Source organism: Buteo buteo, chromosome 9, assembly GCF_964188355.1.
Source record: "Buteo buteo chromosome 9, bButBut1.hap1.1, whole genome shotgun sequence".
NCBI lineage: Eukaryota > Metazoa > Chordata > Aves > Accipitriformes > Accipitridae > Buteo > Buteo buteo.
Window position 1 is genome coordinate 36,218,972 of NC_134179.1, and position 102,405 is coordinate 36,321,376.

The following is a 102,405-nucleotide window of genomic DNA, read 5'->3' on the forward strand; positions in this document are numbered from 1 at the left end:
TAAAGCTGACCTTACCTGGGGCCTCCTCCTTTCACAGCACCAGCTATGCCTTCCTTTCCCCCTTCTTGAGCTGGTGTTGGTGTTTGTGCAGACGTGCAGTGAGCCAAGTAAGTCAGGCAACTGATACCACTAAAAACTTACCTAGAACAATCAAAATAGTATGTTAGTTGTCAGACAGATCAGCATCTATAACCAGCTGACTGCCCTGTTGCAGAAGAACTAACACTACTTAAAAGGAGGGAAGTAGAATATATAACTGAAAGGAAGAGGAAAGGAGTAGATCACAGCAGCCTGGAGTCAGGTTAAACTGCCATAGAGGCACATCTTCAGTGCTGTCTTATTCCTTTGGATGTCACGGAATGGGGCAAGAGAAACAGAGACTACTTCAGTTGTAGGCCTTTTGCACTTCTTTGTGCAAATGACTTTTGGAAAGCATTCATAATTAGTGAACAGAACTTCTTCACACAAGTAAGAAAGCTGTCTGTTTAATGAGTGTAATTTTTATTTTTCTTTCACTCTCGCCACCTTTATGCCTCTTCCCACTCTCAAAGGTGCTTTGCTTCTTAGCTGCAGTTTCATAAAAATTAAATGCCAAGTCCCTCTTTTGAATCTTAAGCACTCGACTTAAACTTTGCAAAATCCTGGAAGTCATCTGTTGTACAAGCTCTGGGGCGGCTGGCTCTTCTCAGTAGTCTAGGAGGCTGAGGTGGTAAGACAGTATCTCTTCCACTTCCCCCTGATGAGGCTGCTGCCTTGGGCAAGCCTCCCCTCCTGCTCACCGTTTGGAACGGGATAATTTCCACAGCTTCCCTGCTGTAGTAGTAATACTTGTGATACAACCAACCACGCTGCTGCCATCGCCTCCTCAGCCTCCATCCCTAACGGGTTTAGTTTTCTGGTCTCTCCCAAGACTTCACAGCACCCTTTTCAGGGACTTATTTAAAACGCCCTTTAACTTTTCCCAAGCAGCGTCTCTCTGACTTCAGCCGCCGTGCCACTCACAGCGCATTTCACGGGCCGAGCCCCCGCACACCCAAACGCCAGCCGGCAGAGCGCAAGGCCCGGCGGCAGCGCCCAGCGGGGCGGGCAGTCCGCCCCTCCCGAGGCCGGCGCTCCCCAAGCGGGACGACCCGTCCCCAGCGCTGCCCCTGCGGCAGCCGAAGCGGGCAGCCGCTCTGCCCCGCGCACCCGCACACCACGCCGGGGGATGCGGAGCGCTGCGGTCCCGGGCCGCCCGCTTCCCCGTGCGCGGGCAGCAGGTCCGCCGCACGGCCTGGCGGCGGCGGGGCCCGCGGTGGGCGCTGGCGCCCGTCACGCACCCGCCCCGGCCCTGACGGACGGACGGACGGACTGACAGACTGACAGACTGACTGACTGGCCCCGCCGCCCAACCGCCACCCTCCCGCGCGCGCGCGAGGACGGGCGCCCTCGCGGGGCGGCGTCACGCGGTCAGTGGGCGCGCCCCGCACGTGCACGGCCGTGAGGTGGGGGGGGAGAGGGGGGAGGGGCGGCAGAGGGAGGCTCCACCCACTGCGCGGCAGGGGAAGGGGCGCATCACGTGAGCGCCGCGCCCGCACATGACGGCGGTCACATGACCGGGGAAAGGGCGGGCGGGGGTCACATGACGTGCCGCTGGTCGCCGGTGCCGCCTGACGTCCCGGGGCAGCCGCGTCCGTCCGCCCGGCCCGGCCCGGCCCGCGCCCATGGCACCCACGGCACCCGCCGCCCCCCGCGTGGCGCCGTCCCGGCCCCGCGCCGCCATGCTCGCCCCGCTCCTCCTCGTCCTCCTGTGGCTGCCCCTGCGGCCGGGGGGCGGCGGCGGCGGCGGGGCCGCCGCGGCCCTGAACGACTTTTACCGGGACCTGTGCAGGTGGGCAGCGGCGGGCGGCCGGTGGGACGGGACGGGAGTAGGCGGCGGCTGGAGAGGGCCTTCCCGCGGGGAAGGGCTGTAACCGGCGGAGTGCGGGGCGAGAGGGGTCTGCCGGTGCCCCTTCTCGCTCCTGCCCTCCGCCGGGCCGCGTGTGAACGAGCGGGAAGTGGGGGAGCTCAGCCCGGGGGCTCTCCGGGGCGGGCCTCGTCCCCGCGGCGGCCCGAGCAGGCAGGGCTTGTGGTCGCCCGTCCCGGTGAGGGTCAGGCCGGGAGGCGTTGGGGGAAGCGGGTGTTCCGGGGCTTAAGACCGAGCTCGGTCTGGGTCCGCTGGAGGCGAGTGAAGCTGCGTGAGTCTCTTCAGAGGGTGGACCGAGGGGTGTCAGCGGGCAGGTGGTATGGAGCTATCCCCCGTGGGACCCCGCTGTGTGACTCTGTGGCTGTAGGAAGTTTGCAGGTGGGAAGATGAGGAGACTAGGCTCTGTTCAGGTTGCCTCAGAATGGCTGGTTTCTAGAGCGAAAAAAGCCAAAGTGGTTAGTGGATAGTCTTCTTTGTACTAAGGGTATCACCAAATGCCATTAAGTAAGTTGCAGGTGAGTTAAGAAAGCTTTGAGAAGTGAGAACTGCTATGTGGAAATGGCACTGTTCTTCATGTTTTGGCATGTTCCTGCTCTGAATTCAGTCATGGATTTAGTCTGGCAACAATATCTTGCTAGTCTTGTTTTTTGTATCATTTAGCCATAATATACAGCGGGACTTACAGGAATACGTTGTGTCAGTCAACAGCACTGGGCAGACACCAATGTAACACAGTGAAAGTAGCACTGAGGGAAGAGGATGGCTCACTGGAGGGAATGGCCTCTCCTCCTGGTGGGATCTGGGGAATAATACTGTTAAATGATGAAAAAGGGAAAAAGTAGGTTTGCTTGCAAGATTAACCCATGACGGTGGCAAAAAATGGTTTTGTCAGATGACCAGCCTAATTGTAGAATTGAGACAGAAATGAGAAACTATTGTGTGGCTTCTGGAGGGAACATCTGACTAACAATTTTTTACAAAAAAAATCTACCCTAAATGACTTGATTCCCAAGCAGTTCCTGTTTTGAGACTAGCATTAAGTCTTATGAATGTCTCTTGGTTTTGTTGTATGTCTGACGAGAGGAATATTTGGGACTGCCATTGAGAGACATGCAGTCCCTTTTTGGATGCAAATTACTTAAGCTAGTTTCCTTTTGTTACTGGTAAGTGAAAAATAAATTGTGAATAGATAGCATAATTGGCAGTTTTCCTTCTGAGATGGCCTGCTTCAAAAATGTGTGCTTACTGTTCTGCCATGGTGGGAAAAACTGCTTTGAAGGACCTATGCCTGGTGATCTAGAATGGCTAAAGGAAAAAACAATGAATTTGCAGTCTGACAGGTGGGAAGACCCCATGGAAATCGGTGCTGAAGAGTCATCTCAAGCACAGTTGCAGAAAAGCTACCAAGTGAGGGATGATGCAGTTAGCTAACACAAACACTTACGCTACTGGCTGATGTCTCAGCCAAAAGATACAATATGGGTGTGCAGGACAAGTCCCTGACCAACCTGTTTTTGCACTGCCTTGAGACAAGGTTTTGATTTGTTTTACAACTGTTAAGAAAACAGTGTTCTGACTTTTGTGTGGCCTAATGGAGCTGGTGAAGCTGCAGTAGCCTCTGTGGCTGGTATGTGAATGTCAAAAGGAGGCAAGGAAGGAAAATTTTGGGGATTAGAAGAGGTACTGACTGCCCTTTAAATAAAGGTAGAGTGATACCCAGGTTAGGACAGCTGTCTTGCAGGGAGGAGGAAAGGTGTCAGAACTGTTTGTGCAAGAACTGTGGCATGAGGCTACTTAAACTTGAGTTAGTGGTTTTCACTGCTTGTTTCACGTAGCCTTACTGCTATTATGCTTGGGCAGTCTGGGGAAAGAAGAAAAGCTTTCCTTCTCTGAAACTTTGTCAAATGTGATGGCTTGTAGTGACTGGTTTTGTCATGCTTTCTCCTTTGTTCTTGTGCGCTCTGACAGCTGACTGTGCTGTCGAGTGACTTGCAGTTGGAATTCTCTTTTTATCTTCTGTGTTGAGGTGTCTCCAGGATTGCCGCAGTATGAGCACCTGGCAAAAAATATAGGGAACTGGTTGCATATAGAAAGTTACTAGCCATTGCGATCTCTTTCCCCTCACATCTTTCATGTGACAACACAGGAGAAAGAAATTCTGGAGTTAGAGTTAATTTTGTGAACTGTTCTTTAAATCCATCTACTATAAAAACAAAAGAAAGCTTGACAGTTTGGGTTCACCTTCCATGTAACATCAGGGAAGTTACTGTAAAACTTCCCTTCCCCTCTAAAAATATTGCAGAAAATGTTTCAAGTGTGATGGCAGAGCAGCAAATACAAACTGCCTCCTCTGCCTCCTGTTTTGCCTGATAATCAGCCCTGGATGAGAGATGATTTGATGACAGGTAATGTTTTTGTCTGCTGTGCAAAGATAGGAGTTGGTGCATAACTGCTGTAACTTTTGGACTCCTGAGTGGAAGGAAAACTGTTTAAACTGCTGTACATCATAGGATTGCTATTATGCAGAATTTCCAATTTGGGGGTTGTAAGTCAAATCTCCTTTACATTTACTGTTGCAGTTTTTAACAACACAACTCCTACAGTTGACTGTGCGAGCGGTTTTGTTCATTCAAACACTGTCTTTTCAGCCTTTGTTGTGAAACCACAACTGTGCTCTTGTGTGCTGCTGGAAACCCTCGGTTTAGCGTTCAGCTGAGCCTTGGTGAAGAAGCAAGTGCTGAGTACAGAGAGGTGACCCTTTGGTGAACTTGCTCAGCTCTATTAAGTGCTTTGACATGTTTAAGTGGGACATGTCATAAATAAGTCATTACTGGACTTATTTGCATATGCACATGGTTGCTTCACATGCCTGGGAAGCTGCCATTATAATGGCTTAAACGTGATTTCTCAGCCCATAAGCTTCCTACAGCTTTTGCGTACTTGAACTTCAAATTGCTATCCCTTTTCTTACACATTCTGTAAGATGATGCAGTAGATGTCTTTCATGCTACGCTGTAAACCACCAAATGTCTTTCGGATGGAGAAAGCTGAACAGCTTGTGGTGTAACCGTAAGGCTATTACGGATGATGCATATGCAAGAAAACTTGCCTGAAGACATGCACTGTGCATGATGGTTGGAAAAAATGACGGGTAAGCTGGAGCAGAGCTAAGCATGAGTAGGGCATTAAAAAACTCTTGAAGCGTAGCATTGGCTTTGTACCTTCTGCCATTCAAGCTCTCATTGTCTGTAAGGAGAACTTGCTTTGACATAGAAGTTTCTTTACCATACATATTTGTGCTAAAATATTAGCCACATCTAATAGTGATTTTTGTGGCGACTAGTGGATCTGAGCTGCCAGCTTCAAATTTGAAGTGGTCATCCTGGAAATTGTTCCTGATCTTGTCCATCTGTGATCATGCTGGTTGAACCTACTCATAAAGACCTTCAGGTGTTAGTTTCATCTCTGCAGTGTTCCGATAGCTGAGGAGCTGCTGGGCACAAAATTATGTGGATGCACATATGGATCCACTTTCCAACTCTGTGGTTGTAGGTTGCCTTGTCTCTGTGCCGAGTTGTCTGTGTATCACCCCTTCAGCAAAACGAGCCACTTCAGTGCATTCCCCAGAGAGTAAACACATGTTTCTTTGCAACTATGCTTTGCAGCTGTTTGGAGTAGGGTGTACTCTTCTTCGTAGCAGTCATCCCTTGGGTAAGAGTTTGAGAATCAAAAACTTCAGCATGGTGATGAGAATGGTAGCAATAGTGTTTCAGGTGCTCTGTTGCATTTGAAGTGGTTCACTAGTGCTCAAACCTCAAAGTGGCTCTGGCGCGGGGACGCACGTGCTGTGACGGCCGTTAGCCATCTGCACCTTGTCTGACTTCAGTGCCTGAGCTACTGATTTGCAAGGTAAACTAGACTCACTAATGCTCATGTTCCTTTTCCCTTTCTCATGTTCTTTTTTCCATGAGTTCCTTCTTTGCTTTGTCAAAAAAATGCAGAGCGCTCTTTTGATCTTACGACTTGCTGAAAAGTAGTTTAATTTTCTTTTTCATGCTGTTGCTTCAGCGTCTCAAAACCAAAGGTAGGTAGCCGGAAAGGCTGACCTGCAGGCAAGGTTATTCCCAGTAACTCATTTGGACCTTGCTTGCACAACTGCTTTCGACAGTGGCCTCCCTCCTTCTCTCCCTCCCTCCCTGCTGCCACTGGTCGGTGGCCAGAAACCACTGTGAGCCAGACTGGGAGCTGGCCGGGCTCAATCCCCTCTCCACACACATGCGCAGGCACCTGCTGTTTTTGCTGAGTTAATTTTGAGAGAGGGCAGTCCCTGGGTCTGGCTTCTGTCAGGTGCTGAGGCCAGCAACACACAGGGGAGGGGAGAGGAGGAGAGCTGCCCTGGGGGGATTGATGTGGGTGTATGTTTCAGGCCTCTTAACTGTGGGATAGTCCACGTTTGGGTTTATCTGGAAACGGGCTGTGATTTCAGCAAAAATAACTGTTTGACAGTTTGAATCAAGGCGTCGCCCCCCACCCCATTACCAAGGCTGTCGCTTTTTAAAGCTGTTGGTATAACAGCTCCCTAAACTAGCTCAGTTGCATTGAATCTGGGATAGCTTAAGCCCTTCAAACAAGATAATGTTGGCTGGCCCTGCCGAGGGGGTGGTTACGTGAGGCATCGGCGCTGGTGGAGGTGAGAGCCGAGCAGCTGGAGGAAGCTGGTCCGTGTGCCTCAACCATGGTCAGGGTGGGTGATGTGATTGCCAACAGATTGTTTCCATTACGGGACGCAGCAGAGACATCAGCTTGTATCTTATTGGAAAGTAGAGCACATGCAACTTGAAACTATTCCCAGGCACTGACTTAATGCCAGGAGTCTTACTTGTGAGAGAAATAATTCTTTTACTGTGAAAGTGTATTTTGCATCTCTCTGATGAGAACAGCTGCTTAGGCTACATCCAGCCTGCTGTTAGTCCCAGTCGATAAATCCTGCCCTGCTCCTCCCACCTATTAAAAAAAAAAAAGTCCCTTGAACTTCCTTGAAAGTAATACTACTCTGAAACTGCATTAGATTTTCATTTTTGTGTGCCACTGCAGTTGTGGTTTGGACCATGATTAAATGTGGGATTTCATATTTCCTTTCTGTGGACTGTTTTGAAGGATTCCTCAGCCTTCCCTGTCCAGGGGCCTGTGAAAGGGTGGAGGGAAGGGCTAGCTTCAGTGACTGCTTTGCTTCTGTTCTGTAAGCTGTTCATCTTGTTTCTCTCTCGCTTCTGGCTTGTGGGTGAACTGACTTAAAGATGTTGGTTTCCTCTGTTTCATAACATGGGACTGGGAAAGAAAAACCCTTAATCTCTCACAGAATGATAATTCTGTTGGGTGAAGGACTTAGATACTCGTTTAGTTCACAAACCAATTTTAATTTGCAAGTTCTCTTAAAAAAAAGAACATACTGAAGAACACTCTAGCTTGATCAAAAACTTCGTGTCATAGTATTATATGTTAACTTTTTGTTGTCTTACAAAACCAGTCAAAAAAGGGTACTGGAACACTTGAGGAATTTTTCAGTGAAATGCTAATAACTTTCTGGGGCTTCATTGTGAAGAAATTGTATTTTGATTGAAATGTGTTTTCTCTTGGAGGTAAAAATGTCTTTAGTCTTAATCTCTTGCTGTTTTCAGAGCCCTTGAAGGTAGAGTCAGGTTCTTCTAAATTTGTGTGTGTGTGTGTGTGTGTCGTGGTTTAACCCCAGCCAGCAAATAAGCACCACGCAGCCGCTCACTCACTCCCCCCCCATCCAGTGGGATGGGGGAGAAAATCGGGAAAAGAAGTAAAACTCGTGGGTTGAGATAAGAACGGTTTAATAGAACAGAAAAGAAGAAACTAATAATGATAATGATAACACTAATAAAATGACAGCAGTAGTAATAAAAGGATTGAAATGTACAAATGATGCGCAGGGCAATTGCTCACCACCCGCCGACCGACACCCAGCCAGTCCCCGAGCGGCGAATCCCTGCCCCCCCCTTCCCAGTTCCTAAACTAGATGGGACGTCCCATGGTATGGAATACACCGTTGGCCAGTTTGGGTCAGGTGCCCTGGCTGGGCATGAGAAGCTGAAAAATCCTTGACTATAGTCTAAACACTACTGAGCAACAACTGCAAACATCAGTGTTATCAACATTCTTCACATACTGAACACAAAACATAGCACTGTACCAGCTACTAGGAAGACAGTTAACTCTATCCCAGCTGAAACCAGGACAGTGTGATTGTGTGTTGTCAAGCTGTCTTGCATTCCTGAACTTTGGTTATTCCATACTGTAGCTTAATTCTCATCATCATCGTGCATTGTGATTGTCTTTATCCACTTCAGAAATGCAAGAAACTGGCTCAGTGCACTAATCAGTATGATTGTAAAATGTCAGCTCTGTCTGCTTATGAGCAAAGAGTAATGGCAAGTATTTGTCTAGGATTGAGACACAATCCTTGAATCTGATTAAAAAGTAATTTTGTTGGTGTTTTAGGTATGACTCACTACTTGGTAAGTTTTTTTTTTGAGCCTTCTATTATTATAGTTGAGCCTTTATATCCCAATATAATTAGGATATAACTTTTTTTTTCAGTTTGCAGGGAGAACTCTTGTAGTTGTCCCTAACTTGTTCCAGCCATTAGTAGACTGAAATTAAGGCTGCTGTAGTACAGGGAAGCCAAGAACCCTGTAGTCAGTAATTAAATGGAAAAGTATGTGGTATCTTACTGCTGGCTCTTTGATTAGAGATCAGCTGCACTGGATTTGAGAGAAGTTCTCGGAGGACTCAAAATCTGGAGTAAAATAGCTAAACTGCTGTTGTCTCTTCCTCTCTGAAGGATTGGGCTTCAGAAGTGGAAAAAGAATGGGTTCTCCTCCTGGGGGGGATCTGGGGTATGATAGTGTCAAGTGGTGCAACACCTATGAGCTAGAGATTAAGGCAAACAAACCTTATGGGCGAAGCTTCTGGTCAACTTTTCATTTCTTGATAGCTGAGAGAGCAGAGTTGAACTCCCTCGCTGGATTTGGTACTAATCTGTAGACTAAGACAAATGCTTCTATGGGTCAGATGCATTAAACTCTCTGTGAGTTGTACATAACTGGAATACCTAATAAAGGCACTGCGCTGTCCTCAGTTTTCTGATGTGATGACTCTGTATTAAATCGTACTGAAGCTTCCACTTGGGATAGAAGGGAATCTCTTATGTTGCAAAAATCAGTACCGTCCAGAGGATGCAGGCTGCCAGCACCAGGAGAGGTGTGGCTGAGCTGAGCTGACGGCAAATGTTTACTGAGCTGTGCCTTTTTAACAGAGCTTGGCCAGAGCACCGTGCTTAGTAAGCCAGGCTGTCTAAAGAGCTCCTGACTCCAAAGTAGCTGACCTGGGCCTGCCTCGGGACTGCGTGGCGCTGTGTCATGCGGCTGACCACAGCTCGCTGCACGAATCCTTGCTCTACCTCAGAACTACACTGCATTTGATTTTTTTCTTCTGTTATTCTGATTTATTCCCCATTGTATTTAACCGGAGCTTCATGTTCCATTATCAGTGTTTAGACAGCTGACTTTCTGATAAGGCTGTGGCAAGCTGGTGTCACTGAGTTTCTTGTGGATAGCTCTGCTTGCTTTCCAGCTTCTGACATCACCCTTCAGAAACTGTCCTTTCAATACTGAAATATATAAAAAATGCATAAAGGTGCAGCTAGGCCCTGGTAAGCGTTATTAGCATCTTTCTGTCTGAATGCTGCAAGAATCTCAACCCCAATTTTGACCCTGAAGCTGGGTGGCTCTGCTGCTGGCAGGCAGGATGAGACTGGCTGCTCTCTTCCACTTAGACTTAGCACTTCTGCCACTGTTACTGCTGGGTATTCCTGAAGTGCAGTAGTGTGCAGCCTGCCAAGGATGTTTGAGAAGTTTATCAGGCTCTCAAGGGAAAAGGTTCACCACCTGTGATATACCTAGAGTGGCCTTCACAGAGATCTGACAGGGAAGAACGGGTGGTTGGGTGTTCAAGAAAGGTGAAAATGGACCCGATATATATGCTTCTGAAGTGGTTAAATCTGTTTTGTTCTTGGGCCTGACACAATAACAATTATCTGTGGTATTTACAGCTGTAGAACACAAATACGAAACTCGAGTTAGTGGTGCTCTTAGCTTTATAACTTTGTTATTTCAGGGACTGGTGTCTAGAAGATGGCAGCACAGACAATACGAATACCAACTGACAAGCTTTTTTTTTCTTTTCAGTTACACGTGGGAAGCAATTGATGTGGACAGACATGTGCTTTATAAAATAAACTTGTGTTTTGGCGTTGAAGAGTGTGGAAGATCAAGTGCAGTCTGTGCATACGACATCAATAAGAAGGTGTATCTGTCTGTAGGTAGGTAAACAAGTGTCTTTCCTCATAAGTAGTTCAGAGACATGTTAATGGAAGGTCTTATAACTATTGCAAACTTTGACATGTTAGCAAAGTTTTTGTTTTTGTTTTTTTTTTTTTTTCTTCTCAGAACAGTGTAAAACTTTTTCCTGTTGTGGATTTACTGGGGAGACTTAGGAAAACATGATCTGATTGCAGCTAATCACTTCACAGGACAGTGAAACTTATCTTATGGTTTAGTTAACTGTAATCTAGTGTGAAACTTTGCAAGGCTATCTCAAGTAGAAATAAGTGCATCTACCTGTGTGGCAGGATATGCACTGTGCACAGCCTTGTTTGGAGCTTGGTACTATACACAGGATAAAGCTCAAGTTACAGCTCTAAATGATACCACAACCTAGCCTGATGTAATATCAGCTCTTTGTTCAGAGTCAGGTTACTCTCTGTAATGCAATCTTGGAGTATTGCTAAGCTTCTAGGATGTTGTCTTTAAGTTGTTGCACACAGCAAGGAAGTCAATTACATGCAGTCCTCTGTTTTCAGTTACACTTGTCAAATCTGGTGGCTGCTTCAGTAGTTCACAGATGTCCTTGGCATTCTGAGGAGTGGTGGACTTGTGCATGCTGTTCTAAATACGAAACTGGCATATTCCTATACACATGCTTGCACATGATTTCATCGGTCAGAAGCACCTTGTGCTCTGAACAGTATTTATTTGTGTGCTTATTTTCATGGATGCTTGTTACTTTCAAGGTTGCTTCTGTGCTTCAGCTAATGAAACAATAATGTAGGAATACTGATTAAGAGGTTTTCTGATAGCTGACTGTTACTTCTAATAGAATAAAGGAATAGCCTTCTGAAAGGTAGTATCTCTTCAGACTGACTCTTAGTACCCGCAGATCTGAAGTTTGAATTTTACATGCTTGCCAATCTTTCCTTCCATTGGCAGACAGCTCTTATCAGAAGCTATGAGTCTTCAGTAAAAGTGTTTGAGCTCGAACTGCTGGAAAATGGTGAGGAGGAAGGTGATTCTCGCCTGTATGCAGATGCTAGTCAGACTCTGTTCTCTCCAACCCTCTCCATTAACTGTAGATTCAGACTGTGGTCAATCAGTGCTTTTCAAACAAACCGCTAGCGTTGTGACCCAGGCTTATAAAATCGCTGTGTACATGAATAAAAGTGTATCTCTGTTCATGGCTGCATGTGTCTTTTTTATGTAGTGCAGTATATCCAAGCTCCAGAGTTTGCTAGGATGACTGGTTACGTTGCATTTGAGTTCAGACTGCAATTGCATGTAGTAGTGTCCTCTACTCTGAGGAGCGTGACATCGCAGACCACTTGATGCTGTTAATGTGTTTTATTCCTAAAATGTACAGCAAAAATTTTGTTTCCTGCAGCTGTGCATCTCAACTCATATGCATTTGAGGCTTCAGTTGCCCATGGATTAGAAAAGGAAGTAGTGTCTGGGCATCTGTTTTAACATGCTTTTTTGAGTGAGGCTGGAATGTGGCAGGTTGAGTGAGCTTGAGGAAGCCTGTTCTCTTAAGGGAAGTGTGAGACCTAGAGGCGTGTGTAGGTTTTGTTCCATGCTTCTTGTGGAAAGAGGAAGGGAGAACAGAGCTGGGTGATGACCATGAGCAGTATCAAATATTCTGGTGTATGCAAACCTTGAGTGTTTTGTTGCCTGACTGCTACTGGGTGGAAAGAGGATTTAGCAACAGTCATAACTTGGTCTTGCAGAGGCTGTTTGAACTGACTCTCAAGGGTTAAGCCACGAATCCTGTTCAAGAAAGATATGTTTTTAACCACCCTGCAATAAATTAAGAAATCAAGGCAGTGCAGTTAACATCAACATTGAATTTTGCGTTGTTTTATTGGTCAAATTTTCTAAGTTTTGTACTTGTTCATGGTTAATCTGAGACTTATGAGTGATGCCTGCTGTGCTTCATTGTACTGCCTCTAGTTTCATGGGAGCTTCAGTACCATCACACTGAGTTGAGATAATGCTAATGGGTTATCAAGCTTCTTGCTTGTCAAAAAAAAAAAAAAAAAATCACTCTTAATGAGAAAAGGAAGAATCTCTTTGATCCAGGTCTAGGCAGCTGTAGACTCCCAGTGTAGATTCCAGTTACCTAAAACAGCTAAGCCACATACTTGTCTTCAAGCAATCCAGCTGATATGAGATTACCTGTATGCCAAAGCTGAGTGCAGCTGAAGGGCTTTGATTTGCATGGAAGAAGGGCAACTTGCCAGCTGATAAAATTTGCTAAGTTGTAAGCTTTCTTCAAATATGGGCTTAATCAGATCTCCTCTTTCATTATTTCAGAAAAAAAAATCATTGCAAACAATAGTTTTATTTTTAAATATCAGCTATGCAAGGGGTGACAGCTGTAGGATTGGTTCTGCTTGTTGCTCCCAGCTTTGATAGCTGGTAAGGCTGTATGCTCTGTGGCAGTAATCAGTCTGTATCCAAGGGAAGCCTTGTGGCTAATGTTGACTGTGTGTCAGTGTGATGTACCAGGTTGACGTTGGGACCCCAAAGGCCTCTCCTAGAAAAAGCTCTTCAGCTTTATTGATTGACCTTAGAAGTTTTCAGGGTGGAGGCAAATGCTTATTCTTGAACATCAGCGAAGATGGAAATGACGTGGTACTTAGTTAACTTAGTGTGACACCTAGTGACTTGCGTGCCATTTAGCTGAACTACTACTAAAATTAAAAGCAGAAATATTACTCTGTTTGTTAACCTGAGTGGTGAAATGTACACTTTGTCCAGCTGCAGTAGAAGGACTGGACATGAAATGATAGCTGCCACCTAAATGCCCCCTTCTTCTGGACAACTGATCAAATGTCTTCCATAATTGCCTTTCTCCTTCCAAACAGCTGAACAGATGGAGTCAATGAGCAAAAGGTGTTGTGGACAGTGCCTTTTGATACAGATTTAGTACAGCTGTGTAATATGAACTATCTGATGCTAATTTTTGTGAGCTGTACTAGCTGATTTGTAGTGTGTTAGTTTGTGGAAGGAACACATCTCTAAAGTCATGAAGAAATGTGAGTGATCATTGAAGAGGGAGCTTGATGTTACGGTAAAGGTGGTTGCAGAACTGGTGCTCTGGAAGGAGGCTCATGGGAAACTGATGGCTCATGAGACTACTTGCTCTGAGAGCAGGGATGGGACAAGTCATGTGCCACTGAAGAGGTTCTTGCTAAAACTTCTAGCAAGTTCCCTAACTAGTTCTAAGCATGCAAGGGGGAAGAGAGCATGCATATTGGCCTGTAGTAAACAAGATGTACTGTCTTCACTTGATTTTTCTTGAGTATCACTTTAACTGAGGAAATTGGAGTCACCTCACAAGTGCCTTTAGTGCAATGTAGTGTGTTCTTAGAGTTGAGAGAAAACTACTGCTTACGGAGCATTGAGGTGAGTCCTCAGATGGTGCTGCCATAAGTTCTCTGCTAAGTTGGGGCTTGTAACTGTATACATTTATAACTGGAGAGTTTTTAATCATGTGTGCATATTGTTACTATACACAGCTCTTGCCTAGAAAGTTGTGTTGGCTTCCTTCTCCTAAGCTAGGGAAGAAAAGAGGACACTTTGCCAGCATCTTCTAAGCAATGATGTGATAAGCAGCACTCTTGCTCTCAGAGTAGTATGTAGCTCTTGGGTTTAAGAGACCTGCATGGCACCTTTCCCAGCATCAGTGCTGGAAGTCTTAAAGCCTGAAGATAGCCTTTAGATAAGACTGTCAGGAAATATAAAAGCCAGAAACCACTGACAGCCTCCAGGTGCCTGGAAGGTGGCACTGAACCACAGCGGTGGTAATGTGCTTCACTGTTGCAGGTTCTCAGCCTGGCACATACCCTGCGCATATGCATGCTGACGTGTCTCCAGCCTTACCTTCCCTTGAGAAGGCAGAGGGTTATTGAATGATCTGTAATATTTGTTGCCCTGGTTACACAGGGGATGCTGTGAATGGCTGCTTAGGTATGAGCATCTTAACGTACCTTCCTGTAACACGGTTAGCGTGAGCATATGCAGGATGAATAGAAGAGCCCTGAGCTACTGAGGGGATGCTGTGTGCATTAGCATTGAGTTTCCATTCTGATTGCCACCATTTCAGCTTTACCTCCAAGTTTGGTGGCTATAGTTGCTTTCTCTCTGCCACATTTCAACAGTATATTTTTGAGGTTCTTGTACCTTCTTCATGCCCAGTTTGCTTACTTCTGCTCCTTTTGCTCCGAAGACTGAATTACTTGGGTGTAGTGTAGTTTTGCTTGACTTGAGTGAGGAGATAACAGGCAGGGCAAAGTTCCAGCAAGTGTGTTTTTAAGATGAAACAACATTTGGCCTAGGTGCAAGGTTGCTATCTGCAGGGATTACAAATTTGACTTGCTTTCTCCCTTGTGTAGACATCAACAAAAGTGGAAGGGGGGAAGCTGATCAATACTCGCATTTTATAGCTTTCTCTGTAGTTCAACCCCAACTCTTTGCAGAAAGAAAACCTACCTATCAAAAATGGACAGGCTGGATTTAGCGTGCTGGATCTAAAAGGGCTTGGTGTTTAATGCTAACCAAAATAGGTTTGAGCAGGAACATTTCAGTGGCTTGAGCTGGTGCTCATCATGACTTGAAATGTGCTCCCCCTTCCCCATTCGTCTCAGGTGCTGGGGAGGAGAGGGATACGCAGTGACGCAGCGCTGACCCCAGCTTTCATGCAGCACGTGAGCTGTGCTGCAGGGGATGGGAGATGCAGGGGGACGTGCGCTGAGGCAGTGGATCTGTGCTGGGTTTGTCTGCAGGCAGCACCAGTGGAGCGGCTGTGCCCAGGCACCAGTGAGTTCTTCATTGAGTAGACCTAAGATTAAGTAGAGCTGGCAATGTGCGTGCTCGCAGCCCAGAAGGCCAACCAGATCTGGGCTGCATCAAAGGAAGCGTGACCAGCAGGTCGAGGGAGGTGACTCTCCCCCTCTACTCTGCTCTCGTGAGACCTCACCTGCAGTACTGCGTCCAGCTCTAGGGCCCCCAACGTAAGACGGACATGGACCTGTTGGAGCGGGTCCAGAGGAGGGCCACAAAGATGATCGGAGGGATGGAACACTTCTCCTATGAGGACAGGCTGAGAGAGTTGGGGTTTTTCAGCCCAGAGAAGAGAAGGCTCCAGGGATACCTTATCGCAGCCTTCCAGTACTTAAAGGGGGCTTATAAGAAAGATGGGGACAAACTTTCTAGCAGGGCCTGTTGCGATAGGACAAGAGGTAATGGTTTTAAACTAAATGAGGGTAGATTTAGACTAGATGTAAGGAAGAAATTTATGATGAGGGTGGTGAGGCACTGGCAAGGTTGCCTAGAGAGGCTGTGAATGCCCCATCCCTGGAAACATTCAGGGCCAGGCTGGACGGGGCTCTGAGCAACCTGATCTAGTGGAAGGTGTCCCTGCTCATTGTAGGGGGGTTGGACTAGATGAGCTTTGAAGGTCCCTTCCAACCCAAACTATTCTATGATTCTATGATAGAGACTCTCGTATTGTGCTGATGCTATTTGTAGAATGGCATAATGGCTGAGAAGCTGATAAATAGAAGCTGGTGGGAGGAAGGAATGAATTGTGGTACTTGAAACTGGTTGGTAACAGTTTTCTGATGGAGTCCTTTAGCCCTTGTTCCTAAGGCAGTGACTAGTTTGTAGTGGCACCTGCTGTTGGCCTTCCTAAGATTCAGTGTTTGCTAAAAGCCTTTGAGAAAGTGGAAGTGTGATTAGAGATGTCGAACACTATCTTAACTTGGATCTATTCTTCCAAATCGCAAGAATCACGAGGAAGGTCTTCAGTGGTACTCTGTTCAAAGACTGTCTTCAAGTGGACTGATGTGTCTTGTGCCACTCAGTGTTTGAAATTAGAGCCTGTTTGTTGAGCTTCTGTGAAGGTGCTGTGTTATGATAACCCCCCTCCTCTTTTTTTATTTTATTTTTTTTTTAAAAACCTAGGTGACTTAGGCTTGCAAAAAGTTTCTAAAACTCTTCTGGAACTCAACACTACACATAACTGCTTGCAGCAAGGCAGTCAGCACCAAATTCAAAGCAACATTAACTTCCTGTGTGGGAAAACACTGGTAAGTCTAAATCGCGTGTTCTTATCTTCAGTGGAAATGGCATATATTTCTAACTTGCTTTTTAAGGAGACTTGCTGTACTCATGTACTAATTACCAAACTTCACAGCTTAAGGAAGAGCCAGTTATGTTTTAGTAGGGTCATGATCTACTGTGGCTTTCAAAATTCAGTTCCCAGTAGAAAATAATTGCAGATCTGCAGCTTAGCTCTGATTGTGGGCTCTTCTGGGTCTTTAATGTTTTTACAGGGATTGCACTGTAGTATTTTAATAGCGTAATAAAGAGGAATGAGTCAACAGTGTACAGGGTGCTGTAATAATGAGAGCTGTTGTTTAAATGTTGGCTGTGCCCAAGCTGTGGACCTAGGATGGCTGTTTAATAGAACAGCATTGAAGCAGAATGACTGACCTCTGTTATGGGTCAGCATAGCTGACAACAGTAAGCATTGGGTTTTGTCTGCACATCACTGAACTAACAGTGCTTACACATCCAGCTGGGTTTCCGGAGGAGTAGTTGTTCATGAGAATCTGCTCAAAGTGTGACTGGAGATCCCCCAAAAGTTCCTATGGGCGTGTGTGTCTGCAGTTCACTTCCAGGTGCTTTTGGAGTTACACCTTCCACATGCTTGACTGATGCCACAGCTTGCTCTTTTGTACAGACTGTGATCAGTTTCTCTGATACACAAATATATAAGTACTTATCAGTGCCACTGTTGGCACTGATGATGCTGTTGCACACTCCCTCTTGGAAATCTAGCCTATTCAAACAAAGTGCCAGTGCAGCAGAGATTTAAATGCTTCCTGTTCTGTTTCAGCAGATGACTCTAAATTTAAAATTGTTGCTCAACTCCAGCTGTAACACTAGATCATAATGATCTTCAAACTTCTTCTAGTTAGTGTAGTTCTACCACCTATTCTTCATGTGACCTAGTAAAAGGATTTTGTAATAGCGTCTGGAACAACTTGTTCCCAGCACTTTTTTTTATGGCAGGGTTAAATGGGGGAGGGGAATCAGTTTAAATACACTAAAGTGCTTCTAGCTGAGGTAGTGGAGGGAGAATGGAAAAATCTGTTTGTTGTCTTTCTCTAGGTAGAGACATTCAGTTGAACATCCAGCCCTGAACTGTAGTAGAACCCCCATCTTGAAATAGATACAAATGTGTATAACGTGAGCCTATAAAAATAAGTAGCTGAGATCAGACATGTTCTTTCTGTGTAGCAGAAGAGATTGCTAATCAGTCGTGTTGTAGGATGAAAGACAGGGAACTGGTAAACCATGCTTTGCCTTGCTGTTCACCTATTTATATACATTTGTATTGGTGTTTTCCTTTCTGGTAACTAGATGTGACTGGTGATTGTGCCGATATCAATTGGCATAGTGAGTGCTTCTAAAAGTTACAGTATGATTACTGCATATTAGGTCTGGCACACGTTAATTTGAGAATTGGTGCATATGCAGACTGGGAAGGATTTGGCACCCTGTATCTTCCTGAGTTTACCAACAAAGCTGTTAAATAACAAACTTGCTGTTAACGTGTGCTATATTAAGAAATTGTGTGCCCTTGTTCTGTGACATGCTGTATTCTGTTTTTCTTAATCTCTTGAATGAACTTCTTGCTCTCTGCAGATGTAAAATAAAACTGAAGTCTGTTTTTCAAAGAATTATTTTTTCTCCTTTAAATAGGGTACCCCTGAGTTTGTAACAGCAACAGAGTGTGTGCACTATTTTGAATGGAGGACCTTTGTGGCTTGCAAGAAAGACTTGTTTAAACCTGTGAAAGAGGTAATCTATGTACTCTCCCTGCAGAAGCTACTCTTCACACATCTGGCAGTTTTACTCTAACCACTTGCCCCCACCCCAAAATGAATCTTAGCAACCTCTATAAACCTAATTTTTTCAGAGGCATATAAAGTATCTGTTGGAAGTTGGTGGAGCTGAGAATTTTAAATAACTCTTCAACTTTTTTGTGATCTGAATGGCTGTTTATAGTAAAACTCTTCTAAAAGCTAGAGCAGAACAGTAACTTTGGATGCCTCATTTTAGTCAGCATATCTAGCTTTAAGTATTTGAGCTTCAAGAAGTAAAAACCTTTTCCACATGTTAACTTGGCTTTATATATGCCTGTTCATAACTTCTCCCTACTTATGTAGCATGGATTGTGTGTAATTTTTTGTTGTTGTTCTAGGTCCCTTGCTACGTGTTTGATGAAGATTTGAAGAAACATGACTTGAATCCTCTCATCCAAGTTTCAGGACACTACTTGGTGGATGATTCTGATGATGATTCCTTGTTCATAAACATCTGCAGGGACTTAGGTGTGAACGCTTGCTTGTATCACCTGTCAGTGTATAAATTTCTAGTAGTGTGGTTCTTTTCCAGTGCCTCAGCTGAGGTTGTCCTATGATCAAAGATCAGTATTTTAGGACTTGCGCTATTGTTTTAAGGTACTTTTGATTATCTGAAGGCTGCTTTCTGTGAAGCCAAGTCTTACTCTCCAACTATTGAGCTGTTCAGAGATATGCCTCTTCTGGATGGGCACGTACTGTTAGAAAAGTTGACTTAAACTGGACTGAATAGAAAAGCTCAGCTTGTCTTGTAGCTGCTTCTGTTTGCTGCCAAATAGGACCAAGATGGTTCATAGCACTTCATGTGCTCTAAATTTATTACTTTGGGCTCCAGTTCAGGCTGTTGCTTAGTTCCAAGTGAATGTCCTGAAATGCATCTAAAATAGTGCTTAGGTGCTTGGGTAAGTAGTGGCGCATCGCTAGCACTTTCATGTCAGTTGGGAGCTATATATGTAAGGAATTAAACCAGCAAAATCACTCATTTGAAACTTGCTGAAAGGCTGGTTTAGCTGTATACTCCCACTGTAGTTTTTTACTCTGCAGGTACTGTGTGCCCCTGTTAAGGGTTTAATGCTTCTAGTTTTAGTGGGAGGTCTATTCTTTTAAAAATCCCACTAGTCTGAAACTTTTTGTTGACAGCTTTGAATAAGATGGTTTATAAGAAACAATGGAGGGGAAAAAAACCTTCCCTGTGAGGAGGGGTTACCCACTACTTGGTATCATTTTAGTGTTGTGGAAAAAAAAAAAAAAAAAAAAAAAAAACAACAACTTGGCACAGTTCTAGAAGGTCTCAAAGCCCTACACATCCAGCAGCTGTACTAGCAACTGGTAACTAGCTGCAGTTACTTTGGCAGAAAGGATGAATTTGCTGTTCAAAACCAGGGCAGCATGAACTATCACAAGTACTTCGGGTTTTGTCTTGTCAGATCCACACTTTACCTTTAAAACAGGTTATATTATTTTTAGAAAAGGTGAAAGCAATCAATAGTAAGTGAGCCCACAGATAAAATCGCAAGATACTTCAGGTAGAGCAGGGCTTAGAAACTGAGTCCTATATTCTGTTTTCTGTATTCTATAACAGGAAGTTCAAGTGGAGAGACCAGAAGCTGCCCTGCTGGCAGTGCTGCTTGCTTGTTACACGAAGGTCAGGCGTATGATGTCGGCCATCCACAGGAACAGCTGAAACTTCATGATAAAGACAGGTATGTGATTTTTGTGGTGATACCTCTGTGAACACTTCTCAGTCATCTGGGCTGGAAAAAGCAGTCTTGATAATGGATGAGCCTTCCAGAACTTAACATCAATAACACTTCAATTTTGAAGCATTGGCAGAAAAAAATTCTTCAAATACTGGCAGGGCAGAGTTTTTTTTCAGGCATCCTGCCATAGCAGATCAAATTTTCTTCATTGTGAGACACTCCTTTTTACAGAATTGCAGAACTCTCAGAAACGAGGGATGATTGGTGCTCTCTGCCCACAAGCAGAAGAGTGAGATTTGACCCCATCTGCCCACTGCCTGAGGGCCCACAGGGTAAATGCACTTGGCTCTCTGTGGGTTTACGCACTGTATTGGCTCACTGCTGCCCAGGAGTATAAGTTGAGAATAGGGCCAGATGTTGCCCTTCTGTATTTTTTGTGTTAATGAGTTATTAATAGAAGAAATAGCTAAGCTATGCAAGGCTTCTTGTTCCTGGTGGTGGCAGAACTGGGACTAGGAGAAACTGTTTCCTTGGTGCTGCCTCTGTTTTGTTTGCTGCCTTTTGTGCTGGAAGTATAGCTTGAAAGAAAAAAAAAACACAAACCAACCAAAAAACCAAACCAAACAAATGAGCTAACCCACCAAAAAAACACCCAAACAACCCAATGTGGCTTAGGGGACTTGCTGATCTTTCTGAGCTTCAGGTCATCTGAGCCTGCTTACCTTGTCTGTAGGGTCAATAGTACCCTGTTGACTTCTGCAGTGCTCTTTTTATCTCAGATGCAAGCTGAAGAAAACGAGCAGAATAAACCAGGTTAATAACAGAGAGGCCAAAGGTTCTGGCCTATCAGTGATAAGGTTGAGGGTTTTCTTTTAGTTTACAAATGAAGTTGTTAGTCCTTTGTTGCAGGGCTTTTCCCCCAGGATGAAGCAAGTGTCTGAGGTGTTCTGTACCAAGGCAGAAGCTTACGTCTGAGGAAGCACAAGCTTGTTCTCATATTGAAGTGCAACTAGTAGTCTACAGAAGTGCTCGGCGAGAAAGCTTTATCTGATCCCTGCTAGGACTGAAGAGCTTCTCATTGCTTGAGGAAAATTCATTGTATGTGCTCAGTCAGACTTGGATGGCCTGAGCAGGGAGTAAGATGCTTGAATACCTGTGCCCTAAGATGTAGGGAGGGCAGTTCGAGGGGTGGCTAACCTGGAGCCAGGCTGTCACCCCTCTGCGAGCTGCTGTCTTCTGCCTCTTAGACTGCATAGAACAGTAATGCTTAGTTGGGAAGTTGTGTTGATTTCCTTCTTCTCTCATCCAAGTCATCTTGCCATTTGTCTCTTCCTGTCAGAGAGTTACCATGTTTCATTCTCCTACTCCTGCCTCATCTGATCTGTCCCAGTTGTCTTGCTCCTGTCAATTTGCTAATGAGTTCATCTTGTACTTAATTCTGCAGGCAGAATGGAAGGAGATTATACATACAGAGGTGGTAAAATACAGGAATGTGGTAAAACATGAGTCCTTATTACTTCCAAAAGTTGTGAGAGTGTTTATCATGTCTTCTCTCCAGTAGTTTGAGAACAAAGCTGAGAGTGTTCTTGTGACTATTGGCCAAGTTCTTGCTACAATATGGGTTACAAGGCATTCAGCATAGTCTTAACTGGGGTGCAAGAGGATGCTGTATTAAGTAATTTTGCTGGGACTGTTTTAATCTTTATTTTGGTTAACTGTAAGATTAAAGGAATAAGGACCTCCATAAAAGTCACTTTTGGGAGCAGGGCTACTTTGGTATATTCTGCCTGGGTATCCAGCAAAAAGTGGATGTTCTTTCAAGAATATCCTTCCTCTTTACAGTGCACAGTGTCTTAATTATATTTTTGGTTTGCCATTTTCTGTTTCTAGGCTGGTATTGAGTTATGAGAGAATATATAGTGATGAAGAAAAGCCAGACTTCTGCCTAGGCCATAACCCAGCAGTGACCATCACTTTTGTTTGCCCATCAAAGAGGGGAGAAGAGGTAACTTTGCTGTTTTAGTTTGTGTTAAATGGTTTGTCTTAACTTTTGTGTGCGTTATCTTTCATTTTTACTCAGGGCTGAAAAGAACAGAAATTTTCCTGGTTTGCAGCTTGTGAAGAGTGTGAGATCCTAAATATACTCTTCAAAAAGTCTTCTAGAACTTAGGAAACAAAGAAGAACTTGAATAAAATTTCCCCAGGGGTTTGTTCTTTCTTGTCTTGGTGAATTTGGTCATCCTTTTCTGGGTTCAAAACTTTCCTCTGAAAATAGGATGCTGTTAGTATAGTGTTAATCCTTGGCAGAGAGCTTTACTTGCTAATGAGCACTCTTCCGCCATCAGTTGGTCTGGGCATGTTTATATCTGTTGTCTGTAACTTGTTTCTTTATTAATCTGGCCTCCCTCAGAGGGAAAAAAAAAAAGCTAGCAAGCATCATTGCATGGCAAACGTCTGTCACTTACTAAGCAGACTCCTGAACTCCTTTTAACTTAAAGTAAAATCTTTAGTGTTAAGCAGCAGCTCGGTTTTTGCAGGACACTGTTTTAGCCTCGCTTCAATCCAATATGATGATCATTTTGATGTGATGCTGGCTAATGTCAGCGACCCATGTTCCTTGAATTGGGCCAGACTGGCTATTGCTAATGCTCTGCCGTTTCATATTGTGGTGCTTTTGGTTGCAGGTTAGCGAAGGAGAAACTCTTGTCTGGCTAATTTTTGGTTTAAAGTTTTGTCCTTCATCTGACCTAGATAGGTACCATACTTCACCCTCATTGCTGCAGAAACAAACCATAGGCTTTTGTCTGCTGTCACTTTGTAGTACCTCACTGCAGCTATGCACACTTGTGGTATTACTAGTGTTACTTGTGCCTGTAACGTATCTAATACTTACCTGGGTGTCTGCCTGTTGTTTTAGTGGATGGCAGAAATACAGATTTATGAAACAAAGTGAATTTCTAAATGTTTCACTTTAAAGTGAGGAAAACCAGGACTACACCTTCTCCCAGAGGTGCCAAAATATTTCACTACAGAAAACACATCTGACGGAAGTGTTGCCTAAAGAATTTTCAAACATCTTTCAGTCTTGATTTGGACTGAGGGAATCAAAGTTGCTAAAACACCTGTGTCTAAGAGGCTGCTTTGCCTTCAGAGAACACTTGATCTCTGCTCCCCTCTTTGAGGACTCCTCTGAGGCAAACACAGTCCAAGCTGTGCTTAGCAACTTGGGCTCGCCTATCTCTGCTTTTGCCAACATCCTTCTGTAGTCCTTCTGCTAATGCAGATAGGCTTCTAATAGTTTGCCACTCAATAAGAGCTGTTTTATTTCTTCTCAACACCTGTTTCTGAGAGGCCAGAGACAATGTTTGCACCTCTTAAGCAATTTACAGGTGAAGTTAGTCATTACTGACCCTAAAGGAATGTGATACTGTTGCTTTAAAGATTGCATTTCAAGTAAGTATCTACTTGTAATTTAAATTCTTTTTACTTATGGATCAGAGTGCAGGTCCCAAACTCACAGCAAAGACAAATTGCCGGTATGAAATTGAGTGGGTTACTGAGTATGCCTGTCACAGGGATTACCTGGAAAGCAAGACCTGTCTTCTGACTAATGAGCAACATGATATCTCCATTGATTTAAGACCACTTACTCAACTTCCAGGTAAGCTCACTATTTTTCTTTTGTGTTTGTGTTGTTACTAGCCAGTTTTACAGTTCTGTGTTTGGAGACAGGAAAAATATTCTCTGTAGATATTTGGGTTTTTACGTCTGTTCTGCTGTATGTTAAAACACTTCTTTTGTTATTCATTCAGATTATGTCACGCCATATTTAGCCAAAGATGACAAAGAGGAGTATTACTATTACTTGAATGTATGTGGGAAAACCACTGCAGGTAACTGCAAGGACAGCACGGTATACACTTCATCTTGCCAAGTAAAATCTTCAAATAACCAGCAAAAAGTGGCAGGAAGATTTGAGAATCAAACCCTGAGGTGTGTAAAAGGCTGTTTAGCCCTGCTAACTGGTCTGATTGATTCTTGTTTCTTTCTTTGCCCTTATTTGTCATGTAAGCAATATTTCATACAAAATCCGAGTATTTTTGCTCAGTTTTTTATAGAAAAACTTTAACAGTATACCAGGATAATGTTAGCAAACAAAGGAGCAGATGAGGTTGGTAGAGGCCATTGCCTAGACAGGGAAGAAACTTTCACTGGCTTTGGTGTCAGAATTGCAAATTGTGCCGTGCTGCCTCTTGCCCTCCTTGAGTTTTGCATGTAAAGTGGCATCAGGATCAGATGCTTTAGAAGCTGTCCTCAACCAGAGGACCTCTGCTTCCTTTGCAAGAACATGCATTAATCATATCCAAGACTACTGACGTCCAGGATTTTGTGATTTTTTTTTTTTTAATTTTTTTTAAGAACTTCAGGATTCCCAAGTGGCATAAGATAGTTTGCATGAGACTGCAAAACAGAGATTATTCACCTATATATGATCTTCTATTCTGTCTGTAAGCATGTGACAGACTTGTCAGAGTGATCTTCCAGGAAGTATGACTTCTTCCACCTGCAAAAATAGCCATGCAATAACCTAATGGGAACAGATATTCCACCACAGCTGGAATAGCTTTAGAGCATTCTCTAAACTCTGTACAAATTCATGAAAAGTAACCAGAAAAATCAGTGAATGCAAGCCTTTGTTGCAGTAGAAATGTCGGTATTAATGTTGAACAAGCATTTGTTTTCCCTTTGAGTGAGACAATTAATAAAGAAACAAGAGTGTGGCTTCTGTTATGTGAGGAACACTGTGTGATTGTGTCTGATCCCATGTTTCTGTCTAAAACTGACTTTTTACTCAGATACTCTGATGGGGATCTCACTTTAATTTATCCAAATGGGGATGCATGTAGTTCCGGCTTTCAGAGAATGACTGTCATAAACTTTGAGTGCAATGAAACAGCAGGTGAGTTTAACAAGCTGTGATGACTCTGCTCAGGATTTGACTTCTGTGCTTGCTAGTAGACCTTATGTTCAAAGGAATGCATGCTTTGAGCCACAGCTAACACAAGGAATAAATATTGTTAAAGTAAGCACTAATTTCTATGGCTGGCAGGATTGTTTTGTGCTGTGTAGTAGCGCTGCTATTCTGAATTTATACTGATGATCAAGAATATTGAGGTATAAAAGAGCCTCATTTCTTAGCCAACAGTAAAAAAAAAAAACCAAAACAACAAACCAAACCCCCGAAAACCCCATCAAACCACAAATGCAAGTCCTGTGCAGCAAAAGGATTTTTATCTCCCTTGCTCATTGCTAGTCCTCAAGTCTCCTTGCTTTTCTTCCCTTCCCCTAATGGAAACCTAATGTCTGTTTATCCATCTTCAATGTTAAGGTAACGATGGTAGAGGAACTCCAGTATTTACTGGTGAAGTGGACTGCACTTATTTTTTTACTTGGGATACAAAATATGCATGTGTTAAAGAGAAAGAAGATCTCCTTTGCAGAGTTGCTGATAAGAGAAAACACTATGACTTGTCACCTCTGATCCGCAGTTCAGGTATGGCAATGAAAACTAGCTTTCAGTTACTTTTTTCCCCAAGTTTACCTGCCATCTCTAGTGCAGTTCTTTAGCTGAATATCAACCAGCTTTTGCTTTTTTTAGTGTTTTTCTGGGGTACTGGCATTCACTTCCCTTGTCCCAAAAGGAGCGAGTGCCTTATGAAAGTGGCTGTATCTGTGACTGCCATGGTTGCTGTCATCTTAAGTGGTTTTAAACATGGATCCTTTTTTGTGATAAAAGGCATTTTGGCATGGACGGGCTAGAACAATTAAGCCAGATGACTTGTTCTTAACAATCCCTTGTATTTCAGAGTTAGCCCAGAACTGGGAAGCTGTGGACAGTAGCTTTTCGGAGGTAGGGAGGAAGCATTATTATATCAACGTCTGCCATAAAGTGTGGAAGAGAGGAGGAGCTTCCAGCTGCCCAGATGGTGCTGCTGTTTGCTCTGTAGGTGAGTGTTTGGGGTTTTTTTGATGGTTGGTTTTTTGTGTGTGTGTTTTTGTTTGTTTGGGTTTTTTTAAGGCTCTGAAGGCTTGGCACTTCCTCTGCAAATGGAGTTGGCTGCCCTGAGTGCCTTCAGTTACTTGAAGTTAGGAGCACGTTTCTCTTGTGCTCCCAAAGACCCTAGGAGAAATGATGCAAGTAGCCTTTTCTAACTAAAGAACTTCAGGCTTTGTAGCATGGTTTTGGTGAGGTAAAAACAAAGTCCTAATGATCTGCTTTCTTAAGACTTTCCATTTGGCTAGTTAATATTATCTTAATAGTGTAAAATTCATTTGTTTCCGGAGAAACAAAAGTGATGTGTTTACTGTCTTTACAGATAAACAAAACAACAGTAAGAATCTTGGAACATTTGTATCTTCTCCTAAAAAGGTTGGAGAAAATATTCAACTTACTTATTCAAATGGAGACAGCTGTGGTGTTAACAAAAAAATCAAAACTGTCATCACTCTAGTGTGCAGACCAGGTGAGAATATCCACACCCTGTTCTCTGATCCAGTTAAAAACTGGAGGTCATTTAATGTGCCCAGGCATGAGTGCTAAATATTGGCATGTGCCTTTGTCTTTTATTTCCTTCTATGCACAAGCTGAAGCATTGCTGTTTGTTTACTAGGATGATAACAATGTAACTGCAGGTATTTAGCTGTCTTCACCTTTCATACAAGTACTCTTTAAAGACCCTTGAGTAAGTCTCTGGAACTAAGCCTCTCTTAAACATGATGAAAGTATGTTTAAGTGTTTAAAGCTCCACAAATACCTGGAAGCTATACAAAGTACTTTATTTCCCTAGATTGTCTTGATGGGAAAGACTGGTTCTGAACTGAGATCAGATACTTTAACCTTCTCTTCCAATAAGTATGTTTTGTCAAAACTGCTTGCAATTTACAAAAAGCAGAAGCATTTGCAGAAGTTGTTAATGTTGTTTATCTCCGTATAATAGCCCACTAATTTAACCATCTCCCAGGGTAATAGAAAACCTGTATTCCTCTACCTCAGCCTGAGGAAGCTGAATCCTCCAAGTGTGCTGGCTGTTAGGATCAGGTTATGCACTCCTTCCTAATAAAGCTGTTGTAGCAAAACACCAGGTTTTTGTATCAAAACAAAAATTTTTTTTTTCCCCCCAAAGAGTGCGGTAATACTGAGGAACAGACTGAGCAGTGTATCTTTACTTCTGGGCTAAACTTTAATTCTGGGGAAGAAGATGCAAAGAATTTGTGCAAGGAATTTTTGGTTCTACTTAGTCCTCACTTTCAGAGGAGAGATACTTCAACAGTTAATCTTGGTCTGCTGTTGGAGAGGAGTTAGTGTTCCTAGGCTTAAATTCCTATTTCTTTTGGCAGCCTGACTGTCTGTATGTGTAACACATTGCTCTTGTGATACCAGGTGATCTAGAAAGTGCTCCAATCTTGATGTCTGAGGGTGTATGTTCATATGCATTTGATTGGTATACTGCTGCTGCGTGTGTCCTGTCTAAAACTGAAGGAGATAACTGTCAAGTCTCTGATCCTCAGGCAGGTATGTATTTATGCTCAGCAAATTGAAAGGTTGCGAGGGGTAGAACTTGTGTCGCAACACTGAGTCCTTTTGATGCGCAAGAACAAAGTGAGTTTAGCCTAAGTCTAAGCACGCGCAACATTAGAGCACAGTAGTTTTAAGCACGTGCGTATGGAAGATCAGAACAGCACAAGCTTATTACTCCCCTAGTGTGTGTGGAGGAAAATAGATGTAATGTGTATTTTACTGTAGTAAAGATCTCTGTATAAGAAAACATGCTTTTAGTATGTCCATATTGCTTCTGAACAATAATTATGTGGAAGGAGACTTATTTGGGGGGAAGTGAACTAGCTGTGTGACTGGTAGAATCAAAACCTGTGAGAGGTGACAGGAAAAAATTAAACTGATCAAGCTTATTATTTCCCAATTAGGCTTCTCTTTTGATTTATCACCTCTGGCCAAGAAAAATGGGCACTATATAGTTAATACTACTGAATACTTGTTTTACATAAACATCTGTGGCAGTGTGCCGGATGAGTTGTGTCACACAAAATCAGCAGCATGCCAAGTAACACAAAGGTGAGTAACTCTAGTTCTGTTGTCTGTAATAAAAGATCTCTTGTTGCATGGTGTGTTGTCTGCGTGTAACAGCAAACAATTCTCATTAAAATAATTGCTGTGCTGCCTGTAATAGATTGGTGATGTGCATTTAAAATATTGTTTGGTAGTGCAGTAATTATGCTGCCAGCTCTTTCAAGCAAAGTGCACACACCTGTAATCTTGTTTACAGCTAGCTTTTGAGATTGAATGAGTGTGTCCATTGCTCCCCCTTATGTTTCCCATAGGGACTGTAACATAGGGACAGATTAACTGCTGCAGCTGTATTAAGCCAACCCACATTTTGGATTCAGGGTCAGCTGGATTCCAAGAGCTGGCTTAAGGAAGAACTGCTGTGCTCAGGATGAGTAGCGGCTGCCTTATGCAGAGGTGGAGCCTAGAGCTTGAGTGTTGCACTGTATTTCCATCACTAAAAGTGCTGTGCAGGCACAGTCCCAGTGTGTACTGCTGCTCTGACAGCATCATTGCTGTTAGCTTCTGCAAGCTATGTCTGAGATTAGTATCTGTATGCTTCAGGTTCCAGGCTGGCCTGTTGCCAGAGATGTGGTACACTGCAAAGACATGCGGCTGTACTTGAGTTGGCTTTATCTGAGTTAGTCTCCAGCCAAGGAGACTTCACTGCAGACACTAAAAACATTCTTTAAGGGAAGATGGTCAGGCTAGATCTGGTAGAGCCAGTGTTAAGTCAGAGTAAAGAATCCTTCCTAAACCAAAGCTAGGAGCATGTGAAGGCAGTTTTCTTCCCTGAGTGAGAAGACTTGCTGTTGTGCAGTGCTAGGTCTTCACTGTCCGTGTGTATTTGCATGGAACCAGTTTGAGCCCAGCATTAGGGTGTCTGCAGTTCGACTTCTAGTCTGGAGTAAAGGAACTGGATATTTCTGTCACACTTCTAGAGAAGGTAGTGTTAAAGTTTTCTAGCTATCTAAGCAAGGTACAACTTCTGTTCTTTTTCAAAGGAGGACACCTGCTCATGTTTTAAGTCTCCTTTTGCAGAATTCTATTCATCTAGCTCACTTATGTCTAGTCAACCTTATTTAGTTCTTTTGTCTTATTATGGTGTCTTCTATAAACTTACCTGTGTGCTTACTACTTGTAAGACTTCTCTTAAAGAGAGAATTAATTTTGCATTCTTTTCAGTCTCAAAGCCCACTTTTTCTTTTCTAGTAAGGATCAGTTTTGGAGTCTTGGACTGCCTAGTTCCAAACTTTCCTATTATGATGGTCTGATTCAGTTGACCTACAAAAATGGTACAGCATACAATGATGAGAAGAAAACACAGAGATCTACCCTTATAACTTTTCTGTGTGATCGGCAGGCTGGAATAGGTCAGCCTGAATATCAGGTAAGAAGTTCTATATGAAGAAGGGAAGGGCCTCCATCCCAAAATCCTGACAATAATTGCTGATAGGCCAGTGCAAGCAGAGATTGACAGATGGAAATATCCAGTATCTATAAAGCAGACTAAGAGAAATAGTTATTTCTCTTGGTATATCTGCCTCTTGCTGCAGCCATAAAGTTTGTCTTGACCACTGAACAGTAAGCTGTTCACCTGGATCCAGGTTCTTACTTCGTTCTTCTCTAGTCTCAGGGCCATGTAATTACTAGTGCTTTTGATCATCTTGTATTTCTATCTGATAAAGCCAAAACTGGCTGAGAAGTAAGAAGTGGCAGGACTGTGTGTCCTGTAACACAGCAGACAGCAGTTATATTGCTCTGGTTGCTCTGGTTGTGTTATTTTTGAAAAGAGTATTTTTGGTGACACAGTAAATGACAAGATCTACAACAAAACAGACCTACACAAATCAACCTGAGAAGGTATATCCCAAAACCAAGGGAAAATAACAAGCTTAACAAAAAAAGGAGTAGCTGTGAGTCATGAAGTATTCTGTGTGGAAAGCCTCACTGACTTATTTTGCTGTTTTTTAGATAGAAGATAACTATACCTACAACTTCAGGTGGTACACTGAACACGCTTGTCCTGAAATGCCACTGGAATGTGTTGTGACTGATCCCAACACCATGGACCAATACGACTTATCAAGGTGGGAAAGTAACATATACAACATGACTTGGCTATTCTGGTTTAGTATTCTGGCTGATAGCTTAGTACTGGATGAAGCTGGTTTCCTGTGTAGACAGCACTAGAAACTTCATCTATTGTGACAATCTTAACTGCAAGTACCTTGAAATGAAGACAGCATTTAGCATTTCCCTCTAGTATGTTGACTTGTCTCCTAAGAAGTAAGTTGACTTTTGGGGATGGTTTCACTTAATAAAAACTTATTACTGTCAACTGTGCTTTACTTCTTGGGAGTACTCTTTTTAACTCTAACACTTAAAAATGAGGGGAAGAAGTTATTCTGGAATGCCTTACAGTTGCTCTGTTTCTTGAGACTGACAGAGAAAGCTAGAGAGAATCTATGAAGAATGTGTATTCTTAGTATAGAACTTTCTCTTCCTGCTCAGCTTAGCAAAATCTGAGAAGAGAGGTGAAAACTGGTATGCCATGGATAACTCAAGACCAAGTGAGCGGAAGAAGTACTACATAAACGTCTGTCGACCACTGATTGCTGTCCCAGGATGTGACCGGCGAGCATCTGTCTGTCAGATGGAATATCGGCATGATCATGTGAGTGGGCTTTCCTTCCCAGCTCAGAGCTGGTTTGCCAAGTGAGTGAGATTAAGGGGTATGCAAGATAAGTACATGACTTCTGGCTTCTTTGTGCAAAATACAGTTGTATTCTGTGTATCCGTAATGTTGGCATAATCACTGCAGAATCGTAGACCTCCTGTCCACCTCTTCAAAGACCAAAGCTTTAATTTTTACAAATGTATCAATGTCACGTTTGACATGCATGATTCTTTTGTCCTGTGTTGCAGAGGCGGACAAACTGCATCCTTCTGTGTAAACTGCCGTGGTCTCCGAGACTGCTAGCATTGCTTTAGGAACAGGTTGCTGTCCTGGATATTCTGTCTTGCTTCTGACTTGTTTTAGATTGAACTGTGGGAGAAAGGCATTTAAAGATTCTTTGTCACCCCTCTCTGAGCTCTCTTTGACTTTGAGGAGTAGATTAGGCAGGAGTTGCCAAGCCAGGAAAAAAAAAAAAAAGGCAGTGGTGGTTATGGGCTTCTACTTCTGTACTTCCCTGAAGTGTAGCAATTTATCATGGGACTGTTTGTGCTGACAGGCTGGATGGACGCTTTGCCCCAGGCCTGGCTTCAGTGCTACTCAAAGCTGTAGGGAATGTTGAACTAGAGGCTCACCAATCTGTCCCAATTCCTTCTGTAAAATGGAGAGAACACCTTCTCTCCATACTGGTGAAGAGGTTGCCTGAATGACTGAATCTGTACGTCACCATCATGGCACTTGAGCTCAATATTATTAGTTCCCTGTGCTTGCGTTAGTCCTTGTTGTGTAAGACTATTTTACATGTGGAGACATATTAGGGCTTCATTACTTCTTGCTGAAGACACTGGAGTAAAAAGTGAGCACACTGTATCAACCTAAATGCAGAGTTGTTTAAAAAAAAAAGCGGGGGGGGGGGGGCGGGCAAAAAACCCCCAGAAGTCCTGTGGACAGAGCTGCTTTGGAGGTGTATTCTTCTGTTTTGTTGTTGTTGTTGCTAACTTAAAATAGTTTCTTAAAAATAGGAAACACCAGTTATGTTGCAGAAGTGAAGACTAATTTGGACCTTGGTAGTAGCAGTACCTACTGTTGTTCTAATGCTCAGTTTCTGCTAGTGCTTTTTAGGCTTTGCTAAGTATGGCAGATCCCTGACGTCAATTCTAAGAATGCCTGGAGGCTTCCACACACTGTCTTTTAAAGAGCTGTACAAATTAAATCCTACTTACTGCATGTGAGGCATAGGCCTCCCTAAATTCCTAAGATGAGTAGCTGGTGAGATAAGGATGGCTGTTGTCAGGCACTACAGGCACCTTATTGTACTAAAAATAAAAACAACAAAAAAACCAAACCATGCCTGCTTGTGGAGCTTGTGTGTTAAATATGTGAAACTTAAGCGCATAATGGGGAAGATATGTAAGGGGATCTCTACACCTTTGTTATCTTCAAAACTCTCAAGATAACCTTCTGTACACAAGATTATTGTGGTAGGTATTTTCTTCTTTTTGACTGTATCTGTAACTGCTCACTTGAGTTTAGAAATGCTGACATGCTTTTCTTTATTTCTAGGTTTCTTACTCTGAAGTCACCTCTATTAGTAATCTTGGTGTTGCCAGCAAAGAACTAGTAGTTGAAAGACCTGGACGCATTATTCTAACCTATGCAAATGGCTCTGTGTGCATTGATGCTGATGGAAAGAAAACTACTTATACCACCACCATCCACTTCATCTGTTCCAGGGGCACTCTTGTAAGGACAAATGATCTTTCAGTTGTTGCTTTGTCATAGTAGGTTTTCCATCATATAACTTGAAGCTACATGAAGATGTGTAGTGTATAGGAGATTCATGACAAGGGAGACTTCTTGAGGACTTACAAAGCTGACTTAGATGCTAAAGAAGCGTGTGTCTTAGACTGGGTATTTTATCATAAGCAAGAAATAGTTAAAAACCAACAGCCTCAGTGGACAGTGATATTTCAGACTAGTCTAATCAGCATGAAAAATACATGGGGACTTAAGACTGAGGAGTTGTATATGCAAACATTGCAGACCCCCTTAAGAAGAAGAATATTGTAAAGTGCATCTTCAAGCTTAGGTTCTGCATCCTCTGTTGCTTGTTGATTCTAGATGAGTTCTTAAATCTATAAAGCTTTTGCTGATACAACTCCACATACTGAAGTTTAGACAGAGGGGATTGTTAGACTGAAGCTTGCCAAGACTTGTTCTTGCTGGTTTGTGAATCTGCAGGTCTTACTCCACTCACTCATTTGATCTTCAACCCAAGAGGTATGGTGAAAATCTGTGACTTGGAGCAGTTATGAACTGCTTTGCTTTTGCCTGAAAACACTGAAATTAAGTGTGTATAATTAATACTCCTGTTACCTTGTTACCTCAGCTAACAGAGTTCCGTGTTCTTTGATTTTTTCACTTTTTTGTTATAGTGGACTGTGCATTATACCCCAAAACTCCTCAAAGCTTAGACTGAGGCAAGGTCTGATTATGCATGTCTAGATTCATTATTGAATTTAATCTGAATTTTTGGATGTCTGATTCAGTTCTTTGCTAAAGCTTAATGACATGCTAAGTGTTTAGCTAGACAAAGTTTTCAGTGGTGACCTTCAAAATAAATAGGGGAGAGGGAAGCGGGTGGGAATTGTGTGCATTTGTAGTGAAGTCTCTTAGAAGAACGTGACAGTTTCTCATAAAGTGGAGTCTCAAGTGTGAGAAAGTGTTGGCTATTACACTTACTCTGGTCTTCTCTCTGCAATCTGTTTCCAGAGTAGCAGCCCACGGTTTATAGCTATTCAGGAATGTGTGGCCACGTTCTTATGGGAAACTGAGGCTGCTTGTCCAATCAAGGAGACAAAAGATGATTCTCAGGTGAGAAGGGGGGGTGATAATTGTATTCATACTCTCAACATACTATTTTTTTTTCCTAGCACTCCTTGTTGCTGTGTTTAAATGACTCTTGAAGAAAACTAACTACAGTGAAGTCTGAAGTTGATCATAATGGAGTCTTGTGATATCTTATTGCTTTCTTGAAGTGTTCCTGAAATGCGTAACTTCTGACCAAAGTATTCAAGTGCTCTCTCTTGAGAACAACATACTTGCTGTGACACTGAATGTTTCATTCCCTTACAAGGTTGCTAGTAAAACTGAGTTTATATGTAAGGATATATATTGTCCCTGTTTGTGTACAGATCATCAAATGAGGGTGGATTTTTTTTTTTTACACTGAGCTACTCAGTTGCTTCTACTTTACAGGTCTCAACATAAACACATTAGTGTGAAAACAACCCTCACTTAAAATTTCCTTGCTCTTAGCTGACCTGATAAATGTCATCTGTTAAACTGCACTTTGATATGTTGGTATGTGGCTGACGTCAATGGACAACTGTGCAAAAGAATTGAATGAAGTGTTGCTACTGCCAGAGCTGTATTCTGGTTGTCCAAACTAAGTTGCAGGCTAGGAATACGTGTAAATCATTCCTTTACCTCTAACTTGTTTAGGGAGCCAAAACTTAAACAGAAGAAACGCAGAAGGAGAAAATAATGCTGTCGTAATTTTTTTTTTTCAGTCCTGCTCTGTGCGAGATCCAAACACTGGCTTTCTGTTTAATCTGCAGCCATTAGCTTCTGGAAAAGGCTATATGACTACTGGCATTGGGAGGAAGTTCTTGGTAAGGATTCTGACTGTACTATCTGTTGCTTATGGTTGCTGCTGTTGCATTTTTCCAGTCTTAGTAAGCAAGTGGAATTTTAACTCAGTCCTCTTAGGAAATTTGAGTTGGCGGGAAAGTACTGTGCTTGAGGGGAGAAATGAAAGATAACTTGATTCATCTCAGATGGTCTTAAAAGCATCAAACTTTCTGGTTCTTAGCAAACATAAGGTAGCCACACTTTCGAGGCTATGCAGGGTTTCCAGTTATGGACGTAATACCAGTTTATCTGCTGGTGCAGAAGAAATGGACAGTGGAAGCCTAGAAGGGGATTAATCTGTCGCTGTCAGTGTTCTTAATGTGATCTGCATGTATCAGTAGTCCTAGGCTGTCCACAGATACTACCATAGTGTTTTTTAGTCTACGAATAAACTTGCTAAACCACATCCTGTACTGCTAGTGGGGAGAACTTGTGGACCTTGAAGCTGAAGATTGAAGATATTGTTCCAGTATTAGTATAGTTGGTTGTCTTGCAGTCTAGAAATGACAGACATTTCATGCTGTTTGAAGTACATGACAAGTGAGTTCTACTGATGTAGAAATGGCTATATGGACATAATTTTTCTGATGCAGTTAATACTGTGTATACCCACATGTTTTTCAAAACTTCTAGCTAAACATTTGTGGACCCATGCCAGATTGTGGTAAAATCAATGGCAAAATAGCTGCTGGATGTGAAGCAGAAAATCTGACATCGGTGAGGCTGGTGGAATTAGACAAAACCCTGTATCTGTCTGGTGAAGGGTTTCTGACTCTTACCTACAGAGGTCCTCTTCATGTGCAGTCAGGTGAGTTCAGGAAATACACAGTGGAGATGGATGCTGGTATTCTACAAACTTTCTGTGAATGGTCTCCATTCCTCCCTTTGTTCATGTACTAAAACCTACTGGGCTTGGTGTTAGTCACTTAAACAAGCTAGTTCATATGAAAATTTTAGGAAGAAATCAAATCGTGCAGAATGGTAATGGCTCAGTTTTCAGTAATACATGTGCATTTCAAAACTCCTGGAAGCAGAACAAATACAGTACAGGATTTTTTTTTCTTACTGAGTAGCTAAAAAATACTGCTCCTCGCATGGAGAAATTGATAGTCAAATTGGGAAAACAAGCCAAATGAATTTCTAAGTTAAGTCCTTGATTTAAGCTTCAGTTTCATGAATAATGCTCTCTAAAGTTGTTTCATATCTGAAAGGTCATTTTTCAGTAAGCTTATACTCTCTTAAATTGAATTTCTTGAATAAATGTGCTCTAGTACCTCATGTACACCTACTTCATTAATTTAAGTCTGTTTCACAGATAAGACTGATGAAAAATGTGTATCTAACTTGGATTTTACATATACTCCAACTGTACTGAAACTGAGTTTTTGTAGAAAGGCATATGACACCTTAACAACAAAAGGTTTTTAGGAAAACAGGATTTTTGATTCGGGAGCCTCAGATGCTTCTGAATCTTAGTCCTCTGTACAAATTGCTATGGTGATATGTCTTATTTTCCCAGTTGTGATGTTTTCGTACCTAATACACAATGGGAAACAAGTCATTGAGCTCTCATATATTTTGCTTTGAGAACTTCTACCATTTTGATAACACTAGGATACATTGATGGCGAATACTATAATTCTACCATTTCCTGTGGGCTGTGGAAGGGAGGACTAAACAGAACTGAACATATGCTGCATAAATAGTATCAGTATTATGTGTTCTGCAGTCATTACACTGAACTTCCTACAAACAAACAAAACACCTGACCCTAAAACTTTGTGTGATGTAATTAGAGGTTGCTGGTACAGCAGACTTCATGTTTTATAAGTCTTCTGTTTCTTCAGATGTATCGTGTCAAAAGACCTAGGAAGCACAGTTCAGTGAAGGTAATTCTGCTCTTGAGAAGTGTCAAGGCATTCTGGTCTCCCATTTGGAGAGACAGTTGCAGCTGTTAGGCAATTTAGCACAGGTCTCTAAAGAAGGCTTGTGTATTTACAGTTAAAAAAACCATGAAGTTAGTGTTTTCCTTGAAGCAGTTAGCAATAAGAAACTGTTAGAAAATTTTAAAGTCAAGTATTAGCTTGAACTTAAATTCAAATATTCCTGAGTGAACCAGCAGCAGATAAGTGTTTGTTTTACAGGAACATCAGACACATTCACGGTGACTTTCGTTTGTAATGATTCATATCCTGGAGAGCTTAAGTTTGTGCGTGAAGAGATAAACAGTGTGCTGAACATCCATGACACTTTCTTTGAGTTTCACACAGCTCTGGCCTGTGCTCCTGCTCCTGTAGACTGCCAGGTTACAGGTAAGTACCTGGAATTTGGGTGGGCTCTGTCCAACAAATGTTGGAAGGATTAACTGAACAGCAAAATTCTGTGGAGAAGGGCCTTAAGAATACCTGTTGTGAAGACATTTGTAAGACTTGAAGTCTTCACAGAAGTTGTGGAGAGGGAGAGGAGGTAAGTTGTTTGAAGCAGGCTTAATTTAGGAAGACAGGCAAGAAGCTAATGGGGAACATAGTGGTATACACAAGAGAGCTGATAATTACTTTGAATCTTTAATCCTTATCATGACTGGGTGCTGCTTCATCCCAACTCTGAAGAAAATGGGCTAATTTAGTGTTGGCCTCTGGAAAAATGCACCTGTGAATTGTGGAGTAGTTACGTGTGAGAAGTAACTGTCGAGGGAACTCTTGTACCTTTGGTGTAGTGACATTTTTTTGTGGAAACAGTCCCTTCTCTCAGTGGATATCTAATGTGATTCTGAAAATTACTTTGAATTATGTGTATTCATCAGTGAAACTTGTATCATTTCAAACCCAATACTGCTGCAAGTATCTAATAGGTCATCTTTCAGCTTACTGTATGTACTGCATATCTTTCAGATGCTGCTGGTAATGAGTATGACTTAAGTGACTTGAGCAAAGAGGGTGAACCATGGGTTGCTATAGACACTTCAAAAGAAGCAAAGAAGCGCACATTTTTCTTGAATGTCTGCAAGCCTTTGCCCTATGTGCCTGGATGCCCTGGTAAGCCAAGTGACAAGCATTTCTTAATTTGTGACTTCTGATGCGAGATCATGTACGCAGAATGACATCCCTGGTTATTTTAGTAGGATTTCATGAATCCTGCCCATTCAGTCGCTGAACTTGCATAGACCTGGGTGAGGTATGTCAAGGGTATAATAAACAGACTTTCTCAAGCTGAGAGCAGTCTCAATGCTCATCAGGACTCTTGCATTGAGATGTGTGGGAATGCATTTGGGAAAAACACACTGAAGGCAGTATTTGCCAGTATCCTTGATATTTTTTTTTAATTTTTTTTTTAAAGAAGCAGCGAAAGTTAAATGTTGTTGAAGCCTCTTAACTGAATGAGGCTAAAATGAGAAACTTATGCCATGTCTTATTGCACCTTTAGCCAGTTTGATTTATTTAACCTGTTGCTGTAGTCTTCTGTCAGTCTGTGGGAGCAGATAAACTAGTGAAGTTTTAAAGATGTTGGTGAATGCAGGACAGTAACTTATTCTATTCCTCAAAGGCTTTAGGCACACAATGTCTCTAACTGTATTTATGAAAACACTTCTGTTGCGTTCTGCTTTGGGAGTTTGAGACAGTCTGCTTTAATGCTTAAAACTCTTTTAAAGCCACTCCATTATGTTATTTTACAATAAAGTTAACTCTAGTTGTTAAAGCTTTGATCTAAAATACAGGCTTTTTCTTTTCCCTGTAGGTGGTGCCATAGGATCTTGTGTGAAATACACTGATACAAGCAAGAACCTTGGAGTCATTCAGATAAACCCACAGGCTGCTACTGATGGGTCATTAAGCATTATTTACTTGAATGGTGACACATGCAAAGATAAGCAACGTTATTCTACACGTATAATCTTCCAGTGCGATCAAACAATGGTAATTTTCTGTGCCAGTTGCTATTAATGAGGATTTTGGAGCTTGGACTTACTATAACAAATTAGACAACGTTAATTCCTATTGGAACGGAGAGGCTGGTTCTAAAAAGTAATGTCTTGTATACAGGTTTTTCCCTTTTCTCTCCTTATAACTGCTCTCCTGAGCCCATAGAACACAACAGTGAACTCTATCGTGGAATCCTGTGAGCCACCAAAAGCAGCTCTTTGCTGAAAATGAGTACTGAAATTTGATAATAGAGATCATAGACTGTGCAACTGCAATACAAAAGGATTCTGCATGTACATTTTGAGACTTGCAGTGTAATCATTAGTAAGGCTCTTTCATATGGCTCTTTTCTGTAGGGATCGCCGGTGTTTGAGCAAGAGGGTGACTGTGAGTTTATATTTGTTTGGAGAACGTTGGCAGCGTGTCCTATTCACAAAGCAGAAGGTAAGTGTAGTTATTTGAACTTTAAAATATCAAAACATATCTGTACAAGAAGTAAATACTTAGTGAAGCTGTGTTTGTTTCATGCCCTGTGAATCTTTCTGGCTTGTGGAGGGTTGACTTTTCTGAGCTTTAAGCCAATTAAGAGTCATATCTAACATTAAAAGTACAATTTAGGATGACAGGTGGTACTTCCCTATCTAGGGAAAGAAAATAAAGTAATAATGCTGTCTCGGACAAATAATAGTACTACCTTGTTAAATCACTGGCAGACTTGCTAGTGTCTTGTAAATCTTAAAGCATCAGTTTTCATGAGAATGTGGTTGATCCTATGCCTGGCAAGTCATTCCCTGTCCCCCATTAAAGACTGGAAACTGTACTGTAAACTTGACCCTTGACAATGGGGGAGAGTCCAGCTGGCGAGTATCAGAATTTACAGTTGACTCCAGGACATGCAAGAAGGAGCCACACGTTCTAGTTCTGACACTCGGTTGTCTCTTAGATGGGAAGTTGAATGTGCAGGTCTCTTCTCCGCCCTTGCAGGCTTTGTTTTGTAACTTGTAGATAATGCCTTATAAAACATCCAGACTTCCCGTAAAGGATTGTATTGCAACAGTCCTAGACATTATTCAAACTGCCAGTGTTCTCATGCGGCACAAGAGGAATGCTTACAAGCTACTGCTCTGTAGCCCGCAATTACTTTGCAGGATGCTGGTGACAAGAGTTGTGGTTTTGAAGGGAGGGAAACTGATGTCTTGTCTTGAACTTGGTACCAACTTGTTGGATGATTGAGGTGAGTGTAATAATCATATGATGCAATCTGATTTTTTTTTTAAAAGTTTCAAAATATTGAGCAAAGGGTCACTTTGCTGCTGATCAAGTCCTCAGTTTTAAAGTTACTGATGTATATCAGCTGATTAGACTCATGAAAGTAGAATTTTCCCAAACCTTTTTTGTATACATCTTGGTAGATGCGTAAGCTGTAGCTAATATTTCCTGTGGTCAATTATTTCCTAAGTTGGCAAATTTTATAGCTGTTAAAAGAAGATGCAAGACTGACATCTAGGACAACTTTTGCTTCGGCCTTGTAACCTCACTGTTCTTTCCAGATAATTAAGCAAGTGCTGGACTTGGTGTCTCTGGTTCTGTACTTAACCTTCAGCGTGGCTGAAGGAAGAACCTGTGAGGCCACTTTGAGGTAGTCTTTCAACCACGGTGTGACTTTGCATCTTGCTTTAGTGGCAGTTATAAAAGAAATGTTCCATTTGTAGCTTAGTCTCATAGTTCTAGATATTGGTGACTTCCTGAAATGACCTGCTTAGCTGGACTAAAATGGTCCTTCCGTGTCACTACACTAAAGTGCCAGGTACTCATTTTTGTGGCCTTACTTGTGCCAGTAAGCCTTAATTGTCCTAAGTGTATTTGGCATGGGTCATAGATATTAAATTGTATTTTAAATTCTGAACTTTTCTTTGAAGGAGAGGATTGCCAGGTGAAAGATCCGAGGTATGGTCATGTTTATAACCTGAAGCCACTTTCCAATAAAGACATAAAAGTGAGTACAGATGAATATGACTACTACTTCAGAGTTTGTGGAGAAATAACAGAACCTTGCAAACCAGAGGCTCACACTGTGTCATCATGCCAAGTAAAGAAGACGGACAATACTTTCAGAAAAGTAGCAGGTATAGCACTTGATTGGAAGGAACTTAGAGAATGGGAAGATTAACCAGGGTGTAATTGAAGCTACTGTGTGATTGTCGTGGTTTAACCCCAGCCAGCAACTTAGCACCATGCAGCCGCTCACTCACTTCCCCCCCTCCCCCAGTGGGATGGGAGAGAAAATTGGGAAAAGAAGTAAAACTTGTGGGCTGAGATAAGAACAATTTAATGGAACAGAAAAGAAGAAACTAATAATGATAATAGTAACACTAATAAAATGACAATAGTAATAATAATAGGATTGGAATATGCAAGTGATGCACAATGTAATTGCTCACCACCCACCGACTGACACCCAGTTAGTCCCCTAGAGTCGATCCCCCCACCCCCACTCCCCCAGTTCCTATACTAGATGGGACGTCCCATGGTCTGGAATACCCCGTTCGCCAGTTTGGGTCAGCTGCCCTGGCTGTGTCCTGTGCCAACTTTTTGTGCCCCTCCAGCTTTCTTGCTGGCTGGGCATCAGAAACTGAAAAATCCCTGACTTTAGACTAAAGACTACTTAGCAACAACTGAAAACATCAGTGTTATCAACGTTCTTCTCATACTGAACTCAAAACATAGCACTGTACCAGCTACTAGGAAGACAGTTAACTCTATCCCAGCTGAAACCAGGACAGTGATACAAGAGGGGTTCTTGCTAATCTTGTACATCTTATGAGATAAAGCACCCTACCTCTTTTGTTTGATGTGCAAATAAAATGTCATGTATTTAGTTATCTTGACACACAATTAGGAATGAGCTCAACCTTACTGTACTGGAGTAGTACTCATTCAATAACTAGGTCACAAGTTTTAGAGGAAGGTTGAGGTCTTTCTATCAGTACTTTATTGTGCATGTTATTGCTGTCTATGTAACCCAGTTGCCAGAGGCATTACTGCAGTCGTGTATTCACTGGACTAGGTGCTTACTTTTCTCAACTCTTTGCTTCTAGGCTTGCTTACAGAAAAACTGACTTTCAAAAATGGTTTAATAATGATTAATTACACCAATGGAGAAAAATGTCATAAAATATACGAAAGATCAACTGCTATATTGTTCTATTGTGACAAGACTACATCTGAGGTTAGTTTCAAAACATATGCTTCCTGACGTACTGTCTCCCAGAATTGCCCACTTAATGTGTGGGACAGTAAGGTGAAGAACATGAACTAGCTTCCTTCAAGGACTGCCTAATCATTTATAGATTAGGCAGGAGATTGAAAGGTCCTGTGAGGTAATAAAAAAATGAGGAATGTTTTGGGTTTCCTATTTAAGGAAGGTACCTTTGTCATGCCCAGGAAAGTCAGGGCATGTTGTTCCTTTTAAGGGATGCCTGCCATGAGCAAAGCTTTTGGAGATGTTGGGAAGGGATGTTCTCCCAGAAATAATGGCAGTTTCTTTGTAAGAAATAAAAGGTAGGAGAATGAATCTGCAGGAAAGCAGGTATTACATGGTCACACCAAAACAAGCTGGTTACTTGCTTTTAGTATCTCTCTCTGCACTTGTGCTTTCCTTCCTGTTTTTAAACAATGGTGCCTAGAGTTAATTTTGCTCTTCCCTTTATTTCATGGAAGAGGCAGAAGCGCCTAATGGCTGCCATTTTATCAGAAGTGTGCAAGTGGATAAACTCAGGTTTGGGAGAAGCCATGCTTTTCAGAGGCATAGTGTGGTTCTGAGATAATATGTAAATAACAGGTTCCTGGATCTTCTTGAAGCAAGACTGAGATGTTTTGGTAGCTTTGGTGTGTCTAGATGAGAAAATAAGTTCCCTTTTGTATTTTGTTCTTTCAGCCTGTATTTTTGAAGGAGACTCCAGATTGCACCTACATGTTTGAATGGCATACTCAGTATGCTTGCCCACCCGTTAAATCTACTGAGTGCTCCTACAAGTAAGTGTTTCCTCAAACTTGAAATGGAGCTGTATGATGACAGAAACAAATACAGCCTTACTGCAACTCAGTGCAATACTGCCACTTTAGCTATTGTGTTTTGACTTAATCAGTTACTAGCCAATGTGGCATTCAATGCTGCAGTGTATTTTAAGTAACTTTTGCAATTTGTACTTCCTAAAACTAATTTCACTAATTTCACCAAAGAAAAATACTTCCTTTGAGCCTCTTCTGGGGAATAAGCTTAGTATCAAAGTGAACCATTGGGTACGCAGTTATTGATGATTGAACTCTGAGTATGTTAGATTGTTACAAGTGTCTAGTTATTATTTAACTACAGCTAATTTAAGCAAAAATACAACTGCTGTCTGTTTGGAACTTCCACCAAACAATGTTCCAGGAAAAATGTAATCTATTTCTGTCACAACTGAGTATTAGCTGATTAAAATTTGATAAGTGGGGTCAGATGTGGCTAGTAATTGGCCCAGAGTTTTAACATCTGGCATCATGATAAGTTTCTACCCTAAGGTAAAAACGATCCACTGTAAGTAACTGTGCATTTGTGCTTGCCATGCACTGAAAGCCTGCATTCTTCAATGAAAAGTTAGAATTAGTCTTGCATTGGCTGAGGGCAGTGTGCATGTGGACAGTTACTGCGGGGATGGCTGGTGCAGGGATATATCTCTGTACTGAATTTGAGGTTTGTAGGGAGTGATGAGTCTGGTGCAGATTTCTTTTCCAGCATGATACTCTGCTTATAGAGTTATTAGGTTAAAAGTTATTGTAGTAACTTAAGAATTGTAACTTAGAATAACTTGATTTTTATTTTTTTTTAAATGCCTCTTAACTTGAATCCTTTGTCTTTCTTACAGGGATGATGAAGGAAACTTCTATGACTTTTCATCTCTGACCCGGCATAGAGAGAATTGGGAGGCAATTGCTCTGTCTGCTTCTGCACAGAAATACTATATTAATGTCTGCAAGCCGTTGGTACCATATGGTGCTGCACGTAAGAGCAAAATAAAAACATATTCTCACTGTAGCTAGGGGAGGCGAGTGGTAGGCCAGTAATGCTGGCTGTTGTTCAGAGTGAAAAAAGTCACAAAGCAAAGTATGTGGAGACAGTGGTGTAATTTCAGCACCAGAGGGAAAGGTAGATTGTGGGCCTTATTGTCATTTCCTTGGCAGATGAGATTCACTAGAAGCTCTTATCTTCTCTTAGTAACTTCAGCACTCTAGCTCTTCCATCGTTATCCAAAGTCTCCTATAGCTCTTAAAGATTAAAGTAATCTTTTGGTGCAAGATGTTAACTTCAGAATTTTCTCTATGGCATCTTCTGACTGACTCCATGTTTTGTGGAAGACGAGGTCACAGACTCTAGCCTTTCACTCTGTGTAGTAAGTAGTCTGCTTCCCCAGTAGTAGCTGGCACTTACTCTGCATGACCTTGAGTGAAGTGAGGTGATTGCTGCTACCTGTGATTTTTGGGGGAAAAACCACCCCAATGAGTATAGTTTGGACAGTGGCTTCGAGAGAGATCAGCCATGACATACCTGAAAGTAGAGTAGTGGAGTTTTGTTCTAGGCAAGTAAGCCGTAATAACACTTGGAGTAATAACGCAGTTTTTGTTCACCTGTGTAGGTGCCTGTCCTTCTGATGCTGCTGCCTCCCTCATGGAGGGTGCAAAATGTACAAGTCTTGGGGAAGTGGCTGATGGTCCCCGGTGGGAAAACGGTATTTCTATTCTGAAATATATTAATGGGGAGCAGTGTCCAGATAAAATTCGCAAGAAAACAACAATATTGCGCCTCAAGTGTGATGAGAGCAAAATTGTAAGTGAGCCCCTTCTGGTGGGGTTTTATGTTTTCATGAGTTGTTCATACCACTGTAGGTGAAGGGAGTATGGTGGGCAGTTCTTATCTGTTCCCTAATCGTCTGTAGTTGGATGGAAGCCAGTCTTGTAAGCAGACTGGCTTATAAGTACTTGAACTTTAGATGCTGAGCAGTTTTTAAGTGATCTTTTTGTACACTCTGCTAGCACAGATTTTGTCATCTGTAATAGCTTCAAATTGTCTGTTTGTGTCTTGAAGGTGAATGTATTGCAGGTTGGGAAGTCTCTCAAGTAGGAAATAATGCTATTGGCTGTGTAGTTCTTAACTCTTGCACATCTGTATGCCTTGCCACAAGTACTCTTCTATTGGTGAGATGTCTTACCCTCACCTTCTGGATTTTCTGTTGCCCAGCTAGGCTGCCTTTAGCTCTCATCAGTTTTACTGCTCCCGATAATGATTCTGTACTGTTGTGTATTCAAAATAGTCACAATTAAATACTCTGTCCTTGGGTTTATTCATTGGGCCATGATGGTCTGTTAAGTCCTAGAACTGGCACTCAAATTGAGCTAAACTACAGGCTTCAGAGATAACCCTGTGGCATGAAACCTTACAGTATCACTCTGTAGAGATGTCGCTCTCTCCACTGTTTCATGTTCAGGAATCAAAGCCAGAACTTATAACGGCCATTGAAGATTGTGAATATACCTTCTTATGGTTCACTGCTGCTGCGTGTCCTCTTAAAAGCAATGTGCAAAATGACTGCCGGGTAACCAATCCTGCAACAGGTAAGGATGAGGCCTCAGGATTTTGTATGTGGAAGAGGCTGCTGGAAGTGGCACTACTGTCTTTGTGTTCTTGAGGGACTTCATTAGTAAAGGGCAGTCTGACGCATCCTCTGGATAGTGACTAACAAGCTTATTGGTGGGTAGAAATATCTTGTAAGCTACTGCAATGTCCCTTGGAACATAAACAGTGTATAGTTCTGCAACTAGTTTTACCTCTAATTATTAATATGAATTAGTAACTGTTTGCCTTTCTAAGCTAGCAGGCAAGTAGAGGCTGGTTGACCTTCCTACTACATTAAGTTACTGAAAGCTTTTAGTAGAAAGAAATGTCTTGATTTTGAATCTGAAAAAAAATTAAATTATTCCCTGATCTGCCTACAGGCCACCTCTTTGATTTGACGTCGCTAAAGCGAGAGTCTGGCTATACCATTAGTGATTCACACAACAGAAAAATTGAGTTGAATGTTTGCGCTGAAGCTAAAAGTTCATGTGCTAATGGAGCTGGTAAGCATTTTATCCCCTCTGATACTGTAATTGTGGACTACAGAATACCCAAAGGAAATAACTTATGCTCAAGTTTACAATAAAACGCGAGGGGCAGGTTTTACTGCAAATGTGGAAAGAGTGAAGAGCACAGCTGTGTGACTGAATTGGCTGGGAAAAGATCCTAAAACTGTTCTAGGAAATGAAGTGACGTATTCCTATCAAACTCCATTCCTAAACTTACATGGGCTCACTTGCAGTCCAATCCCTCTGGGTCCGAATGGGTGGGTATTCTTTTGGACATGAGGGCAGGAGTGTAGATACTTCTACTTCACCTCTTGACTGTTGTGAAAAGGAAGAAGTTGCAAGCTTCCAGCAAGAGTGAGCTGAGCACAAAAATTGGTCTGTGGTGAGGTATTGCTGTAATGCATCTGCACTGAGCCTTTGGTCTGCACTTCAAACCCTTGCCAATCCTCTTTCTAGCTTTCTGTTCTGTTTTGGATGCTTCTGAAACATCAGTAGAAGTTACCTTGTATTTTAAGCTGCTTACCATCAGGCTGAATTGCTAGCTCTTCTGTCAAACTGAATATGAGATGATACTTAAGCATCTTAAATACTAAAATAGGAGTGTTGCTTGTGAATTAAAAATTATTTTTGTGTAGTTAGAAGAAAATACTGGATTGATTTGGTACTTAAGAGGCATCTTAATGAAATTATATATAATCTGGCTGACATTTTGTGTTAATCTCTTGGTTTTCAGAGAAGTGGTAACCAAACACTGTGCTTTGTGATTGTTTAAATGTGTATAGATGCAGTACATTCTGCTGGTTAATGAAGTGTTAAAGACAATATTTGGTCTTTGTTTCACTGCAGTTCAGCTCAGTTTAATGGCAACTCTGGATGGTGTGAAAAAGCCTATCTTTCATAGGAAAATTAAAGTGAGACTAAAATCTTAAGTTTCCTGCTGTTCATGTTGTAAAGCACAATTCTGAAGGGCAATTACATCAGACTTGATCTGGTTTGTTAATTTTTCTTTTTTACTTTAGCTGTCTGCATCACTGGTGGTCCAAAACCAATTAATGCTGGAAAACTGAGTAAAACTTTAACTTATGAAGATCAAGTATTAAAGCTTGTCTATGAAGATGGAGATCCTTGCCCTGCAGACCCTGAACTGAAACATAAAAGTTATTTTAGCTTTGTATGCAAGTCTGATGCTGGAGATGACAGCTGGCCTGTTTTTCTGTCTTTTGACGAGCAGACATGCACTAGTTACTTCTCTTGGCATACTTCCTTGGCTTGTGAGGAAGAGGTAAGAATTACTTCTACAGAAAACACTTGTGGGACTAAATTTCAGGGGGGATGTTGTGGTTTAACCCCAGCTGGCAGCTCAGCCCCACTGAGCTGCTTGCTCACTCCCCTTGCAGTGGGATGGGGGAGAGAATCAGAAAAGTGAGAAAACTCGTGGGCTGAGATAAAGACAATTTAATAGGTAAAGCAAATGTCGCACACAAGCAAAGCAGAACAAGGAATTACTTCACCACTTCCCATGGGCAGGCAGGTGTTCAGACATCTCCAGGAGAGCAGGGCTCCATCATGCATAATGATGACTTGGGAAGACAAACGCTGTCACTCTGAATGTCCCCCCTTCCTTCTTCTTCCCCCAGCTTTATACACTCAGCATGATGCCATATGGTCTGGACTATCCCTTGGGTCAGTTGGGGTCAGCTGTCCTGTCTGTGTCCCCTCCCAACTCCTTGTGCCCTCCCAGCCTCCTCGCTGGTGGGGTGGGGTGAGAAGCAGAAAAGCCCTTGGCTCTGTGTGAGCACTGCTCAGCAGGAATGAAAACATCTCTGTGTTACCAACACTGATTTCAGCACAAATCCAAAACATAGCCCAATACTAGCCACTATGAAGAAAATTAACTCTAGCCCAGCCAAAACCAGCACAGGGTGTTAGGCATAGTAGTAGTGTATGTTTTAAATTCCTTGAGGGAAGGGTGTCTTCCTGTAGTACAGAACCCAAGTTCATATAGAAGTCCTCAAATACTTTTCTTACTGACTTTTTCAGCAGTGATGAAAAATACTTGGCAAACTTCTGGTCCGCATTGAGAGCCAAGTTAAAACTTTAACACCTCAGAATAACCCCTCTGTGGTACCTACTTGGCTGCTTTTCTGTACAGCTCAAACGGAAGCCATAAGTCATCATCTTGGGAATTGATGGTGAAGATCCTCCAACACAACAGGCCAACAGAGCTTAGGTTGAATTCAGGACAGCAGCATCTCTGTGCATGGGGATAGTCTTTGTTTCTAAGCAAGTGACTAGAGGCCAGGCAAGTGTATGATCAGTTTGCTCAGTGCAAAAACTGATAGCATGAATTTAGGATCTGCCTCTGCTGTATAACACATACTGTAATAATGTGATTTGGTCAACTCTAGATGAACTGGTGTTCCAGACAATACTTTGAGCTAGTCTGACTTCAGTCAATTTTAGCTAGTTAAATTGTGACCAGTAGTGGGTGCACAGAGTAACAGCCAGCAATAGGAATAGAAAGCTAAATGAGCTATAGGGTGACTTCACATCTTTTCTTAACACCTGAACATTACCTTTTGTGAATCTGCCTAATCATTCTTTTCGCTGCCTTGATTACTTCTAGTGTGAGCATCATTCTCTGTGACAAGTTGTTTTTCCTCCTCGTCACTGTCTCAATACTACCATAGCTTTCGCTTCCATTTAGAAAAAAACATTTTCCAGTTTTCCTTTCCCCTGACAGAAACTGTCACGTGTCCCCTCTTTCTTTTCTAAGATTTCTGCTACACATAGCTCTGGCTTCTTCTTTAGTCGTATGTACCATACTGCAATACAAATCGACAGTGCCTAAAAACATGGTTTTCTAGCCTCATTTGTGCATTTCTGGTCACTTTTCACAGGGTATCCACCGTGACCCTTGCTATTTCAGTGTGGTGATAGCTAGGTAGCAGTGACGATTATTTGTCCTGAAATTAAATGGTAATTTTGTTAGTTGCTCCTTATCTAATATCTAAACAATAGACTTCCCAGATTCCAGGTAGGCTGTCAGTAAGCTTATGTGCTTTAAGAATGCATGAAATTAAGTTCTGAGGAAACACAGTGCTCAAGCCATCAACTTGCAATACAATAACTTTACATTGTTATAACCAAGCTTGTTTATCGGAGTTGGTTGAATGATCTGTGCGAGATGGGGAGAGGAAAGGACTGTAGGATCTACTGATCTTCTGAAGACACATTGATTATGTATGCTGGAGTATGCATGCCAGAGCTTTACGTCTTGGTATTGTTCTGATATGGATTCTATTCCATAAGAATGTTTAAATGATTGAGGTTTTTCATATGCAGCTTTTAGGTGCTTAACAAATGCCACTTTACTTAAATTTGAAACATTTAAATGCAGCCACACTTCTGGTCCTACAAAGGACATGATGTTTGTCAATAAATCAAAGCAAGTAATAAAAGAGTAAAAGCAATAAAATGTACTTTCTTGTAGGTGAAGTGCTCAGTATTGAACGGCAGTTCCGTTATCGACCTGTCTCCTCTGATCCATCGCACTGGGTATTACGAGGCATTTGTGGATGAAGATATAACAGATGTTTCTCCAGACTTCTACATCAACATTTGTGAGCCTCTCAATCCTATCAAAGATGTCAATTGCCCACCTGGAGCAGCTGTTTGCATGGTTCCTGTTAATGAATCGCCAATAGTAAGTACTATGCCTGGAATCAATGAAACATGCTTTTCCCTGCTAGTTTAAAACAGTATCCCTGCCTAGAGACTTGGTTTGCACCAGAGGCTTGACAATGGGTTAAAGAAATGGAATACAAAACTAAAATCTACCCTGCAAAACTCCCTTTCATCCCTTTTTCCCTGCAAAGAAGTATTTTCCTACACTGAACCCCAGTGATTTATTTGGGTGTCAGAAGATTCCATACCATGACAAATATATGAAAAATTACTACAGAGAATTTTTTGGCTGTGTGCCAAATACGGAGACTGATAAGCAGAATGCCTTAGTCTGCCATTCTGTGGCACAGAAATAGCATGCTTGGTCGCATGATAGCCTGTTACAATATGAAGCAGGACATGTCCTAGCATGCTCCAAAATGCATTTAGTACTTTCATGTAAGAACTTGACAGCTGCATGAATAGCAAGCCTGTGACAGGATGTTGCTTAACTTGTCTGTGTTACCTTGAGAGTTGGAGGTTCTTACCTTTTGAGGTCTTGTCTGTGAGCTGTAGAAGATGAACATAAAAAGTTGAGATTGTTTTCCATGATCTTACATGTTGATCTAGGGACCTCACACCATTGTTAATACTATGCTATTTTTAAGTGATGTGTTGGTATTTTGGCACAATGATTTAAAGAATAAGCTACCTTTAAGATAGCTCTTACAGATAGTTCTTACCAGAACCTCTCTGGCTTTTGTCAAGCTTAATCAAAGAGTGTTTTGAGCTGCTCAACTTGTGTTTTGTTAGGATTGAAATATAACAACTATTCTTTGAGTATAGAATGCAGTTTTCAAAAGTGCAATAGTTGAGTTCCCATGTAAACCAAACAGATGAATCTGAATCTCTGGGGTGATCTGAAATCTAGGTGTGTCCCGTATGTCTCTTAATACATATTTTTGCTTATGTAGGATATTGGTCGTGTTACTGAACCTCCCATGTTAAATGAGGCAGTAAATGAAGTTTACATCACTTACAACAGCACTACTCCTTGTCAGATAAACAACAAATTGAACTATACTTCTCTTATTGTATTTCACTGCAGCCAAGGAACTAGTCTGGTAAGACATCTATTAAACTTATGTTGATATTGGAATGCAATGAGAAGTGGATAGTAACCAGTGTTAGCTTTGTTTAAAACTAAATCAAGGATTTGTTTCTAGCTTGTAAGGATGGACTTGTTTAAACAAGGAATATACTTAATATTTGTATTCTTAACCAGGTAAAATTTCATAGAGTGCATGAACTTTAAGCTTGAGAGCAGCAGGTTCTGATGGTTTCAAGGATCAGATTCCACTGAAGTAATGTAGCGATAACTTATTGCTGGCATTAAACTTCATGCTGTATTGCACCTTGTCTAGGTCCAGAAGCTTGTACTTGTACCACAAGCTAACACAAGAACCAGTGTAATTGTTTGTAAAGCTATTACAGTGAAATGTTTCCCCTGTGTTGTAACCCTTTCCATAATCATACACAGCTTTAAAAATTTGCATTTAGATACCTATGTTTTTATTTTGTGTTGACACCTGAACACTAAATTGAGGTTGTATGGTGGTGTGAATCTAACACTTCTTGAATTTTTTGGATGCTTTAACAAACTGTAGAGAAACACTTAGGTATGATGTTTGACAAACTAGAGCTTGTTGAAGATGCTCAGTGGAACCTTTTTCCATCAACATGGGGCATGAGCTGAAACTCTAGGCAGCTCTGAATATTACACAGGCCATACTCATATTTTTATTTAAAATATGACAAAGGAAGCAGCATTCTTTCTAGACCTTAACTCAGTGAACTTTCTTAATTTCTCTACTGTGGAGAAACACAGCACTCTCACACTTTTGTTGCTGCTTGCAACTAAGCTGAACATCAAAATCTGGACCCTAGTTAATAAGAAAGCTTGTATACTTCAATTACTGCTTTGACTGTGTTCTGGAGCTAGGTAGAACATACTTCACTTGTAGCTTTTTTGGTACTGGTTCTAATATGAAGGCATGATGTGGGTCCTACAGCTCATAGTCTAGCCTTGGTAATAACTGAGGTTCACTGTTGAGGTGGGGGGGGAATGCAGAAAGAACAACAAACTCTCCAATGTATCTTGCTGTGTTCTTTGGTAACAGGGCAAGCCAAAGATGATAAGGAAAATTGACTGCAGTTTTGTGTTTGAGTGGGAAACTCCAGTTGTGTGTCCTGATAAAGTGAAAACTTTAGGATGCTCTGTGACTGATGAACAGCTACACTATACTTTTAACCTGACGAGCCTTTCTGGAAGATCATTCGAGGTAATGCCTTCTGATGGGGTGTGGGTTTTTTTTTTGTTTTTTTTTGTTTGTTTGTTTGTTTTTTAATTGCTTATTGCTATCAACATTTTAAAACTGAAGCAGAGGTTTCTTTTAAGCATCCTGGGGTGTGAGACAAGACTGAAGTGTGTACTGCAGCTGTGGTCAGTGTTGATATTTGTTTGGCCTCTGACAGAGGGAATAATATTAGAGGGAATAACATTAAAAATCTGATGTTTTTGAGAGGTAAATTCATGGATATACTGATGGGGAACGGCAGGAGAAATCTTCACCTGTGGCAGAATCCTGAACATGAAAACAAGTCTGCTGAACAGACTATATATATCCTTGGTCCTATGAGTGTACTTTATCTGCAACTTTGCCATATTAAGGAAGGCCAGATGTGCAGAATTAGTTATCTTATTTTCCTCCTGCATTATGCAAGTACTGCATGAGACTTGGTTTATAAAGCACTCATGTGGTTCTTTGTTAAGTATTGACTCTAAGCTCTGAGGCAGCCTTGTTTGTGATGCTTCTGGATGTCCACACAGGTATTTTCTGGATCCAACAGTTACCATGTTGGTGTGTGCAGTAAGGCAGCAGACTTGCCCCAGGGAAAATGCAAAGATGGGGCAGTGTGTCTGACATCTGAAAGTGGTGTGTCATCTTTTGGAAACATAAAGGAAATGAAAATGGACTATAGCCACCAGGATGAGACAGTCATCTTGCAGTATACAGGAGGTGATCGGTGCCCTCCAGGTGAGATTGAAGCAGACCCATTCTTTATGTAAAAACTTGTCAGCTTTTTTTACCCTTAAAGTATGAGGTTTTGTTATGATAGGAGGGAAGCAATATGGGTTTTGCATACATGAATAGAAACATGTAGTTTTGTTAAATCACATGCACGATGCTAACCTGCAACATCAACATGTATCTCCTAGAAAAGAGAATGCGACTTTTCTATAGGGATGATTGCAGCTAATTGTACACTACATCCTAGTTTTCTGATTGGGTTTAGACTCAATGTTCCAGTTTTTCTGTTGTCTGCCTCTGCCTATGACTTTTCTTTAGTATTGAAGTACAGGCTTTGGATATTGTCCTGAATATGGATATGCCTGCTATTCTACTGTGTTTTAAGAGGATATACCTTTCCTTCTCAGTGACTGAAAAGGGAGAGCTTTGTGTGTTCCCCTTCAAGTACAAAGGGAAGACCTATGAGGAATGTATTACAGAAGAAAAGAATAGACCATGGTGTGCTACAACTGAAAACTACCAGGGAGATAGAAAGTGGGGATTTTGTGGTAATGGTAAGAACTTCCTATACTTCATGTGCAAAGATCTGAGCTAACACTGGGAGTTAGCCTTTATGATGCCAGGCAAAAGACATCTGGTGCAATACAGTGGAAGCAGAGGGATAGGAGTGGGCAAGACAAGGAATCTATGGGACAAACCTGACTTTACTCAAGTGAGTGAGCAAAATATTTCTGAAAGAAGAAGTTCAAGTCATAAGTGATGACTCTGCTTTGATGGACATCAGTTGTTTTGGAAGGAACACTACTTTCTAAAAAGCATGAAAGCTAACATAGGGAATAAAATTGCTAGTTAAAGTGTTTGTGCCTATTTGCTATCTGAAACAACACCTGATTAAAATTTTTGTTGATACTGCACAATTGCTACACTAAAATCCATACATGCCTGAAAGTGTCTTGCAAAAATTTTTTTTTTCCCTAACCTTCCCCCCTTATAGCAACTGCAAGAAGGGAATCTACCATTATCTTCACATGTGATGAAAACGCTGGTGTTGGGAGACCGCACCTTCTGAGTGAGACACTTGGCTGTGCTGTGACATTTGAATGGAAGACTCAGACTGTTTGTCCTCCCAAGAAGATGGAGTGCAAGTTTGTCCAAAAACACAGAACTTACGACTTGAGAATGCTCTCTTCCTTGACGGGCTCATGGATCTTTTTCCACAATGGGAACTCGTGAGTAATGAGCAACTCCCAGGGAGCAGCTTGCTAATCAATACAGTTGAAGTTGTAATGTGGCATAGTACTTCTGTTTGGTCCCTGTTCATAGTCTGTTTAAATTGCTGACAGTGTCTTAAAACTGTCGATGCTTAACACTGCATGTAGACAAAAAACCAGAAAGGAACCCATTTTATCTGAAGAGGATGAATAATTACTGCCTGCATCCTCACTGCTTCCCTCTATTGGTAACCCTTTTTAAAGGATGAATAAGCCTAAACTAAAAGCTTTTTAAAGGCTTTCTATTTAAACTGCTGTCTTAAAGTAATTTTGTAGTTTAAATGCAATTTTTTTTTATTCTAATTGCGTTGAACAAAAATCTTAATGACTTAGTTGCTGTCTTTTGATTCAAGCGTGTAACTTTTTGTCTAAAGTTTAAGTAGGGCTTTCCCCCCTGCTGTTCCTCTAAGTATCAATTTAGAGGAAAATATGAATGGCAGGAAGTCATCAACCTCTCCAGCCTCCCCACTCCAGCTAGCAAATAGAAATGAACTGGCAAGGATGAGAGCATCTAATTCTAAACATGATAAACCATGGGGTAGCAAAACTGTTTCATTCACTGCCTTGCTACTAGTTCCTCTGTTCTAATAAAACTTAACTGGTATAGCTCCAAAGAGATGCTGAATTTAGGATAGTACTATAACCTTCATAGCTGAAGAAACTTTTGGGCATTTCTTGACTCAGTTCCAATTTCTTGTTTTGACCTAGGTCAAAACTAACTAGTGAACTAATCTGGTAAATGATCAATTTTTTTGCACAGAGTCACTTACTTGAAAATGATGGTTAGAAGTAGTCTGCTAAACCTTAGTACATGCTTTATTCTGTATTTAATTTCTTTGAACATGGCTAGCTTCCCATGAGGATTCTAAAGTTTGTCTCGCTATGTCAGTTTAGCCTAAATTAATTTTAAAGTTTTGTCTACCATGTTCTCTATAGGTACTATGTGAATCTCTGTCAGAGGGTACATGAAGGACCCACAGGCTGCTCGGAAAGAGCCAGTATTTGCAGGAAAAGCAACAATGGAGATGTTCAAGTTCTTGGACTTGTTCATACACAGAAGCTGAATGTGACAGGTAGGGTTACTTTTTGTTCCTGTATAGAGCTAGAGATGGCTAAATCTTAAAATCTAGCTATAGTGGTTCTTAAATTATGGTGAAGCCTTTATTTTGAAATATCTTTACCAGTAAATCCTCTGTTTAAAAACAAAATCAGTAAATGCTACTACTCAAAAGTGGTGTTAAGCCATGAGAAGACACTGAATTAAATAAACAGTGTTGTCATTAAAGCTGTAAGAAGTGAATTGTCCATCTGAACATCAAGAAATACTTTTTTACTGTGAGGGTGATCTAGCACTGGCACAGGTTGCCCAAGGAGATTGTGGAGTCTCCATCCTTGGAAATACTCAAAAGCTATCTGAATATGGTCCTGGGCAGCCGACTCCAGGTGACCCTGCTTGAACAGGGGGGTTGGACCAGATATGACCTTCAGAGGTGCCTTCCAACCTCAACCAGTCTGAGATTCTGTAATTGTGGGAGGGGGAGTTATATTTGTTCATCCTGTTTTGAAAGACTTGTTCTATGTCCACTAACTTCTTCAATTAAAGCAGCATGTGAAAGATGACTAAATGGCTGCACTCTTGAGGAATAAAAAAACCCTCAACCTTACTCAATTTTTCAGTTTAAAGAATACTTTTTTAAATTGCTGCTGACTCTGTGAAATTGAGAGAAATTTTCAATCCAGCTACAAAACCAATGGGATGTATTACATGTGTTTATTACCTGAGTTTGTTTATAAATGGATATCTTCATTTCCTCTTATGTTTAAAAAATGATGTCTTAAATGTAAACTTTTGTTATGGCCATACTGGTGACCTGAACACAGGGTACGATGTAAATAAAAAGGTGTTTGAGGAGTGATTTTTTAAATGATCATCAGTGTGAAGGCCTCAAATTACTGAAGTGCTGCAATTGATATATGGTCTATGTAGGGGCAGGGGGAAAATCCTAGAAGGTAATCTAAAATAATGAAGTCTGGAGAATGAGCAAAGGGAATTTCTGACAGTTGCTTACAAAAACCTTGAGTGTCACCACTTTTTCTCTTCTAGGTGATACAGTGTATATTAGTTATTCCAGTGGGCAGGAATGCAGGAAAAACAAGAAAGTAACAACAATTATAGAACTGAAGTGTGCAAAAACAGTTGGCATGCCCATGCTGCAGAGGTGAGTTACAAATTAACATACCACTGATCTTCATGGTTTATTCCTTTGTACCTCTCTAGTGAACTGTAAGTCTCAAGGCAGTGACTGTCTGTTCTGTTGGATAGTCCCTAAGATAATCCTTGGTCTGTACTTGTAAGACATGGATCTTCTGGAGTTTCTGCACCTGTTCACTTCCATAAACAATTGTATTCTGTATTTATCTTAAAATTTCTGGGCAAAAACATTAAACATTGTATTTCCAAATTAGATCTGACAATGACTGGGATGTTGTTTTCAATGTCAGTTGTAATACAACCACTCTTTGCTCAAAATCAATTTAGTAGAGAACATTTACTGTAGGTAAGTGATTGAGCTAATAAAATATGGTTTATTGTTGCCTCAATACGGATTATTTAACTAGAAGTTGTCCAAGGTGAGGTATATATGCATGATCACAAATACTAAGAAAGCTTGATGGCATTTTGCTCAGTCTTGTTTTGGTGAACTGTATATTGCTTGTAGAATTCTGAAACTGAGCAAGATGCTCTGTATGAATCAAAAGAACTAGGCAGCAAAATCTGACTAGTTTATACTCCTTGTCCTAGTTAAACAATGTGCAGCACATTAAACCTGCCAAGAGCAGCATGACATGTTTGTTAGCTAAAATATTCTGATAAAACCCTCTGATACACTGTGTGACTTCTGGAAATTTTGAAGTAGGAAGTTCAAGTGCAGCCAGGGTTTTTTAGGTCTTGGAACTGCAAAAAAGTGCAGTGCAACTCAAGTAGCTTTTTGAGTGCTACTTGACAATTTCAGCTTACTTTTGGCATGATGCTTAGACAGCACATTCCCACACATGGGTTAGCAGCAATGTGTCTTCCCTTTCTCAAGATACTAAGCACTTTTTACTGTTCCCTAGAGTCATGAGTTGTGTCTGTTATTTGGTAGGATTGATGAAGAAAACTGTGCTTACTACATCACTTGGGATACACGTGCAGCTTGTGCTGTGAAGCAGCAGGAGGTGGAGGTGCTGAATGGAACAGTTATTAATCCTGCAACTGGGAAAAACTTCTCTTTAGGGGATGTTTATTACAAGTAAGTAAAAAAACCCAAACACCCCCCCAACTAAAACAACAAAACCCCAACAACAACCAAAAACCACAGTACCATAGAACTATACTGCAAGAAAAGAGAGCTTGGTGTGAATATTCTGTTGCCTTAACAGTTCTTAGCTGTCAAGTGGAAATAGCACTAATTCACCTTGTACCAATGACCGACTTAAAGGCCTGATTAATAGTGCGGCTCACAGCTGGGCCTATAGCTTTAAGCATGTCCACGTGTACTCAAGACTAGTTTAACGCCTGCACATACTCACCTTGATGTTATATCTCTTTATTGTCGGTTATTGATCTTTTCCATAGTGTGTAGACATTAGTTCAGTGCCACAGAACCTGATTGAGATTGAGAGGCTAGAGTACTCCTTGGCTTTTTACATAAGACCTCTTTTCCTGCTCAGACAATCTATATGAAAGTAGGAACCCATGCTTCAGAAGCCTTAGAAGGACAGCTCTGGAGGAGTCATAGAATGATCAAGCATGACTGAACTCAGGAAAGGGAGGGGAAGACCAGCAGTTACACTGACTGTGCTACACATTGCACGTAACTCTGGTCCAGAAACTCTGATAAACTACTATATTTAACATCAGTGCTAGTGTTATGGAGGGAAATCTGCCCATACTAGTGTTACGGGAAGAATAAACTCTGCTTGAAGGGCACAAACTATTAGTGTGCAGGATTGGAGTAACTGAGTAGAAGTGTTGTGAATAAACCTGCTGTGCAAACATAGTGATAGCAATGCAAGTGTACAGAAAAAAACCAAAAATCAAACAGGCCTGGATGAAGGGGGAGAGGAAGTCAGGACAAAAACTTGGTGTAATGTGAGATTAAAGGCAAGTCATATTTGAGCAAGCTCAGCCTTCAAGCAGGTGGCTAGAACAAATAGCTCTGAATCTCAGAGCATTCTCACTCTGACCAGCAATGTGAAGGGATACAATTGTAAATAGTACTTAGGTAACACTTAAGGTAGAACTAGTTACCCTTCTGGAGAAGACAGCTAAGCTACGCTATTTATCATAGCTACAGAGCACACAATATGGTTCCTATGGTCAGTAGGCTAGCTTGTGTATGAGCTGCTGAATCATGCTTTTGTCTCCAGTTTGTCTTAATCCTTTGGAAGTATTTACATGTTCATATACCCATTGAGGGCAATATAACTAGAAAAGTTTGCTTTTTGTGCTTTCTTAGAAAGATTATGTTTATGCTAAATGTAATCCTCATTTGTAAAGTTCAGGAAGGAAGCCTCAGTCCTGCCTCTTTTTGGTTGCTGAATCAGTCACTCTAACTTGCTCTGGAATCAACCAGTGGTAGCAACTATCGCTGTTGCTGGTCTTATGTCTTGGGAATAACCTAAATATGTGAATTTAGACTTAAGGATAGATGTGCCCTCTGTTTCTTCAGGTTGTACACAGCTTCTGGTGACATACGGACAAATGGTGATAAATATGTGTATGAAATTCAACTTTCTGGTATAAGAAACTCAAGTTTCCCAGAATGCTCTGGAGCAAACATCTGCCAGGTTAAAACTAATGAACGTCGCTTTCGGAGAATTGGTTCTGCTAGAAAAGCTAAATATTATGTTGAGGGTAAGTACTTGCTCATTAGCCAGAATTGCTTGATGCTCTGTGTGAATTGCTTTGTCAGAAAATGGTTCTTGTTTAACAACATCTGTGCTAATCCCTTTCTGTAAAGGTATCCAGAGTCAGTCTAGCAGAATTTAGGTTGTTTCTTTTCTCATTGTGCAAGCTCAATTGCACATGTGGCCTTAATAGGGTTAGGGTTTGACACTTGCTGAAAGACTTTGGTAGAAACAATGCAAGACAGAAGACTTGGTTTTCTGTTTTCCTCTGTGCCTGTGATGCATAAGCAATGATTTCCTTTATCTAGCTACTTTTTCTTGTGGAGAGCTTAGCCCACTCTTCCATAGCAACTGATGGGATCAGCTACGTAAAAGTATAAGCTCACCTGCAGATACTGCAGAGTGTAAGCTGTTACTGCAGAACAAATACGTAACTTTCCAGGGTCTAGTGTTAATAGAGTGTTCTCAAGGAAGTAGTAAACTATAAGGTTTTCTTCTCGTTGTAGATGATGACTTGGATGTCATATTTTCATCAGACTCCAGATGTGGTAAAGATAAATCCAAGTTTGTGTCTTCAACCATTTTCTTCCACTGCAGTCCACAAGTAAAGGAAGGCATCCCTGAATTCCTTCATGAGACAGCAGATTGCCAGTATTTATTTACCTGGTACACATCTGCTGTGTGTCCATTAATGTGAGTAGTTAACTGTTTTCTGAAAGCAGCTGTTGTCAGCATTTCTCAGCTAAACGCTTGTTTGTGTTTGTTCATCAGTGATTGTGAAAGAGACTCATAGATAGATGGAATTGATGTTCATGTATGTAATGTTCCCCACATTGACCACTAAGTAAAAGCTTGCTGAGTTGATCTGGACCTAAAGCTGCTTGTTTGCATGGGAAATGGAGAGGCATGGTGGAATCAATATTGTTGTTCTCACTAAGTAAAACCTACTGTAGCTAACAGATCATGGTGTTTGATGTTACCGAGAGGAGTAACCGGTATTTGGGTAAGGTTTTTTGTCCTCCTTGCCTTACTGTCTGGAAAACTTTAAAGCCATGGCAAAGACGGGCCTTCCCCTCTATCTGCCTACTTCTTTAGGCTGGAGTGAAAATCATTACAGGTCTTAGAGGAGTAATGAGGTATTTCTGCAATTAATTATGATCAGCTTATCTAGAGATCCAGAAAGGAGTAATGAGGTGGCAGTGTAAAAAGCAGAGTGACTGTATCTAGGTGCTTTCTGGCATTCTTGACACATGGGCAGCCTCACTGCGAAGAATGGAGTGACTACTTCTAGGACTGTTTGCTTTCTGGCTGCTAGCTTGAAAACACAGGGAAACTGTTTGTTTATTCTGGCTTAAACAGGCATTAGCTGTTGAGGTCTGTGTAGTGCTGTAGTCAGTTGAAAGGTAAATAATCGCTGTAGCTTTTGCAGCTTGCTCAGGTGCAGGTTTGGTTCTAAAATAGCAGCTTTGTGTGGATACTGCTGCTGTGTAAACTCTAGAGTGCCTAATCATGCACTTCAGCCTTGATTGTAATCAGTTTTATGCACTGTTGGAAGGCATACCAGCATGTAGGCACAGTATATACATTTTTTTTTTTCAGTGGTTTTTACTTAGAATGAAATGCCCTGAATTCAGTTCTTTATAGCTGTTAGTTAGGACTGACAGGATGGTGTAGAGTGTTTAATTTCTTTGAATCTGCTGTTCCTAATCCAGTTTGATGCAACTGGTCAATAGGTCTTACCTGTCATTTTCTTCCCAATTTTATGTTATTAGATTAACCGATGATCCAAGAAGCAATGAGCACCAGACTGATCAGGAGGCCCAAGTACATAAAGGCCTTTCAAGGAGAAGTCAGGCTGTTGGTGCTGTGCTGAGTGTCCTCCTGGTTGTTCTCACTGCATGCCTAATAATCTTGCTGTTCTACAAAAAAGAGAGGAGGTAAGAAATGATTGGGAGGCTTTAGAAGTGTCTCTGGTGGGACTTGATTTCCTCAGTGAAAGGGAAGTAGTGAACTTTAGAGATTTAAGTTCTGTTTTTCTGTTGGCAGCACCAACTGTCAAACCACTGGTTTTTTTTTTTCTAATTCCTCATTACTGTCTGAAGATCCATGTAAAGAGTGCTGGAGTACACAGTTGAATTGGGGTAGTCTCCATTGTGCACAATGGCTAATTTAGGAGGATAAAACTATGTGACAACGTTGTTAGTATTTGATATCCCTCTCCTTTTATGGTGTCAAGCTGGAAACATACAATAGCAGCAAGGAACAAGTACAAGTCCTGCTGATTCTCTGCTTTCCAGACAAGTTTGGATTTTTTTCCCTTGGATATAAAGGCCAGAGGTGTTTCAGAACAGTCACCCTGACACTGTGATAAGGGGGAAGATGTACATCATCATGGACTGAATTTTGTCAATTTGAGTGGTTCAGGGTCAAGTGTCACTGCGATAGTTTGCAGCTTGCTTGGTGAAATGCTGTATGTTGATGGTAAAGATCCAGTGAAGAAAAGTGATGTCTAACAAGGGGAATACAGTCTCCCTAATGCAGTATTCTTCCCCTTCTTTAGGGAAATTGTAATAAACAAGATAACGAACTGCTGCAGAAGAACATCTGGTGTTTCCTACAAATACACAAAGGTAATACAGTGGCAAAATCAGAGGTTTTGTTTCTTGTCAAGTTTTCTTAATATGAAGCTTTTATTAATAAATAAATAACCCTCCTTAATTCCTAGTTCCTTCAGTGCATGGAAACCATACTGTGTGGCTTCAGAAAGCCGTGTAGCTGAGATGTCTACATTTATATTGTGAAATGGGAAAGGAAGATAGAGCTGAGGAAACGAAGAACAGTCCATAAATAGCCAAATAACACATAAATGTACAGGAAGAGAAAAAAGTGGTTTGGACGTAGTGAAAAGCAGTAGTAACAGGATGCTATTGCAGCATTACTATCTCAGGACTAAGTTAAACCCAAGGCCATGTGTGGTGTGGGGTCTGACAGTTGGGGAGATCAGTGTGTGGCAGAGTCTAGAGCGGTATATACAGTCTCCTCTTGCCTTTTTTTTTTTTTTTCTCTCTTCCTTGCAGATAAACAGTGAAGAAGAAGCTAATGAGAATGAAACAGAGTGGCTTATGGAGGAAATTGCAGCACCAAATCAACGAACAACAAAAGGAGGGCAGGAGAATGGTCACATTACTACCAAGTCTGTTACATCTGAAACCTTTACCTCTCTTCATGTGGATGACCTGGACAGTGAGGATGAAGTGTTAACCATTCCAGATGTAAAGATTCAGACAGGAAGAGGACTAGACAAGAGCAAGCACCCACAAAAGAAGCCACTCAGTCTTGGAAGTGATGACAAAGCTTATTTGCTGAATGGGGGAAAGGAAAAGAAAGCAAAAGCCAAGCCAGGCCAGCAGCAGGCACAGAACTCTACAAATACAGTATCGTTTCATGATGATAGTGATGAGGACTTGTTGAATGTTTAATAACCCCTCTTGTGCCTAATCAAATATATATATAGAGATTATATATAACGGGACAACATTTCCAACCAAATATGAGGACTTCAGCCTGAAAAGATTTTTCTGAATTTTGCCTTTAACAAGAAACCATTGAAAAGGGAAGAAGAGAAAGATTTTTGGTTGTTTACAATGATCTGTTCAGTAATGACTGGATTTCTAACATCCAGTTGGCTGAGTTATGTTGACTCTCTCTAGCCAGGACACTTTTTATTTTTTAAGCCTCAGCATAGATGTTAAATGCTTGCTTGAAAAAGAGAAACCTTTGAAAGGAGATGGTTAAGGCTCAATGAAGCCCCTGGCTCCTGAGACTCAAGTTATCTGACTACTAGCATTTTAACTCCTTGTATTTATTGATCCTCACTACTCAGGTTTGCTTAATAGCAACATGTTCTTCCTGCCGGCAGGGTATTATTCTATGGGTTCACCCATCGTAAGACAAGGAAAAATATAAGTTGTGTGTGTTGGGATGATTTGATGTAAATTTTGGAACTGGTATAATTTATCCTGTAAATTTGAATATCCATTCTAATTTAAACAGATCATTGGTTCAAAGGTATTGACTGAAAGGTACAACTCTGTATAGCTTTAGCCTGAAATGGTTGCTGTTCTTTGCATGATATTTTTTTGGTACTGGTCACATGACTGACTTCATCAGTATTTGCCTAAGCAGCTGACAAGCACCCAAAGATTTTCTTTTCTCGTAGATTATGGCTGGACTAGGCCGACTGCACAGAGAACCAGAGCGTTCAAGGACATAGAGGCAGAATTCCTACAATACAACCTGCGCTGCCCAGTTTGTCATCACCAAGAAAAAAGCGCAACAACTAGAGGAGCCCTTGTTGGCACAATTCCTCTCTCTGTTATTAATTACAAGGAAAAAAAAAATTGGGCCAATGTTTTCTGATAGCCTAAGTTCTAGTTCTTATGCTACGGTCCTGGCCACGGTCATTGATTTGAAGTGTTGCTGGCAATGAAGGCAAGTCAAATTTCCTCTAGCAGTCTTGCTTTTCTCTAGGTGTTTCATAAATTAACTTACGGGCAATGATAGGGTTTCAAAGCATCGTACAAGTACATGCATTGGTCAGAACTTTTTGAAACTTTTCGTTGTTCCTTTTGGCTGGCTTATTCAGTTTCAACAATGGTTTCTTTTTATAAAAACTCCATTTTGAATCAAAATAGTGTAATATAAAGTATTCAGCAATTTCAATAAAAGATACGAAGTGGGTATTCCAAATCCCACATCTCAAGTCTGGAATCCTCCTTACACTAGCCTGTAATGCTGCTCATCAGCCTGGTGATACCCTTTTTTGCTGTGATAGCTACTATCGTAATTGCATCACTCAAAATGAGAACCGATCTTTGACAAAGATCGGAATATATGGGTAAGCCCCAGTGGTCTATTCTTTCTTTTATCAGACTTCGGTTTTCTTCCTCTTGTACTGTAACCAGTGAAGCTGTGAATCAGTTTGGCTAAAGCTGCATTGTCATACTTAAAACAAAAGCAGCATTTTTCGTATTTAGCATTAGGTTAATTTGGGGAATGAGAGGCTTGACAGTGTATTTTTAATACGGTCAGTTACCATTGCAACAGTTCTCTCAATGGATTTTGAAGAATGCTGCTTCCCTTCCCCAGGTCTTCAAGGCTGGCACCTTGGAGTTGTTTGATCCATGAACCACTGCATGAAATGACTTCCCACGTATTAAGGCATAGCACCACATGGTCTCTTCATTGTGACTGTGCATAATGCAGCTTAGGTAGAACAGAGCTACTCTGGGAGTGCTTATCTGAGCAATATCAATGATGTATTTCTAATATGCAGCTGACAGCTGTGAGCGACTTCAGTGCCTAGTCTTGGAAGTATTGCTCGCTTTTTGTCTAGGCGTTTGTAGGTAGGCTGACTGAATCTTACCTTGTTCAGAGCTGGATGCATGGCTTGCTTCACCAGGCTATTTTTCCAGTAGAATACCCTGCTTAACCATAGGGAGGCAAGTATTAGGAGAATAGTGGGGACCAGACGAGTAAGTACAAAGAGCTGGGCCAGGAGCAGAAACCCTGCCAGTCAACAGCGTGTCTCCCCGGTCAGCGAGCCTCTGAGACACCCACCTGCGTGGCACAGTGCCACCCAACCCCTGTCTGGACTGCAGGGAGAGCGGTGGGAAATCAGGGAAAAAGGCCCGCTCCGGATCTAACTTTTTTAGTTCATGTGGAACGTAGGCACACCATTACCAACTGGTTAAACAAAACTGCTAGGAAAGAAGCGATGCGAGGGGTTTTTGGGTGTGTTTTTTAAGATGCAGGCTTTGATTTTTGGTTTCCTTGGCCTCGGTCGACTGCGCGCATCCTCCTGCAGAGGGAGGCTGGGGGGGCTGGCTGCGAGCGTGCCGGCTGCTGCGCGCTTGGGTGTCCCTGTCCCCCTCCCCAGCCCCACACGGAGCCTTTGCAGCCACAGGGGCGAAAGTCTGGTGTGGGCTGATGCTGTGCTGGGCTCAGGGTAACACAGCCCTAAGTGGCTGCGGGTGAGGAGTTCTTGTTACCTTGCTTCAGCCATTCCTGCCTGAGAAGAGAGGGTCGGAGAGGAGGGCGCACAGCTGTGGGATGCAGGGAATGGAGGGCTGGTCCACAAAGCAGCTTTCACAGCTGGTTAGGTCACTGTTGCTCTGCTGGGTAGCGAGACCAGGTGAAGAACTGGTTCTGTTTCTGTCCCTGGGCCAGAAGTGCCTTTTAACTGGTTTATTTTTTTGGAGTGTATTGAGAGGAGGTCTTCAATTTTTTTTGCCTGGTTGCCTAAACTGTGCAAGTCACTTTTCAGACCATTTTTCACATTTTTTCCATCTTTAAAATGTTACATGCACTTATGTTTTTCTTTCTGATGGAAGTAGCTGTTGCCAGCAAAAGGGGTTGGAGTAGCAAGTGTCTATCCACAGACAGTATGAAGTATCATTGGAGCCTGATATAACTGAATTTTTTTGGGGGTGCCCCACAATGAATTCTACCGAAGGTCTTACAGGTGTTCTGCGGTAAGAAATAGCTGCTTCGGCTGTAAGTGTTTTGTATTATGGCTTCCCAAAGCTATTCCCACTGTGTAATTCCTTAGTGAATGCTCTTTATCTTTCTTATCACTGCAAAAATGTGGTCAGCTGAAAACTGTGTTCCCTGGTGTAGGTGGGAGAGGTTTTCCTTGGAAATGAAGGAGTGTGGAGAGTGAGGGTGGCTGTGAGGGTGAGACATACATGATACTGGATTTTGTGGGGGAAGCTGTTCCTTTACCATCATGTGGCTCAATGTGGAGACACTTGTTTCACAGTGTACTTACCTATTCTTTATGGAACCTGGCTGATAAGCCTTGTTCGTGTGTTGTGCCCAGCAACTGCTACACTGAACTTTTCATTTACTCGCATGTTGGTGGAATTTTCCATCCTCACTTGGCCCTTAAAATGCTGCTTCTTTGAGGAGCTGGTTTGGCTAATAAAGAAACCCCCAAATGTTGTGGCTGTTAGTGGCTTTTCTGGAGAAAAGGAACGTATGTGCTCTAGGGGTTAAATGCAAATTCTCCGTGGGTGAATTAAGGTCTGATTTCAAATGAAACCTAAAAAATAAAGCTTGCAACATGTAGTTTAATAATTTATGGAGTTAGTCTTGACTTTTGGTCAAATGTCTTTGTTACATTTAGTTGGCAGCAAAGCTATTTAAGTATCAGTGCTGCAGAGAAGACCTAGATGAAGTTTTTGGCGTGGTTTTGATGCCAAAATGCCAACCCTAGATGACATTTTGGAGAACGTTGGAGAATTTGACAGGTTCCAGAAGCAAACCTTCTTTGTCCTGTGTTTGCTTTCTGCTGCCTTCACCCCGGTGTATGTGGGTGTCGTCTTCTTCGGGTTCACCCCCGAGCATCGCTGCTTCAGTCCCGGGGTGGCCGAGCTGAGCCAGCGGTGTGGCTGGAGCCTGGAGGAGCAGCTGAATCACACTGTTCCTGAGTGGGGCGGCCACGGGGCCGGTTTCGGCAGCCGCTGCAGGAGGTACGAGGTGGACTGGAACGCGACGGGCGTCAGCTGCACCGACCCCCTCGGCAGCCTCGTGGGCAACCGCAGCAGCGTCCCCCTCGGTCCCTGCCGGGACGGCTGGCTCTACGACTCCCCGGGGACCTCTCTCGTGACCGAGGTAAAAACAAACACCCTCCTTCCCTTGGCCCCTCAGTTACGGACACGCTGAGGGACGCGGGAGAGGATTGGTGTAGCCTCGGCTGGGTTAAAAGGACGCCTGCTTACCTGGACGAGGGATCCTCTTGCTGCGAACTTGCGCAGGGTGCTTTGCAAGCTGGTTTCCCTCTGCCTTTCCTGTGGTGTGTTGCCTTGGCTGCTCAGGAGGCTTCTCCCTCCAGCTGGGCAGCAAGCATATTTCAGCAAATAAATCCCCAGGTAGATAAAGTCCAGTTCTGAACGCAACTCCCGTCACACGAGAGGTCCCATTGGTGGAGGTGTGTAAACAGTGTCTATGGGGGAGCAGCGGCTCGCGGTGCTGCGAACAAAACCTGCCGATCCCCGAGCAGGCACGCTGCGCGGACCGCCCGGTCTTCCTGGGATCCGTGCCCAGATGTGAAGGTCTTGATTGCTTTTTCTTTTTTTTTTTTAAATGAAGAAAGTCTTTTGAAGTTTGTTTCAAGTATGATTGAATGACTATGGGTGGGGGAAAAGGTAATCACCTCTTAAAATTAAACAGCTTAATCCAGGAATAAATTGCAGAAAATCTGATGGCTGTTTTGTGTTCTCAGAAGATGTGTGAATAAGCTGAAAATGGTACTTAAGCTACTTAGGGTACTCTACGGTTTTAGGTGCCTTGACTTTAAAAACAAATCAGTATGTGGGGTGACAAACTTGATCTTGTGATAGAAAGTTCCACCAAATTTTTAAACATGGCGGAAGTCAGGATTCTTTCCCCCATATATCTAACACAAACACAGGTAAAGTCCGTGCCCTAGCAACTTCAGCATTTATAGTTTTGTAGGAGGTTGGAGCTAGATTTTAGGCCATGTACTGTAAGTGTACTTCTTTAAGCAATGTATGGACTATGTGATATTAAAGTGAGGAAGTGAAACACCTCAAATGGAGGGTGAGCCAGGACTTGTACGAAGCAACAGCACAGCCGGCACATCTCGCTGCAAAAGGCTTCAGCAGATGCTGTGGTCCAGATTCCCCCCACCATGATCTCTTAAAATTGTGGGAAGCTGAAAATGTGCAGTCTGTGTGGACACGTGCAGCCACGCTCTCCCATCAGTGGTCTTCCCTTTTCTTCTGAAAGTGGTGCAAGGCCAGGCCCGCAGGCTGCTTATTCCACAGGATAACCAGAAATGTCACGTGCCTCTGTGCGTTTTGGCAATGTGTTTTGCTTCTGGATGTGACTGTTTCCGTGAAGGCTCTCAGACTCTGTTATGTTGTCCCTTGCTCTGGCAGCTAAGCAAGGGAAAGGATATAGCGCTGAGTAAAGCACGTTACTTTGCTCGAAGGAAAAATTTACATGTGGAAGAACATCCTTATGGGAAGCCCCACAGAGCATCAGGAGGAATATCTGGTTTTATGTTGATTAAAGATGCATAGCTTTAAATAAACCCAGCTACCAGTAGGATGGGAAGGGATTCTCAGTCATGTTAGGACTGCTTTTTGAAATAACTTATTCTCCAGTAGTTTTTAGGTTTATCTACTTAAGATAAGAGAACTAAGGCCAGGTGGCAACTTGTATGTATGTACCCATGCGGCATAAAGCTTGGCCCTGGATACAAAATACCTGGCCGCCAGACTCATTAGGCTGTAGGACAATTTGGTTGAGCAAAAGGCCAGCACAGAGAGAAAATGCTGTGGCTTTGGGTGCAGATGCAAATATCTCCTCCCACGCTCCTTCAGGGAGCCAGCGCTCCATGGGAAGCAGGATGAGGCAGGCTTCTGCAAGCATCTAGGAAACCTTTAGTGAAGGCATCACCCTTAGTCCTCAGGGGTCTGCAGGGGCTTCTGTGATGTGCGAGGGTATAAGACAACCAGAACTGCTTAGAAACGTTCACTACCAGCCACAAAACAAGCTGTTTGAAAAGCCCAGGGTGATCATCAGGTCCATGCTGATTTGATCAACAAGGCCTAACACAAATTAGGGTCCGGATCTTGACAGGTAGTAACTCAGTTATGTTCTTTCCAGTAATGAGAGATGAGGCACGAATGAGAAATACCAGGAAACTGCTCAAGGGCTTGATCCCGTTTTTAATGTTGGACACTTAATGAAATCAGTAGGGTTTCTGGGTGCTGATAAAACAGGCATTGACCCAGACACAAGTTTAAAATGTTAACTGAAGCGAAGGAGAGTTGTGGATGTGAGCCAGCTCCTCATTTCACTCTTTTGCCTCTAACTGTGGTTGCTCTTTTAGTTTAACCTGGTGTGTGAGGACTCCTGGAAGCTGGACCTCTTCCAGTCTGCTGTGAACGCTGGGTTTTTTATCGGCTCCATAAACATCGGCTACATAGCAGACAGGTATGTACGTGTGGGCTGACCGTAAACCCCTCTGACCTCCCTTATCAGCGTTCAGCAGCTGAGAGTGGGTAAAGGTAGAGAAAAGTTGTGCAACTGGTATCATCTGTGCTCTTCTCAAAATAAGGTCAATCACCTAGATGTTCAGGCACAGTATTAGGAGCCGAATACTCTGTCTCTTGGGTCATACCTGGTGATTTGCATGAATCTCTCCCGCTCTGCAAGTCCTGCAGAGCCTGCGAGGACTATTTTAGGACTATACAACCAAAACTCCCTACTGTGCCACACCGGAGCCTGGGGGGGTGTTAACCAAAGCCAGGAAATACTGGTTTGGAGCTTGGAAATCTCTTGCTTCCTCTGGAGAAACTTTGGCATCGTAGCCGCAGAGACTGCCAGGTAGATACAGCAGGAGTGCTGGTTTGGAAATCCCTGTGTCCTGGCATTCTTATCACCCCTGTTCAGAGCCAGCAGAGACAGCCACCCTTGCCCAGGCGGCCAGAGTTAAAACAAGAAAAAAATGCAAGCCCTTTTTCTGCCTTGTTCCCCTCCTGCCTGGGGAGTGTTAGTACAGCAGGCTCTGAGCTGGTCCAGCTGTGAAATGCAGCCTGCTCCCAGCAAGACCCATACATATAAGACTTTTGGGGATTAAGATTGGGGTATATAAATCTCTTACCCTGGTGCATGCAGACATATCAGAATCATAATATTAACCCATACTTATTTTTTAGTCCATTATAAAAAACAAATTACTAAGCTGCCTATTCTGAAATTCGGAGCTAACAGTCACAGCCCAAATACATGTAAATATGGGACTACTGCTGCTCTTTAACTTGGGAAATTTTTCTTACTCCAAGAAGCCTGAAAGCCTTTGTGGAATTGCAGAGCAATTAGCATAGTAATTTTTCAGGGAATTGAAAAGCAGAAAAGTGAGTAATGGGCTAAGAATAAAAGTCAGTATGCATCTATCCTTTGTATAGCACAGTTGGATTTGTTTTTTCCAAAGATGCAGAAGGCTCTTCCTACTTTAAAAAGTCTGTCTTCTCATGACCAGTGTTTTGCTTTACTCGTATTATCTTCCAATCCAGGTTTGGCCGTAGATTTTGCCTCTTAACTACAATTCTTGCAAATGTCGTCTGTGGAATCCTTCTGGTCTTTGTGCCCACCTACCTGTGGATAGTCATCCTCCGCTTCTTGCAAGGGCTGGTCAGCAAGGGCTGCTGGACCGCAGGCTACATCCTGGGTGAGTTCAGACCTTTTCCCAGGAGCGAGTCTGGCTGCAGAAGATGAAGAGAAAAAAAAACCAACCCAACAACAAAACAATGAACAAAAGCCATTTAAAAAATGCCTCCCGTGGTGTTTTACCAAGTTTTCTCCCTCTTTGACTTCTTGGGATTTTTTTAAAACAACTGTTGCTTCTCCCTAATGACAGCAGCCTTCAAAGCTCAAGCAGGCGGTGGTATATTAAGGCTGTTATCTTAAGATAGGCTTTCCCCTATGGTGCAGCTCCCCGTTGCAGATCTGGGCTCCTGGGTTCCTCTCCGTCCCCTTGGGCATCGGCTGGGGAAGGTGACAAACCCAGGGCAGACCGCAGCTGCTCCAACCCGGTTGCAGACAGGGTGATGACAGAGGAGGCCATTAAAGAAGCAGGCAGAGGGTGGGGAAAATTGGAAGCATTTTTATGACACAAAGAGCATTAAAGGGCAAACAGAGACTTTACAGCCTAAAAATAACCGAAGAACAGCATGTGCTTGCTGAGAAAAAGACAAGCTGTTTGGGTATCTGTGCACTTGTCTGAGAGGAGGCCAACCCGGGGGACTGCAGAGCAATGCGAGGAGCCAGGCTATGCTGGTGCTTCTCCCAGCACCTCGCACTGGTGGCGTCTGGCGGTGAAGCACGGCTGCGTGGCAGCGGGTTTGGGGCCAGCTCAGCTTTCTGGTGCGTGGTAGAGCTGCCAGGGACTTCTGGGGTGGAGTTCAGGCTCTTGTCAAAAAACCCCACCCCAATACCAAGCAATCACCGAAGCAGCAAATTAAGTATCTTAAATGCTGCCCAACAGAGCCTTATCTGGAGTAGGGTGTCAGGTGGCCCTACAGAGTAACTCCGAGTGACCCAGTTCACTGTGATGGTGATAAAGATATAAATGTCAATGCTCTAAAATGTTAAGTCTTTTAGTGGAGACATCTTGCTAATGCTGTTATCCACATATCTGATATAAATAAAATAAAAGCATCTAGACCACAGTCCAGACCATCTTCTGCCAAGACACAATTGTTCTCTTCTGTGCATATTCTAGACGCTTGCTTGGCCTCTTAAATATTTTCCTGGCACAAATGAATTCTTCATCACCTCTTCTGGGGAACTTTATGCCATTTTAGAGCATAAAATCCCTATCAGGATAATGACTTGTCCTATCCTGATATTTTCCCTCAGCTACACCTTGTTACTTCTGGATTCTCCTTGAAACTCTCATGAGAGAAGTCACCCAGAATCAGCCCCAAAGCTCCTTTAAACTTGTATCTTCTCCCTAAGGGTGGCCAATACTGAATGCTTAGGGAAGGGTAGAAGGACAGAGCAACCTTCTTGTTGCACTCTCCTGGGACACTTGTCTACCCTTCAGCTGGTTTTGGCTCAGTACTGCTGAGATGTCTTTGTGCATCGTTTGGCCAAGCAGTATTAGCTAATCCAAGGCTCCAAAATGCAGCACTTCCTTCAGTTGCTAAATAACTGTCTTCTGTTCTTTTTCTACTTGATTTGTGTTCTTGGAATCACAAAACCAGATGCAAAATTGTGAGTATGCTCGTGCCTGCCTGCTGAAATAGTTACTTTTAGCTCTGTATTAACAAGACTTAAGCTGTGGGTGCATCCTGTGATGTGCAGTTGCAAAGTGCAGATGAGTCGTGAAGCCATCCTGACCAGGAAGCTGTGTGCCATCCTCTGGTACCAGCATCTCTTATACACTTGGAGTGAGATGCAGGCTGAAAGGCTGCACTTAGAAAACAAAATATGATGTTTTATTATTGGGTTGGAGACGTTATGTAGGTCGGTGTTAGATTTTACAGCAAAGTCTATCTGTGCACTTTGAGGAATGTTTGATTTACTCAGATTTCTGTGATAGAGGACAGTACTGGATGCCTTAGGCGGGTGTAAGAGCAGGAAGAGTGTTTTCTCCTCTGCTGAGAGTTTGGGTGACAGAAGAGCAAACCTTCCTTTGTGAGCACCAGGGGATTTGCGTCAGGAGGCTTTCTGCTGGGAAGCCCAGCGTTACCGAGACAGTTTCTTCAGGGTGCTAATGCAGCTTTGGTCTTCCAGCGTCCCCGCAGAGCAAGTTACTGCTGCGCTGAGCGGTCGTGGCTGAGCTGTCCTTCACCTGTCTCTGTGTGTGTTTGCAGTGACAGAAGTTGTTGGTCCAAGGTACCGGCGGACGGTGGGCATCCTCTACCAGACGGCCTTCTCCGTTGGGCTCCTGGTCTTTGATGCCGTCGCTTACGCCATCCCTCACTGGCGGTGGCTGCAGCTCACCGTCACCCTGCCAAGCTGCTTCTTCCTGCTCTACTACTGGTAAACGAGCTTTCGTTGTACCTCTGCCCGCGACCTGAAAACCAGCTTCTCCTGCTTCCCGAGGCGAGATACTGAGGGAGATTTGGCACTGCTTTTCAGTTGTGCGTACCTCTTAGTGCAGAAAGGAGGTACGCAGCAAAAAGGAGAGGGAAATAGGAAGCTGACTTCTGTTTAAAAGAAAGACCGCTTTGAAAAACACTGAGAGAGAGTGGTTTAATATCATATACTATCTTCATGAAGCATTTCATAAAGGAAAAATAACACCTCAACATAATTTAGTGGATCCTACACTGACAAGATGGTTATTGAGAGATTGTTGGATGCTAACATAACTGTAACAGGTTGTTTACATGTTCTTTCAAGGAAAAAAATTGCAGCTTTTTGTGGTCCGACCAAAAGAAGGCACGTGGGTTCACCTTTATTTTGGATTCTCTCCTCTCTTTTTGATTGATATTTTTCAGTTTGAGTACTTTGGATTTGAGAAATTGTCTGGATGAGTCGAGAAGTTAGGAACAGTAGAAAGAGATTTTTCCATATTTGTGAATTGGTAAGCCAATTCTACCTTGTTTACTACTTCTTAACCTGTGATGGCACAATTGGAAAATGGCTCCGTAAGGGGAGCCAGTTTGTGGTCAACAGGCTGAATAAGATGATAGCATTACTCTCGCTCAAATCCCTTCCCTGATTTCTCTTTAGCAAACTCATCTCCGACTAAAGCCGCTACCACAACTGCTCCTCTTCCCATTTTGGCAGTGGGATATACTATTTTTCCTGATGGGGGTGGGGGGTGGAAAACACAAAACCCAACCAACCAACCAAAAAACCCACCTGCCTTTATTCAACCAAAGCAGTCTCTCCACAGTCTCCATACGTGGGAGCACTATGTAGGCTTTATGTTTTGGTATATAATAGCATCCACTTGTGTTGTAGGTGCCTTCCAGAGTCTCCCAGGTGGCTGATATCTCAAGGAAAAAATGACAAAGCTATGAAAATTGTCAGCAATATGGCTAAAAAAAATCGGAAAAAGATGCCTTCCCATTTTGAGGTGAGCTCAGGGTTTGCTTGTCCATGTAAGTAAGCATCACAACAGCTCCTTCCATCAGTTCCTCCCAGTAGAAACTTACTGTACTTTGTACTGGGTCTTCCACAGGACATTAAATTAGAAGAGGAAGATGGTGGAAAGCAGAGTCCTTCACTCATTGACCTTGTCAGGACACCACAGATGAGAAAAAACACGTTCATTTTGATGTACAACTGGTAAGAAGCTAACGTTGGAGGGCTGGTTTTGAAGCTCTGGTTTTGAAGGCTCCAGCAGGACACAGACCTCTGTTCTCCGACTGACTAACAAAGCCAGGATGCTCTCCTCTGCCTAGGTTCACAAGCTCTGTCCTCTACCAGGGGCTCATCATGCACATGGGAGTAGCTGCTGGGAACGTGTACCTGGATTTCCTCTATTCTGCGCTTGTCGAGTTCCCAGCCGCCTTCATCATCATCGTCACCATCGACCGTGTCGGGCGGCGCTACCCCTGGGCTGCGGCAAACCTGGTGGCTGGGGCCGCCTGCCTTGTCACAGCCCTGATCCCAGAGGGTGAGTCGCCCGGGAGCAGCACCCTCCTCTCCCTCCCTTCCCCTGAGGTCCGGCCCCAAGGGTCCGCAAACCCACGGCTGCTGCCGGGTCCTGCCTCCCTGACTTTTAGCGGTGCTCCTCGTGCTGCAGAAGTGAGATGAGGTCGATTTGTAGGACTGCTAATCATAAATCTGAAAGCACCTGGGTCCCCCGTGCAGCTTTGGGAGGGTCCCTGTGCCACAGCTCACGCGGAGCTGACTGTTCCCGTTCCCTCATTCACACAGGAGAAACTAGGCCCCTTAAAAACATCAAGTGATACGGGATCAGAGGTCCCCCTAAAACAACACGGGTTTATTAATTGACACTGGGAGACTCTTAAATGTGTTGAATGTATTTTCTCTGCAGACATACATTGGCTAAAAGTCATTGCTGCTTGCATCGGGAGAATGGGAATCACAATGGCTTTTGAAATGGTTTGCTTTGTGAACACTGAACTGTATCCGACATACATCAGGTACGTGCATCCTCCTCCCCGTTGGTATTTGGCCTGGAAACAAATAGTTGAGGCCAACGTGTATGTTATGTGTTATGCTAAATTAAGGTAGCCTCAAATGCTTCAGAGCTACACAAGTACCGCTGAACATAAAGTAGGTGGAGCACAATTAAAATGCTTTACAAAGATAGCTTAATAAAGAAAACAAATGTACTTTAACGCAGGTGAAAACTGATGTGACTGAAATAAAGGGAAAAGTGGAGACAACCCAGGGGGACGAGGGGTCTGAAGTCCCACACAGTGCTTGGATTTGTCCTGCATAAGGGTCAGAGTCGTGATCCGTCCCCTTCCCTCTGCAGTACTCCAACGCTAACGTGATCACTTTGCTGTTCGACCAGGAACCTCGGGGTGATGGTCTGCTCCTCCCTGTGTGATGTGGGTGGAGTCATCGTCCCATTTATTGTCTACAGACTGGTGGAAGTCTGGCACGATCTGCCGCTGGTAGTCTTCAGTAAGTGCCACCTTACCTCCCTGCTGGCTGTTCCTGGGGTGCAGCAGTGGGGCCCAAGTTCCAAAGGGAGGGAAAAGCCATGGAGGTAGTTGCTCCAAGCTCAGCAGAAGCCCTTTCCTGTCTATAAAAGCCTTCAGTTTATAACAACCTGGTGCTTGTTTATGCATTCATGTCTCCTTTGCCCTTATTATTGTTCCTTGCATTTTAAAGGAAGTTAGAGGTGAATACTGGTTCGACACATGGCAAAGAGACGAGAAACACTTTGAGATTAATATTTGATCAATTAAGATCTGATGAATTACTGCCCTTCTGTGAGGTATATTGTCTCAGTCCAGGAGCCAAAATCTAGAATTTCACTTAACTGCCTATTTAATGGAGTACAAGGGTGGCTGTTACACTTCAGCTTTTCTGACAGTCTGTTAACTGGCTACTCTCCAGCTATTTGGAAAGAGATTGGCAAATAAATGCAAGATGAGTGTTTGCAGACTAGTGACCCGAACTCCCAGGGCAGAGTCTGCAAAACTGTTCTGAATCTTTAGATCAGCACACTATTTATAGAAAAATATCCTGAACAGCAATATGCAGTTTTTAACAGACAGGACATTTAGGAGGGTGCTTAGTAGATTTAAAATATAGATGCCAAACATGTACAAAGTGGGTAAAAGAAATTATCAGTGGAGAAGTTAATCACATTGTGTAAAAGATAATACATTCTGTATGTGTTTTCTAATCTTATGACTAGCAGAAAAACTAAACGCTTTTCCTGGCATGCTCTCACACTAGAAAGGGTTCTTTTCTCTATAAAGGAAGGATTGTCTGTCTAGTCTGAGATGCCCTAGTTCAGTACATAACTCACAACTGAACTTGGCTCATTGCTGTCTCCACGTGGCAGCCATGTCCTCCCGAGGTGGCATGACAGTTTTGCATATAGAGCCTTGATGTGTACATCCTGTATGAGGAATGAAATAAAATGCCATTTACGAGTCCTTTGTGTTAGGCAGTAGAAAGTGGTGTATATGCTGGAAATTGGTATATGCTAACAAGCGCTTTGTGCATCTGTTTGGTTTGAAGCTGTTCTTGGTTTGGTTGCGGGTGGACTGGTGTTGTTTCTACCTGAAACTAAAGGAAGAGTTTTGCCTGAAACTGTTGAAGATGTTGAAAACTTTCATAGGTGAGTCAGGATGATGAACTCTTAGCAGCTTTCACTTGAAATTGTGCAAAATCCCTGCCCAGAGCAACATGGGGAAGCCCAGGGGTTACTTGGCTGACTCCTATGCCTCCAAGAAGTTGCTAGTTAATTCTTAGACTCTAGCTGGAGAGATTTTGGACTCTTTTTACCACTTGTCTACCTAGGCAAGCAGCATAGGCCTTTACTAGCCTATGAATAACTGCACTAGTCTCAAACTTGCTGCAACACTATTATAGATGTTATTTGTTCTTAAAAAGAACTAACTGTGGAACAGAAAAAGGGCACTCTTCATAGTAGCTACTCATGTGGTGAGTGAAGCACCAGTATGTACTGAGGAGCCAGAGCAAACCTAGAGGATTTGAGGATTAGATGCTCATTTTCTCTGGGGGAGAGGCAGAGCAAATGAAGAACTTGAAGTTAGCTGCTCACTGAATACCTTCATTCCTGGTTTGCTGCTCACATCTTGCTATTCTTACAGGCACAGTGCTCCAAAGGCCAAAAAAATCTATCTCCGCGTCCAAACACCAGAAGCAGCACGTGACTGAAGAAGGCATAACTCTTTCTGGACAGTCTGCTTTAGGGGATTAGCATGGAAAGGCAAATTGGAATAAACACTCTCTTAAATGTCTTGACTGTTTGGGGTTTTCTGATGGGATTGTCCCTATTACTGCATAGCTGCTTCCCTCTCTGTACACTACAAGATAAATATATTTTAGGGCTGGGAAATCTTCGTACCAGGTGCGTGGACCTCATAATGGGGACAGACCTTAACTTGAGGATGGTGGGGTCCATCCCAACAAAACTTTATAAGCCTCCATGAAGTCTGAGACTGTTGTTTTGTCTTATGAAGGGGCAGCATAATATAACAGAGATTTACCTCTGTTGTGGAACCGAGGTGACTACAAACCTTATACAATCTTGTTACAACTTGCAATACATTTGTGTGGACTTTTTTTTTTTTTTGGCTAGCCCTTATGTGTTATGGTGTTCATGTGAGTCCATATGCCTATACAGTAGCCCTCACTGGGGATTTTGTTGGCTATTCCCAGGCTCACCAGAATGGGCATGTGGCAACTCCAGAGCAGGAAAAGGGGTGCATGGGAGAAAGACTCATAGCCCTTCATAAGGTAATAGCCTTGTTCCATCTTCAATGTGTAACCACTAAATTTTCTTGTCTTGTTAAATATCATCTTCATAGAGGATAATCTGTGCTCTTTTTCTGTGTGAAACTGGTTTCCTAAGCCTCCATAGCATTAAAAATGTGTGCATACACAGACATGCAGAACTTTATTAAAAAGAGTATGTTGAAACTCCAGTCAGGGGAAAAGCATTACAGCTGCCAGGAGAGGGACTGAGAGAGCCCACCCGACTCCTGCTCTACTGGAGACTTAGGATGGAACCGGGACCTGGACAGAGCTGTATCTCTACATGTTTGGAGGGAGCAGCCCTGCAGGGACACCCCTTTGGAGTGAGCCGGGCTCAGGCTTGGGGACCTGCAGGACTCTGACCAGGGATTTGGCCAGAGGTCCTGTGCCTCAGGGAGCATTAGGGACAACACTGCCAGCAAATACCCAGCACCTTTCACAAATTTCTTAGTCCATCCCATTAAGCAACTGTAACAGAGCTGTGATTGCAGAGGAAAACGGGCAAAACAGTACTGTGGCTCCCCTTTACTCTGTTGTTGCTGCTTTTCAGTAAGGATGCTGTAAGCAGGACACAAGATACTGCTGCCCTTTAATGAATATCTGCAGGGAGAAAGCTCTCAGCTGAGGACAGTGTTGCCACGCTCTTGCCGGCAGGGTGAAGTTCTCCTGGGATTGCTTCCCACTGTGGTAGTACGGTGACCTTGCCCTTGCTTTCAGCTGGCCTGAGCCCCAGTTAATGTTCAGTGTTGCTGTGGGGGCCCCAAAGGCAGGGAAGCATGTTGTCCAGCGAAGCAGGGCCAGGGCAAGGTTGCTCTGAGAAGAGTAGGGACAGATCGGGAATGACGTGACCATGGCCCGGGCAGTTGCAAAACTAGTGTTTGCTTCAGGGTGAGAGGGAATGAGTTGGTCCTGAGATGGGCAAGAGGGACAATGGGGATGTAATTATGTGTCCTGTGGAGCTGGTGTCCTGCTGTGGTTGCAGAGATGTCTATGCTCTGCAACAAAAGAAATCTGTCAGAACAGCTGTGTTTATTATTCATTGATCCGAAACCTGTCGAAAACGCCGCAAAAAGAAAATGGAGGAGGTGGCAAGAAGTCAAGCAAAGCAAATACTGGGATGAATAAATGAGTAATTACAGAAGCTGACTCTCAGGACCATTACCCAATCACGCTGGCATTTCTTTCCATAAAGCACTGCTACTGCCATAGCACGAGCTGCGGAGGTGGCAGGCTCTGCCGTGCCTTCACTTTGCAGTCACCTACAAGTTATAGTGGCATTGGCTTCTGGTGGCACCTTAATGAGCACAAAGGCAAATGTGCTTCATCGATTTCCTTGCTGGTGACCTCGTCTGTTCCTGGAGTTGGGAAGTCAATGAAACATGGCAAATCTGGTCCAGCTGCACATGGTTGCTCTCAAAGCACAGAAAGCTTTTGTGTCCTGGGTGTGTGGTAGGAGTGGATCTCCTCCAGGTTGTGAGACAAGCTGTCTAAGATAAAACAACAGTTTTCCAGCTCCCCTTCCCCTTAATAGCAGCTGAAGCTTGTGTGCTCCTGGGGCTGCTGGAGTGTAACCAGCTCAGTGGCAGGGCTGTCCCTGGAGTGTGGGACGGAACACTTCACGTCCCAACCTGGGCTGGCCCAGGCAGCACCTGGACAAGGTTGGGTCCAGGTTAATGAAAGTGAGACTGGCCCTTTAAGAAGACCCCGTCCCCCACCCATCTACTAAAAAACTGGGCTGTATAAGGACGGTGCCTAAAGAGAACATAAACTCTCCATGTGTCAGGGTACCCATCAACCTTCAGTAACTGGGCTTTGGAAAGAATTGCTCTTTACTTTTACAGAGTTTCTGGTGTTATCCCTGGCATCACCTGAAGGACAGCCTGGCTGCAGTTGTGGTCCAGGGCAGCACTTTCTAAGTACTGTTCTTGTCCTCTGCTGTTGCTGTCAGCACCCACATCCAAACACCGCTATGCCAGCATAGCTGCTATTTGGAGACTCCAGTGCTAATTTTATCCCATCAAATGTGGCCACAGGCTCTGTGGTGTGTCAAAGACTCATTAACGCTTCTTGTCTGCAAGCTGTAATCTTAACATGGTTGTTTTGTCAAGGTGTTCTTGTATACATGTGTTCATGAATTGGCAGAAAATGACATCCTACAGGCCAGGTCAAAGCTCATGTCCTCTCCAGCTCCCCTGGAAATGGTTAACGGTTAGACTTGCCTTTGTTTATTGTGTGAACAAAACAATGTATGTGCTAGATTTTTTTGCAATTTTCTCTGATCCCATCCCTACTCTATGGGACTGTGTCATCCTACATTCTGTAAATGTTTTAAAATATGAAGAAATGTGGCCTTTTCCAGAACTGGGACTGGTCAGGAAAAAAAACCAAATCCAGAGAGTATACACAAGTTGTTGAATATGATGTGAATCACATTTAGTGCTTCTCAGGGCTGTAGAGAAGGCCCTTCAACCTTCAAAAGCACTACAGCAGTGGTTTTTCAGCATGTTATTGGGGGAGATCTACTTCAAAAGCCATATCCTTTTTTTGGCCCCTTCCATCTGCCTCAGTCCTTATGCCTTACAGCTGTTTTGGAGTTTGGCCATGCAAAAAACTAAACTCATGCATAAACACAAACATGAATATGCTTTAATACGTAGGGCATGGTGTCCTTTTATTGTTCGTGCCGCTCCCAGTGGGTGTCTGTGATGGGACTTTCTTGCCCCATGACTGATCCCTAATGATGTTTTAGTTGCACGTAGCCTCCCATGTCCTGAGGCTTCGCTGCCTCCAACTCCTCTTTGCCTTCCTTTTTTTTTTCCAGCTTGCCTAATACGCAGTCAAATTCTGGGATGCCAAAGCTTAAAAGCCACTCTGGCCTTAGAAGTGTTTATTTTTTGTACTTATTTCTCTGGAAGAAAGGAGTAAACTGGGAGGGAAGAGGGGCTTCTGGATGTCCCGGGCTCCTGAAGCGGGCTCTGGGCAGCAGGAGCTGTCTCACAAAGCCGATCTGCTGGGCATCAGGAGCCATAGACTGAGCGACAGTACCAAGATTTTAATGGGTGTAGGGGGAATGGTGACAGTAAATCAGTTACTGTCTACATGCTTGCTTTCACGCAGAGTTACACATAGCTTGGAGAAGGTGAGCTGGGCTCATGAATGCACTCCCACTCAGTACAGAAATGAGCTGTGAGTGAGCAGCCCAAAGAGATTTTTAGTTTTATAACAAGCATTCCTTCATGAATTTCCCACTCACGCCGTATGCGTCGCTGCTGCCAGATGCCCTGGGATGCCAGAAGCATGAATGTGTTCAGAAGGCAAATAGAAAAATTTGTGGAAGGGCAGTCCACGAGGGACTGAGGCGGAAATACAGGCGGATGACCTCTGGCTTTGGAAGTCCCCAAGCCACAGACTGCTGGCAGCTGGAAGAGTGCAATGGGGAAAAGATCACGTTGGCCTGGCTCATCCCCTGCGTGTGGGGTCAAGGGCTGGGCTTGCTATGGCTGCTCCGCCAGCTCCCTTCTACCTCCCTGTCCCAAAAAAGGCAGATCCGGGGCAAAATGGGTCCTTGAAGTGCTGGAGCATGTCCAGAGAAGGACAACAAAGTTGCTGAAGGGTCTAGAGCACAAGTCTTACGAGGAGCAACTGAGGGAACTGGGGCTGTTTAGTCTGGAGAAAAGGAGGCTGAGGGGAGACCTTTTCGCTCTGGGAGCACAAGTGACTGAGAGACAAGAGAGTACAGTGGGCAGGGGAGAGGGTGGTGAGCACTGCAATGAATATTTTCCTCTGGATTAATGGGAGGATGAGGGCTTTCATGTGCCAGTTAAGTGAGGGCAAAATAACTCCTCCAGATGTTTTGGGGAAAGGAAACATGAAAATTTATATAGACAGTTTTCATATCTGTGCAGCCATGTCTATGAGGCTGTTGCATGGCATAAAGCAGCATTTAAAAAAATAATGAATAAGGATGTTCTGGAATTTTCAGTCATGACATTTGGGGAGTTTACTGTTGATTGATATTACTTAAAGGAAGAATTTTTCTTGTCTGCTGGCTATTTTTGCAAGCTTCTTTTCCCAAATATGCTCTGTGAGGGTCCTGGGCAGTCAAAGAGAAGAAAACTCACTTGCATTTCCTTTAGGGAACTGCAGTGCTTTTGGTCGCAAGCTGCTCCCTACTCTAAACCCCAAACAATCCTAAACTCATAACATTATTTGCCCCAAGGTTTGCATATATGCAGCAAATGCAGTGTAGTCACCTAGAAAGAGAATGGTAGCTTCTTATTTCCCCTGGCAATGTGCTTAATAATTTCCATAACTTTGTCATTTTGCTTTTGCGCTATGAGCCAGCTGGGGGACTTGGGCAGACACCTGCAACACATCTAAGCATGACAGCTACAGGGAAGGAAAATGCACATTACTGGTACATAAAAAATGAAAATAGAACTGAGTTTCTCAGGCTAGGATCCCATGGTGTATTGAATATCCAAGGGTGGTATTGAACTTACTGGTAGCTGTGTCTGTCAGCAATTGCACTCTAATTTGTGCTCCACTTGAATGACAACATATCCCCCCCCCCTTTTTTTTTTAAGGCTAAAACCAGTTTATTATCATTTGGAAACATTAGTCTGAGATAAATTCTGTTCACATGTTTTAGAAATGGCTAATAGTCTGTAGATATAAAAGAGAACAGCTGTAAACCTGATCCTTCAGCTTCTCCATGTTAAAAATAAACTTTCCAAAAAAACCCAAATAAAAACCCCATCCCAAATCTGTTTCCTGATCTGGTTATGGAATTTTCTAAGGAGCATTATCAGCCAATTTTTTTGCAAATAGTCAACAGAAGTCTGTTGACTGCATTAAAAAGAAAGCAATTTTAATCAATGATTAGAAAAAGTCACTTCTCACAGTAGATCAAGTACTGTTCAAGAAATAACAACTTAGTAGTTTGTGATGGGTGGCAAGGACTCCAAGCACAGAAGTGCTACGACATGTTGCAGGTAGTCCCTTACTCTTAGGTGATTCAGACTAAACCTTTGGGCAGGCGGAACAGAACAGAAAAATGCCAGACCTGATCTGATGTTGTCTTCAAAATCCTACGGCCAAGCCCTACAGAGAAGCTTCAACTCCCAGTTATGGGCCCCAGTTTTAGGCTCGGTGTTGCTGGGAGCTGTAAGAGCTGGCACTTACCAATAGTAGAGCAGAAGAAGAAATTGGGCAGTGTGACCACGAGCTGGAGCCACCTCCGTTGTGGAAGAGCATAAGCCAGGGTGGTGAGGACGAGGAGTCCCAGGCTGACGGCAAGCCGGTAAGTGATGCCTGCTGCCCTCCTGTAGTTTGAGCCAACAGACTCTACAACTGCAAAGAGAAGTCACATGAGCGAAAATAAATTGGTTTGGAGAGCCGGAGGTACGTAACGCCTGCCAGCTAAAACCACGTGGAGCCCCAGTGCGTAGCTGTGCTCTCGTGCGCTGTGCGGGTGTGGGTTTGGCTGGGAATGCAGAGCAGGTCTGGGTCCCCGGTGTAAATCACAGGACAAGTCCTGACCCTTCCTCGTCTGATGGTCAGCTGGGGTCCCTGCCTTCAAGGGTGTCAGGCCCTCACCCATTAACACAGGGCAAACATTGCTTTCTTCATCCCGCTCCATCTAGCTAACAACTAAGTGGGAAAATAAAATAGACAGCTGGTACTTGCTTGCCTCCATCTCCCTCCTCCCATAGAGCTTGGGAACAGAGCCTCCCTACCCACCAAGCATGTGAAACAGCACAGAAAACATCATTTTGGTACCAAGGCTTTGGAACACAAGTGTTATCTCCCCCAGCACCCACTTGCTGCCTCTCCCAGAAAAGTAGCATACATCTTTGCACTGTTTTCAATTAGTTCTTGTCTCTAGACCTTATTCTTCATTTTGGCACATGCCTCTCTAGGTATGAACACTCCCTAGTTTTCAGAGCTGCCTCCTAATTACTCCATTTATGTCTATGAGCTGGTGCAAGGTTGAGTCATAAACACCTGCATTTAAGCAAAGAGGTGCAGTTTGGCAGTAAATAGCACAGTGTCACTGTCTGCTCTTGTTACACACAGTTCCTTAAAAATCAAATGGCACCAGCGGGGGTCAGCCCTGCTGCTGAACAGGGTGTTCCTGCCCAGAAAGTGTAATTGCAGGCTGGTGTAACTGAGGACGTAGCCTGTCAGCCAGCTCCCCCCCTTGCTGACCAGCCCCTGTATCGGATAGAAGATCATTGTCCACGTGTAGCTCGGGGGAAAGGCCATGAGAACCCCAAGACCCCATTGACGGGGACTGTGACCAGGAGACAGAGTTTGCAGCCAAACCTGCAGAGGGAAAGAAGAAAAGAGAAGAAAGGAGCTCGGCTGCCGGGAGGGTAGGGTGGCAAACCAAAGGATTTGAAGAGACTAGAGATGGTCCCTCTTCCCCTCTTTTCTGTTTATTTTGAGTAGGAGTCTGTATCTGCTCTTCCCTTTGCAAAATTTTTCATCTCAGTGGAAGCTCAGGGGACTGCCCTGTCCTGCATTTTCAGGTCGTTGCTCACTTCTGGTTAATGACTTAGCTAATGAGTTTAAAAAATGCTCTGATACGGCTCCTCAGCCCATCTTTCAAAGCTGCAATAGCTTTTTAATGGAGATCTTGTTTAAGAACTGTGATCTTTACCTACTTTCTCATCAACCTTGGCTGACTATTGAGCTCTTCTTGAAGAGGGTTTTGTACATCCCTGTTTGTCATTCCCTGTATCACCGTGACTCACTGATAGTCAGAAATAAATTGTTTCCAAAAGAAACAAGCTTACTGGAACACTGGAAAGGCATTAGTTTTCTAGCTGACAGAGATAGATATTCAGTTAGAAGTATGATTTATAAAACCCATTAAATTATTCAATGCCCACTAACAAAAATAGCACGATAATAAATGCCAGCCAAAAGAAATGTCTTCTGTTCTCCACAATAACATCAGCAGATCCCATCGCTCAAACTTTCCTCCTGTCATAAGCCTGAGATACAGACATTTTTGACCTGCCTTAAAGTCCAGCCCAAGAGAGGCTCATCGGACCACGAGAGGAGCCCTCTCCCGCAAAGGTCCTTTCCCAGTGCCCCAGGTCTGAATGGCAGAGGTGTGATGCTGCATGTTAGCACTGACCTTGGGAGCTCTCTAGGGACACAGAGGTGCCATTTCCAAGATGCCTATGACTCTTGAATGTCAAAGTCAGTGCCTGGATGTGTGCCCAGAGACCGATCAAACAAATGAGTAGGTCTAATCCCTCAGAGAGAAGCACATTTAGAAAGAGCTTATGAAATCTCCCCTGAAGCACCTGAAACGTTTGCAGGAGTTGTCCTGAGTACAGCAGGTTGCAGCAATCTCATGCGTGGGAAAACTAGCACTCCAGCTGTGCTCAGGCTGTCTGATGAGAAGAGGATGGCTATCATCTCAAATCCAGTAAACAGAGAATTCATGGGCCTTTTTTCCATTCCCTCTACTAAATTTGAGGCTTCTGGGTTTGTTTTTGCCCTAAGCTCAACACTCTCTGGGTATGTATAATGGGTCTGCATGGCAAAGTTTTGGCAGTGGGTTGGTTACAGTGGTGGCTTCTGTGAGAAGCTGCTGGAAGCTTCCCCTATGATTTCTGACGGAGCCAATGCCAGACAGGTCCAAGACAGACACGCCGCTGGCCGAGACTAAGGCCATCAATTGGGAGTAGAGCTGTGCCCAGGAAGAAGGGAGCAGTGGGGGGAAGGTGTTTTAAGATTTGCTTTTATTTCTCCTTACCCTACTCTGATTTGATTGGTAATAAATTAATTTTCCCCAATTCAAGTCTGTTTTGCCCATGATGGTAATTGGTGAATGATCTCTCCCTGTCCTTATCTCGACTCATGAACCTTTCGTTATGTTTTCTCTCCCCTGTCCAGCTGAGGGGGTGAGTGATAGAGCAGCTTTGGTGGGCACCTGGCCTCCAGCCAGGGTCAACCCACCACAGGATGAGATTTTGTATCGCTCTCGGGTTCTTGCAGTGCAGGGACGGCAGTGAACTGGGGCAGGATGGCAGTGAGCAGAGCAGTAGAAAACCTCTCGTTGCTATGACATGCATGTGCTTTATCTTAGCAGCAATGATACCCTACTCCCTCCTGTCTTTTCATACTTTTGCTTGATAATAAGCCTTGGTAAAAAGATCCTTCAGTATTTTGACACAGAGAGAGAGCATTTAAGATATAACTGGCTGTGGCTTTGGGAGCTCCGGTTTCTATTGGCTCGCACAGCCATATGCTGCCAAGAAATGCCTTTGCTAGTGAACATGATTGCTTAATCCACCTCTGTGCTGAAAAGGTGATCTGAAGAGTGGTGCCTCTGATGATCACAGGATCTGCTCACTGCTGTTTCATGTCCTGTCAGGCCTGGATGAGCAGCTGCTACATACCCCCTCCTTTGCTTCCATAAGCTGTGCAACATTATCTGAGCATCAGTTGTGGGAAAAAGGATGGAATACTTTCAAATTTACTAGAAGATTGGCCAGAAAACAAGAAATTGGGTTTAAGGTAAAGAGAGAATGGGGGGCTGACATATGTTTCCGATGCAAAAAAGAAACCAACATCTTTCAAAATGCATGTGAAGAAACACAAAAATTGGCATAAATGTATCAACCTGTGTCCTTCATATCAAACAGGGGACTCCAGCCCAGGACTGAAGACTGAATGTAGGATCTTTGCGGTACTGCTGTAGCCATTTGATGTCTTTTACCTCAGAGAGGTTTTTGCCAAAGGTGTAGCCACATGCAAGATACGGCCAGAAAGAGTTACTTTGATAAATCACTGTCTTCTGATGCAAAATCTGTTTGAGCAGAAAGCATAAAAAGACCATGGTCTGGTTCACTGGCAGTAAGATAATGGTTTACTGAGGACTGGAAAGCAGTCTGTCCAATCTGAGCTTCTTCACAAGCAGGTTTGTCCGTGTGGAGGGACAGGTTGGGGTTAGCTAGGACTGTGGTGGCCGCTTTCCCCACAAAGGTGGTGTGCACAACCTAACTGATGATGTGTTTGCCTGTAATGAAACGGGAGCAGCGACCAGCGAGACAAACACAGTCCCATCCTTATTTTGTGACACTGCAGAATCACTGTGGGGGACGGCTGTGCCCCTTCCTGTAGACCTTCCCCTTGGAGGAGGGGGAAAGTGAAAAGAAAGGAACGGTGGCAATATCCATCCAACAGAGATGATTGGGGGGCCTGATCAGCATGGGAGGAAAAGGCTATTGCTCATTGTGCTCTCAGAATACCAAGAAAAAAACACATTTATGCAAGACAGACTGACTCTACAGAAGGATTGTTCACCCCATGTTACCTTCACCTCTTCAAATTCCAGTCTCATCCTTTCTTGCCATTTTACTGAAAAATTTGGTAAACATGCCCAGGAAGGTCAGCTACAAAGCATTAAATTTGTTCAGAGTCTAACCTAAAAAAAACCCCAAACCACTGGGAAGATACATGGCACAATGATATTTGTGATGGAAAAGAGGAGATGAGGGATAATAATGTCTAGATCCAGCTACATACAAAGCCAAATGAGAAAAAGAGGGACTGAAGAAAATTTAGGAAGGAGCAACTTCTATTTCTGTATCTGAGAAAACCTGTCCAATTTTGAAAGTGATTTATGGCCATCTGGACACTGTTAAAATTAATGTGAAACAAATTTATCACAAAGATGGGCAAATAGTTCTTGGTGTGTGAGTTAAAATTTCATCTCAAACTCTTGAGCTCGCATTGCAGTTTGCCACTGTGAAAGAAAACAAAGTCTCTTCACTTGTGAATATACAAGTTCCTCATGGAGCCACTGAGAGGCTGCAAAAGTGGAGCAACACCATGGTATTTCCATGGACTCCTTGGGTCACAACTGCCTTTGAAAGCAGGGGCTTAGGAACCACCATCCACCCCTTTGTAAGTGACACATGGGCCTTTTGAATCAAGTTTTAATTGCATTCATTTCCTCTTTGAATCGTGAACGTTGTTCAGCAACATGCAGCAAGCAGGTAACCAGAAGAAACAGTTAATCTCACACCTGTCTACATACTACACACCTATCTGCTGTGTAGCCAACGCTCAGGGAGCAAAGAAAAAACCCAGCATTCACACATGACTGGAAGAGGTCCACCTTCCAGGAGTCCCCACACACCAGGTTAAACTGCAAGGGCAACCACAGTGAGAAGTGCAGGAACATTCAACACAAACCAGGGCTGTTTGAGGAGGAAGGAAGCCAATGAGACACAACTAGAAAGCAGGGTCCAGAAAAGAAACCCTCTAACCTCTTAAACTGACATCTGCGATACATCTTGTCCAGATTTGCCCAAATCTTGTGGAAAAGTTACACCCTGGAAAATGATTGCACAATGACACATAGGGAGAGTGAGAAAGGGAGAGAAACTTCGAATGAACAAATTAAAAAGTTCAGAAAAATCTCACCCTCTCCTCCCCATCCATCTGCTTGAAATTTGGAGGATACTTGGAAAATCGTTTCCTTCCCAGATGCCAAGGTCTCTCTCTAACTGTGTATTATCTCGCTGTGTGAAATCAGTGCAGGGCGTGAGAGGTGGCAGATCTGCTATGAGCCAAGAGACGGCTGTCCTGCTCCTCATTAGCACTGGCAAAACGCCCAGGATTTGGTTGACTTTTCACTGCAGTGAACCGGTACTCTCTAACTTGCTTTTGATTTACAATTAACAGGTTACCAACCTGCACCCAGCGAGGGGAGGAGGGCAAACTGGTGTTAACTTCGCTATAGCTGGAAATACTCATTCAGGTGTAACCTGAAGCAGCATGAATGTCTTTGGCTGCTTATTTAATCTCTTTCTAACCTGGACAAGTTTGCTGGGGTGGTACCAAACAGCTCAGATGATCGGTTTCCCTGGCTCAACCGATGCAGAGGATGGCTGGGAGTGCTCTTCGCTGCCCCAACCCATCTGTCCCAAGGGACCGTGAGGTGGAGTTGCTTTGTAATGGTGATGATAGCGAAGCAAGGGAATATGAATAACCTGCCCGAGGAAGCTGTGAAGTATCCAGCGTTGTAGTTTTTTAAGAACAGGTTACAGAAATACCTGCTAGGCATGGTTTAGGTATAGTTAATACAGATTTGGAACTGGAAGAGAAGAAGAAGAAATCTCTCTTGAGGTCCTTCCTATGCTTCAGGCCTCTACATGACTTTTAGACAGTACTGGTTTGCACAGTTTTTCACTTTCGAAACTATCTGGTTTAGATAGTGTAAGTTGGAAGAAAAGAATGCTTTTGTTGCTAACTTGTTATCTGACAAATTTACCTCCATCTTCTACTTCTTCTTCATTGTACATGAGTATCTGTTTGGATTATCACCCATATGTGCAATTCCTCAGTTTGGGCTATGGGGTGCTACCCTCAATTTGGTGACTGAAATACTGAATTATGAGAATAGCCATTGTCTGATTGATGACAAGCTTGCAGCATTATCCTCAAGGAAAAGCAATCATTTCCCATTATTTATCTGTATAAATCTTTGCTCTAAGCCCCTAGCAAGTCCTGATAGTCACTAGCAGTCAGGCTCAGGCTGTGCACCAAAAGCAGACTTTACCAATTTAGCATCTTCTAGCTTCGAGTTGTGCAGGCAAGAGTGATTTTGCCGGACAAACTGTGTCTTACCTCAGTCACAAGAGAGGTCCCCAGGGAGTCATAGTCCCAGCAGGGACCAAGGGGGACACTGCTCCAGTTGCCCACAAGGCTGCTGAGGGGGTCGGTGCAGCTGATGCCCTTTGCATTCCAGTCCACCTGTACCTCCAGAGGCTGCCAAAACTGGACCCGTGGCCGCCCCACTCAGGAACAGAATGATTCAACTGCTCCTCCAGGCTCCAGCCACACCGCTGGCTCAGCTCGGCCACCCCAGGACTGAAGCAGCGATAGTCAGGGGTGAATCCCAGCAAAAAAAAAATCCCCACGTAAATGGGAGCACAGGTAGCAGAAAGCAGGCGTAAGAGGGCTTGTTTCTGCAAGAATTCAAACTCTCAGATCTGCTCTAAAATGTCATCCAGGGTTGGCATCTTCATATGTTGCAACTCATTAAAATTTCTTACTCAGCTACTTTCCAGGGCTTTGTCCTTCTCTGCATGCTCAAATAACAGCTAAAGTGTTCGCTCAAAACGCACAAACAAATAATTAATTAACTTCGTCAATTGTCAAGCCATGCATCACCACCTTTGTTTCTCAAATGCTATTTCTAAACAAACTTTGACTCTCTTGTTTTGGCCTCTGTTGGTATTTTGTTTTGTATATGACATGTTTGAAACACGAGAGCTATGTCTTAGATTAAGACCCTTTTAGTCTGTCACTGAGAGTCTGTCAGTGCACGGTATGGGGTAGGTGATAATTCCTTTGTCCGGTATTTTCAGAGGCCATAAATATGAAAGAAATGTTGTCCTCTCCCTTGTGTATAGAAAACTGAAGAACTTTATACTCAAAATTACACTGGAAACAGATGACCACTTGTTTGCTGCTTTGGGGGTATACAAGAAGACAACGTAGAGACGACACAACAGGGCAGATTTCTTTTAGGTACCTAATAGCTAAAGAATAGTGTTGTGCCCCAAATAGGAAACAGACCAGCCGCCGCAGTACAAGTTGGCACTTCTGGGTCAGAGGTGCCCAGACTGAATTTGCAGGGGTTCACACGTGGCTGCCCTGCACCCCTGAGAGTGTCCCCGAGACCCGTCACCCGCCCTCGCGTGCCCACCCTGCCCTCTGCCCCCTGCCCTGCACCCTGTGGAGGTGGCGGGCAAAGGCTGCCATAAACCATGGCCCCATCTCGCAAACACTTTACAGCCCGCTCCTTCGTGTGAATTTATTGGGCAATGCTAATATGTAAATGTGTGCTTAAGCAATGGAGACATCCTCAGCCTCTTTTACTGAGGGGGATGATTTATATTGCCTTCCCACGGCCATGGTTGCATAAGGTCCTTTCATGTTGTTGCCCATTTGCCTGCCCTGTGAACAATTAGCTTGTGTCAAATAATGTAAGCAATGATGGAGGACTGGAAGCTGTTCAGTGCAGCTGAACATCAAAAGTGTGGATTTGGACAAAACACATCTATGAGCAAAGATTTCTGCCTGCAAATTTTCTGCGGACAGGTTTTATTACCCCTCTTTCTAAGCCAGACTGTAATGACTTTGTAGCTTCTTTAGTGCTTCTGAAGGGAAACCCTGAGCAAGCTGCTGTCACTGAGTTAATTTCTCACTGAGGACCACTCGGTGACCTCTCTGAGTTTCATGAAGCACAAAACTAAATGACGAACATTGGAGGAAAACAGAGGTGATAAGTAACATGATATTTTAAAGGGCTATTAATAACAAGCCCCGTTGAGTTACAACAACTGGCACACCCAGGAACTGTCACGAATCACAAATGGGACTACTACTTTGCAATAAACATCTTTCAGCTAAGAAAAGACCAGATCTTTGACCATTTACAACTAAACTGTTTACCTATCTCTGTTCAGGTCTGGTTTACATCAGAAGCAGGGAATGGGCTATTCCCCCTGTTAATGTTCAAGGAGCTCACTGCACTAGCAGCTTTTAAACCTTGCACCCACCTCCACACAGACTACTCAGCAGAGCACATATTTGATGCATTTGTTAACAGCTAAAACCTGGGTCAGTCAAAACTGAATTAAAGAAAACAAGAATCTGCTTTACTCCCTTTTCGGATTCTGCCTAGTGTAGTTTCATGGTGGGGAGAGTGAGAAGGAAGACCGATGCAAGTACTGGGTTCCTACGCCAGTTATGCTAGCAGAAAGTTGTATCTCTGCTCTTGAGGCAAATTGATGTTATTTCTTTCAGAAAACCTCCAGTGTCACTTGAGTATGCTCTTGTATTGCCAGTAAGCAAAATATTGTCTTAAAGTGGGAGCGACCACTGAGTAGCTTCACATACTGCGTGATGCCCAGAGGTTTTTGTTATTGACATCTGAGCTGCCCTCGAACATCCTGACAAGCCTCCCTCCTGTGTATGGTGACACCAGTCTTCGGGGAACTGAATGATCCATCCCACCAAGGTAAGGGCATGTGACTCTTGTCACCTGGACACACCTGAGGGCATTCGTGTGATCTCTTTAAGATGTTTTGCAGCAGGGTTTGGGGGTTTTTTCCATTTCACTGGGGACAGAGCAGGGAGTAAGCATGCCTGCAGTTCTGCTGGTGGATCTGAGCACACGTGAATGGAGGCAGTGTGACAGCTCGCCAGGGTGACATCTGCACTGAGAAACTAAATGGGACTGTGTATGGGCTCAAGCACTGTCCCATACCCATACTGCTTAATCTTTACCACCCTCCCCAGTACTGTTTTGCCTGATTCCTGTTAGAACAGTCCTCACAACACCCAGGCAGGTTTGGGGTGGTGATGCCGGACAGGCTGTTTCTGGTAGGCAGGACAGGAAAGATCACCCTGACTGGGGATGGTGTATACAGATGTAAGCCATGCCATGCCCCATGCCTCCAGCAATAAAAAAAACGAGCCTGCCCATTTTATTTATTAGCACAGATGCAGCACGATATCAGTCAGCATATAATGCATTAGGCAGCCAGGGGAGCAAAGTAAACGAAGCTGGAGTGCCTCTGTTAGCAGAAGGCATCTCTGCCTCCGACAGAAGACCCATATTGCCCTGCAGTGGCAGGTTCGTGAAACAGTGTCGGCTGTGACAGGTTTACTGCATATAATCAGTAATCCCTTCAGTTTACAGTAGTGAAGCATTACCATGCCTGCTTTAAAACATGTCAGCCTTCTAAAAGCTGGGATAATGTTCCTGTACTCTGACCTTCCGATGTATGCTTACAGGGTTGGGTCAAAGGTGAACAAAGTGAAGCCTAAAACACTGCTGTAAAAAAATTACAGATGCAAGACAGATCTAACCCATCCATAAAAACAATGCATACCCATAATGATAGTATATATAACTTTTGGCTGTCAAACAATAGCCCTGATTCAAAGATCTGAAAGTATCTTCTCATGAAATCACTCCTGAAGACCAAGGAATTGAGGCAGAGAGATCTAACAGGCTAGCTCTTCAGAGATACTGTTTTTCAGGTCTTTGAGAGTTTAGGCTAAAATGATTTACTAGAGGTGCCTCAGACAGACATTTCCATTCAGGTTCCTACAAGCCTTCTTGCCTGAGTAAATATTTCTGCATTGATTTCCTTCTAGCGAGTCATTCTTTCATCCATGCCGTTTAGTAAAGGTTTTGGTTAGGTGCTTCCCTATGTGTTTGGACCTTATCATAGCTCTGTTTCCTGTGAGTATAACAAGAGCATAGATGTTATACAGGGGCCTTTGAGCATGATGCCATCTGCCATAATCATGTTCTGCCATGAACCTGAGCAGGACATACTGGGTTCAGAGGAATGTGATGGAGAATCACTGGGTACATCCAAAAACCAGCAAGTTGGGCTCCCACTGGGGTGCACTGCCTGTGCATTGGGGTGCAGGTGCATGAGACAGGCTGAGCCAGTCCAGTTTCTTGGTGTGAAGGTCCTGCTCCCCACTCTCTTTCCTACAGCCTGTTCTGGCACCTGTTGGTCCTGTACTCCATAAATTGAGTCAACTTGCTAAGTAGGCAGAGGCTGATCCTAGCAAATATCTGAGTAGATTTCTCCTGCAGTAGTCGGTTGCTGGGGCTCAGTGAAGGGATGAAGAAGAATCAGCATGAAGGAAGGGACAGGACCGCATGGCTGGGAGAGGGAAGCTGGAAAAGAGAGGGAAGAAGCAGGACGTCCTCCTTGTGGTGATGGGGAGACCAGCTGTCTTGTAGCTTTTGGTAGGGCTAATGTCAGCCATGTAAAAGCCAAGCATCTAGACTGAGCTAGCTGTCTACATCTGTTCTCCAGGCCTGTCCAGTCAATGGAGAAGGACGGGTACCTCCAGATGCATGTCCACATATATAGCAGGAGCCTACAGTGGTGGTTAATAGCAGATCTGTGCACTCAAGAGCTGTTAATAGCAGTTGGAGCAGCCCACAGTACACAGCTAGTCTGGACAAGGTGTTGACACATAGGGACATCTCTGACAAATTAACCAGGGCATAAAGTGCTGAGCTCATGGTGGGGCTGACTGCAGGTGGCCAGAGAGCACCTGATCTCACGTGAATCCTGCTGGGAGAAAGGTGCCCGTCAAAAAATGTTTAAGCAAATTTGGACTGCCAAAGAGTCTGTGATACACCAGTGCTTTGCATCATGGGATCTCAGCTCTTCAGGTCAGCACTGAGGTCTAGATATCTAAGAGCTGACTATAGAGGGAGCCTACACACCTTGTTTTTAGGCTGCTCATGTTACTTCAGACAACACGTGTTTGCACTTGATATGTATTTGCACCATGAGAACGTATTTTATAACTGAGAGAAACAAAGTGTACTTTGTGGTTGGCTCCCATACTACTAACACATTTTTCTTAGATGATAATCACACTATATTTGGCAAAACCCTCTAGTTTTTGATTATTTGCTTCTAGATCCAAAAGTCACAGCTTGAGCTCATTTCCTCATTGAACACTAATTACAACTTAGTATTGTGCAACCTGGGAACGTCTCACTTGATGACAAAGACAGCTCAGTGCACAGCCCTCACTCCTCAGCTTTTGCCGTGGCATAGAGCATGACATGTTGCTGGAGCTTGTTCTCTGAAAGTTTCATTTCTGCAGTTGTGAGGTGGCATGGCTTTTGCCAAGGGTGGGAGCGCTGCTGAGCTGCTGTGCCAATGACATCTGGGTCCACAAGCTGCCAGAGTGCTCTGTGAGCTGCTGCTTGGGCTGGGATGAGGGATGCTTGCACTGCCTAGGGAAAAGGAATTGGCCCTAGGGCAGCTTGGCTTGTTGTGAACCTGTGCCATGGTCCCCAGGGTCCTGCTGCTTCGCTCTGACTTCCCAAGGAGATGGCAAGGTCACCTTGAAATGCGCTTGGGGTTTGCACAGCCACTTTTATCAAAGGGGGCAGCGATAACAGGTTACCAAGGGGAGCAAAGGAGTACAGGCAGCCCTGTAACTACCGGTACAGAGCCTGGAGGGTGTGCTAGGCACTTCAGGAAAAACACACAGGTTTTTTTAAATGCCAGTCAGAGATTTTTCCCCTGCCTACCCACCCATCTAGTTCACAAAACTCCTCCCAGAGCCACCTGGAGGGGGTGACTACTTCCAGCACCAGAGCCAAGGCTGGACCTGGCCAGACCAGTCTTCCCAGCTCTGGGGAGGTACAGGACAGGTCCAGCACAGCCCGTCCGCAGTTTTCCTCATGTCTCAACCCAGCCTGCTGTCACAGCCACCAAGGTGACTGGGGAGCACACGGGTCCCAGGGCTTCAGCTTCCTGGTGAGGAGCCATGTATGGCTGGAAAGAACAAGCCCCTTTGCCAAAGGACTTGCAGTCCAAGTCTTAGGTTTGTTATTTCTTTTGCGTAGTTGAACTGCTGATACCTGCTCTAAGAGTAGCAGGACTTGACGTGAGACAAGCAGTGCAAACAGAACAGGTATTACAAGGCTAGATCCTACACAAGGGACTTGATAAACAAACAAGTGAGGATGGAGTGAACTGGGAGACTGAGGCTGCAGCATAACATACATTTCTGCCAGTGGCAAAGGTAGGTTTCGCTGTCACAATGTACTGGGGAACTGCACCCACAGTTACCTGGCAAGGGCTGAGGTGGTATCTATTTCACCATTCTCAGCCTGGGCATAGTCACTCCTGGGGTGGTTTAAACACATTGACTCCTTCTTTCCCACATATAGATGCTCATTTTTGTCACAAAATGAGTGGTTTCGACCACTTAAAGAATCACCATCAAGGGTATTAGCAAAAATGATTTAGTAGGAATTTATAAAAAGTGCGACTTCACAAAGTTTGATGGCAAGGTTCACTCTATTACTTAATACATGGATGAAACGTACAAAGAAAATCAAGTTAGAATCAAACTAGAATGATTTATACAGAAACCAAAGAAAAGGCAATATTTATACTATACTTGCTATAGGATACCCAGGCTAATTCACATACATATGCACACAGACACTAAGAGAGAGAGAGATAAGAAAAGGTATACTTGTTAAAAATTCCCCTCAAGTTCAGTGAAAATATTCACGTCAAATGTCTCTGCGTTTATTTCAATGGGCGAAGGCTTGAGCCTCAAGGAGCTAAGGGTATCAGCCCAGGTCCAGTCATCAGCTTTTAGCAACAGTCCTCTGATTTTCACAAACCGGAGGTTTTGTGAGGTCTGAGAGGCGTCCCCCTCAGTGGGCGATGCTGGTCGCAGCCTGCTGCGGTCCAGGAGAGCTCAAAGGACCTCACTTAGCACCGCTGTTCATAGGTTTGCAAGATGATTGGCTTTAGTCATCAGCAAATTACTGGGATTCCAGTAGCACTGGTACTGTTTTCACAGGAGCTGTGATTCAGATAAGGGAGGTTCCAAGGCTGTCAGGGAATGACGAATACTGCTTCCGTTCCCCGCCTTTGCCGGGCAACAGGAGTCCTTGGTACAGTCAGTGCTGCTCCCCGCCTTAGCCAGGCAAGAGTTCCTGGTATGGTCAAAGGACGCTTAACCGCCCAACTTATTACACAAATGATAAGGCCTAAAGGGAATTCCTGAGACCATAGAGTGGCCCAGGGCAGGGGGGATGCATCACTGCACTTTTGAACCAGCAGCCCTGCAGGAGCGGGAGCTGCTCCGTGCCTTGGATAAGTGGGAAGAGGCAAGTTAAGTAGGTTTCAGGAGAAGCACAGCTCAAAGAAAGCCTGTGAATTTGAAAGGGAAGAAAAAAAAAAAAACCAGCATAGAAGAAAGCAAACTGGTCAGTAGCAAGCAGGTTTGCTGTCAGGACAGCCAAAAGACACTGACGTTTCTACAAGGGCCGAGAAATGGCCCTGTTTAGCAAGACTTTAATACATACTTAATTGCAAGCGTTTAATTTTGCAGTAAGGTCTTGGGAGTGTGGTTGCCTAATTAGTTCCTAGATTGCACATATTAATCATGTACTTACGGCTGTGCTCAGACAGGGTATCACAGCTGCACAGCGGGATGTGAGGGAGGCACGGAGCCCCCCCCGGCACCTCACCCCCGCTCAGCATGGGGGCAAAAGCGGTGGCAGGGGGTGAGGATGCCCTGCCTGTGGGGTCAGGGCAGGGGATGCCTCCTTCCACCTCTGCCCCAGGCAGGCTGGGAGGAGAGCGAAGGTGACAAGGGAGTAGCACATCCCACCACTATTTCCAGCTTCAGGGGGCCCCAGAGATCTCGGAAATCTCTGCTTTCTGGAGCTCTGCCCTGGCCTGCACCTTTCTCCACCTCTACACAGTGGGGACAACAGCTACCCAGTGGGGTCCCACTGAAAGGGGGAGAAGGGGGTGCTTCTCTGAGGGATGGGTGGCTGTATGGAGGACAGGGTGACCCTCTGTCTCCTCAGACAAGACTGCACTGCGGCAAAGTGTCCTGACCCCAGGAAGATGGAGGGGAACAGGAGGGCAGGGGGAGAGACTGCTTTTGTCCTTCAGGACCAATTGGTCCCCTTCGAAGACCCCAAACTCACCTCTCTGCCCTGCCTCAACCTGCAGCAAACCCCCCTGACTCCTCCTGCAGCCCCTGTCCTTGGCCTGATCCCTGCTGAAATCCCATTTGATCCGTGAGGCAGCAAAATACCATTAGCTGGGGTTCTGGGTTGTCTCAAGCCAGCCCTAATAGAATAAAAAGTGGCATAACATGAGATGTGATTTTCTGAATTTCTGACAGCCCTGCTCCTTGTGTACCCCCATGCAGCTGTTAGGATGCTGGTGTGAATGCCACCTAATGAGCGACAGGCAAGTACAGAATCCCCCACCTACCAGAAGACTTCAGCTTTGATGCCATTATGCAGATTATTCTTGGATTTTCTGTACAGTTCTAAGTTAAAGCACCATTTTAGCACTTCTGTGAAATGAGTAAACACACCCATCTCTTCTGGCTTGGTTATAAATTGCTTTTCACATTGCAGAAGGCCTGGAATCAGACACACAGCACTTACTAGAAAGAGCAGTGAAGCAGTTAGTTAAAACTGACCTAGAAAAATGGTTATTGGGGGACAATCAGAGCAACAGATATAGTGAAAGACTTTTTGCCTCTGAGTATATTTTTCCCAGGTCCAAAAGGACTTCAGATATATTCTGCAAGCTTGAGTCTTTGGGGAGTTAAGTACCATATGCACACAGCTGTGATGCAGTTGTCACTGTTTGTTTACACAATTCTTATTAGCCCTGATATTTATACTTCTAAAAGGGCTTTCTGCTCAGCAGGGGATGAAGCTATTTCTTCTGTTCAAATTACTTTTAAACCCAGTCCTTTTGTAGCTGAGAAACAGCACATTTGTCTGCGAGCGTCCGTGGTCAGGTCTGCTGCCTCTGACACCGTACAGGTGCAAGTGAGGTGCTACCCCAGTAAAGAGGAGGTATCCAACACTGCTTGTCACGGTAGGTGCTCTTAAGTCTTCCCTTCTGGAGAAGCTGAAAGCTCCTGGTCTTAAGTTTTATTTCCATATCTTAGCTTGTGTTGTAAATTTTTGAGTTTTGATACCTTGTAATTTGGTTTTATGGCCATTTGCGCATCTGTTTACACTTACGGGAGATAACGAAACATATTGATGGCACAAATCCAGTTGCAGCTACAAATGACATGATGCAAACACAATCTCTCAGGGTCTGCAAGGATAAAGCAAGCTGCCAAGGAGCAATGGCAAGAAGGCATCAGTAGTTTAAGTCCAAAGGGAACATACAGACCCAACATTCATGGACAAGCAGACGGCCTTTGGTGGAGAATTGGGGCTGAATGCTGCGGACCATCGTGACTGCAGACAGCCCTGCCTCACTTTATCCCCAGGACTGCTGAAATTTCAGTGGGAATAACTAGACTGAAAGAGGCTGGTCAGAGAAGTAAGGGGAGTCAGATTCAAGGGCAAGGAAACTAGCTAGCAGGCACGGTTGAAGCCAAACACATCCCATGTGGAATAGGACTTAGGAAATAGAGACCGATGTTTTCTGGTGAGTCTTCCCCCACAATTACTAACTGTCTTGCTGTGCAGCCCAGCAGGCTTCGGCACTCACCTCCCCGCTGCAGTGGGTGCCTTGATAACTGCCTCCAGTGTAAGAAATGAGGTGATGAGTGGATATTGGTGGTGGCAGAAGTGACGAGACAGTGATGGTCACCATTAGATATCCAGTTTGGGGCAGTGGTAGGTGAGAAGATGTTGCCCACGTGCTTCAGTGAGATCATGCTGTTACCCTTGAGCATCCATAGGGTTGGTCCCCTGCTGAACAACCAGCTTTTGAAGTGAAATAGCCATGGGAAAGCCCAGCCACTTTACAGCTAAGGGAGTGGGTGGAACAAGATTACCGGACTTGGCACTTTGTACTGATGAACCATAAATCCAGCATGGGGACAACCGTTGGCCTGGAGCGAGTCAGCCCTCAAGCTGGGAGGAATTGGCTAAGTGAAGGTGGGGGAGCTACCTGCAGAAGACCCGTTCGCAGTGGGCTGAAACTAAGGCATTGAGTCAAGCGTGTTAACTAAGTGACTGCAGAAGCTCGGCCTCCAAGTCAAATAAAGATAAAAACAAGGACAAAGTGCAGGAAGCATTCAGAGAAGGAGCCACAAATTCAAGTACAGGAACAGCAGCATGTCCCTGTGTGTGCGTACATGGGGGCAGTGCATTCGCAGGGAGGGTCTTGTGTTACTCAGCAGGCGATGGACAAACGGCTGCCCCACAACCTGCGTGGCCAGCCGTGCAAACAGCGCTGGTCCCACTGTTTTCCTGAGATGGGAGGTGGCGGAGCCAGCAGCATAGGTAGGTAGTTTTACAGTGCACAGGCTGTTCTCCAGGGACGTATTTCGGACTGAGTGACCTTGTAAAATGTATGTCCTGACTCTCCTGTGGAGCAAGCTGCCCATTCAATACAAGAGGTTTCCGATAACTTCTGAATTAGCGGGCTGCTCCCATAATTACAAGAGTAAATGTACTATGAGTGTACCAGGAAACTGTGAGACTAAATCGTCATTAACTATATCTCCATGAGTTCCTAAGAGTGGAAGTGGGTGAGCAGGGTCGTTAGTCATACCTGTGGGGAGCATCCAGGTGAGTGACTATTCTTAGCCACACGTGCAATAAAGTATGTGCTATCACATACATTCTTGGGCCAGGCCATAGCTACATCACTGCAACATTAATATTTAACTGCATCTGCCCCTCAGTTGCAGCAGAAGATGAGGTGATCTCAGCTTTTCCACCTGATTTCAGGGTACGTCTCTGCTGCGAAGTGCAGCAGAATTGTCCCACACCAGTAATACCAGTGCTGGTTCCCAGGTCACACAGCACACAAAGCTGACCTGAATCGCCTGGAGGCAAACATGTTTCTGTTGAATTAGCGCACCTGACATAGGGTCTATGCCAACTTTATGCTCTTTCATCCGTTTCAAGGCCAGCCCCCGATGACAGGTGATACCCAAGCCAACAGGCAGTGAGGGACCTCAGCCAGCACAGATAGTGCTAGAAGGTCTCTTCAATACTTTCTGGACAAACCATCATCAGCTGAGCATATTCATGCCAGCTCAGTGTTTTGCATAATTTTTACCCAGCATGAGGAGTCTTACAGCCACACTGACCACAACCTCCATGCCTGCCATTGCTCCTGGTAGTGCATGGACAGTCCTGTGCATCAGACACGTCTGGTGTCTGGGATATGTGTGGCTTTACTTCTTGAGAAACATTGTTTTCTTGAACTCCACAGGCACAAGGGGAATAGTAGATAGAAATACAGCTATTGAGGACCATACCCAGCAGGAGAGAGCATGTGCTTCAATGAGTTTGGGCAGGGTAGGTCCAGCTGGGTATGTAGACCTCAGCAGAGACTCCTTTTCCAGGCTGGTCCCGGAGTGGATGTTCTCTGCGGTGGTTCACACATAGGTGCTCTGCTGGACTGATCCACGCTGCCAACAGACTGCAAAGCCATACCCAATGCAAAACAAATCTGATGGTTAGCAGGCAGGGAAAAAATATGCTGCAAACTCCCAAACTCCGATCTTATCAAGAACATCCTGTAACACTTGTGTGTGCTCTTAGGTAATTACAGGTGGCAACTGTTACGAGAAAAGCTTTTAAGTCAGATGATAGCATGCAAGAACTTTGTTTAAACTTCTGTTTGTGTTGTGGTTATCTTGGGGTTTCCAGGCACAGTGAATTCTATGAAAAAATAATCTTTAAAAAATAGCCTCTAGATCTGCTAAATAAAACTGCTGCATACCAAGTGAGAAGCTGAAAAACATCTGAAAAGTTTTGGAAGCTCCAAAGAAACGAGCCAAGGTTTTCTAAGCAGGCGCTGGGAGTGATTGGTGATGCAGGCTGAGTGCAAGGGCGTGGGAATGCCACGTCCCCTCAGACACCCTATGGAGGTGGTGGCAGTACTAGTTCTCCATTAACAGTCAACGATGCTGATTTTCAGCATTGCTAATCTCTACCTGAGAGTGACAGCCACTGGATGAGCGGGTGAGCTTCCCCTCACTCCTGCAACCGCTTTTGGTCCCCTCCCGGGGATAAGACCTCCCTGCACCCATCGCATGGCAGCTGGCAGAAGCCTGCGCCGAGGTGGTACCCACAGCACCATGGTGGCACCCGGTGATGCAAACACCTGCTCTTGCCCTCGGAGTTCCCTGTGAGTTCAGAGCGTGATGTGGTGAAGGTTTTGCTGTTAGAAAGATGTGACTCGGTGCCAGCTGGGCTGACGCCCCCATGGGCAGGACCCCCCTGCAGGGTCCTGCCATCCCTGCACGTCCTCATTTTGCTCCTTGATCCTGGGGTCACGCTGCCCATGTGTCGTGTCCCCATTCAAGCTCAGTGCCTTGCAATCCTCCTTCTTCTGCAAACACTCCTCATGATCTAGTTTTTCTAGCCAGGGACCTTTGTCTCAGGCCTCATCTTGCATCAGGCCTCCGCGCACAAACCCTCGCCTTGGCAGCCCCTCGGGAGCAGCCTGTGCCACTTTGCCGTGACCTGGCCTGGCCACAGCCTGCTGCCACCACCAGCCAACACTGTGGCACCACTGAACCTCAGCGAGCCTCGGCCAAAGGCACATGCACACACAAACACACAGAACGTTAGTTTATTCCTCTGAGAAAATTGAGTGGTAAAGGGAAACCCACTTCCACCAGGACAGCACCAGCTGCATGCCTGACTTCAGCCACCATCTCTCGGACACCGCAGCAGCAGACAGTAAGATGCTGGACACTGTCTTGGACAGCAGCTTCCCTGCTGCATCGCTGACGTCATTTTTTCCCCACACGGGATGCCAGCTTCTTCTGAAACACTGCCTGCAGTGACAGCACTGGAGAGACCCTGTGAGCACTCATGGCTTTGGTGAAGACAGGCTTTTGCTACCCTGGGGTCATGGCCTGGCACCACGATGCTAACAGTCAGAGATGCCTGCCGAGCTGTCTCCAGGGAGGACCAAGGGACAAGGATGTCTCCTGCCTCCTTAGCCAACCAGGAAGCCCGTCTCATCTCCAGCCCTTTGGTAAGTATCTAGCCCAGGCTCTTCTCCTGCTGGGAGCCTTCAGAGGTGGCTCCAAACGTCATTCAGCTTCTGTATGGCTTCTTTACCTCTGCAAAGCATGGGAGGAGTTCAAGGCTTCAGCAGCAGTGAAAAGGACCTCCAGATGCCAGTGACAGCTGTACTGGTGAGGATGGAGCCCTCCAAGGCTGCTGTGGCTCTGGGAAAGGTGGCACAGCGGTGCCTCTGCTCTTGCTCACTCATGTGGACTCACAGCAGGAGGTGGACGTGATGCCAAACACAGAGCCAGGCACAGCCAGTTGTCCACAGTGGCCACCACTTTATCTCCTGTCCCTGCCCCTGCCCCTTCCCCCTGACTGTTCCCAGCTCTTTCATGTCACTGTGGGGCCACCAGAGGAGCTCAGCAGCCCTCCCATGGAGACCTGGCCCTGCATGGCCATTGCACCAGCTAACCTGTTCCTTCTCCTTTCTGTTTGCCCAGCTCACATGAGTAACAGTGTCTTAAGCGGATCTTTGCTCCACAAGTTTCCCTTTGCTCTCAGCAAAGTATCTGATGGCAGAACCCACCTGCAGGCAAGGACAGAGGCCGAGGCAGCAGCAAATACCAGTCTGCGACAAGAAGAAACCGAGGAGAACTGGTGAGGGTGAGCGGAGACAGCCAGCCCACACCAGAGCAAACCAGCAGCAGACGACGCCGTTCTCCTCCCCAACTCTTTCCCATTACCATCCTCATCCCCTCCCAAACAGACTGACCCATTTGCTCTTAACCCCCTGCCCCCAGTTTGGCTGGTTTTACAGTGTTATCTGGTATCTGTGGTATGATAGCCTCCGTATTTCCTACCTGGGTCAGCAATTCCTTTTAGCTGCTGTT

General features: G+C 43.7%; 2 protein-coding genes and 1 pseudogene across 4 annotated transcripts; 2 read left to right on the forward strand and 1 right to left on the reverse strand.

Annotated features, from left to right (window-relative positions):
- The first annotated feature begins 1,620 nt into the window (after positions 1-1,620).
- Positions 1,621-63,253, forward strand: IGF2R (insulin like growth factor 2 receptor). The gene is made up of 48 exons (XM_075036070.1): positions 1,621-1,870; positions 10,219-10,352; positions 16,330-16,454; positions 18,136-18,234; positions 18,638-18,767; positions 19,879-19,999; positions 21,887-22,001; positions 23,495-23,657; positions 23,809-23,989; positions 24,853-24,956; positions 25,386-25,550; positions 25,864-26,004; positions 26,374-26,520; positions 27,438-27,569; positions 27,980-28,127; positions 29,331-29,508; positions 30,093-30,208; positions 30,633-30,795; positions 32,359-32,538; positions 33,568-33,669; positions 34,368-34,469; positions 35,122-35,296; positions 36,633-36,800; positions 37,380-37,523; positions 38,224-38,402; positions 38,765-38,852; positions 40,328-40,534; positions 41,507-41,637; positions 42,346-42,443; positions 43,316-43,452; positions 44,084-44,274; positions 44,933-45,059; positions 45,441-45,563; positions 46,589-46,851; positions 49,063-49,275; positions 50,210-50,359; positions 51,416-51,577; positions 52,126-52,333; positions 52,735-52,881; positions 53,322-53,556; positions 54,535-54,671; positions 55,703-55,817; positions 56,745-56,891; positions 58,314-58,498; positions 58,998-59,184; positions 60,264-60,428; positions 61,052-61,121; positions 61,569-63,253. Exons 1-48 carry the CDS (start codon positions 1,704-1,706, stop codon positions 61,968-61,970), a joined length of 7,467 nt encoding a protein of 2,488 aa, XP_074892171.1. The 5' UTR covers positions 1,621-1,703; the 3' UTR covers positions 61,971-63,253.
- Positions 63,254-63,410: 157 nt separating this feature from the next.
- LOC142034558 (solute carrier family 22 member 2-like) lies at positions 63,411-77,026 on the forward strand. Of its 3 annotated transcripts, none has more exons than XR_012651690.1 (11): positions 63,411-66,165; positions 68,414-68,517; positions 69,600-69,754; positions 71,904-72,072; positions 73,003-73,117; positions 73,223-73,329; positions 73,446-73,660; positions 74,045-74,153; positions 74,357-74,643; positions 75,715-75,814; positions 76,311-76,329. XR_012651690.1 is itself a non-coding variant. In XM_075036071.1 (11 exons), exons 1-11 carry the CDS (start codon positions 65,755-65,757, stop codon positions 76,375-76,377), a joined length of 1,665 nt encoding a protein of 554 aa, XP_074892172.1. In that variant the 5' UTR covers positions 63,411-65,754; the 3' UTR covers positions 76,378-77,026. The 3 variants fall into 3 exon arrangements, 2 of the variants coding, with proteins under 2 accessions (XP_074892172.1, XP_074892173.1); XM_075036071.1 differs by having other exon boundaries at positions 74,531-74,643; positions 76,311-77,026; XM_075036072.1 differs by lacking the exons at positions 75,715-75,814; positions 76,311-76,329 and having other exon boundaries at positions 74,357-74,652.
- A 4,204-nt stretch (positions 77,027-81,230) lies between these two features.
- LOC142034872 (solute carrier family 22 member 2-like) lies at positions 81,231-89,030 on the reverse strand (annotated as a pseudogene).
- Between the last annotated feature and the right edge of the window lie 13,375 nt (positions 89,031-102,405).

Excerpts from the sequence above, each read along its gene's own strand:
- IGF2R (XM_075036070.1), top strand. The coding sequence starts at position 1,704 with ATGGCACCCACGGCACCCGCCGCCCCCCGCGTGGCGCCGTCCCGGCCC. Across the intron at positions 29,509-30,092 it reads TAGGTCAGCCTGAATATCAG|ATAGAAGATAACTATACCTA; the intron begins GTAAGAAGTTCT and ends GCTGTTTTTTAG. Across the intron at positions 43,453-44,083 it reads GGTACCATATGGTGCTGCAC|GTGCCTGTCCTTCTGATGCT; the intron begins GTAAGAGCAAAA and ends TCACCTGTGTAG.
- LOC142034558 (XM_075036071.1), top strand. The coding sequence starts at position 65,755 with ATGCCAACCCTAGATGACATTTTGGAGAACGTTGGAGAATTTGACAGG. Across the intron at positions 69,755-71,903 it reads GACCGCAGGCTACATCCTGG|TGACAGAAGTTGTTGGTCCA; the intron begins GTGAGTTCAGAC and ends GTGTGTTTGCAG. Across the intron at positions 73,661-74,044 it reads CACAGCCCTGATCCCAGAGG|ACATACATTGGCTAAAAGTC; the intron begins GTGAGTCGCCCG and ends TTTTCTCTGCAG.